Source organism: Sus scrofa, chromosome 2 (genome assembly GCF_000003025.6).
Source record: "Sus scrofa isolate TJ Tabasco breed Duroc chromosome 2, Sscrofa11.1, whole genome shotgun sequence".
Lineage (NCBI taxonomy): Eukaryota > Metazoa > Chordata > Mammalia > Artiodactyla > Suidae > Sus > Sus scrofa.
The window spans coordinates 111144166-111288344 of NC_010444.4; the positions used below are offsets into that span (position 1 = coordinate 111144166).

At 33.8% G+C, this 144179-nt stretch overlaps 1 long non-coding RNA gene across 1 annotated transcript; it reads right to left on the bottom strand.

The window, feature by feature from the left end:
• Positions 23336-87790, bottom strand: LOC110259434. Its single transcript, XR_002341844.1, has 7 exons — positions 87630-87790; positions 84584-84800; positions 80820-80908; positions 79479-79560; positions 75865-75990; positions 73832-73935; positions 23336-23530 (listed from the first exon to the last, which is right to left on the bottom strand). It is a non-coding gene; the product is annotated as an uncharacterized LOC110259434 (long non-coding RNA).

The following is a 144179-nucleotide window of genomic DNA, read 5'->3' on the forward strand; positions in this document are numbered from 1 at the left end:
TTGGAAATAAAACAAGGGTGCTTGCTTTCTCCCCTTCTACTAAACATAGTACTAGAAATTCTAGCCAGCACAATTACATAAGAAAAATAAATAAATAAAAGTAAATAAAAGGCATTCAAATTGGAAAGGAAGAATCAAAATTATCTTTTGATTTCAGGCGACATGATCCTATGCACAGAAAAGACTAAATATTTCACACTAGAAACAAAACACACAAAAATTTAAAAGCTAATAAATTCAAAAGAATTGTAGGATACAAAATCAACACAAAAGTCAAATATGTTTTTTGGAGTTTCCCTGTGGTACTCCACACTGTGGCTTGGGTCACTGTGGAGGTGTGGGTTCAGTCCTGGCCTAGACCAGTGGGTTAAAACGATTTGGCATTGGACCAGCTGTGGCATAGGTTTCAGCTACAGCTCACATTCAATTCAATAGGTTTCAGCTACAGCTCACATTGGCTGAGGAATTTTCATATGCCCTGGGTGTGGCCATAAAATTAACAAACAAACAAGAAAATCAATTGCATTTTTATGTTAACATAGAACAATCCAGAAAGTAAGTTAGGACGGCAATTCCATTTACAAAATCATCAACAAAATTTATATTCTGCAAAATAAATGTAACTAAGAATACAAAAACTTTACAAAGAAAACTGCAAATGGTGAAAAAATTAAGACATCAAGAAATGGAAAGACATGTTCATGGATTGCAACATATAATATTGTTAAGATGTAAAAATTACTCAAAGAAATTTACAGATTAAATCCAGTGCTTATCAGATGTTCAATTATGTTTTTTCTGGGAGAAAAATTCATCCTAAATTTCCAATGGAATCTCAAGGGACCAGAGATATCCAAAGCAAAATTGAAAAATAATAAAGTTGAAAATCTCACAGTTCCTGATTTAAAAAATATACTATAAAATTAGAGTATTCAGGAGTTCCTGTCATGGCACAGCAGAAACAAATATGACTAGGAACCATGAGGTTGCGGGTTCAATCCCTGCTCTTGCTCAATGGGTTAAGGATCCAGCATTGCCGTGAGCTGTGGTGTAGGTCACAGATGCGGCCCAGATCTGGCATTGCTATGGCTCTGGAGTAGGCTGGCAGCTACAGCCCCAATTAGACCCCTAGCCTGGGAACCTCCATATGCCATGGGTGTGGCCCTAAAAAGGACAAAAGACAAAAAAAAAAAAATTCAGAGTATTCAAAACATTGTGGTACTGGCATGAAGACAGACATTTAGACCAATAAATTAAAATAAGAGTTCGAAAATAATCCCTCATATGGTCAAATGTTTCAATAAGAGGAGCAAGATCAAGGCAGTCCTTTCAAACAGTAGCATTGGGAAAACTTGGCATGCACATGCTAAAGAATGAATTGGTTCCTTATCTTATACTGTACACAGCATTAAATCAAAATTGATCAAATACCTAAATGTAAAAGCTAAAAAAATCATTCTCAGATGGATACAAATACACAATGGAATATTATTTGGCCATGAGAAAGAATGCAGTGATACCATTTGCAGCAACAATGGATGGATTTAGAAATTATCATACTAAGTGAAGTTATGCAATAAAAGACAAACGTTACAAAATATAATTTATAAGTGGAATCTAAAGTAGGATACAAATGAACTTATTTGCAAAACAGAAACAGACTCACAGACTTTGAAAACAAACTTATGGTTACCAAAGGACAGTTGGGGTGGGGAGAATGGACTGGAGGTTTGGAATTGGCATATGCACACTGTGGTATATGGAATGATTGACCAGCAGAGACCTGTTATATATCACAAGGAACTCTACCCAGTATTCTGTGATGGTCTATGTGGGAAAAGAATCTAAAAAAGAATGGATGTATGTACATGTATAACTGAGTCATTTTGTTGTACAGGAGAAATTATCATAACATTGCAAACCAACTATACTTAAAACTTGTAAAATGAAAAAAAAAATTAAGCATTTGATTGGGAGAATATATTTCAGAATATAAATATGATTAAGGAAATAAGTCCAAATGGTACATAGAGCTTTTATAGTACAGTACAATCTTAAGGTGACAATCACCCTCATTAAAACAAAAACAAAACTAAACAAAGGATTTGAATAGAACTCTTTAAAGAAGATTTACAAGTGAAAAAATAAGGACATATACAGATGTTTAACATCATCAGTCATTATGGAAATATATATTAAAACATGGTAAGATATTACCACACAGAGCAGTGGTAAAATTAGAAAGACTGACAATACTAAATGCCTTATTATAGGATAGAGGGAGTGAAAAACAGTACATGTTTGAAAAATATTTTTGCACACTCATAAATTTTAACTTTTACATCCCCTAAAAACTCAGCAATTACACTTTTATTTGCCCAAGGTCAGTGAAAATATTTGTCCACAAAAGACTTGTACTCAATATTCAAGGCAGTTCTACTCATAATACACTCAAACAGAAACAACTCAAATGCCCATCAGAGGAGAATAAGAAAAACAAATCTGACATGTTCACAACATGGAATGCTACTTGGCAATATAAAAGACCACATGACAGATACATCTAACAACTTGAATGAATCTCAAAATCGTATGTTAAGTAAAAGAAACTAGATTCAATACTATATACTTTTTAATTCTATTTACATGAAATTTTGATAAGAAAAAATTATAGAGCATAGTCGTGTGTTTCAGATGCTAATATTTGAGAATGGGCGTTTACTTCTGAGAGGGTATAGAGAAACATTTTGGCATGATAGATATATTGTATACCATGATCATTGTGTTAGTTATGGTCCTTTATACATTGTGTAAATTCATTGAATTTCCAAATTTTATTTCAAGCAAATTATTTAAAATTGATTAAATTATATACCCTGCAAACACAGACTAGTGAGAAAGTCAGACCAGATATAATCATTTTTGTATGATATTGTTTTGAGGCATAACCATTTTATTACATTATTATAATTTTTCATTGCAAATATTCATATGTTTTTTTAAAAAGTTCATAAAATTACACTGATGATAAAAAATTTGTTCTATTGAATAGAAATTGGAAAATAAAACAGACAAAATTAAAGGTTGAGAAAAATTAAGTACAAATAGGCTGAATTGAAATTACCCAAAGGATTTGTTTTAGTTAATTAAAAAAAGAGAGAAGAATATCTTAAATATTTTAATGCCAGATTATGAATATTCCAACTAGAAATAAAGATATAGAGTAATAATACAGAAATATTAAATATAAATTTATGAAATAATGCCTATAGTATTATGAAGTTTAAAGGACTAGAATTAAACCATTGTATATTGCTCCTAAACACTGAAGTATTCCATACATGTTATTAAAATAATCCAATTCAGGATCAAGAAATAATTACTTCTTTATGACCTTGTAAATTTTTCCAAATGCTCCAAGCACCGCATATCATTAATTGTAGAAATGATATCACATATTTGAATAACTGGGAACCATTTGACTAAGTGGTATTTGATTTTAATGCTATTGTTTCTAAGGAAGTTGTAAAAGTTTTTGAAAAAACTACCTTTCCTAAGATTAAACATGTTGTATGATACTGTCATAAGAATTTTAAAATTCCCTGAAGTAGACGGTTCATTATTGATCTGAGCAAAGACAGTGCATGGTAATAACATCACTTTATTTTCATAGCTTGAATAAACCTAGAGTCACCAATCAAGAGAGTCCTCCTGCATTACCAAAGTTGTTTTTTGGGTTTTTTTTTTTTTTTTTTTTTTTTTGTCTTTTGTCTTTTTAGGGCGCACCCTAGCACATGGAGGTTCCCAGGCTAGGGGCTGAATTGGAGCTGTAACTGCTGGCCTACACCACAGCCACAGCAATGCCAGATCCCAGCTGTGTCTGCAACCCACACCACAGCTCACAACAATACTGGATCCTTAACCCACTGAGCGCAATGAAGCCAAGGATCAAAACTGCATCCTCATGGATGCTAGTCAGATTTATTTCTGCTGAGCCACAATGGGAACTCCCAAAGTTCTTCACTTATTGCTAATATATATTACTAATATTTATTACTTTTGGAAGTACTACTTTTGGAGGCAAAGATTCATTAGCATTCATACTGCTGTGATTTTATCAACATTTGAAATGATTTTCTATATCTATTAAGTAAAAGAACTCTGCAGAACAAGCAGGTTGTATAACATATATGTCATTCAAGAAATAAGATGATGATAATACAGTAAAAGAAAGCAAGGGTGTGGCTAGAACTTCCATTACCTATGACAAAGGGTGAATTTAGTTAGGAAATACGAATTTTCAATATTGCTGGTTTTTTCATTATCTTTCTGTAATATGGTGAGAGGAAAAAAATGTGAAACCTCATGTAAAGTATGAATTAAAAAAAGTTGGTAAGATCCAATTAATATTAAACAAATTGGAGTTTTGGAGAAAACAAATAAACCTTGGCCAATAACTGGAAGAAACCTTTCCTCCTTTGAAGGAATAAGAGAAGCAAACAAAAATAAGCCACAAAGCAGTGGAACTGGCTAACAAGTGTCAGAGAAAATCAAGAGTGAAGGTGGAGCACAGAGAAAGAGTCAGTACCTCTGAATAAGGGTTAGGGAAGGGATGGACCGAAGGAAAGCACCTAAAGAAGTGCCACATCCATGGAGTGATGGGGAAGAAGAATAATCACCTGAACCCTGTGTATCCCAGGGAGAAAGACTCTTCTATAGTGAACTCAAGGAACTCAGAAACTTTCACCCTGTTCATTTTTCCATCCCTTTAGAAGCCTCAGCCTTCTCAATAAGACTCACTTAAATACATTTACCAATACATTATTTAAAACATCTATCATTTTTAGATACTGAAAAATATTTAAAAATAGTAGTTAAGATAAATTTAAAATTCATAGAAGAAAAGAAAAAACGCATTACCCATATTAACTGCACTGACAGCTACTGTTACCTCTGATATATTATCATTCTGACATTTTTCCTATGCATTTGTTTATACAGGTGTAATTTTTATGCTTCACTTTTTCTCTGATAGCATATCATATATATTTTCCCATGAAGAAATCCAAATAACATGAAATATTTAGTTGAAATGAAATGACAATTCTTTCTATTTCCTTTTACCTTCAGAATTCAAAACAAAAGCTTATTTTTCTATGGATAGAAAGGAAGAAGAAAAAAGCAGCAGAGGTCTTTGGGACTTTATCAGTTTGGTGGCTTTAATGCACTGCCATATTTTTCCTGTGTGTAGAAACAGCGATTTTGACATGAATATATATTTCAAAAATTATTATAATACTTTATTAGCAAAAGCATAATTTCACCCACAAGCACAGTTTCCTTTCAGAAGAGCTGTGTAGGAGTAAAAACGACTCTGTTTTACCACAAACAGATCATCATATTAGCAAGGCATCATCATGATAATTATGATATGTTTGAAATAACTACACAGTTGTTTCTATGAAAGCTGCATAACATTAAACCATAAAAAGTACAACAGAGCATTAAAATCTCAAAAGTGAGAAACTTGAAATCTAAATCCCTAATGCCTCCAGGAGCCATTGCCTTGGCACTGGGTTGTGATACCAAGACCCAGATGGGAACTCAATGCTCACTAAATATTAAGCCTAGATTACATATGAGATGATGAGAAAGCTGAAGTTCAAACAGGCAGAATTTGTCCTAAAAAGTTGTTTTTCTTCATTCCCCATCTAGCTACATTTCCACTCTCCAAGGACAGTGGCTGAGTCACAGTGAGTTCACTATGGGAGCGACTGTTCCTGGGAGGAAAGTGGGGATACAGAGCAAGCTGGGAAACAGTCATGAAGAAGAGCTTGCATTTACCAACCTTATGTTAGACAAAAATTACTCATCCCCAAACTCCTCTAATCTCCATTATTTATATCAGGAATTTCAAACAGTTTTTACTTCACCAGAAGTTTTGAACAATTAATATTGGCTGCTGGGAGCATTATGTTAAGGAGGATTCTGAACAGGTATCATGAATTTTCAGTTAAACTGGTACAAATCAGAGGAGGGAATGATCTAAATAGATCCTATATTTGACTTAGATGCAATTTTAAGTGAATTAAAATAATTATTTTTAATATTGGCTCATGCACTAGATCAATGAATTTTTTTCCCTCTTGACTAATGCCTTAGCCATAAATAAAAATGATGATGCTACATATACTGCAGTTATTTAGGTCATACTATACATACATTAAATATCTCTTCATTGGGACATCAAAGTGTGGGTTTTAAATGCTCAGAAACATGAGTGAGATAAATTAATTTCACCGATCTTTTCTGAAGAAAAACACTGAGAAGAGAAACAGTACTGACACTTGACTACAGACTTAGGAAGGTGTCATGGAAAGTACTAATGGTGGGAGGGTCTTGGTCTTTCAGTAAGACTTTTCTCATATTCAACTTAATCTATATTCAATGCACATAAATTTTAAAAAATAGGAAGGAGAACATATTCAATTGTAATTTGTCAGTCTCACAAGTCCCTGAAAAAATTAATTTTTTTTCAGATTTCAATAACTGGTTAGGTAGTCATGTAGACATGATATAAATACTATGGCAGGAAGAGAGGTTTGAAGTAAACATTTGTGAGTTGGATATTGTAAGCAGCACTCTTAGTTTTGTTTAAGAGGTTTAAAAATATAGCTTGGGTACAGGTAATAGCTCTATATCATTTTTAGATAAGACAGATACAAGTAATGTTGGAGTCAACTATACTTTGTGTGACTGGGTTCATGTTTCTCATAATCTATTTTTCCTAGATTAGTAATACTAATTACTTTCCTCCCTTTAATTTACACATCTTTGTTTTTATTTTATGTCTAAAATAGAAAGATTTCCTCTTAAATCATAGGAGTGAAAACTTATCACAAAAATCATTTTGAAAGAAAGAAGCAAAAGTCATTACGGACGCTAAACAGACTGTTTCAATAAGCTTTCCTTAGTCCTAAGACCTATTTCCAATCATCATGTAACTACTGGCCTAATAACTTTTCGAATTTAAATTTCAAAGCATAGTTGCCGATGAAGGATATATACAAACTGAATCTTTCCACAGTGGCAGTCCTTTAATACATTCTTTTTGATACAGATTCCAACAAATTAGCTTCACTTCTTTGGGATACTACTTGATAATAGGTGCTAACCACTGCAGTATGCTGGTTATTTAAATGGTGTCCTTAATCTATTTCATATTTTTAAAAGATTCTTACAATGCTTCTCATGTGAACATGAAGATTAGTGTAATATTGGGTTTTTATTGTTGTTGTTGTTTTACTTCCTTAAGATGAAATGAAAGCTCTGTACCATGCAGCTGGCTCAGCCCTCTAGATAAATTACACTACTGCCAATATGTACATATTCATTAAGCTCAGAATGTGGAGCCAATTTAGTCTATAAAAAAGGAAAAATATAAGTGAAGAAGGAAAAAAGAAGAAAAGTATGTACACAAGAAGAGTCACGAGAATACACAAAGTAATACTTTGTCAGTTTTATCTGTGTGAATAAAATATGAAGTGTGGGCTTTATGATTACGCAATTCATAATACTAACATGCAAATTTCACCAGGAACAAAAAATAGAATAGAGGTTTCATGAACTTATGCTTCAAAAGTACACATCGATTGTATTCATTCATCACCTATACTCTAGTCCTTCCTGAAACTAGAATGATATATAAAAATCTATCTTAAAGTTTGATTCTTAACATTTATTAACATATATCTATTTTAGTGCTACTAGCTGCTATCTGGCACCCCATTAGCCTGCATTAACCATAGACTCATTTCCAGCAATGAACTTCTAGGTCAGCTGTATGCAGATCCTTAATACTACAAAACAACCACCACAATGTAAATCTTTTTATATATCAATTTGAAGTCTTTTTTGAATTTTTTTATTGAACTTACCTCCTTTCTGTTCAAAATGTAAGGAAGCCTACCAGTACTCAAGGTCATCCTTCCCCCACTCCCTTCTTATCCCCAGAAGAGCAACTAGTTGGCTTTCCAGCCCTGAAGGAGGTCTAATAGGAAACCAATTTGAAAAACAGCTGAGGAAATCCACCCAAGCCAACTAGAAAAATAAATTTAATTCTTTGTTTAATTACTCTGGCAAGATCTCATATTCTTAACGGTTCGACAAGAATCACCACACTTTAAGGAGGAAAACATACATAATGTGGGAGATTCTACAAATAAGAAAAAAAAAAGCCCTTTAATGCTTGAAGGAACAAGAGATTATTGAAAAAGTTTAAAGCATTACTATAGGTGACCTCAGTGAAATTTTGAGTTAGATAAAAAGAATGTTAAAAGTCTCTGTAAAGAATAAGAAACAGACCTTGAAAATTAGATGCATGATTGTTGAAATAAATTCAGTATACTGTATATGATGTAATGTTAAAGAAACATCCAAGAATATATATCAAATGGATAAATAAAAACAAATATATATTTAATATATGTTAATTATATACATGAGGAAAATAAGGACACAAAGTACCATATAATCAACTTTAATTTTTAACTAATAGAAAGTGCAAAAACAGAAAATGAAGTTATGCATTTTGCAATAAACAATATGTTTTGTTTTAGAATGGATAAATGTGTATATTTTATATTATTTATATATTAAAAAGGTCCACAAGATATAGTACAGATTGAGGGATAAAATCACACCCCTAGATACTGAATTAATACTTTAAACATACAAAATCAAAAGGAATGTTTCACAGATATTTAAAAGATTGATGGACTTTTAATATGAAGAGTATAGTTTTCTTCTATGCAGCCACATTGGGAAATAAGGCACAGACCAGTGTGATAAAATTTTAGTGATGTGGACTTGGTTTCTCTTACTTCTCACTGTACATAAAAAGAAAGAAGAGAAAAGTAAAGAAGCTCAAGTCTGATGTGCTGAAGTGGTAAGATGGTAAAACAAGATACAGAATGTGGTACAATGGTTAAAGGAAATAAATAAAGAATTACAAGTAACATTGAAAGTGTTGCATCAGAAAAACGGTGCCTTCAAGATTCACTCCATTAAGTATTGTCTGTATTAATATTAATAATTCATGCAATATTAGTTATTAATAAGAAGTTAAAACAGCTTATGAAAACAGGGCTATTATGGAAAGATTAAGGCAAGACTGAAACAAGACATATTTGATATTTTGATCAATATATGCTTGTTACTGCATATAACAAAAAATAATTATCCAAGTGATAAGAGATTTTAATTTTTGGATCCATTTGAATTCTAGATAAAAATTAATGAGAATAGTCTGGTTTTGGAGGACACATAAGCAACCTTTTCACTTTTTTTCTTCTATCTTTATAGCATTCTCTTTTAAGACAAAGAAGAAAACAAAGTTCATTACTTATTTTCAGAAGACTTATTTTTTTCATACTCCAGATTGTTTAATCTGTTACAGAAGCAAAAAATGTTTCAATAAAAATCATAAAAAATATGATTTTACCATAAGAAAATATGTATTTAAATAAGATGTGATATTTATTAGCATGAACATATTAAACCAATGAAAGGAAAATAACATCTATGATAAATTAAACCATACGAATATGAATGTCACAAAAACAATATGAATATCGCTAAAGTCAAAAAGAAAGTATCTTACCTGTTGCCCTGCACTGCCTAAATCAGTTGCTCAAAATTAAAACTGAACAAACAAAAACAGAAAGATAAAAGCTGTATTTTCCCTTTCCTCCACCAAATTGTTATAAACATCACTTCAATAGAGAGGAAAGTATGACTTCTCGAAGAAGCCTTAAACAACTACATTTAGTTCTAGGTCCATTAATAGCTCCATTAGTCTTATAAGTAACCTAAAAGGACTATTTTATGAGCAAAAATTCTTACTAATTAGTACAGTTCCAGCTTTTAAAGGAAAAACAACTCATCATTGTCCCTTATTTCCTTTTAGAACACATAGGAAAAAACAAAAGATGGTTGACACTGGGTATTCTATATGTAGCATTTCTGTTTTGACTTTTTTTGGGTGGACATTTTTACCATCTATCTATATCTATGACTATTTACATCTATAGATATAAATAGTTACTATATTTACTATGACAAACATGATAGCTAAACACCTCTATGGTTAGATAAAGAGGAGACAAGATCAGAAGGTTTCTGGAGATATAGTCAAAACTGCTTTCTACTCTCAGCTAATTCAGTCCATCTGGAGTAAAAATATATCAATGTAAACTTACACAGCCGATGAATTTCCTGTTTTATAAGTTATGCCAAAGCAAAGTTCAGCATACTGGCCTTCCATGTGAAAAGGAATTGTCTTATCTGCCCACAGCAAATATAATCTCACAGCGCATCTTTCAAGTAAACCAAACTAAGCAGATATGGAGCCTGATGTTTCTTTTAGAAAGAGGAAGTCCTTGTTTTCATGAATGGCTAAAGTTAATATATTTATGTATTGTCTTTCTTAGATGAACAATCTTTAAAGCAATGCTGATTTAATTATCTATTTTTTTCTTTTATTTTTCATCAACCATTTAAATATTATCAATCCTATATGGTTTGCCTAACCACTGCAAAATGTGTTCATAGCTGTTTTTTTTTTTTCCCTGCTATTGCTCTTTATATCATCAGGAGTAATAAACATGAATAAATCATGTTCTGTCTTTTGAGGATAAGAAATTATATCTGCCTGTAAACAGTTTGATTTAGTTGCAGAGAAGGGACAGAGACCCAGGGAAAGCATTATAACACTGCAAATTCTACAGGGAATATGAAAGATAGGAGCTAAAAATGTTCTATAAGATCTGTGGAAATTATCCCCAAAGACTAAAGCATTCAGGGAGGCTTTCTTTAAGGGATAACATTTAAAGTAGCCCTTGAAATTGGACCAGGGCAGGAAGCAGTGCTTAAAAAGCAATCTCTAAGAGGAAGACTTACATGATGTGCTGATGAGACCACGTAAAACAGAGGGTTTGTGAAGGATAACAGGGAATGAGATCTCAATGTTAAAAAAAGCTGACTTCTAAAGAGTCCTGGGAAACTTTGGGAGAAATAGAGGCAAGAAGTACAGACATATTATCATGCATATTTCAGAATATTTCTTTTTCACTACTTGATAGGCATCAAATGATATATTTTATTAAAAAATAGACAAGCATTTTATGTCTTATATTGGTATTTTATGTTGAGTGAATAATTTTTTTTGTCTTTTTAGGTCTGCACCCTAGCATACAGAAGTTTCCAGGCTAGGGGTCGAATTGGAGCTGTAGTTGCTGGCCTGTGCCATAGCTACTGCAATGTAGACCCTAGCCATATTTGTGACCTATACCACAGCTCACAGCGGTGCGAGATCCTTAACCCACTGAGCAAAGCCAGGGATCAAAACTGCACCCTCATGAATGCTAGTCAGAATTTGTTTGCACTGAGCCACAATGGGAACTCCCTGAGTGAATTATTTCTTAATTTTAAATAATAAAATTTCTAAGAGTGATATTTTGATAATTAATTGTAATAAACTAATTTCATTTAACTAAAAAATTATTAATATTCATTATTATCATAAAATGTAAAGCCCTTTGAGTATGCTCTGAGATTAAATGTTTGTTTCTTTTGTTTTTCTCTTGTTTTGTTTTACTTTTCAGTATAAAATAGAACTTACATATTTTAATGTCATTTTACAAAAAAATTGGAAAAATATGTTTTTCCTATTTTTAAATACATAATGGAAAATAATTTTTTAAAGTATTAAATATTTCAAAACAGAAGGAACAGTCCCAAAGACATTCTATGAAGCTACCATCACTCTAGTGCCAAAACCAGACAAAAGATACCACCACAAAAGAAATTATAGGCCAATATCTTGGATGAATATAGACACAAAAATTCTTAAAAATATTTTAGCCAATCAAATTCACCAACCTATAAAAAAGATTATGCACCACGACCAAGTGGGCTTCATCCCAGGTGCACAAGGATGGTTCAAAATATGCAAATCAATCAACATCATACACTGTATTAAAAAAGAAAAGTCAAAAACCAGATGATCATCTCATTAGATGCAGAAAAAGAATTTGACAAATCCCAACAACCATTCATGATAAAAACTCTTACCAAAATGAGTATAGAGGGAACATACCTCAACATAATAAAAGCCATTTATGACAAACCCACAGCAAATACAATACTCGATGGAGAAAAGCTGAAAGTCTTACCACTAAAATCTGGAATAAGAAAGGATGGCTACTCTCACCACTGTTATTCAACATAGTATTGGAAGTCCTAGCCACTGCAATCAGACAAACAAAGGAAATAAAAGGTATCCAAATTAGAAGAGAAGAGGTAAAGTTGTCACTCTATGCAGATGACATGATACTATATATAGAAAACCCTAAGGATTCCACACAAAAACTACTCAAAGTAATCAATGAATTCAGCAAAGTAGCAGGATACAAAATTAACATTCAGAAACTGGTTGCATTTCTGTACACTAACAATGAAATATTAGAAAGGAATACAAAAACACAATACTTTTTAAAATTGCACCCCAAAAAATCAAATACATGGGAATACACCTGACCAAGGAGGTGAAAGACTCATATGCTAAGAACTATAAAACCTTCATTAGGGAAATTAGAACTAAATAACCATCAAAGAAATGAAAGAGGATTCAAAGAAATGGAAAGATATTCCATGCTCCTGGATGGAAGAATTAATATTGTTAAAATGGCCATACTACCGAAAGCAATCTACAGATACAATGCAATCCCTATCAAATTACCCATGACACTTGTCACAGAACTACAGCAAACAATCCAAAAATTTATATGAAATCATAAAAGGTCCAGTTTTGCCAAAGGAATCCTGATGGGAAAAAAAAAAAAGCAAAAAAACAAGCAGGAGGCATAACTTTCCCAGATTTCAGACAATATTACAAAACTACAGAAATCAAGAGAGTGTGGTACTGGCACAAAAATAGACATATAGACCAATGGAAAAGAATAAAGAACTCATAAATAAACCCAGAAATCTATCATCAGTTAATCTTTGACAAAGGAGGCAAGAATATAAAATGGGAAAAAGATCGTCTCTTCAGCAAGTGGTGCTGGGAAAATTGTACAGGTGCATGTAAACCAAGGAAACTAGAATACACCCTCATATCATACACAAAAATAAGCTCAAAATAGTTTAAAGACTTAAACCTAAGACAATACACCATAAAACTCCTAGATGAGAACATAGGCAAAACATTCTCTGACATGAACCTTAAAAATGTTTTCTCAGTTCACTCTCTCAAAGCAACCAAAATAAGAGTAAAAATAAACCAACGGGACCTAATCAAACTTACAAGTTTTTGCACAGCAAAGGAAAAAAAAAATACGGAATGGGAGAAAATAGTTTTAAACAATGCAACCAACAAGGGCTTAATCTCCAATATATACAAACAACTCCTACAGCTCAACAGCAAAAAAACAAAACAAAAACAAAATAAAACAAAAACAAAAACAAAATAAAACAAACAACAACAACAACAACAACAACAAAAACAATTGAAAAATGGGGAGAAGACCTAAATAGACATTTCTCTAAAGAAGACATATGTTGGCCAACAGGCACATGAAAAAATGCTCAACATCACTAATTATTAGAGAAATGCAAATCAAAATTACATTGAGGTACCACCTCACACAGGTCAGAATGGCCATCATTAGTAAGTCTACAAATAACAAATGCTGGAGAGATTGTGGAGAAAAGAGAATTCTCCTCCACTGTTGGTGGGCATGTAAATTGATACAATCACTACTGAAAATGGTATGGAGATACCTCAGAAAAATCAATATAGAACTACCATATGATCCAGCAATACCACTCCTGGAGATATATCCAGACAAAGCTTTCATTGATAAAGACACATGCACCCCTATGTTCATTGCAGTACTATTTACAGTAGCCAATACATGGAAACAACCCAAATGTCCACTGATGGATGAATGAATTAAGAAATTGCGGTATATTTACATGATGGAATACTTCTCTGTCATAAAAAAGAATAAAATAATGCCATTTGTGGCAACATGGATGAAATAGAGACTCATACTAAGTGAAGTAAGTAAGAAGGAGAAAGAAAAATACCATATGATATCCCTTATATCTGGAATCTAATAAACAGCACAAATGAACCTATCTACAGAAAAGAAACAAACTCGTGGATATGGAGGACAGACTTGTGGTTGCCAAGAGGGAGGGGGAGGGAGTGGGATGGACTGGAAGCTTGGGGTTAGTAGATGCAAACTATTGTATTTGGAATGGATTAGCAATGAGATTCTGCTCTATGGCACAGGAAACTTGTGAAGGAAGATGATAAAGAATAATGTGAAAAAAGAATGTATATGGATCTATAGCTGGGTCAATTTTGCTGTGCAGCAGAAACTGACAGAACATTGTAAATCAGCTATAATGTAAAAATTTTAAAAATATTTCAAAACAAATATAAGATATATCAAGAAATGAGAAATGTATGTGAGGTTTAAAAATACTTATACATTTTAAAGAAATATTCTAAGTAATTAACCCTAAAATTTACTTATTAAGATAAAATCTTCTTTAGCAACTTAACAGCTGCCTTGCTGGGGGGTTGCTATACAGTAGTTTCAAACAGAGAACAAAACAAGAATGACAAATACAAAGAAAAATGCAATAGTGACAAAGAGCATCTACTAGAAAATTTGGGACAGAATACTATAAAAGTTGCCTGGAATGAAAAATTTCTAAAAATGTATTTTCAAATAGATTCTGAGTTTAAAAGATTCTATCAGCTGTGGTGTCTTGATAAATGGAAACTGACATTCAGCTCTGGGTTCTGTTTTTGAGGTTAATTTATCAATAATTATGACAATTCTTATGATAATGATAATGATGTTGAAGTTAATAAAGATTTGTCTCTGTGAAATACTTCCCATTCTTATGTCATTCTTGGAAATAGCATCTTTTTGACTTGTAGAAGGAAAGATTTCAAATGTCCTATTCAGGCTAGAAAGGAAAATCAGGAAGGCAGGAAGAGGTGACTATTAATGAGTACCAAGTATGGGCCATGCTCATTATATTCATTATTTCATTTAATTCGCTCAATAACTGTATAAGGTCATTAAGGCAATATCAGGCCTGGGTTACCCAAGTTAACACACTGGACAAGAGACAAAGTAAGGAATCAAACTCATCTACCTGACCTTAATATCCATACTGAGTCTACTCTAGTAAAACATTTCCATGCAGAAGCAAAAATCCCACATATGCAACTCTGTCATCTGGACAGACTTTGCCCTAAAATGATTTTATACAGCAAGATTGATGATAAATTTATTCTGTAAAATTGTAGCACAGACTGAGGCAAAGACTGTAATTTCAAAAGCAATATCCATTTTTTCCTTTTCACCTAAAAAAGTAATCCTAATTTCACCAGGGATAATAAGTCTGTATTTTCTACTTTCCCTTGTAGATCAGAATACCTATGTAACACACCTCTCATCAACATGTGAAAGATGTTGACTGTAACTTTGACAAGTTCTTTAACTTGTTTGAGTGAAAGGATAAAGGATGGTTGACTCCAAAGTCATGTGACATTTTCCCCTTGCCCTTCTGGCTGTTAGGAAAACTGACGCAATGCTCAGAGATGAACTGGAACTACAAGTCAAGTGCCACAAGTAAGGAATACGTGATTAAAATATCAAAAGATCCTAGATCTCTGGCAGCAGTATGGAGTCACACTGTCTCAGATCACCTTTTGCCAAATTTCTCATAACAAGGACAAATAAAAGATAATGTTAATTATTCAAGCCAATTATTTTGAGTTTGCAATTTAAAGACTAAAATGAAACCCTTAATTGTGTGCCTGTGTATGAGAAAAGCTGTCTCTCAATAACTTTGTTTATGTGGTTAAAAAAAAAAAATCCAGACACATTTCTTTAAAAAAGGTCATTCAAACAATTTTGTTTTTTGAATATCTGGAATTTTAATATTCTAAAGACACAAACACAAGATTGCTTCTGTCATGTTAATCCTTGCCTCAGATTCCCACTACCTATCTTAAAAGAAAAATAAAATTTTAGGAAATTTACTTAGTTACAAGGATCAAAATACTACAGTGATAAAAATACATGGATCCTGAATGATCTAATTTATTCTATTATCCTATAATATCTATGAATCAGATACAACTGGTCATAGGCACTGTGAAAATAAAATGTCATGGTATCTCAACCTTCTACAATTAATTTTTATGGGAGATAAAAGTACATATTGTATAAAATTCAAAAATTATAACATCATTAAACTTGAAACATACTTTTAAAAAAACTAAATATAATTGGCCTACTAAAGCCAAGTTTGAATAAGTAAACTAAAATTATAAGGACTATGTCCATTCAGTTTTTACTGAGATATATGACAATATGTAGAGTGTGATGTTACTATGGTAAAATATCTTGTTTTGAGTTTTTAAAATATAAAAAAAATAAATATTTTCTTGAATGGCTCAATTACTTAAAATAATTTTAATTATTGTCCTTTGGGAATTTAATTCCATGAAATTTCTAAAAACATAGTCAGAAAAACCATACTATGGAATTAATACCTCCACTCAACAGATGCCACTTTACAGAAAGGAATATACTATTAATCTGCCATTCAACTTAAAAAGAATATATTGAATACATAGTTTCTTTGTTTTTGCTCAGAAAACTTACATAAAATTTTTAACTGGATGTTAATGAGAACACACCAAATTAATGAACATAATTCATTACCAAGGTTAGTAAAGGTTATATCTAAATGCTTAAAGAGCATTCTGGAAAAGAAAGGAAATGGTAAGCCATTAAGTAGATGAAAGAACTGAAAAGAAGTCCTATACTCTACACATACCAAAGCAGGCCACTCTATCTTACCTAAACACAGAGGAACAGTATAGTGCTGAAAGTACACTCGTCTTTGTAAAACATAGCTAAAGTAGTCTAACATGTTTTTTCCTCCAATTTTATACTCATTTCCTTGGTGAGGTATCATGTGGTTAGATAACACTGATAATTTATTTTCAATACTTTCATTTCTTATTTATTTCTGTTAAAGTACACTCAATGATTAAACTTAACATTTTACTTAAAGTAAATTATTTTATGTAGGATTAAAATATATTTTCAAGTCACATATAATAAACACATAGGATTTATATGCACTTTTAAAATTTATTTAAATATTACTTGCCTAAATAAAGCTCAATAGTTCTAGTTTGGGGATGTTTGGGCGTGTGTGTGTGTGTGTGTGTGTGTGTGTGTGTGTGTGTGTGTGTTTGCATTGGCCCCAAATTTCAAAATCTCAAGTTTACAAAACTGTAAGAACTAGGCTATTTGGAAATAAATTGACATAATATTTATTTATAATATTTTTCTTTTCTTACACTTAGCCTAAATTCATGTTGAAACTCCAGTGAATATGTTTGTGATTATAAAACATAGTTATATTTAGCATAGTTGGATAAATTTGCCATCCTATTCTCAAAAAGAAATGTATTTTAACAATATTAAAGTTGAGTTAATTTGCTGAAACATGGAAAGATTCTGCTTTAGGAAATGGCTCCTATAATAGCTATTTGAAATAGAAAAGTAAAAAGAAAAAAAAAGATGGAAAACAAAGACCCTCCTAAGTGATTTTTCAGATTCCATCTTTATCTTAACTTGGTAAGGCATAGGTAATTGGAGGGGGATCAAACAACACTGCAATGTTTCAACAAATCCACTTACATTATTGATGTAAATACCTTATTCTTATAGAAAAGTAAAAATATTTTCCTTTAAATTTACATTAGCATTCCCTCTTCTATTAATTTTAGTCAGCCTTTTGATTAGGGTTGAGAATTTCAGTATTCCAGGAGGAATACTGGTCTTCTTCCAGAACTGACATTTATTATGTTCTTTCTGGGTGAAATTTCCATAAGTTTGATGTATCATATTAATTTGTTTTGTAGGAGTTGATCAATTAACTTGAGAAAACTCTATGTAGTGTTGATTCAGTCATATAACAAGCATAATTTAATATAAATGGTGCATAATACATTGATTCTGCCCAACTGCTCTGGAGAATTAGTGTCACTAAAGAAAGCAGCCAAGCTGAACTAACAATATCAAGCATTTGTGCAATTTATCTCTTGCTATAATGAACAGTAAATGATATAATGACCAACAAGATTAATGATAAAACAAACACAGTAGTTAGATTCAAGCTATAGAAGACCAATTCACAATGTTTTTGGTAATCAATAATTTGAAGATTAATGTAACCAATAGGAGTGTAGATCAAGCAAAAGGGGAAATGGAAACCTTTCCTGGGACATGTTCATTCTATAGCCTTTTTAAAATATATTAAAAATCAAGTATGCTTCTAATTTAAACATTATTATAACTGTATCTAAACATTATGATTAGTGCGTTTTCTATTTAAACATTATGATAAGTATATTTTCCAGAGTTTTAACCTAAAATTATATATTGTGCCAAATAATGCATTTCTTTAAATGTTCCTAAACGGATGAAATGTCCCAGGTGATTAGGGATACCTCCTTCTGACTCTGCTACAAATGGAGAAGACAGTTATCAACAGTCATCATTCAAAACCATTGTACTCTCCTTCCAATGGGTTTGCTAAATATATTTAAACAAAGTGTGTCCAAGAATAAAATATGGGAGATATATAGAAAAAAACCTCTTAATGGAAAATATTAAAGGTAAACCAAAAAATCTGGTTTATTGCCCTTTCTTGTCCTCTCCAATTCACTAACTCTCTCTGACTCACTCATAATTCTTAAATTTTTAAATTAAATTTTGAACTATATGGAAACCATATATTCAACAGTAAAGTGGAAACTTTTAACTTTCAAGTTCTATGTTTTCCTATAAGGAAGTAATCCAGAGTAGTTCAAAATCTCGCAATAAGTGAAAATAGTCCCTTTGATTTCATGTCTTCTATGGAGAGAAATGTCTGAAAATTAATACTCTATAGTTCTTTTACTCAACTTGTCTGTTTATGACTTGACCTATAGCCAATAGTTACTTCCTCTACAAAGGAGGGTTGTGAGTTTTATTTCCATGGTCAATTCTACTAAAAAAATAAAAGTTTGCATCTTGGCTCTGTTTGTATTCAAATAAACTGCACAAATTTATGTGAATAAGTTCTCATAGAATCAAAAACATTATTAGTGTCTATGCTATTATTAAGCAAAATGTCATCTTCTGACAAAAAGCTTAGGAAAGTGTTTGTGGTCAAATGTACAGCTGAAAAATTTTAAAAAAGTTGGTAAAATGATAAGTAAAATGGTATTCACTGAGATCTTACTATGCCTCAGGTGCTCCTCTAAACATTTCAGATATAATGACATTTATTCTTCACATTAACTCTCTGAGACGGTACAGATTTTACCTCCATGTTTTATGCTTTGAAGTATATACAAGAGAAGTTAAGCAGCTTGCTAAAAATCCCAGAGCTATAAAGTGGAAGATGTGCGCTTGGCACCAATACTTGCTGTATCTGCTATACTATAATTTTCTGTCTAATTAATTCAAAAGAGAGTTTCCCCATTCCACTTCATTTTTCAAAGATGCAATCAAAGGGCTTTTTTCCCCTTTGTTTTATTTTGTTTTGTTTATCCTATACTTCAAAGAAATCTATACTTTGTCACTTATCTAAGTTTATGTGCTTGTGAAGGACAGAATTTCAGATGTATTATAAAAAGAGTCAAATATCCTAGCTTCAAGAAGGGCAGTAACAGGATTAAAATAGGTGTGTGGTCCAATGTCTGCCATTAATGTCCACTGTTACTCCCTGCACACATTTCTTTTTCTTGTGCTACAACTCCCTTGTTTTTCTTCACCACGAGAGGTCATGTGTTTTATTTACAGTTTCTCTTATTACTTTTGCCTCTTCATAGGTATAACTTGCATTTTCTCAGAACTTTAGGGTTCTGGGAGTACTTACAACATTTTCAGCTTGAACTCCTATTTCTTTTTTTTTTTTTTTTATTTTCCCACTGTACAGCAAGGGAGTCAGGTTATCCTTACATGTATACATTACAATTACAGTTTTTCCCCCACCCTTTCTTCTGTTGCAACATGAGTATCTAGACATAGTTCTCAATGCTATTCAGCAGGATCTCCTTGTAAATCTATTCTAAGTTGTGTCTGATAAGCCCGAGCTCCCTGAACTCCTATTTCTAATTGCCTAATTTCCATTTCTGAGAAAGGATATCTGATTGGCTTAGCCAATTCTGCAGACCAAATCAAATGGGGCTGGCTGGTATACTGACTGGCTATTCTTGGGTCAGATACCCACTTCTGCTCCAGCTTCATTGTTACAATGAGTTGGTCATGAATACTTTTGGATTAGAGTCAAGGAGTAACTTAGGTGAGGATCATTTGAAAAAGGCTATAGGCTGTTGACTCCATGCCAGGGTCTCTGACAGAAGAACATTTGATCTTGGACAACGCTATGCATGATCATTCATAATTTGCCTGTGTAGCATGCCAAAAACCAAGAATGAATCAAAAAGAAAAAACCTTGTCCAAGAGTTATTTTCAATATTTTTAAGGTATACAATGATTAAAAATACCAGGTGAAAATGTACTGTGGCAGAACAAGAAATTCAGAAAACAGTTTTACTAAAATATTTCATTTGATCCATACAACTGTAAAATTTTGAAAGTTCTCAGTTTCTATACATTCATAATAATATGTCTCACTGAAAAATGGTTTATATTTTTATGTTCACATTGGTATTTTAGAATATTGATATTAATCACAAATGATTAAATATATTTTATCAACAAAATATCTATTCAAAATTATAATTTCACATTAAAAGATTCCCAGAACAAGTTCATATATTTTTTAAAGACAAAGAGTATGTTTTATAAGAAGCTCTATCTGTGGGTTTTGAAAATGGAGGGATTATATTAATCTCATATTCCTGCTTTCTCAGTAGTTTTAACTTCTTTTGAGTTCTGGAGTAATTTAAATGGAAACAGAGATACTTCTTAACATTTTGCTGAACTGATGTCAACTAGCAATTTAGCAGACAATGTAGAATTTCAGCCCAATTTCAGGTAGTTAATGCAGAAACCCCGTATTTAGATTACATTATATCCATGTTACCTATTTTTCACAGTCCTCTCAAAGTTTATTTCCTTCCTTATCCTAAAACTACTATTAACAGTAAAAGTGAGAGCTGTCTCTGCACTTAACAATTTTGTTCATAAATCACAAACTCTAGGGAAGAAAGTGATTAATTCTGCTGGGGATGTAATGAGGTACAGACATGTTTACATACAGAACTGGATACAAGGAACATGACCTAAAAAACATTTTTGGTAGTCTAGGAAGATGGTACCCTCAATATCTGATATATTTTTCCAAAATATGTGAGAGATAAACAGGAATAGTATTTGAAGAAGAAAAGTGTTTTTGGTTCAGTCTAGGTGATACGGTTTTAAACACTAGACTTTGGCATATAAGTCTCTTTAACTTTGATTTTGGTAATTTATATCAGCCATGTTCTATAGTGCAAATTATATTTCTTTTCTGCATCTTAATTTCAGTTGGATGACTTTCCTTACTTAGTGGGAACAGACGATGCTGATCTCTCCCATCCTTCACCCCTCATGCCATACTTGGATGGGAATAAGTTGGAGAGAAATGGTTTAACTGGCATAATGGAGTTTAGAAGGAAACAAACAAAAGGCTGGAGATTTGTATTCACCCCTTCTATTTTTTAATCTTAGGACTGAGTTTACACACAGCAAATATACTCTGCTCTGCCTCAGTCCTCCCACATTTTGTTTTAAAGGGATCTTCCCCCATGGTGGAGGCCTGTAATGGCCTGTCACCCTCCTTAACTTAGCAGGCAAATTGATCTAGTTCTGGGGTTCATATAAAATTAACTTAGGAAGTGCCCAAAGCCCATACTCAAATATTGATTATATCAGTAATAATCTTTTAGCCTCCATCTACCATCTTTTAAAAAATGAGTTTGAATTTAACAGAGGGAGAGCTGATTTTTTTTTTTTAATTAAGATCCACAAAGCCCAACTCACATCCTCGCATGAAGATATTAGAGTTTTATGAAATCAATCTATGATTATAGACAGGCCATTGGAAAAGAAATAGGAACTAAAAAAGAACGCTATATATATATATACTAATTTCTCAAACCAGGGGTTGCTAAACTATGACTGAGCACCAAATTCAGGCCATCACCTGTTTTTGTTAATAAAGAATGTGGTCATGCATTTTTTTTTTTTTTTTGTCTTTTTGCCATTTCTTGGGCCGCTCCCATGGCATATGGAGTTTCCCAGGCTAGGGGTTGAATTGGAGCTGTAACCACCGGCCTACACCAGAGCCATAGCAACGTGGAAACTGAGCCGCATCTGCAATCTACACCACAGTTCACAGCAAGTCCAGATCCTTAACCCACTGAGCAAGGCCAGGAATCAAACCCGCAACCTCCCGGTTCCTAGTCAGATTCGTTAACCACTGCACCACGATGGGAACTCTGATGCATTTTTTATGGATTGTATATAGTTGTGTTGGTGCTCAGTGGAAAGGCTGAGTAGCTGTGATGAAGGCAGGAGGTCCTATGAAGCCTGAAATATTTACTATCTGGCCCTTTACAGAAACAGTCTTATCAATCAGAAATTTTCAGAAGATAAAAAGGAAAATGAGTTGTAATAAAATTATATTCCTGACACTGCACATTTTATATCTCTCTCTTCTTTGAATGTTGGAATTTCTGGAGATGTTGAGATAGTAATTATTTTGTCATTATATATAGATTAGGACATAACTTTGCAAGCAGGCTTAGTATTTTATTTAAGGGGTAATCACCACTCCTTTCATTCATATTGAAAGAAGATGAAAATGCAAAAAGAAAGCTTTATATAGGTAGGTAAAGAAATGTGCATTCTTCTTTGACCTTCACTCTTTGAGTTTTGCCTTTAGAAGGGTAGATGTCTGGCTTCTGAGTAGAAAGTGCTAAGATGGCATCCTTCACAGGGAAGCCAACTAACATGTAGATACAGAACACTGTCTGTAACTTCTAGTAAAATACAACTGTGGGAGTTTAGATTAGCAAGGTCTATCTCACACTCACATCTTTTTCTGTTATTCTCAGAATTTATAAATGTCTGTTCGCATCTGTCTGAATTTATTTAATCTGTATTAATGGATATTTGCTAGAGTAATGTTTGTAGGTTTAAAAAATAAACCCCACAATTTCAGTGGCTTAATTAAGACAGTAAAAGTTTATTTCTAACTCTTAAGGCAGTTCAATATAAATGTTATAGTTGGCAGGCAGATTTCCTTTATGTGGTTATTCAGACAGCAGGCTTTTTCCATTTTATGATTTTTCTATCACATCACTACACCTGGATGCTTGGAAACCATAGGAGAAATAAGGATTGTTGGGCAGCTTCTTCACCTATATATAGAAGATGGTACAAATTTTTGTCACCCATTTTACGTTCTTTACCCAGAAAAAAAAAAAAAAATACCCACAACCTATAGTTAGGTTGCCCCTGAAGCCATCTTGCTAAAAGGAGGAAAATATGAAAGGAGAAAGTGAATCTTGGGAATGAGAAATGAGACTATGAGGCCAAAGTAAACATTGTTGTCAGTGGGTCATTTTCCTATTATCAACATGCACTTACTTGACTTTATTAGTTAAGCAGCAGTTTTCTTGAATGAGCCAAAATAATATAATGTAGAATAAATGTGCACACATACTGGTAGGGCACAAAGCGGTACATACTTTGGCATCTGGTAAATATCATTAAAATTCAGAAAAAGTGAAAATACATGAGAAAAAAAGGCAGGAAGGTCTAAAATAAGCTTTATTTATGTTCATATGTGGTAGAGAATTCCCCAATTATGAATATATTTTTCAACAAAATAATTTTTTCCTAATGACCTAAAGTTTATATTCCTAGCAGAGTTTTATTGTGATCGTTTCCATGTTTTTCATAGAGAAAACTAAGGCTGTGACAAATTCAGTGATTTGCCCCAAGTCACATAGTCAGTTAAATGAAGATAATTTTTTTAGCCCAATTTTCTGATCCTTAACTCTTTATTTTGCCTGTTATACTACATAATCTCCATAGGGTCAGGGCAGGAAAGTTTATGGACTCATCAATGTAGCTCAAGGTGCTGAGTTTACCACACTATGTTCTCTTCTATGTGTGTGTGTTGGGCGTGGTGGGGAGGAGAAGTTTCCTTATGTTAGTTCAAAAATAGGTGGAAGACCTTCATCCACAACTCCCTGGAAAAAGTGAGCCAAATCTGATAGACTGATGTCTTGACTCTGTTTGACTAGGTCAGACGGAGTTAATTAAGCACACTCAGGGCCCCCAGCTAGAAAGTGCTTTTGGATGAAGTTCAGAGAAAAAGTTCCTGAAGCTAGCATAGAGCTGGCCGCAACTTCCTCATGTTGGCCAATACAAATATTATTATTGGTTCTATTAATCAGTTACAGTTTTTGACTCTGTAACCTTCTAAAGGCAATATATTTCCAGAATGCTGTGAGAAGTATTTCCTTCTATTTACTCAAATGCATTTGATATTAATTTCTTCTAAGTTGTTTATATAAACTTTGTAAAAACAGTAAAGAAACAATATGGATCAATTTTTTACTACATCTTTCTTAAACTCTTATGACTCATTCAATTTCCACTTCATTTCCTTTACCTGGGAAACAGGAAAATACCGTCTCTCTTTAATATATTTCTACACTACTTTCTCATAAATAGCACTGACCTTTTCAGGATATTTTTTCCCTGATGGCATATACCTTTGTCCAATCACCAAATTAAATGCAATACATTAGCTTTGGCTTGTTTTTAGATTAAGTTCGCGTTTTGTTTTTTATATCCTAAGAAGTGTCTGTAATGTCCATAAACCATTTTATAAAGACTCCCAAATTTTTTTTTCTTTTCATAGATCTTTACATATCAGAAACCAATTGTGGAAAAATCACTAAATTACTTTTAACAACATATCTATATCTAATAGGATTTTTTAGATTATTACGCTGATCTATGTTATTGGCTTTATTTGGATTTTCTTGCAACTTCTTATAAGTAAGTTCTTAGCTACTAGAAACCACTTTAATAGTATGCTCCAAACTCACTCACTGTCTACATCCTCTGTTAAATCATTAATGTATATAAATATATCGGTAAATCTTGAGTATTTTCTCATGTTTCTCATAGATAACATTTCTATACATGGAGAAACAGAAAAAAAAAGAAACCCCATGTTTCTACCACACAAGTAGCTAAGTCTTTATCAAATGGCACTGATGCATGATCACTTGGCACTGCTTGCATAAAAAGCAAGTAAATCACACATACTTAAACTCTCCATATTTCAAAATGAATTTAAAAATGTAAGGTAGTTTTGTTAATATTTTTGTAAATATGGTGCAGAGTTTTGTGCTTTGTACAAATATACTTCAACAAATTTTATGAATAGGAAGTATCGTATCAAGGCTACAAATTATATTAGAAGACTTTTATATAAGATTTTTACAAAAAAAAATAATAAAATCATGAGATAGAGTCCTTACTCAAATGCATTTTGCCTATGCAGCTTCACAACATGACCATGATCTAAAACCGCTTATATAGATATTTTTGTTGCTTATTATGATTGATTTATCTTCAGCATATGTATATTCTTAAAAAGATAGTTATGGTAACTCCAGATTTAGATACTTCTGAAGTTGCTACCATATACCTGCTACCATATACCATATACCATATACATATGCTTCAAAGAAGGATCTGTGAATTTTAGCTTTAGATGGTGGAATGAGGAATTACGGGGAGGGAAGTTATTCAGCAACTACCCATGTGTTTGTATGCTGACCATGCACACAAAATTGACTCAATAAATGTTTTGTTTTGTAATATTTGGGGTAATTTCAAATTGTTTAAACCTCAACATAGTTCAGGAAATATACCGAACAAATTTTAAAGCCAATTTTACTAAATATATAAAGTTTTGAAATTTTCATGGTATTACTGTATGCTTTCAAGCATCTCAAAGGAAATTTTAGACTATAACTTTAACATTCTTTCAATATCTTTTTATCTATCCCAGTGTCTCAGCAAACAACAAACTCAAAAATATTTATTGAAGCAAAAATGAAAATGTCTTGGGAGTTCCCATCATGGCGCAGTGGAAACAAATCCAATTAGGAACCATGAGGTTGCATGTTTGATCTCTGGCCTCACTCAGCAGGTTGAGGATCCGGCATTCCCGAGATCTGTGGTATAGGTCACATACGCAGCTCAGATCTGGAGTTGCTGTGGCTGTGGCATAGGCCAGCAGCTGTAGCTCCAATTCGACCCCTAGCCTGGGAACCTCCATGTGCCATGGGTGCAGCCCTTTAAAGAAACAAACAAACAAAAAAAAATGAAAATGTCTCAAGTATATAAGGTACCTGTCAGACAAGACATTTTCAGGTTAAAGCTACAAATACAATAGAAAATAATATGGAAAATATCCAGAGGAACACTTTGGTAGATATATAGAAATGATAGGTTCTGTCATACTTTCTTTCATTTCTATTCTTTCCCCTTTCTATGACCAAGAAATCTAAGAAATTTAGGTTTCAGATTAAAGTTTCAATCATCTGCATAACAATTCTAATATTCAGGCAACAGAGGAAAAGATTAAGAAATTCTAGCACCCATACGGCTGTTTAAAAACAAAATGACAAATTAATACCATAATCACTCAAGTAAAAGGCTACTGAGGGAAAGCTGTAAGAATAAGCCATAAAATAGTATATGAGGGTGTCTGTCAGTGATTCAACAAATGGAAATGGCGTGAAACCTAAAAACTAAGAGTCATAAAGCAGTACTGATTTTCATATTGTTTAAAATAGATTCACTAAAAAAAAAATTCAAAAGATGAAAAATGCAAAAGAAGAACATCTTTAAAGCAGTATAAACAAAAGCAATCACATGGGCATTTTCAGGCAGTCATATCTAGATAAGAAAGTTACAGTTCAATCTTGAAAATGTGGGGTTTTTGGGGGCCAATCCTCTGCACAGTGGAAAATTCACTTATAATTTGTAGACAACCATCTGTATATGGGGTTCCTCTGTACACATGGTTCTTCCTTATCTGCAGCTCCTCATCCATGAGTTCAACCAACCATGGATAGCACAGCACCAAAATATTTACTACTGAAAAAAATTTATGTGTAAGTGAATCCACAGAGTTCAAACCCATGTTTTTCAAAGGTCATTTATAATTTTAAAGGTTCTTCAATAAGCTTAGACTTATAATACAGAACGCTGAAAAAGTACATTTTCATGGTGATTTTTAAGTGAACTTTACCTCAAAGTGATTTTTTAATATTATTTTTGGTAGAAAATATACTTTTGTGATTTAATTTTATTTAAATTTAAAAATTAATAAATGTGCTATGCCTACACTCAATACTTTAAGCGATTACATAACTATCTTTATGTCAAGAAAATATAAATTTTGTTAATTCCTGTTTTAAATTAGTTTGTAAACTTCAGAGAATTCACAATATAGGAAATCCAAAATAATAAAAAGAAAATTAATCTTATAAACCTTACAAGTAATCTACAAAATACACATTAATAAATGAAATCATGCTAGTGGCTCAGCAGGTTAGAGATCCAGCGTTGCAGCAGCTGTGGCGTGGGTCACAACTGTGGGGCAGGTCGGATCCCTGGCCCAGGAACTTTCACACACCGTGAATGCAGCCAAAAAAATAAAATGAAATCACTTTTCTTACAAACTGGAATAGCAAAGAAAACACAAATATAATGGTCATTTTTAGAGAAGAAATTGATATCGCTTGTAGGAGGACCATGAATTTGTTCACTGTCAATTTGGGCAATACTCAGAATAATTTGGGCAATACTCCTTTATTATCAATTTTCTAGAACTATACAGCCTAAAAAGAATAATTTCATATAGTTGTCTGTATATGAAAGAAAGTTTGCATCAGTACTGTTTATAATTCATAAGAAAGCAAATAAGTTTTAGAGAAAAATCTAAGAAATCTGCAAAATTATGGTATGTACTTTAAAAAAAATTGGATATGTAAAAATGATAGAAATGGTATATTGGGGTAAAACAACGAAGTGATGAGAAAAACAGATTAGATGAAATACATCATGCTCTCTACCTACATGTGTAGCTGTACATAAATATTCTAACTTTCTCTTTTTCAAGCACATAGTAGAACGGATCTATCTCACCCATTTGAAGTTAGGTTATATAACTTTATATGGCCTATTGAACATAAACAAAAGTGATGTGTCGCTGCCAGACAGAAGCTTAAAAAGCCAGCACATGTTTCACCACTCTCTTCCTCTACCTGAGAAACAATGGTTACTTTGTCAGCTTGGATCACAGAGTGAAGAAAACAAATATAAGACTAACAACCTTCTAGCCGACTGGTGATGAACATGTGGCTTAAGCAAGGAAATATCTTTTAAGCAGCTGAAATGCTGCAGCTTTTAATCCCAATATAATCTAATCAATTTGTGGATCTGTAATATTATATATGTTAGAAATACAATATTTCAGGTAAACCTTAATTCTATGATTTTAATATTAGTATAAAATTAGAAATAAATCTGGAGGGGCATGAAACTTTCAAAATCTTGATCTCTAACCATTGAGCTAGATCAATATGGATTATTTTTATTAGCCACCATTGTTACACTTCCTTCCTGCTTTGTACCCAACCTATAGCTTTAAAATTCTTTTTTGTTGATGTCAGTGAGAATTTTGTTGACAGTAATAATGTGGAATAACATAAGCATTTATATCTGGATTGCAAGCTCTAGGAAATTTCAGATTTTTGATTCAAAGCATTGAGTTTGGAAGAATCTGGCCAAAGTATAAATTAGACTATGAAATTCTATGAGTCTAAAGGCAAGAGATATCATAAAACTCTAACTCTGTAGTTGAAATAAATGAAGAATTTGAAGGAAACTGAAGAGAATCTCTCTCCCTCTTTCTCCCTCTTCCCATACCTCTCTCTCTATATATAAAACTGCCATCTATTTATCATACCTATGTACTTTTTAAAAGCTAAACAAATCAAGGAAGGCATGAAATGACAATCATAGCACTGGGATATAACAAAATATCAACATTATTTGAGACATATTGTCCCTAAAATGGCATACAATAAATGTGGTCTCTACAAATGATAATCCATAAAACAATAGTAATATTTACTTTTTGGTTGAGAGTTTAGGTTGTGCTTTTGTTTGTTATGTCATTTGCCCAAGGCTTAATCATTTTTAAATCTGTACCTTTTCTTTGGACAATGCTACTTCCTAAATACTTTTCTATATTATTACATGAAGCAAAAATTTAGTCCACACTGTATCAGGTCAATATAGTGACCTGTTTCAAGTGAGTTATTCGACTATGTGTATGCGTGTGTGTGTATGTTTTACTCAATTTGAACTATTTGGCCAACATTAAGATATGATTTATTTTTCAATAGAACTAATATCTAATGACCTAAGGTCCATCATTCCTAAAGGTGGCTATGATTAACCTTTCATAAGACAAGTATTTTAGCACTTGCTCATATTTAAAAAAAAATTAACTATCATATAATTTGACTACTTTTCTGGCATTTAGATTATGTACTAATATATCTGAGTAAGGCACGTTTCCTATATTCAGTAAATATTTGTCTTTGTATCTACTGTTTTTAATAGTCTTACATGCTGAGAACTATTTGTTTTGATTTAAAGAGATGAGTTTGTTATAGTAACTCTTCTCAAAGGCATCTATATCCTTTCCTGACCACTTACATTATAGCTTTGAGATATTGCTTTTAATTAAGTTCATGCTTTGATAGCCATAACCAGTCTATATAAACTATACAGTTACGTAGGAACTATTGTGTAGGTTATTGTTTCAGGAAAAAAGCGCCAGAGACAATTAAATCATATATAACTCTTTGGTATAAAGAAAAAATATAGCAGATAAATATCAGTAGAGTAATTAAACACTCAGGAGTTTAGTATCATCCAAATAGAACATACTTTGAATATTACAATTTAGGTCAAAGGATGTTATAAAACAATCAAGACTTTATAACCAGAGTAAACTAAAACTTCCATATACACAAAGAAAATGTTGACATTCAAATTGCAATATTTCTCAAGATTATAGATAGGAACATTTAGTTACTGGAATGAAAGTATGCTAATGAAGAAAATTATCCAATGTCTTGTGGAAAAATATTGCCTGATGCAACCTTTTCACTCAGCTTAAAATAAGACATTGGCAATGAAGAAATAAAAATTGCCAATTTTTTTCTCAAATGTGGTGTTTAAAAAGAAGTAAAACAAATTAGCAAATGGAACAACATAGACTTACAACGTGGTAAAAGTAAGGTCAGGACCAATAGATATCTAAGAATCTTAGCAACAAAATTTATCAAAGAAGTATTCTTCCCACTTTACCCCCACTAATATTCCTATCTTTGCAACAGCAATTTTCATCTAGTTCAAGAAAGGAACAGTTCAAAAGAATGTTATTAATCATAACCGAATTATTTCATATTTGTACTGTAAAGCAAAATTCTCTAAATGTGATTTCATGTACAGAATCATTTACTTTCCTTTCTCTCTAGATTCCATTCCAAAATATAAATTAGTACTATAAAATATTACAATATTTTATAATATTATTCTTTCCTATTCACAGATTTTTTTTTCTTTGAACACTCAAAGGTAAAGAGGAAGGCAACCTCTCTATAAAAAATGGGTAAAATATAAAATTGTCATTTAGGAAAATCTCTAAAAAAGCAAAGGTCTTAAAAATGCCTGGCATTTTTCTACTTTCAAATTCTACCAAAATGTGCAAAAAAATGTTTTTCACTGCAACCAGTTTCTGAGAGGTAGAGAAATGTGTTATCAAATCTTCATATTAGGTGCACTTAGGTATGGAATTGTAAAAAAACTCAAATATTCTGAATTTATTTATTTTTGGAGCAATAAATGCTATTAGTGGGCATATAATATGTAACTGAGTTATAAAAATAAGATATTTAAAAATTGCCTGTAATTTCCTCAATATTATTTTGGCTATTTGGTATCTTTTGTATTTCCACACAAATTTTAAACAAAATTTTGGTTCTAGTTCTATGAAAAAATGCCATTGGTAATTTGATAGGGATTGTATTGAATCTGTAGATTGCCTTGTGTATATGGTAAATATAACAAATTTAATTCTTCCAGTCCAAGAACATGGTATATCTCTCCATCTGTTTTTATATTCCTCAATTTCTTTCTTCAGTGTCCTATAGTTTTCAGAGTATAGTTCTTTCACCTCCATAGGTAGGTTTATTCCTAGGTATATTATTCTTTTTGATGTAATAGTAAATGGGATTGTTTCTTTAATTTCTCTTTCTCATAATTTATTGTCACTTTATAGATATTCAGAAGGTTTATGCTAAATTCATTGATGAACTATAGTAGTTTTCTGGCAGCATTTTTTAGGATTTTTTATGTACAGTATCATGTTATCTGCAAGCAGTGACAATTTAACTTATTCTTTTCCAATTTGGATTTCTTTTTCTTCTCTAATTGCTTTAGCTAGGACTTCCAAAACAATGTTAAATAAAAATAGTGAAGGTGGGCATCTTTATCTTGCTCCTGATCTTAAAGGAGATGCTTTCAGCTTTTTACCATTGAAAATGATGTTAGCTGTGGGTTTGTCATACATGGCCTTTATTATATTGAGGTAGGTTCCCTCTATGCCCATTTTCTAAAGGGTTTTGATCATAAATGGGTGTTGAATTCTTTTAAAATCTTTTTCTATATCTACTGAGATGATCATGTGGTTTTTATTCTTCAGTTTGTTAATGTGGTATATCACATTAATTGATTTACAAATATTGAAAAACCCTTGCATTCTTACAATATATCCCACTCGATTATGGTATATGATCCTTTTCATATAAAGTTAGAGTCAGTTTGCTAGTATTTTGTTGAATATTTTTGCATCTATGCTCATCAGTGATATTGTCTTATAATTTTCTTTGTAATATATTTGTCTAGTTTTGCTATCAGGGTGATGGTGGCCTCATAGGATGTATACAGAAGTGTTCCTTCATTTGTAATTTTTTGAAATAGTTTCAGAAGGAAAGATGATAATCTTCTCTAAACGTTTGGTCACATACAGCTGTGAAGATATTTGGTCCTAACAAAGCTGGAGGAATCAGGCTCCCTGAGTTCAGAGTAAACTACAAAGCTACAGTAATCAAAATAATATGGATTGATGAAACAAAACATATAGATCAATGGAACAGAATAGAAAGCCCAGGAATAAATCCATACAGCTGTGGTCAATTAATCTACAAAAAATGGAGGCAAGAATATACGCTATAGAAAAGACAGTTTCTTCAATAAACTGTCCTGGAAAACTGGACAGCTACATGTAAAAGAATGAAATTAAAAATTCTCTAACAAATACAAAAATAAACTCAAAATACATTAAAGACCTAAATGTAAGACTGGATGCTACAAAACTAGAAGAAAACATAGGCAAAACACTTTGATGTACACTGCAGCAATGTGTTTTGGAGATCTATATCCTAGAGTAATGGAAATAAAACCAAAAATAAATGAATGGAACCTAATTAAATTTAAAAGCTTTTGCACAGCAAAGGAAATCATAAGCAAAACAAAAAGACAATCTACAGACTGGGACAAAACCTTTGCAAAGGATGCTACTGACAAGGGTTCAATCTCCAAAGTATACAAACAATTCTTACAGCTCATTAACAAAAATACAAATAGCTGAGTAAAAAGAAAAAAAAAAAAATATATATATATATATATATATATATATATATGACTGGGTCACTTTGCTATACAGTAGAAATTGACAGAACACTATAATGGAAAAAATAAAAATCATAAAAAAATGAATAAAAAGTCATTGAACAAACAACACAAATAGTTCAATTAAAAATGGGTAAAATATATAAACATTTCTCCAAAGAAGAACATGCACATGAAAACATGCTCAACACCACTAATTATTAGAGAAATGTATATCAAATCTACAATGAGGTATCACCTCACACCAGTCAGAATGACTATCATTAAAAAGTCTACATATATTCAGTACTGGAGAGGGTATGGAGAAAAAAGGAACCATTCTACACTGTTTATGAGAATGGATATTGGTGCAGTCACTATGGAAATCCTCAAAAAAACTAAAATAGAGTTAACATATGATCCTGCAATCACACTCCTGGGCATATATTCTGAGAAAACTATAATGCGAAAAGGTATACACCTTAATGTTCTTAGCAGCACTATATACAATAGCCAAAACATTCTCATCAACAGTGTACAAAGGTTCTCTTTTCTCCACACCCTTGTCAAACTTTATCTCTTGTCTTTTTGATGACAGCTACTTTTATAGGTATGAAATGATACTGTGGTTTTGATTTGCATTTTCCTGAAGATTAGTGATATTATGCAGCTTTCCTTGTATCTGCTGGCCATTTGTGTGCCTTAGAAAATTATCTATTCAAGTGCTTTGCCATATTTTTTTAATTGTATGGCTGTACTTGTGACACATGGAAGTTTCCAGGCCAGAGATTGAATCTGAGCTGCAGCTGTGGCAATGCCGGATCCTTTAACCCACTTTTCTAGGCTTGGAGTTGAACCTGCACCTCCACAGCAACCCTAGCCACCACAGACTCCTAACCTGCTCCTAGATACTAACTCCAGCTTTGCCTATTTTTAAAATTAGCTTATTTATTTTTTTGCTATTGAGTTGTGAGAATTCTTTATATATTTTGGATATTAACCCCTTATCAGATATATGGTTTTCAATTATTTTTTTACCAATTTGTAGGCTGTCTTTTCATTTAGTTGATAGTTTTATTTGCTATGAAGTTTTCTTAAGTTTTCGTTAATTTTATTTTTAATATAGTTGATTTACAATGTTGTGTCAATTTCTGACACACAGCAGTGACTTAGTCATACGTGTGTATATAAAATAATACATATGTGTGTGTATTCCCTTTCTGATATTATTTTCCAACATGTTCTCTCCCAAGCTTTTGGATATAGCTCCCTGTGCTGTACAGTAGCACCTCATTGCTTATCTATTCTAAATGTAATAGTTTGCATCTACAAACCTCAAACTCCCAGTACGTCCTATTCCCTACCTCCTCCCCTTTGGCAACCACAAGTCTGTTCTCTATGCCTGCGAGTCTGTTTCTGTTTGTAGATAGGTTCATTTGTGCAATATTTTAGATTGCACATATAAGTGATATCATATGGTATATTTCTCTTTCTGACTTACTTCACTTACTATGATAGAAGTTTTGTTTGTTTATTTGTTTTGCTTTTGTTCCCTAACTTTTGTTTACATGGCAAAAAAAAAAAAAAAAAGAAGAAGAACCCAAAAAATCTAAAATAAAACCTCATTGCTAAGACCAATTTGAAGGAGCTTTTTTCCCATGTTTTCTCCTAAGGATTTTATAGTATCATGATTCATGTTTAAGTCTTTATTCCTTTGAGTTAATTTTTGTGAGTGGTATAAAATGGGGAATCCAGTTTTATTCTTTGTATGTGCATATCCAGTTTTTATAATACCATTTATTGAAGAGACCATAAGCTAAACAATATAGATACAACAAAACAAATATCTTACTGGTGATTCAGGCATCTATGGATAAAGGAAATAATACGTTCAGAGTTTGAATAGAAAGTTAATACATTATATTTATACTTCCATGCCTCACTTTTGCTCTGTACCATAGACAAGATTAATATAGTACCTTCTAGTTCTCAATATTGATATTAGTGATCACTTAATTCAATGTTTTATACATTATGACCACTAAATTTCCAATATTCAAAATATAAGCCAAGTACTAAGAATACCATCATTATGATGATATCCTATGAATTGGATTTTCATATTCTCCAACTAAAGATCTGAATTATTAGAAGGTAATAATTAACAAGTATAATTCCAGTAGAATAAAATAATTAGCATATAAATTAATGGGATTTGGCTCTTGCTTATAAAAAAAAGTTGAAGTACAAATACATAATACAGAGCTAGAGATTCAAGTTTTAACTTTCAAAGATCTAAAAATAATAATACACTTTTCCTTTCCTTGAATTAACTGAAATATCACTGAAATCTCACTTAATGTTAGCAACAGATATTTCTACCTGTGCAATGCTTCCTTTGTCTAACCACACAGGAATAGGATATTTTTATAATTTCTGAATTTGAAGATACCCATGGATGCCCAGAAGCCTTTAGCAACATTAGTCAAAAGAAGAAACGTATGGAACCTACCTCTTTCTCCCTTGAATCCCAGCAAGTAAGTAATAAATCCATTTTTTTTGGAAAAGTATATGCTACCTAATTTATATAACTTACCTTCCCTAATTGCTTTTTGACTTCTTTCTCATAAAATTTTTGTCATTCTGTCAAATGGATCATGCTGAAAGAGATGCTAAATTCTTTACTCTTGTTGTTCTGCTTATCATGCAGACTTTATTATTGTGTCTATAGCTCTTCTTTTGCCTCTCTTACACAAAGAATAATGCATGCAGTTTAAACTATAGTTCTTCTTTCAAAAAGATTATTTTTAAGTGCTACGTTGTTATCAGCTAGTCTATTTTCCATTGCTCCTTTAAAAAGTGACTAACTTCCTGGGTTTAAAAAACTAACCCTTTATTCTTCTCTCTCTCTCTCACACACACACACACACACGCACACACACATCTTTACATTAAGATTTAACTAACAACTGTATAATGACATTAGATGCTCAGTGTTTAATGTCAGGTATATGTAGACACTCTAATTTTAGTTCTTTATTTCTCTGAACCATCTATGCCAATTGACCAATAAACATCCTCATTTCAAAATAATGAATGCATTTTAAAATTAAATCACTCTTTCTTAATCTTATAACATATTCTCGTTTACTCTTCTCAACAAAAGTTCAGGATTAAATGACTACATGACATTTTTATATAGTCCTCGTGTCAAGAAATTCTTGTTGCTAAGTCCCCTTTATTGCAATTTATAACATTTCGCTTCATCCAATATTCCTAAGGCAATCATTAAAATTCTGAGAGTAACTTGCATCTTTCTTTATGGCTAACTACTGATAATGTATTCACATATTTCCCAGCATTTTTTTTTTTTTTTGACGGCTCCCGGTGGTGTGCAGAAAGTTTCCCCGCTAAGGATCAAACTGAGCTGCAGCAGTGACAACTCTGAATCCTTAACCTGGTAGTCCTCCCAGCTTTTAAAATTTATAATGTATCTTGGCAATATATGGAAAAGTCAAGCCAAAAAGATCTAATTGCATGTTATATTGCATTAAATGATTCCCCTTTAACTTCACTTCTCTATAAAGTTGTGTTAACAAAAAACACTAAACTTGAATGAAACATGATATTTTTAGTATTAGGAAGACCATATTACAATTTTTCTGTTCCTGTATCTCCAGAAATAACAGATATCCTCTATCTTCTAAAAAAATTTAGTGTAATATTATCGAATATTTAGTATTTTCTAGCTAGGCATTATGGTAAAAACTTCACATGTATTTACTTATAACTTTCAAATTGATTTTATGGGACATGTTATGTTATTTTCCGTATTCCCATGCCACATAATCTTTATGGAGAGTAACTAACTTGTCTGAATTTATCTGGGTAAAGTCACATGTGAACCCAAAGTGTGTCTGACAGATGTATATCCTCTTAATTGCTTTATAATCTTAAGGATGTCGTTTTCCTACTCATGTACTCCAACTGAGAGTAAACTCAGTTAAGAGTACTCTATTTTTCACTATTAAGAACTGAGACTAAGTTCTTTAGCTTCTATTTCTTGCTATATTAATATTTCAAAAAAGCATCACTTACATGCTTCTTTTGAATATTATATATTTAACAAAGTTTAATAGAACAGATAAGCAATAGCAGCAAAAGGAAAATGACACTTTTACCATACTATTTTAATTTAACCTGACATCTCTGAACCTTAGTATATGAGCAGTTATATTTTATACAACTGCCTTCAATGCAACCAATTTTTGTAGCATCTTAACATGCTATTATATAGAAACATTTCTTTTTATATACATAGTCCACATGTTTATCACTAATTAAGAAAGTATTTATTGTACCATATGTCATAGATCGTGTAACATTCCCCAATTGCTAGCATATTTATTTTTAACCTAGTTTTGCTATTATAAAACATGCAATCATTAATATTTTAATAATGCATGGCTTTTTTAAATTTGAACCTTATACAACCTTTAGAATTACAGAATTATAGGTACAGAAAACAAAGTTTTATGTTTTTATTACTCATCATTTTATGGGCAAGATAACTGAGAAGTTAGAAAGTTTATTACCTTGTGTCATAAAGCATAAGTGATACCAAAAGACCAGACCTGCCATTAGGACACCAGGTACATGGCTTAGTGTTTTTTGCTGTTGTTTTTTTTTTTTTTTTGACCTTATAAACTTTGAGATTATAAATATAGTAACTTAAGGCCAGTTACAGAAATATAATGTTAATTTCAAAAAAAAATTCAAAAGTCTTTTAACCCATAATTTTATAAATACTATATAGAAATGTTTTTTTCTTTATTTTTAGCTTAAAAGCAATGGGTAATTAAATAAAATTTGTAATTTACTGAATTTTTATGTTTATTTTGCTTGTAATCTCTAAGTTTATTTCAAGCTAACATAAAACTTTTCAGGAAAAACTAAAACTTGTTTTTGAAATAACTGTTGAGCTCCAGACAACATTAATACAATTTATAAGATATGCTAAACAGTAGCTACTAAAATCTGCTAATGCAGCATTTAAGCAGAAAAGATAGGTCAGGAAATTCAAAGTGATGACAGTGTACTATTGTTCATGCAAAACTATATTCCAAGTGACCAGGTCACCATAGAAACTAGATATATATGTATACATAATACATATTTTCTAGATTTTATGCATTGAAACTACCAAATTATATTAAGTTTGTTTATATGCATTTTTATTTCTATTATATGCTTAGATCAAATTGTATTCAGAGTTTAGAGTACATGATGCATACTTAGATAACCAAATGGAAAGAAAACACAGCCTGTGTCTTTTTAGGGGTCATTGAATTTTTTTCAAAATCCTATTTTTTTAATTTAAATTAATATTTATTGAATATTCTGTTAGGTTAGCGATGTATTAGGCACAATATTTTTAGGCTTTAAAATATATAGGCCATTGTAATTCCACTTTTAAAATATATGGACCAAATTATAATTAATTCTTAATAGTCTCATATTCAAGTAAAATAACACAAGCTAATGTTATATGTGTAAGAATAAAATAGTGTTTTCTATTTTAAAATAGCCTCCTCTCCAAAGACAAAGCTAATAGGCAATACTTGACAGAATCTATTATCCCACACTTTGTGTTCCCAAACCTAGTTCTTTACCAGTGCTCTCCAAATCTTGATCAGAACACACTAATCCTATTTACATATGCCTTGTTCTCTTCCATTCATTCATTGAGCACTTTCACTGCCTATTTGTACTCACAATTATGTTTGGTTATTGGAGTATAGTGTGTATTCTAGGTGTTCTAGGTGCTTAGGGGTTCTAGACAAACCTGGACACATAATGACAGCACAGCATGAAAATGCTAAAATGGTAGCATTGCATAAAGGGTGCCAGAATCACGCAGGAGGAGATAACTAATTCTGCCCGGAAGAAACTGGAGATCCTCATATCAGAAGTGATCTTTGATAAAATATTTGACAGGTAAAGTAAGAGAGTTTCAGGTGAGAAAATAACTAGTGAAAGGGCACAAAACTACGGATGATTAGGAGTCAACAAGTAATAATGTTGGAATCATAGATATTATTTGGTGTGAATGTACTAATCATGAAGACCTGAGGATGAAATTACCAATAGCACTGTAGTATACTTTACCAGCTGAAAGGGAGAGAGGTAAGTTAAGGACAAGAAAAGAAATACAGTTTCTAGGTGCAAATCAAGTCGTCGTCTTCTTGATATGTACCTGTAAAGATGTATCAATCATAAAAAGAAGATTTTTAAAACTAAGGGAATACAAATCAAACAATCTCAAGACATTTTTAGGCTTTAAAATATATAGGCCATTGTAATTCCACTTTTAAAATATATGGACCAAATTATGCTGCTACTTCATCAGGTAATTTAAAAGTATAAATTTATACTGTTGACAAGTGTAACATCCAATTCTTGAATTGATCCTTTTATCATTAAATAATGTCCTTCTTTGTATTTCTTTTATGGCCTTTGTTTTAAAGTCTATTTTGTCTTATATGAGTATTGTAACTCCTGCTTTTCTTTCATTTCCATTCACATAAAATATCTTTTTCCATTGCCTCACTTTCAATGTATACATATCCTTTGCCCTAAGGTGAGTCTGTTGTAGGCAATACATTGTAGGCTCTTGTTTTTTATCCAGTCTACCATTCTATGTCTTTTGATTGGAGCATTCAGCCCTATGAACCTATCTACAGAATAGAAACAGGTTCACAGATGCAGACAGCAGACTTGCCAAGGGAAGGGGAAAGGGGAGAGAATGGGAAGGACTGGGAGTTCAAGATTAATAGATACAATCTGTTACATTTAGAATAGATGGACAGTGAGGTGCTATGTATAATAAAGGAAACTATGTCCAATCACTTGTGATGGAACACGATGAAAGATAATATGAGAAACAGAGTGTACATTGACAGAACAATGCAAATCAACTATAATAAATTTTTAGAAAATAAAATAAAGAAATATATGTGCTATGCACAATGAGTCAGGGAAGTCACATTTTCAAAAAAAAATGCAATTCATCAGCTGGGAACAGGAAATAATATTTCAGACTGCACATACTACTGCCTCTCATCTTCTATCTTCTCCTAGCTATTGTTTGAGAAAAGTTTGGCAGCCTATAATTCCTGGTTTCATCATTTTACATTGTTGAGTTGAAGGATATAACTCTAATCATCAAAATATTCCCTTTTCAAAAAACTCTATATCCAGGTCTCAATTTTTCAAACCCCTTTGTCCCAACAAGAGTTATTTTCAAGATAAAACATCATTAGATGAATATATATTAATATTGTTATTTGACGTATTGCTAAGTATAGTAAAGAGGAACTTGCATTTCATCGTTTTATCTTTAGCCCATCTAGTTTGAAAATAGAAAGTATGCTGCATCACCATATATGACATGCAATGTTTTTCTTCTGCGTAGAATTTTCAGGAAAGTCTCTGTAGAAAACATTTCCTAGCTGTGAGGTCCTCCAATTCAAGCATAGTTATGGAAATCCTCCAATTTAGAAAGGAAGAAGGTAAAGTCTCAGTAACTCAAGTATATTTATTTTATGGTTAAAAGTTCAACTCTCTCAAATTTTCATCCACGATCATATCATGTATTTAGTGCAAACAGAATGTTCATCAAAACATGCCACTTCCTTTAGTCAGTCATGAATTCTGTTTTAACTAAAAAAATAATGATTGTAGTGTACAGCCTGCATAGAAAAGTAAAATTTCAAACACTTATAAAATAATTAATGATACCTATATTTTTACAGCTGCAAGACACTAAAAATGTATAGAAACATTTGATGTATTACAGCATTTATCTTTCTCTTTGTGTGTGTATATATCTATACACATACATACACACTCTCATGCATATTTTTCCCTTAATATGACTGATTCTATTTAATTAAATTATATAAGAGACTAACCTGGAGATAATACAACACTGTCAATGCATATATTGAATGTAAAACTTTTATATGAAAGCTGACCAGACTAAGGGTAATGTTATTTTTAACAGAGATCACTTCAAAATAAAACAACTGCCTCAAGATTATGTCAATTTAGTGACATAGTGTCTTTGAAGTGTCACTAGAAGAGTGGGAACTTCAGCACAGGCCTGAAAGTAAAATCTCTTCTATCTCTTATTTCTTGTTCTAATTCACTTTCTATTTTGTAATACTTAGAAAGTCTTTTTACAGAGTGTTATTTCCTTTTAACAATATTTGATATATAAACTTCAGTTCTTCAGAGGAAAAGCAGACTCTTGCGGAGAGTACAGTAGAGTAAATTTCTGTTCATTTAATTATTTGTACTTTGCAAGATTATAAAAAAGAAATTCAATATCTGTTTAAAACTATGCCTAGGCATATGTATAGATGTTTGTGATTATATAGATATCTAAAAATATTTCTGTATCTGTATCCATATTTATTTATCTGGTCTCAAAGCACAAATCACATTTCAATCTACTAACTCTCCAGTGAAGAACTGTTTGGTTATGTTGGAATTATTCAGAAATCATATAATTAATGCAAAACAATACAAAATTAATTTTTTGAGCAATAAAAGGATTGTGTTGAGAATTTATGTACATTCTCTATATGTCTCCTGGTCTTATCTAGAACCAGACCCCCAGCAAGATGTCAGGACCATGTAGAAGAAAAATGGGGCTGAGAATCAAATAAAACTGGTTCGAATCTCCCCTATTTTTTAAAGATTTTTTTCCACTATAATTGATTTACAGTGTTGTACCAATTTCTACTGCACATCCAAGTGACCCAGTCATACATTATATATATATATGTGTGTGTATATATATATATGTGTGTGTGTGTATATATTTTTTCTCACATTATTTTCCATTGTGTTCCATCACAGGTGACTAGATATAGTTCCCTGTGCTATACAGCAGGATCTCATTGTTTATCCACTCCAAATGCAATAGTTTACATCTATTAACCCCAAATTTCCAGTCCATCCCACCCCCTCTCCTCCCCCTTGACAACCACAAGTAGGCTCTCCAAGTTTATTGTCTGTGGAAAGGTTCATTTGTGCTGTATATTAGATTCCAGATATAAGTGTTATCATATGGTATTTGTCTTTCTATTTCTGACTTACTCGAATCTCCTCTATTCTTATTATGTGTGGAATGTAGGGAAGACACTTGAGTTCTATGAATTCCAAAATCTAAATGAGTTAAAAATGCTTTCTTACAGAATTATAAAGTATTGTGAATTGTGAAGAACTATAAGTTATCAAGAATGTAACTTCATATATTACAGTGTCCTAGTATATAAGTGAAATGCTTTAATCATTTTGTTTATGAGTCTCTAAAATAGTTATTTTGAAAAAAAATTTAAAAACTTGCTTATCTAATTACATGAGTCTCATATCATGAGTTATCTAATTTCTTGAATACATAATTTCCACAAAAAAATTGTGATACAAATGTAAGAAAATATAAATCTTCAAAGATTTAATAAATGATCATAAATGAAGATCAACAATGCTTTAATTTGTGTAGGAGAATTTACTAATGCATTTTTGAATTGGAGTCTTGACAAATGCATTAAATATATCTGTTAATTTACTTAAGTAAAGCTTTTAGAACAGGTATTTAATCACAGATACATACATGTACTTACACTTTAAAAAGGTAATATTTTATATTAATTTATTTCTTTGATGAATGTGTTTAGTTTTCATATAAGAGTTTTCTGAGTTATTTGCTTACATTAGCATGTATCACCGTGGTTCTCTACATTAGAACTAACCAAGAGATAGATCTTTTGACCTTAAATTATCATTTATTAAATTAGGGAATTAAAGGGGAAAAAACTAAGATAATTGCTAATGTAGATATATTCCCTTCCTCAACTTCTCTTTTGCCTTTCCCTTAAACATTGCTTTCTCACAGATTTCTATCCTTCAGATTTGAAATTTTAAAGAGGTTTTCTTCACTTTAATGACTTCATGAATGACTCTATGTGAATATTTTCCAAATATATATCTCAAGCACAGATCTTGACCTTACAATTCCAACCTATATATTGAACTGCCTACCAGGCATCAATAACTGGTGTCCATAGATTTATCGAAACCACATCACCTACAAATGAAAGCATTAAATTTCCTTCAAAAATCAATAGTCTTTAATTACATCATATATTTCAGACTACACAATCATAAAACCTACCATTAGTCCTCAAATATTTAATTCCTCTCAATATGTACATAACTGGTAACAGTCCTATTTCTCTTTTTTAAAAAACAGCTTTTACATCTTCCTCCCTGCTCTATCTCCACTGATGGTGCCTTATTTGAGGCAGATATCTCTTACTCAGACTATCATTCTAGTCTACTAACTAGATGCTTTTTCTTTCAAATTTTGGCAGGGAAATCTCTCTAAAACTACTACCGATAACAATGAAAATGTAATCCCCTCTGCCTCCCAACTTTGATCTATTCATTCAGTTGATTCTGGTCTCCTGCTAGATAAAGTGAAGAATTCTTAGCAAAGTATGAAGAGTTCACCATAATCTGGTCCCTGTCAAACCCTCAAGTCTTAACATTCTACTTCACATTATGCTTCCATAAACCTGAGATATCAGTCAAATGGAACTACCTGTTCATCACAACTATGCCTAGAGTACAGAAGCCATTTGTCAAGATATACTAACTGGAAAGCTAGGTTTACGGCAATTTTCCAGTCCAAATAAAAATGATCACTCATTTTGTGTACCAACAATAAAAATTTTAAATTCTTTATTTTTCATAATAAAATATTATATTTATATAGTATCTAAATTCTTTTTCTGCCATAATATTATGAGAAGATTATTGAAAGTTGGAATCATACCTCAAGTCCCATTGAGTTTCAAGTCCTGTGCTTAGAATAGTAATTGACAGAAAGCAAGTATCTATCAACATTTAGAATAAATTAATTCCAACAAATACATATTAATTCAATTACCAAAAAAACTTGGACCAATGTTCTTGATACTCAACTCAGGAGAAAAATAAATTAAGCATGCAATTCTAGTGATAAAAGAATAATAAACATTCTTATTATGATAATATTGGTGATGATTTAAAAATGCCTCAAAGTATGCTGAAAGAAACTAACTCTGGGGTGGTAGAATAGCAAAGCAGGAGGGCAGTTGGGGATAAAAAGCAATGTAATGAGAAAATTATAACAATAGGCAACTAATGAATTTTGAAGGATGTGTTGTGGAACTTATAAATGATATTTGTAAACATGTGATCCAGTTGCTGGTAACAGCTAACTGGAGAGAGTTATTATATCTTCCATTTTAAGTCATCTTTTGACAAAGAGAAATAGAATATTCTTAAATTGATTCAAAGCATTTTTGGTTATACCTCATTTATCTCACATTATTGAGGAAGGATGTTATTTATATTAATGAAATAATCAGAACTAAAAGTATCTTTAAGAAAATAAGTATTTTTCTATATCTATGATGGCACCTTGAAGAGCTCTACAGAACTTCTTTCTAGAGAAACAAGCAAAGCTGGTGAAAATCACTGATATAAATAAATAAATTTTCTGAAAACTGCCCCGTGGAAATGATAAAGGTGTTTGTTAAATGAAAAATTATTATTTTAAGAAAATCTCCTGAAATTGTGCAAGAACAGTGGAGGTCTCTGCATTTGAGTAACCATCTTCTTCCCTCTCATTAGTCAGGTCAGCTTGATAGATGATATTCTTGGATAGGTATGGCCAAGAAGACAGCTTCTTCTATCCTCCCCTCCCAGTCAAGAGTTACCATACCTCTGAATGTTAGGCACCAACATTTCATATCCTCTTCATCATGAAGTTGAAAGAGCTAGGCACCTGGTGAGTCTAATAGATCAGGAGCTCCCTTCCTCTACCAAGGCCCTACACATGGAAAAAAGGTTCTGTATCTATCTACCAACTAGTTCAGCAGAGAGAAATAAGAATAGGCCTGATGGAGTCAGAACAGTGCCATCTCAGGATGATTGTGTGCATGCTCAAGGTTCTTTCCTCCAAGGACCAAAATCTGCACAGTATGGTAGAAATTAATTTCACTAAAATAGCCAAGACCCAAGACTAATAAACAAATAACAAGAAAACAACTGTGGGGAGTTCTTGTTGTGGCTCAGTGGTTACAAAACCAACTAGTATCTATGAAGATGTGGGTTCAACCCTGGCCTTGCTCAGTGGGTTAAGGATCCAGCATTGTAGTGAACCATGGTGTAGGTCACAAACCCACAGCTCAGATCTGGCATTGCTGTGGCTGTGCCATAGGCCAGCAGCTATAGCTCTGATTTGACCTTTATCCTGAGAACTTCTATATGACATTATGTGACAGATATGGCCCTAAAAAAAAAGAGAGAGAAAGAAAAAGGAGAGAAAAAAAGCTTTGGAGAGGAAAGAAACCAGTATCAGAACTGCTAAAATAAACTGTTGAAAATGTCCTATTTTCAACAAGAAATTATGAGACAAGCAAAGAGCAGAGACTGTGACCTATACACAATAAAACACACAAAAAACAAAATGACAGAAACTGTCATATTTAACAGGTAGACTTTAACCATTATAAATATGTTCAAGGAAATAAAGGAACCATGCTTAAAGAAGTATAAGAAGATATAAAGATAATCTCTCATAAAATATAAAATACAAATAAAGAATTAGAAGTAATTTTAAAAAACAAGTGAAAATTCTGGAGCTGAAAAGTAGATTATTTAATATTAAAAATTCTTCAGAGGAACAAAATGATAGAATTGAATTGGAAGAAGAAAGCATCAGTAAACTTGAAGGTAGATCTGTGGAGATTACATGATCTGAAGAAGAGAGAGAAAATGTAATGAAGAAAAATGAACAGAGCCTCAGAGAATGTGAGACTCATTTAAAAGCACCATTATAGCATGATGGAAGTACCAGAAGGAAAGGAGAAAAAGAAAGCAATTGAAAAAAAATATTCAAACAAATAGTGATGGAAACTTCCTGAATTTGCTGCTAAATATCAACCTATATATTCAAGAATTTCTACCAATCCCAAATAGGATAAATGAAAAGAGATTATATACAAATTCATGATAATAAAAATACTGAAAGACAAGGAAGAAACTTTGAAAATAGCAGGAAAAAAATCACTCATCGATTACAATAATATTAATACCTAACATCGAATCAGAAACAATAGAGGTCTTTAAGGCAAAGGGAAGACATAGTCAAAGTGCTGAAGAATGTAACTGTCAATCAAGAATCTTATAACCATAAAAATGACCTTTCAAAGATTAAAGTAAAACAAAAATATCCCCAGATAAACAAAAACTGAGATAATGCTTATAATTGTAAAGTAACTGTGTAAGAAATAATAAAAGAAGTTCTTTATGTTGGAAGCAAGAAAATCTAGAGACTGTGTAAATCTGTATATTTTTTAAACTCCACAGAAAAGAAATCATGGACTTGGAGAATAGACTTGTGGTTTCCAAGGGGGTGGGGGAGGGAGTGGGATGGACTGGGAGCTTGGGGTTAATAGATGCAGATGATTGCCTCTGGAATTCATTAGCAGTGAGATCCTGCTGTGCAGCACTGGGAACTATGTCTAGTCACTTATGATGGAGCATGATAAGATCAGAAAAAAGAATGTATACATGTATGTGTAACTGGTGTACCATGCTGTAGAGTAGAAAAGAAAAAATAATGAATTGGGGAAATAAAAAAAAAATTTAAAAGAAAAAAAAGAAGTAACTCTATAAAGTATGTATATAATTGCACAATTTGGACTATAACATATAGAAATGCAATATGTTTGTCAAGGGAGGGCAAAGGAGTTAAGTAAGAGCAAGAGGGAGAGTCAAAACCATGAGAACAAGTGAAGAGAACTATAAATGGTAATTAAGAAGATAAAGATAATAAAATCTACAAATATGTGCTTGCTCTCATTTCTTTTCTCAGCTTTAATAATTGCATCATATTATGCTAAGTAAGACAGAGCCATGTATTGCTGATATTGCTGCATATGTAAATGCAATATATATAATAATAGGATAAAAATGAAAAGACAGAGTATTATATGAGTATCATTTCTACATCTCAATAGAATTTAGTATAAATCTGAAGTAGATCCTGATAAACTAACATGTATGTGGTTAAGCCCTAGAGCAACCACAAAGAAAATGATTCCAAAATATACGAAAAACTTAAGTATTTCATCCAAAACATAAATAAGCTATCCAAAATAAAAATTCATAAATGTACTGCTTTTTTTTTTTTTTTGCCATTTCTTAGGCCAATCCCACGGCATATGGAGGTTCCCTGGTTAGCGGTCTAATCGGAGCTGTAGCCACAGGCCTACACCAGAGCCACAGCAACGCGGGATCAGAGCCGCGTCTGCAACCTACACCACAGCTCATGACAACGCTGGATCCTTAACCCCCTGAGCAAGGCCAGGGATCGAACCCTCAACCTCTTAGTCCCTAGTCGGATTTGTTAACCACTGAGCCATGACGGGAACTCCCTGCCTTCTTTCTTAACCAAAATTTTGTGAACAGAGATTAAAATTTCTTTGGCAAATTGAGGCCATCATTACCAACGTTACTGACAATGTTAATATGTACAAATGGCTACAAAACAATATGAAGCTGCAAAATATAGAACCATTTACTGTTAATCTAACTTCCTTCTTGTTTTTCCTTTTGTTATTTGTCAAGTGGTAATCCCTTCTTTGTGTTCATATCACAATACATGTTAAATATGGTTTGATTTATATGCCTGTCTTATTTCTTGTTTCCCACAGCAATCAGCTCAAAGTAGTATAAACTACTTTGAAAAAAATGCTTGAGTAAAGACTAAATAGAGATGTGGATATTAACCACTTGAAGTAATTAAGTTTAAGGACTCAATTTTGAATACCTATTTACCCCTTTGCTGGCTGAACCACCTCCAAAAAGTTACTTAAACATTTTTTGATTCTGCTCTTTCATTTATCAAATGGAGATAAATACAGTGCTTATCTCAGAAGGCTGCTATGAATACTAAATGAGTTAATATCTAATGAGTGCACTCCGAACTAGATTTCACTTATAATAAGCACTATATGTGGTTGTCTGCATTATTCACTTACGGATATGCTAACATTTGTTTTGGTTCCTCTGATAAATCTTTTGATATTTTATGTTCTTAGTACATTTGAGATAGCTGAGTTTATCAGATAAATCACTTCTGGATAAAATTTCACATTTACTTAGCTTTTTGCTATTTGCTTTTCTATTCTCCTTGTAGGCTGCTCTAATTATAAATAGGAAAGAATAACCACAAAACATAAGACATTTGTCTTTGCAGAGATTTAAGAATATGACTAAGAAGTCAGGGAGACCTTATTTTATAAATTAACTTGATAGTGAAGACAGTCAAACCGAGACTTATAAACAGCTAGGATCAGGTTTTCTGTATTGTTTTTATTCCCTATAAATGGACTTTGATATTGAACAAGTTTTTGCATTCTTGTCACAATGGCTTCTTCATGCTCATTTATCTGTTCTCTGTTAAATGTTCTGATAATTCATGTCAGAGTGCTGGAACTCATACTAAATGACAGAGGATCTGTATTGTGGAATCTTACTGACTGACAGGTGACAACAACTTACAAAATTCTGCATTTCAAATTCTTCTCTAAGAAACTGTGATAACCCTAAAGAGCCTTGCTGAGGATCAAGAACCTAAGAACAGCATTGAGGAAAGTGGCCTCAAACTTATACTTAATTTATCATGTCCAAGGTATGTAAGTGGCTCAAGCATGTCACCAACTCTAGCTTTTATCTATTTAATATTATAAATCTGTCTGTCTAGTATGTAAGTCTTTATGTTCCTAAAGAATCTTTTGCTTTGGAATTAGCTTTGGAATTATAAAAATCATGACAATCTCTTCTTGGTATGTTCATGCCACCCATAAAGTTTGGAATCCTGTGGCATGTTTCAGATTTTTCAGACAAGTATACTACCAGGGACTGAGGAAGCTTTCTCAATGAGAAAGAGAATGAAATGTGAAGGAAGTACAGAAGCCAAATATTAAATTACTTCCACTGAAACCATGAAAAATGTATAAGAATATTTCCAGAAAGTAAACAACAAAGAAAAAAAATAACTCAAACATTTTTATATATCCTAAAAAAAAGTGTTCTAAATCTATATGATCTTTGTTGTTATCATGTAGATGGTAATTTCTTATTAGTATCAAAACATAACTTAAAACTTAATTCTTATATGTAAGAAGTGACACATTCAATTTGGAAGCTCTAGTCTCTTGGAGATATTTAATAATATCCTGCTATCCCAAAGAAAATTTATGTAGTTAGTGAATATCCCTAGTTTATTCCTAAAAAATTATTTATATTTTCAAGATTCTAACTCAAATATAGTTCTCCTCTTCCAGTTGGAGATGATTATAAAAAAATAGCCTAACCTTAGCCCTAACTTTTAGGGCTGCATGATCCTATGCTTTGAAGAGCTTGTGCACTGAGGATTATTTAGCAGCGTTCTTGGCCTCCATGTACCAGATGCATATAGGACTTTCCCTCAAATCGTGACAATCTGAAATATATCCAAGCACTGCCAAATGGCATATTCTGAAATGAAGAGTGTTTCAGTTTTTAATACTGTGTAACCCAACAGAATTTTATTATATCACAACTTCGTTGGTCAGGAGTCTGAGTTAGCAGGCTTCTCTGCTCAAGATAACACTAGATTGAAATCAAAGTGTTGGTCAGGGCTTCTGTTCTCATCTAGAGCTCAGGATTCTCTTCCAAGCCCACTAATTTTGGAAGGATCACTTCCTTGTTGTAGTATTACTAAAGTCTCCATTTTCCTACCAGCTACTGCCCAGAACTAGTCTTGGCTTCTAGTTGACAACTTCAGTTCTTTGACACATGACCTACACAGTCAGGTCACAATATGAGTATTTTTTCTAAATCAATAGGAGTATGTCTCTGGTTTCAATCACCCTTTCATTTCACTATGATACAGTCATATGGCACTATATAAGGTAGAAAAAACTCCTTATTTTTAAGAACATATATCATGTATCTACATATTACACATCATGCAATCTACAAATGATTTTCAAATAGATCAGCAATTACTTGATTGATAGAAAAATAGAGTTAGTTATGGGCTGAATTGTGTTTTCTTAAAATTAAAATGTTTAAGTACTTAAGTACCTCAGAACATGACTGCACATGGAGTCAATAGGCAAGTAAGTTATAATGAGTTCATTGGGGCGAGGCCAAATCTAGTATGACTGGTGTCCTTATAAGAAGAGTAAATTTGGTTGTAGATAGGTACAGAGGAAAAACACGGTAAAGACACAAGAAGACACTCATCTATAAGTATGCAGAAAAGTCCCAGAAGAAATCCACCCTATCCGCAAAGTCTGTGATTCTTTGCTGAAGGCTCTAGCAAACTAATACAGTTGTACAAATTTAAAACTAAGAACTGGGCACCTCCATAACTATGTAGGAATTGAGGAAGGAAACACCAGGTAAACATCTATCACAGTTAAAAAAGCACTGTCAGATTCCAATGAAGCAAATGCTTAAGGCCTCAGCTTGAAGCACCAAAGTGGGTAGTTCTCAGTAGCTCACTGAAAAGCACTGAAATTCCTAAGAATTTCCTTCTTTCTTTGTTTTTCTCTATCTTTCTCTTTCCTCCTTTCCCTCTTTCTTTCCTTTTTCCTTCCTTCCTTCCTTTCTGTGGGAGGAAGGGGTGTGTGCGTGCCTGCAACACATGGAAATTCCTAGGCTAGGGACCAAACTTGTGCCACAGAAGAGACTTCCTCTAAGAATTTCTAAGCAGAAGTTATAAACTGAATTAGATTCCCTGAAAAATAGATATGTTGAAGCCCTAGTCTCTAGCGCATAAGAACATGATTGTATTTGAGAAAGATCCTTTAAAGAAGTGCTTATATTAAAACAGGGTCATTAGAGTGGCCTATAATCCAATTTTATGGGTATCCTTATAAGAAAAGAAATGAGGACAAACAGAGAGCTGAGACATGAGGAAACACACAAGGGATGTGAGGACCACGTGCCAAGAATGGCCATGTGAGGACCAACAGCCGAGAAGGATGGAACATTCAAATGAATGAGGCCTCAGGAGAAACCAACCCTACTGGTACCTTGATCATGATCGCCTAGGTTCCAGAACTGTGGAAAAATTAATTATGTGATTTAAGCCATTCAGTCAGTGTGTATGTGTGTGGGGGGGAGGTTATGGAAGACCTAGCAATGGGTGCTGGGCAGGAAAGGGGATTCTGGAAAACAGAGCTTCCAGTTTCTCTTTAGCAGAATAACTTCAGAAGAAATTATTGGTCAATCCAAGTTGAAAACAGTCAATGAAGCATAGTATTGATCAGTAATTTGTCCCCACATTTTAGCTAGCTATTATTTTTATCCTTTTTTCTTTGATTTGAGTTTTATTTGTGCTACAATTGGATCTTTAGTGTTCTTACTATTTTTAAGTATACATTTCTCTGCATTGGTTCTACTTGATTAGGAGTTGGCCAATCCATATGTTTTGCTTGTATTTTTCACATGGCTACTGGATCTTTTTGGATTTGCTATTATCATTAATTTATCAATTTATATTTTTGGCCTGCTCATTCTTTATCTCCTCAAGAAACTTGAAATATAGTAATGATCAATTTTTTATTTGTCATGGGTTTACAGTCAATAAGTTGTTAGTACCTGCTGCAGGTGGGAGACTCAATTCTAAGGAGTCTTCTAAGTGGGAAAGACTGGCAGGTTCTCAGTTTATGAGACAAAAGAATATAGAGCATAAAGGACTTCTTGGGCCCAAACTTCAGCATCTGTAAGACCCTGAAGAAAGGCTCTCCTCAGTATTTGCAACAAATATGTTTTTGCTTTCAAAATTCTAAAGTAGGTATAGACCTCAAGCCTTCAAATCTTTCCAGCTCTGGAGAGGCAAGGCATTTCAAAAACCATCACACTGCCATCTCTCTCAACCATGGAAGAAGTGAAAAGTTACAGAGCCTACTTAATAACAAAAAACAAAACATAAAATTCTTCATATAGCGTCAGGTAGGATTTGATATTTTGAACTTATACTTTTTTCCATAACTTACAGATAGGAATATATGACACAAACAGCTAAATATTATTTTGACTACCAACTATTAACCAGGTTGTATTCTTTGGTTAATTATCTGAACATTTTTTCACTATCTAAAAATTGTTTAAATTTATACAAATAAATTAATGACCAAAGGGACCAGACCTCAAAAAGGGATGGATGACCAAAGAATATAAAAGAATTCCTCATTTGTCATCTTACTGAAGTTCAAAAGAACCAGCCAGTGGAAGAAACCTCTCTGTGGCTTGAAGTTTTTTTATTTTTTTTATTTTTTTGTCTTTTGTCTTTTGCCGCAACTGCAGCATGTGCTGCTGGCCTACACCACAGCCATAGCAATGCCAGATCTGAGCCACGTCTGCAACCTACACCACAGATAATGGCAACACCAGATCCTTAACCCACTGAGCAAGGCCAAGAATTGAACCCGCAACCTCATGGTTCCTAGCCAGATTTGTTTCTGCTGCACCACGACAGGAACTCCTGGTTTGAAGGTTTTTATCTTTTACACCAGTTACCTTAATAATAGATAATTATAGTCTGTCTACAGACTTCTTAGAGCTTAAATTGGATATAATTTTATTCATTTCTTGCCTTAAGTCACTTTAAAAATTTGTTGAAAAATTATAAACATATGTTTAATTCTTCTGAAGAGGTGACTACATTTTGTTATAAGTGAGGCAATCTGTATGTTTAAGCTTATTTCTGTATGTGTTCAGCATGGTGATCTGATATAAATGGGCTATACATATGAATCATATATTTACTAGTCATTTGCAAAGTATAGAGAATTTTTTTTAATTTAGAAATTTAAGGCCACAATTTATTATTGCAAAAACAGTCATAAGAGATGCTGGTTTGACCTTGTCCATTTGATTTACTGGGTCCAATTTCTACCTGCAGATTAAATATGGGCCCCCCTCATCCTGGGAGACAGAAGCTTTCGAGTAGCATGTCTTACTTGCTTTCAAGTCAAACATAGTTTTATTCTTTTGGCAGCTGCTCAAGCTTATTACTACATAATTGGCACCAACAGCTGCCTCTGCTGTGTAAACCGTATGAACATCACACAATCCTGACTCCCGCCATCTCATTTAGTATTAGCTCACTTTTTGTGCAATGAAGTGTAAAGTCACAAAAAAGCAAACCAAAAAATAGTATGGAGAGTATTATGATCTTGAATTCAGAAAAACTCTTCTCTAAAAATAATCTGCTACATTTTCATAGAAAAGCCTTAAAGCCCTGTATATATTCATCTTTCTATGTATTCTGAGCTTGCTTATAATTAAAAGGAGAAAATACATTTTAAGAATAATTCAATAAAATAATGATATAAAATATCCAACTTCTTCATTTCATACTAAAATGTAAATTATTAATCTATCTTTATCTTTTGAAGCACAATTTTAAATAATGGACAGGAAAGACAAGGCCAAGTAGAGTTTTATCAAGATATTACCTTGGGGCATATGGAGTTTTATCTAGTTGAAAATAAGATGAACTGAAATCTCTAATTTAGAAGACTATCTCCTTCTGTTACCATAAGCCAAACATTTATCCATCTGCCCTCTCAGTGGGGTGAAGACCTTTGGTCCATAAAAGAATTCACCTTAAGTATGTTCTTAAAAAAAAGCAGATGTTCCTCTTAATCACATCCCATTAAATGGGTAGTGAGCTTAGGAAATGCAGCCTGACTGAAAAAGATACATCTAGAGTAAACAAGATCATTTCGTTCTTTAAAACAGGTAACTCTGTTTGATCACTAATTCATTTATTCATGTATTTCCAGTAATGGTATTGAATATATCTTAGGGTCAATGTACTGTGTTAGAGAAAATATAGTATATGTGCTTCCGATAAATGATATCAAGGTATGTATATTCTAACAGAAGATATTAGATAAGATAAATATGAATGTAAATATGAATGTGTATAAGCATATAAATTAATATATATGAATTAATAATAACATACAGTATAATTTCAGTTACTGTAGCTGAATTTAATGACTACCAGAAAACAAAATTATTTTAAATGAGTGATTTATAATAATCTTTCTTGAAAACATGTATTTAAATTTAGCCTGATTTATACCTCATGAAATTTGGGGAAACAAAGATCTCTAATATAATTTTCCCTTTTTTTAATATCATATATGATGGTTTTATTTGTTTGGCTTCCCCCGCAATTCAGTTGTTTGTATTTTCAAAAAAAAGACAAAATATACTTTGCAAATGTTTTTCTAAGTAATCACTTTATTTTCATTTCATATGTAGTATCTTTCTTTTATTATTTTTTAATTGTTATTTCCCCAATGCAATTTTTTTTCTCCTATACAGCATGGTGACCCATCTATTCAGCTTTATCAAATCTACTACTATCAAGACCCAGATCATCATGTCTGGAATAAAATGCTACATGATTTTAGGATTTAAACCCATCTTAAATAACCCAAAAATATTAAAATATATCAACTTCCTAAAACAAATTTTAGATGTGGCATTGTTTGGGAAACTACAGAAATATCTTTTTTTCCTTAACAATCTAGCTCCTCAATATTCACATCATCAAAACCTGCCTAGCAAGTAAATGCCTACCTTCACAAGTACACGTACACACACAAACAAACAGACAACATAAACACCTTTTATGCCCTATTATTTTGATCCTTCACTCCTGGATGATGTTCTTTAGATTTGGTAAAGTGATTAAACCTATTTGTATAAACAAAATTGTAAGTAAATATTTCTGCTCATTAAAGAAGTTCCCTCTGTTCTTAGTCTGCTGAGAGTTTGAATTTTATAAAATCGACAACAATTTGAAAACTAATTGAATACCTCTTCTACAACTGAAGATATAAATAAAAAATAACTGTTATGGGTAGGAGGGGCAAAGACATGATTTAGTTAGGATCCATACCCACAGTGGGCAACCCAAAATAGGAAAGAGGATATCACAAACTCAGAGATCCTTCTTAAGGAGAAATGGGTTTGAGACCCACATTAGGACTGGCACCAGGAAGATGAGCCCCCTTAACTGGTTCTTAAAAACAGCAGCATTTTTGATCTGGAGAGCTATAAGAAACCAAATTTACCTTTAAAGGGCACACAGAAACTTACTTGTTCTGAGTCCCAGAACAAAAGCCACAGATTGAAAAATTCCTGACACTCTAGTCAACTTGCCAAGATTTCCCAGATAAGCCCTTAGGAGAGGACCGAAAATAGAAATACAGCTTTCCAAAATCTATACAACACAGCAAAGCAGTTCTAAGCAGGACATCTCAGCAATACAGGCCAGCTTCAAGAAATAAGAAAAAAAATCTCAAACAATTTAAGGTAAAGGTCTTAGAAAAAAAAGAACAAAAAATTATAGAGGGAGCAAAATTTAAAAATCACAGCAGAAATAAAATTAAGACTAAAAATTAGACAAGATCAATGAAACTAAGAGCTATTTTTTAAAAAGACTTCAAAATTGATAAACCTTTAGCTAGAATCATCAAGAAAAAAGACAGGAGACAAATAATTAAAATTAGAAATAAAAGAGAAGTTACAACCAATATGGGAGAAGTAGAAACAATCATAAAAGAACACTATGTACAATTATGATATCAGATGACCTAGAAGAAATGAATAAATTACTAGAAAAATATAATCTTCCAATATTAAATCAAGAGGAAATAGAAAATCTAAACAGACTGATTATCAGTAATGAAATTGAATATGCAATCAAAAAACTCTCAACAAACCAAGTCCAGGGACAGATGACCAGATGGCTTCATAAGGGAATTCCACTACACATTAACAAAAACAACAACAACAACAAAAACAAAAACAAAAACAAAAAAAACCTTAATATCTATGCTTCTCAAACTATCTCAAAAAATTGTACAGGATGAAATACTTTCAAACTTGTGCTACTAAGCCAGCATCACCCTCATATCAAAATCAGACAAAGACAATATAAAAAAAAAATCACAGACCAATATCACTGATGAACATGATGCAGAAATACTTAACAAAATTTTGGCAAACTGAATTTAACAATACATGAAAAGGATCATACATCACGATCAAGTGCGATTTGTTCCAGGGATTCAAGAATGTTTTAATATCTGTAAATAAGTCACTATGTACCTACCTTCATTAACAAAAGGAAGGACTAAAACCATATTATCATTATAGTAGATGCATAAAAATGCCAGACAAAATTCAATATTCATGATAAAAATTTCAATGAAGTGGGTAAGAAGGAATATACCTCAACATAATAAAGATGACTTATAACAAACCCAGTTACACAATACTCAATGGTAAAAATTTGAAACCATTTCCTCCAAGATCAGGAGCAAGATAAGGATGCTCACCTTGCTTTATTAACTCCAGTACTATGTTCACTTTTATTCAACATAGTTTCGGAAATGCTAGCCACAGCAATCAGACAAGAAAAAATAAATAAAAGGCATACAAATTGGACAAGAACAGGTAAAACTGTTACTCCGTATATAAAAATATACTATATATAGAAAACCTTAAAGGCTCTAACAAAAAATTATTCAAACTGCTAGAATGAGTTTAGCAAATTTGCAGAATACAAAATTAAAATACATTAAAAAAAATTTAACCAAGGAGGTTAAAGACCTGTACTCTGAAAAATTGAGACAGTCAAGAAAGAACTTGGATAGAGGACAAGATGGCGGAGGAGTAGGGGGACACACTCGCCCTCTCCCACAAACACAACAAAAAAAGCACATCTACAGAAGAAATGACTCGCACAGAACAGCAACCAATCGCTGGCAGAGGAACCTAAACTCCAATAACGGCAAGAAGTTCATGACACTACTGGGCAGATAGGGAGAAAAGAGGAGAGTGAGAGAAGGTGAATCCGAGCAGGACGGGCACTCCCAAAAGGGAACTGAGGAGGAGAAAGGGATCCCGCACCCTGAAAAGTCACCTACTCGGGGGAAAGATCAAACGAACTGGAGGAATCTCCAGATGCAGAGATGAGTGTAGCAGTAAGTTGGAGTACTGAAAAACTGATCAAGAACTGAATGGACCATCTGAACTACAGGCACAGTCACCAAAAATTGAGACGCCTGGGAGGGGCTGGGCACTGAGTCCTCAGCTTCAGAGGTTGGTCTCCAGGAAAAGGCCAGGGGACGCCTGGGTGGGGGCTGGGCACCGAGACCTCTGCTCCAGAGGTTAGTCCCGAGAAAGGGCTGGGGGGGCGGGGTGCAGCAGAGACTGCTTGGGAGGTCTAGAAACCGGTCTGTCAAGTTTGACAGGAGAGACTGCCTGGGAGACTAGAAAACAAAGCTGTCCAGAGGAAGGGAGCAATACTCTAGGGGCGGGGAAGTGGAAAGCTGCATCAGAGAGAACCTGGGAGAAGAGGCTGGTCTGCACCCATGCTGGGGAGGGGACAGAAGAAGGGGTGGGTCCCCATAGAATACCCCCCATGCCACAGCAAGCTTACAGGCCCGCTAGCTAGCTGAAAACTCTGCTTCCCAGTGCATCCCTCCCCCCACCCCCGCCACCCCCTATGCTCTCACTGGACCTGGGGCTGCGTGCCATCCAGGAGGGCTGGCCTCAACAATTGCCTGAAGCCTACCACCGCAGGGGCTCTCCCTGAACAGGCCTGCTTGCCCTTTGGAGGGGCTACACTTCCACACAGCAGCACCAAACACCACCAGCCCCCGAGAAAAGGCCTGCAGCCCAGAAAAGCTAGAACAAGCCTAGCCAGGCCGTGAATAGATCTGCCTAATTCTCAGATGGTTTTTCTGAGTCGCGCTTCCCCGGGGAGGAGCCTCTTGGGTTTTCAGCAGCCCTGCTACCCGCCCAAGCCCCAAGGGGGTGCTGAGCCTGAGCGGATCAGCTGCATAGGACTGCCAGCTCCAGGCAGGACCCCCTGCAGCCCAGAAAAGTTGCAACAAGCCTGGCCCAGCCGTGAAAAGATCTCAGACAGACTTTCTGAGTTGGGCTGCCCTGGGGAGGAGCCTCTTAGGTTCTCAGTGACCCAGATAGCTGCTCCAGCCCCCAGGGGGTGATGCACTCCTGAGGAACAGCTGCCCAACACCGCCAACCCCCTGCAAGAACCCCACAGCCTAAAAACACCAGAGCAAGCTCTGCATGACCAAGTGAAATCTGCTACCATCGTGGTGTGGACCTCCCAGTCCTGGCTGCCCTCAAGAAGTCCTCCTTTGCTTCAAAGAAACACTGTTAGACCCATCAACACTCCAGAAAAGCCACACTGCCTCAAAGAAGATTGAACAACAACGCCAGCCCTCAGGAAATATTCCACAGCAGTGACAACGCAAACACTGCCCGATAATGGAGAGTACAACTCCCTCAGGGGAAAGAAAACAACAAGCAAGATGAAGAAGCTGAGAAACCACCCCCAGTCAAACCAACAGGAGAACTCACCTAAAACAGTCAACAATGAAACAGATCTCTGCAGTCTGACAGACCTGGAGTTCAAAAGAGAAACAGTGAAAATACTGGAGGAATTAAGAGAAGATATGAACAGGAATGCAGATACCCTCAGAAAGGAACTAGAAAATATAAGGAGGAGCCAAGAAAAACTACAACATTCATTTGCAGAGATGCAAACTGAACTAGGGGCAGTAAAAACCAGAATGAATAATGCAGAAGAACGAATCAGTGATATGGAAGATAGAATAATGGAAATCACCCAATCTGGTCAGCAGACAGAAAACCGAATCAAAAAACTGGAAAGCAATATAAGAGACCTATGGGATAATATAAAGCGGGCCAATCTACGCATAATAGGAATTCCAGAAGGAGTAGGAAAAGATAAGGGAATGTAAAATATATTTGAAGAAATTATCACTGGAAACTTCCCAAATCTAAAGGATACTGGGTTCAAGATACAAGAAGCACAGAGGGCCCCAAACAAACTGAACCCAAACAGACCCACACCGAGACTCATCATAATAAAAATGGCAAAAGTTAGTGATAAAGAGAGGATCCTAAAGGCAGCAAGAGAAAAGCAGAATGTTACCTACAAGGGAACCCCCATAAGAATATCAGCTGATTTCTCTACAGAAACACTACAGGCCAGGAGGGAATGGCAAGAGATATTTAAAGTGCTCAAAGGAAAAAATATGCACCTAGAATACTCTATCCAGCAAGAATATCATTTAAAATAGAAGGGGAAATAAAAATTTTTCCCAACAAACAAAAACTTAAAGAATACAGCAACACAAAATCCAGGTTAAAGGAAATATTGAAAGGGCTTCTCTAAACCAAAAAGAAAGGAAGGAAAGGGAAGAAAAAAGAAAAGGAAAAAAAAAAAAGAAGAAGAAGAGGAAGAACTAGGACTGAGGAAACCACAATCAGAGAGCAGTCACTCAAATAAGCCAGCATACAGATTTAATCATGAACATGCTTCAAACAAAATAAAATTAAAAAGAAAAAATAAAAAAGAGTCATCAAAACCATAAAATGTGGGCAAGGGATGTTAGGAAATAAATAACCCTTTTTGTTTGTTTGTTTGTATGTTTCTCTTCTTAATTTTAATATAGTAATGAAGTGTTTGAACTTACAGGACCATCAGGCTAAAACACACAATTATGGGAAGGGGTTAGCATACTTAAAAACAGGAACCACAAGCCAAAACCAAATATTGCATTTGCAAAAAGGAAAAAAAAAACCACTCAAGCAGATAATAACAGGAGACCATCCAACCAAAAAAAAAAAAAAAAAAGAAAGGAAGAATGGAGAACCATAGAATCACCTGGAACATGAGGTTCAAAATGGCAATAAATAATCATCTATCAATTATCACCTTAAATGTCAATGGACTGAATGCCGCAATCAAAAGACACAGAGTGGCTGAGTGGATAAAAAGGCAAAAACCTTCAATATGCTGCCTATAAGAAACTCACCTTAGGACAAAAGATACATATAGATTGAAAGTGAAGGGGTGGGAAAAAATATTTCATGCCAATAGACATGACAGAAAAGCAGGAGTTGCAACACTCATATCAGACAAAATAGACTTTAAAGCAAAAGACATAAAGAAAGACAAAGGAGGACACTACTTAATGATTAAGGGATACATCCAAGGAGAGGAGGTTACTATCGTCAACATATATGCCCCAAATACAGGAGCACCCAGATACATACATCAAATATTAACAGACATAAAGGGAGATATTGATGAGAATACAATCATAGTAGGAGACCTTATTACCCCCCTCACATCAATGGACAGATCCGCTAGACAGAAAACCAATAAAGCAACAGAGATCCTAAAGGAAACAATAGAAAAGTTAGACTTCATTGATATCTTCAGGACACTACATCCAAAAAAAGCAGAATACACATTCTTCTCAAATGCTCATGGAACATTCTCAAGAATCGACCACATATTGGGACATAAAGCGAATCTCAACAAATTTAGGAGCATAGAAATTATCTCAAGTATCTTCTCTGACCACAATGCCATGAAATTAGAAACCAACCATGGGAAAAGAAAGAGAAAAAACCTACTCCATGGAGACTCAACAACATGCTACTAAAAAACCAATGGGTCAATGAGGAAATCAAGAAGGAAATTAAAAACTACCTTGAAACAAATGATAAGAAGACACAACCTCTCAAAATCTATGGGATGCTGCAAAGCAGTGCTCAGAGGGAAATGTATAGCAATACAGGCCTTTCTCAAAAAAGAAGAAAGATCCCAAATGACAACTTAACCTCCACCTAAACGAATTAGAAAAAGAAGAACAAAAAAGTCCTAAAGTCAGCAGAAGGAAGGAAATTATAAAGATCAAGGAAGAAATCAATAAAATAGAGACTCAAAAAACAATAGAGAAAATTAATAAAACCAAGAGCTGGTTCTTTGAAAAGGTAAACAAAATTGACAAACCCCTGGCCAGACTCACTCAAAAGAGGAGAGAAAAAAACCAAATAACCAAAATTATAAATGAAAAAGGAGAAATCACAACGGATACAGCAGAAATGCAAAAAACCTTAAGAGAATACTATGAACAACTATACGGCAACAAGTTTGACAATCTGGAAGAAATGGACAATTTTCTAGAATCTTACAGCCTGCCAAAACTGAATCAAGCAGAAACAGACCAACTGAACAGACCGATCACTGGAAATGAAATTGAAGAGGTCATAAAATCACTCCCTATATATAAAAGTCCAGGACCAGATGGCTTCACAGGTGAATTTTATCAAACATATAAAGAGGAATTGGTGCCCATCCTCCTTAAACTCTTTCAAAAGGTTGAAGAAGGAATACTCCCAAAGACATTCTATGATGCCACCCATCACCCTCATTCCAAAACCAGGCAGAGATACCACCAAAAAAGAAAACTATCGCCCAATATCATTGATGAATATAGATGCAAAAATTCTCAACAAAATATTAGCCAACCAAATCCAACAACATATCAAAAAAATTATACACCATGACCTGGTTGGGTTCATCCCAGGTTCACAAGGATGGTTCAACATACGCAAATCAATCAGCATCATACACCACATTAACAAAAAAAAAAAAGTCAAAAATCATATGATCATCTCAATAGACGCAGAAAAAGCACTTGACAAAATCCAACATCCATACATGATCAAGACCCTCGCCAAAGTGGGTATGGATGGAACATTTCTGAATATAATCAAAGCCATTTATGATCAACCCACAGCAAATATAATCCTCAATGGGGAAAAACTGAAAGCTTTCTCACTCAAATCTGGAACAAGACAGGGATGCCCACTCTCATCACTGCTCTTCAACATAGTTTTGGAAGTCCTGGCCACAGCAATTAGACAAACCAAAGAAATAAAAGGCATCCATATAGGAAGAGAAGAGATCAAACTGTCACTGTACGCAGATGACATGATACTATACATAGAAAACCCTAAGGACTCAACCCCAAAACTCCTTGAACTGATTAATAACTTCAGCAAAGTGGCAGGATAAAAGATTAACATTCAGAAGTCAGTTGCATTTCTGTATACCAGCAATGAAACACTAGAAAAGGAATACAAAAATACGATACCTTTTAAAATTGCACCTCACAAAATCAAATACCTCGGAATACACCTGACCAAGGAGGTAAAGGACCTATATGCCGAGAACTATACAACTTTAATCAAAGAAATCAAAGAAGATGTAAAGAAATGGAAAGATATTCCATGTTCCTGGACTGGAAAAATCAATATTGTAAAAATGGCCATACTACCCAAAGCAATCTACGGATTCAATGCAATCCCTATCAAATTACCCATGACATTTTTCACAGAACTAGAACAATCCAAACATTTATATGGAACCACAAAAGACCCAGAATCGCCAAAGCAATCCTGAGAAACAAAAACCAAGCAGGAGGCATAACTCTCCCAGGCTTCAAGAAATACTAAAAGCCACAGTCATCAAAACAGTGTGGTACTGGTATCAAAACAGACAGACAGACCAATGGAACAGAATAGAGAACCCAGAAATAAACCCTGACACCTATGGTCAACTAATCTTTGACAAGGGAGGCAAGAGCATAAAATGGGAAAAAGGAAGTCTATTCAGCAAGCATTGCTGGGAAACCTGGACAGCTGCATGCAAAGCAATGAAACTAGAACACACCCTCACACCATGCACAAAAATAAACTCCAAATGGCTGAAAGACTTAAATATGCGACAGGACACCATCAAACTCCTAGAAGAAAACATAGGCAAAACACTCTCTGACATCAACATCATGAATATTTTCTCAGGTCAGTCTCCCAAAGCAATAGAAATTAGACCAAAAATAAACCCTTGGGACCTCATCAAACTGAAAAGCTTTTGCACAGCAAAGGAAACCCAAAAGAAAACAAAAAGACAACTTACAGAATGGGAGAAAAGAGTTTCAAATGATGCAACTGACAAGGGCTTAATCTCTAGAAGATATAAACAACTTATACAACCCAACAGCAAAAAAGCCAATCAATCAATGGAAAAATGGGCAAAAGCCTGAATAGACATTTCTCCAAAGAAGATATACAGATGGCCAACAAACACATGAAAAAATGCTCAACATCGCTGATTATAAGAAAAATGCAAATCAAAACTACCATGAGATACCACCTCACACCAGTCAGAATGGCCATCATTAATAAATCCACAAATAACAAGTGCTGGAGGGGCTGTGGCGAAAAGGGAACCCTCCTGCACTGCTGGTGGGAATGTAAAGTGGTACAGCCACTATGGAGAACGGTTTGGAGATACCTTAGAAATCTATCTATAGAACTTCCATATGACCCCACAATCCCACTCTTGGGCATCTATCCGGACAAAGCTCTACTTAAAAGAGACACATGCACCCGCATGTTCATTGCAGCACTATTCAAAATAGCCAGGATATGGAAACAATCCAAATGTCCATCGACAGATGATTGGATTAAGAAGAAGTGGTATATATACACAATGGAATACTACTCAGCCATCAAAAAGACTGACATAATGCCATTTGCAGCAACATGGATGGAATTAGAGAATCTCATCCTGAGTGAAATGAGCCAGAAAGACAAAGACAAATACCATATGATATCACTTATAACTGGAATCTAATATCCAGCACAAATGAACATCTCCACAGAAAAGAAAATCATGGACTTGGAAAGTAGACTTGTGGCTGCCTGATGGGAGGGGGAGGAAGTGGGAGGGATCAGGAGCTTGGGCTTATCAGACACAACTTAGAATAGATTTACAAGGAGATCCTGCTGAATAGCATTGAGAACTTTGTCTAGATACTCATGTTGCAACAGAACAAATGGTGGGGGAAAAAATATAATTGTAATGTATACATGTAAGGATAACCTGACCCCCTTGCTGTACAGTGGGAAAATAAAAAAATTATAAAAAAAAAGAAAAATAAACAAATGGGACCTACAAAAAAAAAAAAGAAAAAAAAGAAAGAACTTGAAGATAACATAAATAAATATGCTCATGGATTGGAAGAATTAATATCATTAAAATATCCATACTACACAAAACAATCTACAAATTCACTGCAATCCCTGTAAATATAACCATAGCATTTTTCAAAGAACTGGAACAAATAATCCCAAAATTTGTATGAAAACATAAAATACCAAAATTAGCCAAAAGCAATAAAGCAATCTTGAGAAAGAAGAACAAATCTGGAGGTATTAAATTCTCTGACTCATTCTATACCAGAAAGCTGTAATCATCACAATAGCATGGTACTGGCATAAAAATAGGTATGTAGGTCAGTGGAACAGAATAGAAAGCCCAGAAATATACCTATATACAATGGTCAACTAATTTACTACAAATTAGGCAGGAATATACACATGAGAAAAGACAGTCTCATCAATAAGTGATATTGGGAATACTGGGTAGGAATGTGTAAAATAATTAACTAGACCCTTCTCTTAAACCAGACAAATATAAACTCAAAATAGATTGAGGACTTAAGTGTAAGATCTGACACCATAAAACTCCTTATAAACAAAAACATTGGCAATATTTTTTCATATCAGTCATACCAATTTTTTATCTGTTTACTAAAAAAAGTGCAAAAAAGCAAAAATACACAAATATACAACATCAAACTAAAATACTTTTGCATAGCTAAGGAAACAATCAACAAAATGAAAAGGCAGCTTAGTGAATGGGAGAAGATATTTGGAAATCTTATCTCTGAGAAAGCAACAATATCCCACATTGAAATCGGAACTCACACAATTCAGTATAAAAAACAATGTGTTTTAGGGAGTTCCTGTTGTGGCACAGCGGAAATGAATCCAACTAGTATCCATGAGGATGCAGGTTCAATCCCTGGCCTTGCTCAGTGAGTTGGGGATCCAGCATGTGGGGTAGGTCGTAGATATGCCTAGGATCCTATGTTGCTATGGCTGTGTCTGTGGCTGGCAGGTGTAGCTCCAATTCAACCCCTAGCCTGGGAACTTCCGAATGCCATGAGTGTGGCCCTAAAATAAAATAAAATAAAATAAATAACCCAAAAAGCACAATATGTTTTAAAAATTGGTTGAGTTATAATATTATATTAGTTTTAGGTATATGACACAGTAATTTAATATTTTCATACCTTAGGAAATTATCACCACAGTAAGGGCAAGTTACCTTTAAAAAATGGGGAGTGGGGTGGTGTGCAGAGGACCTGAATAGGCAGTTTTCTAAAGAAGATATCCAAATGGCCAAAAGGCAAAGGAAAAGGTGCTTGATATCACTAATCATCAGGGAACTGAAAATCATAACCACAATGAGATTTCAGTACACTTTGTGAGAATGAGTATAATCAAAAAAGACAAATTTTAAGTGTTGGCAAGGATGCAGAGACAAGTAACCCCTCCAGAACTGTTGGTGGGAATGCAAATTTGTGCAACTATTATGGAAAACAGTATGAAGAGTCCTCAAAAAATTAAAAATAGAACTAACATATGATCCAACAATTCTACTCATGGGTATTTATCTAAAGAAAAAGAAAATACTAATTTGAAAAGATATATGTTCACTATGGCACTATTTACCACAGTCAAGATATGGAGGAACCCATGTCCATATTACTCAGCCATAAAAAAAGAAAGTAGTCTTGTCATTTGTGACAACATGGAGGGACCTAGAGGGTATTAATCTAAGTGAAAAAAAGAAAAATACTATATGTTTTCACTTATAAATGGAACCAATAAAAAGTGTACAAATATAACAAAACAGAAACAGACTAACAGTTACAGTGAGCAAACTAGTACTTGCCAGAGAGGAAGAGTGTGGGGGAATAGATGAAAATGGTGACAAGGATTAAGAAGTACAAACTAACAACTGCAAATAAACAAATCCTAGGGACATCATGTACTACACAGGGAATACAACCAATAATCTTGTAATAACTTTGTGTGGTGTGTAGAATATAAAATATTGAATCACTCTGTTATAGAACTGAAAATAATATTTTAAGCCAAACATACTTCAATTTAAAAAAAAGAATTCTAAGTTGAAAAAAATTATTTTTTCATTTTTAGTCTGGCTAGAGATTTATCAATTTTATACTTTAAATGGCATCTGCAGTGGTTTCAATGTCAGTTTGGTTTTCAAATCCTTTGCTGTGCTTTAATGGATTGTTTCATTAATTCATTTGGGGTGAACTCAAGATTTGTTTAGGTTTATAGAGAATTTGGAAACTCTTCTCTTACTCACTCCTCTGCAGGATTTGCCCCACATTCTTTATATCCTCTAGAGTCCTTTACATTCATTGTCTGCTGGATAAAAATATTTTCCGTGTATTTATTTCCTCAGTAATTTAGCCTCCCATGCTTTGGTGTGGAGCTACTTTCAGAGCTAAGTGCTTTAAGAAAAAAATGGGGAGTTCCCGTCGTGGCGCAGTGGTTAACGAATCCGACTAGGAACCATGAGGTTGCAGGTTTGATCCCTGCCCTTGCTCAGTGGGATAAGGATCTGGCGTTGCCGTGAGCTGTGGTGTAGGTTGCAGACGCGGCTGGGATCCTGCGTTGCTGTGGCTCTGGTGTAGGCTGGCAGCTACAGCTCCGATTCGACCCCTAGCCTAGGAAGCTCCATATGCGGCGGAAGTGGCCCAAGAAATGGCAAAAAGACACACACACACACACAACACAAAAATGGGAAATTCCCCCCAAACTCCATGGACCACATGATCTCCTTTCTGTAATTCTTCTGGCCGAGAAAATAGTTTCCTCTTTAGCTTTTAAATGCTTGTGATATTCTGCACTACTGATGCCTCATTCCTTACCAAAATCCTCTTTTACGGTTTTATCCTGCTTCAGTAACTACCCCAGCTCAGTCTCTAGGTGCCACTAATTCTATCCCATTCTTCTACAGTCCCTCCTATTTTACCAAACTCAATAAATTTGTATTTACACAAAAAGGATCCTTCCTTAAACTTTTCTCCCATATTTCTATTTGTATATAAAGTTTCCTGGAAATATTCTTCAAAAAGTATAGTCTTTTCTACAGAGAAAACTGTTCTGCTATTTCAACATGGTCTACTATTGCTTACATTTAGATTAATTCAGCAGGAAGTGAGCAAGTAAACCAGAAATTTGAAATACTGCCAAAGAAAGTAAATGAAGGAGTAATCAATAGGTAAATAAACATAAGTCACATCTATATGTACTTAACTATATTTTAATGTTCTTGGAAAATTTTTATAATTTTAATGCAATTTTAAATGTTTTCTTGAAAAAGAAAAATATTACAAATGGTATAATTCCTAAATTGTTTTATCTAATATCAGGTTCAAGTGTATACAAAATTAAAATTTTTTTTTTTTTGTTTTGTTGTTGTTGTTGTTGTTGTTGTTGTTGTTGCTATTTCTTGGGCCGCTCCCGCGGCATATGGAGGTTCCCAGGCTAGGGGTCGAATCGGAGCTGTAGCCACCAGCCTACACCAGAGCCACAGCAACGCGGGATCCGAGCCGCATCTGCAACCTACACCACAGCTCACGGCAACGCCGGATCGTCAACCCACTCAGCAAGGGCAGGGACCGAACCCGCAACCTCATGGTTCCTAGTCGGATTCGTTAACCACTGCGCCACGACGGGAACTCCCAAAATTAAAATTTTATACTACTTTGGACAAGAATTTTGTATGTTATAGTCTTTGTCTTATTAGATGAATTTCCTCCCTAAACAATAAAAACTGATTTAATTAAAAAATTGAAATGGTAATTAAGGTAAGCTTAATTGAAATGCATATGTTTACCCTCAAGAGATTATTTTCTAAAGTGCAAGTCAAGGTACTATTAGTCTATTTTCAAGGAAAAGCCAGAATATTATTTTAAATCACTTTAGCAGTGAGTTTATTTGAATTCTATGGCAATAAAAATAACTTGTGTCTATGTGTATCTTTAGGCTCAGAACAAGTTTTTACCCTTCACATTTATAATTGATTCTAACATTTTCAATTGCTGTCAGCAGATTACTACATGAATATTTTGTTTCATGTCATTTCTTAAATATCCTCTAGTTCAGACTTCCCTTTTACTTCCCAGTTGGACAGTTAATGAGATTTTGCTACTGATAAAGACTGTAGTATGAAAGTCACTGATAATTAGAAGCTTTACAATACAGAATGGTGAGGTTAGAATTCTTGTGTTTACATTATGAGAGAAGAAAATATTATCACTGTATATGATGAGAATAAAGAAATTGAATGGGAAAGAGGAAGAAAACAGTATGAACACAATGTACAACTCTATACACAGTTAAAATATAAAACAATACTTCAAACTTAGACTATAACTAAATTCCTTCTCCTGGTGATAACCCAATGCTTCTACGTATTTTAATGCCCCCCAAAAATAAATTTGATTTCACCTATAAGGACCTATAACATATTTGTATTTAAATCTATTTGAAAAATAATATTCTAATACTAGGCATATCCAATAGCTAAAAAAATCTTGGTGGATTATAGATTCTATAATATTTTATAGCATACTCTTGGCTATATTATATGTTTTGCTACTATATAAAAATTTCCTTAAGGAAAAAAATGTGTGTGATTCATCTACAGATCATGAATAAAGCTGATCACAATGTCCTGAGCACAGTAGGAACTAAAATACTTGAATGGGGAGTTCCCGTCATGGCTTAGTGGTTAACAAATCTGACTAGGAACCATAAGCTTGCCAGTTTGATCCCTGGCCTCGCTCAGTGGGTTAAGGATCCGGCATTGGCATGAGCTGTGGTGTAGGTTGTAGACGTGGCTCAGATCCCGAGTTGCTGTGGCTGTGGCATAGGCTGGTGGCTACAGCTTTGATTAGACTCCTGGCCTGGGAAACTCCATATGCTGCAGGAACAGCCCTAGAAAATGCAAAAAGACAAAAATAAAATAATATACTTGTTGAATGGATGAATAGACAAGGTTTTTGAAGGGCATTTTATTTCTCAAGTTGCTGTAGCACATGTCACAGAATTGTCTTCTTTCTAATTCTAAGCATTTACAATATACCTTGCTGCACTACCAGGTGCTATTTTTTTATTACTTGTAGTAACCCAGGCCAGAGGAAGAGAGGAGCTATAAGATGAGAATGGAGTTGTGAAGGTTTTCATTTAACATTCTTCAAATTTTAAAATATATGATAATCAGTATGATTTTAAAGAAATAACAGAATGTTATTCTTTCTAATACCAGATGCCTATGCCACTGTCCCCTCTGGACTGACATGCCAAAACAATGTTAGTGTTAAGTTCCATGAACTGAAATTAATTAACATATATTTTTGAGCCCTAGATTTAATAAGAGATAGTCATAACATGGTAAATAGAAAAAGGGGATCTCTATCCAACATAAAAGACAAATACTCAAATTTGTCATCTTAGAAATGGGTGATCTAAAGTTACAAAATCTAATATACAGCACAAATGAACCTTTCCACAGAAAAGAAAATCAGGGACTTGGAGAATAGACTTGTGGTTGCCAAGGGCGAGGAAGTGGGATGGATGGTGAGCGTGGGGTTAATAGATGTAGACTATTGCCTTTGGAATGGATTAGCAATGAGATCCTGCTGTGAAGCACTGGGAATTATTTCTAGTCACTTATGATGGAGCATGATAATGTGAGAAAAAAGAATGTATACATGTATGTGTGACGGTCACCTTTCTATACAGTAGAAAATTTACAGAACGCTGTAAACTAGCTATAATGGAAAAAAAATCATTATACATAAAAAAGGGATGATTTAAATTTAAAAAAGAGTTACAGGAGTTCCTGTCGTGGCTCAGTGGTTAAATCTGACTAGGAACCATGAGCTTGCAGGTTCAATCCCTGGCCTTGCTCAGATCCTGCACTGCTATAACTCTGGCGTAGGCCAGTGGCTACAGCTCTGATTAGACCCCTAGCCTGGAAACCTCCACATGCTGCAGGAGCAGCCCTAGAAAAGGCAAAAAAAAAAAAAAAGTTACGATTTCCAATCTGAAAAGATTTGTCCTAATACTGAGAATCAAATATTGAAAGAGATTCTAGTTTTCAGCATAGGCAATGCATTCCATTACTTAATCACCACTCCCAGTAAAGTTTTCTTATTGATGATATTTTCTCCAAATATACATGTTCTTTCTCAGGCCAGTCCCACTCTTTTAACCTCTCCAGAAAATAAACTTCTCATCTCCTTCTATAAGAGCCTGTTACCAGGCTGTGGAGTGTTAAATAGATCTAGCCATCAAACTCCCTCTTAAACTACCTACACCTACTCTTCCTCATTGCGGCCAACTTTTTCCTCTCAATTCCCAGAAGTAACTGATCCTCCAATTCCCAATGAGAAATTCTGTAACAAAAAGTCAGAATGATTTTGTTTGTACCACTAGAGCTTGAGAATTTGGATTTCTCAGGTCCGACAATAAAGGCCTATTAATTTCTATATCAATATTCCATCTGCTTTTTAGCTTCCAAATTTGTTGTTCCTGCCTGCCTTCTAGTTCTCTCCATCCTGGGAGTTTCATGCCCTTAAAATAGTCCTTTTGAATTATTTTTTCCAAGAAGTGAAAGTAGATACCAGCATACAATTCATCATTTTACCTTAAAATTTCCACATTGCTCTTACTAATATAGGTACTAGAGCAAATGCATTCCACCCATGAAAAAGTGCACCAGAAATTTAATTTCACTAAGGACATTTAATATACTAATTCTAATCAGTCAAAATGTTAAAAAGTTGATCAAGCAAATTAAAATTTCAAGACAAATGCTAAAATAAAATCACTTTTTCAAAAACAAGTCTATCTCTTTAAAAAATGAAGAGGAAAAGATGTTAAAAAAAATTCACAGAAAGCATCAATTAGAAAACATGTAATTGTCCACTGACAACCTAAATGTCCACCAAAAAATGAATGGGTAAAGAATATATTGTATAAATATACAAAGGAATATTATTCAGTGATTATAAAATGAAATAATGCCATCTGCAGCAACATGGATGGACCTAGAAACTATCATACTAAGAAAGTCAGAAAGGGAAAGACAAACACCATGTGATATCACTCATACATGTAATCTAAAATATAACAAAAATCAACATATCATTGAAACAAAAAAAGATTCGCAGATATAGATAACAGACTTGTAGTCGCCAAGGGCTGCAGTGGGAGAGGGAAGGATAGGGCGTTTGGGATTAGCAGAGGCAAACTTATATACAGGATGGATAAACGACAAGGTCCTATTGTATAGCACAGGGAACTATATTCAAAATCCTGTGATAACCCATGATGAAAAAGAATATCAAAAATATACGTAAAACTCAGTTACTTTGCTGTACAGCAGAAATTAACACAACACTGTAAATCAACAATACTTTAATAACATTTTTTATTTTTTATTTTATTTTTTTATTTTCCCACTGTACGGCAAGGGGGTCAGGTTATCCTTAGATGTATACATTGCAGTTACAGTTTTTTCCCCCACCCTTTCTTCTGTTGCGACATGAGTATCTAGACATAGTTCTCAATGCTATTCAGCAGGATCTCCTTGTAAATCTATTCTAGGTTGTGTCTGATAAGCCCAAGCTCCCGATCCCTCCCACTCCCTCCCCCTCCCATCAGGCAACCACAAGTCTCTTCTCCAAAAATAGTAAAACAAAAGGAGTTTTAGTACCAAAAAAAAGAAAAGGAAAAGAGAAACATCACAAAGTATCAAAGTATTTCCTGCTTTAGTTTCCTTGCTCCTCCCAGAAAAGAAATTTGGTTGTTAGATTCAACAAATCAGCCAGTTAATCTCAAAAGCAGAAAGCCCTAATATTCTCTGTTTTTTTGTGCCTTACAAAACCACATAGTACAATTAATAGGCATATAATGAAAATATATTACTTGTGATATATATATATAAATCAACCTGTGCTAGCTTTTATTCTCAGAATAATTACATTTCTTCTGAGCAAATGATTTGAAAGTTTAGAATATCGATTATTTGAAATTTGAGATAGCAATGATTATAAAACTAGTTATATTGCCAAGGTTGTGAAAGGATAAAATTTATATATAATAAATATAGCATGAATTAGAGCTTGACTATAATAATGTTAGCAGGTAAGACTGAGGTAGTTTGTAAATTCATCAAACAGTATACATTTGTTTGATGGAATCTCAACAGTCTATGTTGGGTCTAAGTTTACTATTGTAAAACTTGTCAGGCCTGAAAGGATTGTTTATCAAAGATGTATTACATATCCAGGTCTCAGTGATTGTCATTAATAAAATTGGTAGGACATATATTTCTTTATAAGGAATTCCAAAATGCATTATTTCATTGATAGAACTTATCTATGAAGAATAAAAACAATATAATCATCCCCAATTTACAATGGAGCAAATTGATGTTTAAGGAAGTTAAAATTCTTACTCAATGATCTATACAAAAAATGACATCTTGGTTCCACTTATAGATTTTCATTTCCCTACTCTGCTTCATGTATTAAATAAAGGCCCATCCAGATTTTTTAACCAAGTATTTACTACCTTTTTTCTCCTGCATTATCTCAGAAAATCATCTCAGATAAAAATGAAGAATAATACATTCTGGCTTCTATGTCGTTGTGATAGTAGAAGAATTGAGACAGAGGAGTTAAGCAACTTTTTCAAAGTCACACAGTAAATATAGGGTTACTATAATAACTCAAATCAGTCAGGCTCCAGTGTCTCAATATTAAATGCTATTAAGAATCTCCTTCCCAGGAGAATTAATCAAATCTAATCACAGGAGATTAATCTCCTTTTCAGTTAAAATAAGTTTATGCCTTCCATTGAGCACAAATGCATGCAGGTATGACAGACAGGAAAAACAAGAATCAACTACATTATACAGAGTGATTACCAAACATAAGGCTTATGTAGAAAGAATGTTCATATAGTTGTAAGTAAAAGACTTTATGCTTAAAGCATAATTGTAGTTATGTCTTTAATTTCATATTAAAATTAACGTGATTTTAAAATATTTCTACATACATGAAAATCAAATATAAGTAAACTGAAATATCTGCGGCATTAAAAAGGTTAGCCTTTGGGGAGTTCCTATCATAGCTCAGTGGTTAAAGAATCCGACTAGGAATCATCAGGTTGTGGTTTCAATCCCTGGCCTTGCTCAGTGGGTTAAGGATCTGGAGTTGCCGTGAGCTGTGGTGTAGATCGCAGACGCGGCTCGGATTCCGCGTTGCTATGGCTCTGGTGTAGGCCGGAGGCTACAGCTCTAATTCAACCCCTAGCCTGGGAACCTCCATATGCCGTGGGAGAGGCCCAAGAAATGGCAAAAAGACAAAAAATAAATAAAAATAAAAATAAGGTTAGCCTTTGGTAGCTTAAACTTACATTTGTTTTCAAATGTAATTGAGAATATTAGCTATTTTAATTTACCTTAAAATAGCACATACATTTGATACACATATTTGAAGAGGGCAAAATGTTACTTTAACTGAAGTAAACAGACACACTGTGAATCTTGTAATTGATCATGCTTTACAGTTTCTAACATAATCCCAGGTGAATATGATTTTCCTTTCCCGATTACTAAATTTCAATTAAATAGCCAGCATAAATTAAGCAGTTGTAGGTGAACAACTGGATCTTAATTTCTTCATTTGACTTTTAAGTACATGTATTTAAGACTGTTTAATTAAACTTGCACTGGTATTGCAAATTGACAAACATATACACTGAGGACTTAATGGAAATGGAATTACCTTCAATAATGGCGAAGCTGGAAATAAGCTCCTTTTGCAGGAATTCTGTGAAAAACTAAGATTAAAGTCTTCTGATGACATGCTGGCGTTTGGAGGACCGAAGCCTAGAAAACAAGTATTATTTTGAATCATCCTGTATATATTTGTTGAATGTGTTTCAAAAATTCTTCAGAGAATCAGTAATAAGACATGTTGGAACTTCATTTCCTCCTTTGCCTGATAGAGCCACTGTGCTTGGCTTGAATACCAGACAGGACCTGCATAGCATTCCTCTGAATACAAGCCTTGCTATGCTTCTGGTAAGCAAAGAAAATGAAGTAAGCAACAGAGCCTTTTAGGCATAGACATGTTCTGAATATCCACAAATGACTTATAAGGAAACATGATACTCTAATGAACTATTTTGTGTGGATTCCCTTTTTCTCTTGGGTACCAGGTTACTTCCAGTGTATAATCAGGTGGTTTGGCATTCATTTAACTTATGGAACTCTGACTTTCTCTGTCATGTATTGAACAGACCATCATATTGTTTCTTGGACTTACATATTCTTTCTTATTATTTATTAAAATCTTGCATACAAATATCTGAATGAATTTTCACTCACTGTCTCTCTGCCACTCTTGTTCTTTCACATACACAAACATACACAAAACTTCATGAAGCCACAAGAGCTGTGGAGTGAAACCAGATCTCATTTGGCAAGATCTGTGCAAACATCATTGGTGCATTACTATGATATTAATTATGTCACACTCAGAGCTTTGACATATTAGATCAAGAATATAAGAAGAATACACAATGGCAAACATACAGAATGCTGTTTTCGGCAGGAAAGAATAATATTTTTTTTGTAAATTTAACTATGAATATAAGTGTGGAAACAACAATAAAGGTTTGAGACATTCAAGTGACTTCCTATTGTTTTAAAAGTCAATCATTAGATTTTGGAAATTAAAAACAACTTGAGTCATACTAACCCCCAATTAAAAATAGCATGAAGAAAGCATACATCTCTGTTAAAAAAAGTTATAATAAGACAATTTAGAGAGCATTACAGCAAATTTTGTGGCTATAATATCCAGTAAAATTTAACTAAAAAGAAAAAATGCCATGGGTATATAATGTACAGCATGGTGACTAGAGTTAACAACAATATACTGCATATTTGAAAAATGCTAAAAGAGTAGATATTAAAAGTTATCATCCCAAGAAAAAAAACATTTTAACTATGTATGATGACAGATGTTAACATTGTGGTGATCATCTTGCAATACATACAAATATCAAATCACTACATCTACACCTGAAACCAATGTAATTCCTCAATTATACCTGAATAATAAAAAAATTACATAAAGCCAGCTCTTCTCCTTGCTTTTCCCAGCCCAAAGAATATTAACACCATCCATCCAACAGCTCAAGTCAGAAATTGCCATCATCCTGAGCTCTTCTCTTTTTTCACCCTCTATATATCTCTCAGGATATCCTAGATAGATGGCTCTATATCAAACATCCCCTAAGTCTCAGTGGATTAACAAAATTGAAGTTTATTTCTCACTCTGATTACTGAATCAGGGCTGGGCTGACTTTCTCATACTGACTCTAGGTTCCAGGCTGATAAAACACCCTCTAACTGGAACATTCTTGGTCACCACAACTGAGTTCTAAAGGTTTCATCCTGAGAATGTGAAGATCGGCCCAGAAGTATCACATGTCACCTTTACTAGAGCAAATAACTCGGAGGCCAGGAAATACAACCCTATGCTATGCTTGCTCAGAAGGCAGAGAGTAGAAAAATTAATAAGCAGAATTAATGACTATCCTTCTGTCTTAACAGGCACTCCCCAGAAAGAGACCCTAAGATAAGAAACCATGTGAAAATGATTTATTAAGAACTGCTCTAGACCAAAAGAGTAAGGGAGTAGGGAAGAAAGATTAGGAAGAGAAGGAAGCCAAGCAAATATTTTATATCAAAGTTCTATGAAGGGCAATTTAGTTTCAACTCCACGGAAGATTCTGAAGAAAGTCATACCTCAGAGCAGTCTGGACCTGGGGCGAGGTAGTTTGAGTATTTTCTACTTGTGTGCCAGGAGTCATTTGTTAGGGTTCTTCCCGGGGTGAAATGCCAGGTATTTCTGGTTCTTCTTGCAGGTGTTAGCTGTTAGAAGTGAAAACACAGTGTGAAAATGGTAAAGAGATCTGAAAGCATCCAGGTGGAGCCTTAACATCAACTGCCATACACACATCCCAAACCAATTAAAAATTTGGTTGTTGTTTGGTTGTTGTTGTTCTGTTTTCCTTTAAAACAGAAACATTTTAGATTTGTGATGAAAGAAAACTACTTTTTTCCATCCACCATTTTTAAGTTTATAATTCAAGTCAGAGTTCAATTAAAAATAATTACAGCTCATTAATTTACTAACTTTGAATTATTTTTGCTTAATTTTTTCCAGTTTTAATTGTCCTGCAAATAATTCAAACCTCTTCACTGAGAACCTTCAGTATGAGGACATGTTAATATTTAGTATTTTGCATATATTCAGTTAATAGCTCTAAGGATAATGACAGGAATAAACTCTCTAAGTGTACAAAATGTATCAGGCAAATTTAGCATCGCCCCTTGAGTAAGGATGGAAGCAACACCTACCATTATATTGAGTTTGTTTTCTTTTGAAGCTTCAGAAGAGGATTCAGAATGGGGTCCTTGAAATTACATTTCTTTCTTTAAGTGAATTCAGAGGTACATCTTTAATTGCATAATAATTAATAATGTTACATAATAACTTTTAATAATGACTACTACAATGTCGATACTGCTTTAACAAGTTCACCTATAAGAAGTATTACAAATCAGTGGCACTTCTTCTTCAGTATTACTGAGTCCACATGCTATTAACAAGTATGTGTCAGGAGCTCTCTTTTGGCACAGTGGGTTAACAATCTAGCGTTGCCATTGCAGCAGCTTGGGTCACTGCTGTGGTACAGGTTTTGATCCCTGGCTTGGGAACTTCCACGTGCCACAACTGTGGCCAAAAGACAAAACAAAACAAAACAAAAAATTAGACAAGTGTTTGTCAAAAACATTAAGGAAGGTGTTACCTAGGATTCTATAATAGATAAACTCTACTTTCCAATGACTTCATCCTAGTCAACACACTCCACTTCAAGGCCTATTATGTTGTCATTAATATGCTTAAAATAAATTCCATTATAACTTGCAAAGAAAATGACTTATAGCCTGAAACATGAAAAGCAATACCAATATAAAGTCATCTTATTTTGACTTTGCAATTAGACTTTAGCTATGAAGTAAACTTAGTTGTCAAATAAGAATGAATCATTCTAAGTGCCTTAAAGTTAGGATCCTTGGTTGGATATCAAGTAAAGCTCTCTTATTTAAAATGACAGACAGGAGTTCCTTTGCGGCTCAGCGGTTAACGAACCTGACTAGGATCCATGAGGATGCGGGTTCAATCCCTGGCCTTGCTCAGTGGGTTAAGAATCCCGTGTTGCCGTGAGTTGTAGTATAGGTCACAGACGTGGCTCGTATCCTGCGTTGCTGTGGCTGTGGCTGTGGCTGTGGCTGGAAGCTATAGCTCTGATTCAACCCCTAGCCTGTGAACTTCCATATGCTGTGGTGCAGGTGCAGCCCTGAAAAGCAAAATAAATAAATAAATAAATAAATAAATAAGATAAAATAAAGAAACTGAGATATTGTATCTTTCTCTTATTGAATCTATGAAAGATAACTGAATAACTGATTTAAGGAAACAAACAAAAGTGACAGATAAATCCATACAATTAAAACCATTGTTTTATGATAGTAAATTAAAAAGACATAACCTTTCAGATCTACATATGTTCAATAACTATAACACTATATCTCTACAATCTAGTCAATAAAGTGTATAACAGACAACTGTTTTAAATACTCAAAATTTGTAATCAGATAGATAATGATGATTTATGTAGACTGAAAAATTTGGGATTGTATGAAAGCCTCTACTTAGCTTTCCAATACAAGATTCAACACTCAGACATTTCAATATTTTGCTTTGTTAAGGAAAGATGCCATCTGATGTGTAGGTATAATGACTGAGTCCTTGAACTTCTCCTGCAATCAAAGAAAAATCAAAAATGGCTTCTGGAGAGTGAGGCGAATTCATGAGTTCTAAGCAAAATGAAATATAATAGAAAGTGTAAAAGCATTTAAAGAAAACTATTGGTTGATATACAAAAAGTCAATGATATAGGTTATTTTTTCAAACCTCTAAGAAAGTATTATTGGAGCTCCTATATGCACTTGGCCCTGGGCCACACATTGAAAATAGAGCAGTATTCCTGACAGTTGTCCTTCCCACCTTCATATATCTTATATCCCTATACATACATGTTAATTATGAGTAATAATTCTACAAAAGATAATACAGAATGCTTAAAGAGTACATTATGCAGATGATGAGAATTTCTTTTTCCAATCACTGTCCTTCTAATCCATCCCTATAGTATGTTTTCCTATATTTAAGTCTTTTAAATGTAACAAAAAGCCCCATGGGATTTCATAAGGCCAATATCTCTCCTCCTCACCAGAATGAAAGTCAAAGAAATGAGAATAAAGGCAGACCAACTTCTTTCAAACTATTTCCCTTCTATGTCCTTCATGGCTATGTACATCAAATATGTTTCCATTTCTTTTTTTTTTTTTTGCCTTTTCTGGGGCCGCTCCCACGGTATATGGAGGTTCCCAGGCTAGGGGTCAAATCGGAGCTGTAGCCGCTGGCCTATGCCAGAACCACAGCAATGCCAGATCCAAGCCACATCTGCGACCTATACCACAGTTCACGGCAACGCCAAATCCCTAACCCACTGAGCAAGGCCAGGGATCGAACCCTCAAGCTCATGGTTCCCAGTCGGATTTGTTAACCATTGCGCCACAACAGGAACTCCTTCATTTCTATTTTAAAAGAGTTAGTAAATGTCATTTAGTATTTGATTTATTACTAACTTGGGGAAAAATTTAAGCTTTTTTGAGATTTGGTTTGGTAAGTTTTAAGAGAACTATGGTTGAAGACTGCTCTAGTAAAATAAAGTAACTTTTTGATGTAGTTTTTTATTTTGATATAGTCCCACTTGTTTTTACTTTTATCTTAAATTTTAAAAATCATTGCAGACATTTTGTCTAGGAGTTTATTATCTATGTTTTATTCTAGGAATTCTGTGCCTTTACACCTTAAGGTATTTAACACATTTTGAGTTGATCTTTGTGCATGATATAAGACAAGGGTCCATTTTTATTCTTTTGTATGTGTCTGTCTAGTTTTCCCAACACTTTATTAAAAAGACTATTTTCTTCTCCATTGTATATTCTTGGATTCTGTTTTGGGGCTCTCTAGAGAATAAAGGCAGCCAAACTTCTTTCAAACTATGCTACTTTAGAATTGTCAACAAAATATGAATCAAAGATAATGCTTTCTGTTTGTAGATAAGATCTCAGTGAGTGTGACTCTTCCTGCAATAGACATGGTCTACAGAGATGCCTTCTGCATTTAGCAGTTCCTTGCCTGGGAAGCAGAATCCTAGCAGAAAACTCATGTGATCCTCATAGCAGGAAATTTGACAGGCTGATCAGACATTTATTTAACTTACCCCTATGTCAGTCCATGGTTGTTGTGACTTCTTCAATGGTATAATCACATCTGAAATTTTTAGTCTTGTCATCAGAGGGAAACTCCATAGAGGGAAGACATATATGGGAGACATGGAATCATCATCATTAGGACAGTAAAGAGATGTCATTTTGAATCTCTGAATGTTATTAAATCTTATAGATGAAAACATGTTGAGTGTGTGTCTATTCAAAGCAAGTTATTCTTTTCTATCAATCCTCTGAGCACCTTTAACCAAAATTAAACTTCTATATGCTTAGTGAGATTTACTGAATATCTTATTTCCATATGTAATTTCAAGTATAAATTTAAAGTTTTAAGCCAACTATTTAGAAAAAACTATGTTCACATAGCATATTGTCTCATGCATAATACCTTCTTATTTAACTTCTTTTTTTGAAAAATCACTGAAAACATGCCATAGTTTTTCTGAAAATGTTATGCACAATCTGCACTTGCATAATGTAATATGCACTTTGATTTTTTTAAATTCTCAAATATATAAATATTTCAGAAGTAAACTCAAATAATACCTAGTTCTGACATGAAGCCACTTTACTCTGCTAGTTTGAGTATCACTGGGTGGAACAAATCAAATTTATGATTATGTACATAATATGTATAATTTTATATATATAAATGTTGTACATTACCAACTACTCATTGTGAACAAGAATCAGAAAAGACACTAGAAGTATATCTTAATTTAAACTAACAATTATTCCAGTTTCAATTACTTTCACATTTTTAATATGGGGAATAGAATTTATATAAATAAAGTAAAAATTCTCCAGATTTAAACAATATTTTTGAGTAACGATTGTACTTCTTTTGTATAATTCTTGTTCCATATTTTTAAGGGAAAATTAATCACTCAGTTAAGAGGTTTAGTTAGGCCAAGCACCATCATAATAGAATTATTTGCCTAATTTGAGAAGTTTCTTTTAAATGAAATTGTGCAACAAGTTGCAATAATTTGTTTAATCATTTTATTAGTTATTTTAATGAATTATTAAAATATTAAAATGGAATTTCATCAGAAAATGTAAATATCACATATATTAATAATGTGCTTTATATTACCAATTCAAGATATTGAAGAATATTAAATAAATTTTTGATTAAAACTTTTTCCCCATATAGTTAAACTAATTTTGGAAGTCATTGTTATCCTTCAAATTATAAACTTGATTCCCTATTTTAACTCAGCAACAGAGTATTATATGTATTTTATACATGATCCTGACTCTACTGGCGAAATAGAAAAGAGAAAAAAGAAAAGAACAGAAATGTGTCCTATCGGACTTTCCATGTGACTCACAACATAAATGTGTCCTATTGGGGAGTTCCAAACTGGATTTTTAATAGTGATTCATCCATTTGATTTCATTCTGGGGTCAGATCTGAAAACTAAGCAGAAAGATGAATTTTAAGCTTAATGAAGTAGTAAAGTAATGTGGGGGCACTGTTCTTTCAGAAAAGGTCTCATAGTCCATGTATGATCACTCTACTTACAGAAATAAATCCATTTTCCTCCCATTTATTATTGAAGATTTAGCTTTCTGTGATATATTGAGGTTTGTTTAATTATTTCAACTCTTATTCACTATTCCATAGAGAATTTTACCACACATGCTAGGCATTTAGTTATGGTACATATTTGTATTAGTGATGGTATACTTTCAAATTAATTCCTTATTTTGAATTCCAGTACCAAGGGTAGTGTTTTTTTCTAAAGTTGTTGAAACATAATTAGCATAATTATTAACACTGATCCCCTGTTAGCTTCTCTAGTAATATTTTATCCTAATATTTTTGCATTCCTCAGACAAATCTGAAGATTTTTAAAAATGATGATTTTAATTGTATTACAAAGACTAATATCTCCCAGGTTAGTTTGACTCTTTACCAATTCAATGTATAAGTAATTAGGAAAAACTTCATAAACATTTACCCTTTGAACTCTATCATCCTTTCTGGAGATATTAACATTGTTTTGTTTTTGTTTTGTTTTATCTTTTTGTTTTTTTAGGGTCTCACTTGCAGCATATGGAAGTTCCCAGGCAAGGGGTCTAATCGGAGCTGTAGCTGCCAGCCTATGCCATAGCCACAGCAATGCCAGATCTGTAGCCACTAGCCTATGCCACAGTTCACGGCAATGTCAGATCCTTGACTCACTGTGCGAGGCCAGGGATTGAATCTGCAACCTCACAGTTCCTAGTCAGATTTGTTTCCACTGTGCCATGATGTGAACTCCAACATTGTTTGTTAAATTAGACTACTTACTGAATTTCAAGCCAAAAGTAGAAAAAGTAACAATGAAATGAAGCATGATGTGTGTACACATATTCTTTCTGCTACAAATTTCCTCAAATCAAATATTTCAGTCAAATATATTTTTCAGATTGTGTCAAAAGTAGACTTTTATTTTCCTACTCACAGTCTTTCATAAACCATGAGGTAATGAAATTTAAGTTGAATTTACATACCCATTGGTTTGTTTAGCATTATAAAAAAGGAATCATTACAATTTTGTGTAATTCCAAATTTATCCTAAACTGTTTGGACATCTATTTTTCTAACAAGGAAAACTGATAAGGAGTTGTATATAGGGAAACGCTTTTAGCTGCTATTTTACAAAATGGGCAAAAAATTGAGTAATCCATTTGTATAAGTTCAGATAAAAACATTTTTCTGAAAATTTTAGAGGATGAGTCATTATATAAGTTCATTTACTAGTTATTGGTAATTGTAATTTTTAATCTGTCTATACTGTGTCCTAACTATGGAAGAACATAGATATAAAACATCATCTTTGACCTCAAGAAATTTACTGCTTAAAAGGGCAATCTGACATATGAAAGAATGTAAGATAGAGTGATATATGCTATGATAATGGAATACAGGAACAAAAAGTATGAGAGTGAAGGTTAAGGAAGTTTCTTTGAAAGAAGAAAGATTTCCTAAGAATATTAAATGAACATTAGGCATTATTCAGCCTTAAAAGGGGTCATGAGTTAGTCCAGACAAAGAAATTAGCATAAGAGCAATAAAATAGACTGTCAAATATTGTAACAAAAATATATATTGTCTTAACTCTGTATTTCTGTGCATCTTTGTGTGTTTAGCAGAAAGAAAGGTGAACAGAGAGAGCTATGACAGAGAAAGGTAGACCTAACCATAGATTTAATTAATAAAAAAAAATCAAAGAATAGATTATGATAGTTTCTTGATAAGTATGCCAACGTATGTGATTAGAGTCTACAAAATATATTAAACCATAAGATAAAATAATAATGATTATAAAAGTAATAATAATGAGAACCATTTCCATTTATTAATATTTTGTATATTTTGGACATTGTACTGATGATTTTTACATGTTTTGCTGTTTAAAAATAACATTATAGAGTTTGAAATATTAGAAAACTTGGATTCCAATCCTGGCTCTGAAACTTTCTCAGTCTGAAATTGGCCATGTGGTTTTAAACAGTATGAATTCTGGAGCGCAAAATGACTGTTTGAAACTTTGCTTTATCATTTGCTATCTATGTGAACTTGAATAACTACGTGATCGTTCTGTGTCTCAGTTTGCATATCTATATGTAATATCCACCTTATAAGAACATTGTGATGTGCATACCGAATACTTACCTTAGTGTTTGTACCACAGTAGGCACTTAGAATAATGATGATACCTACTTTTTGTAATATTTGCAAGAACCATATGCTTAGTAAATATTTTCATAAAGGAAGGTGAAACTCAAATTTGCTCAAAGCAAAGAGAGGGGTAAAAGAAAATTTTAAATCCACACCAATCTTATTCCAAAGTCTGTACTATTTCATAATGCTCAACTCTCTCTCATAATTAAACGTGCCTTTGGAATATTCTCTGATGGAGAATGAATTTAAGAAAGGAAAGACTCAAAGTAGAAATATCAGTTAAGGGCTCTTCCAGAATTCAAGCAAGAAACAACGAGGGACTGAACTGTGACAGAATAGAGTGGAGTGTATGGGGTGTCTAAATAGAATTAGAAACAAAGTAATTCATTGATCGGGAAGAGCAGAGCAGACTGGATGGATACCTCCTGAGCACCCTGTCAAAATCTATCTTCCCCTACTTTTCACCTTACTATGTTACTAACACAAAAGCAATCACCTTAAGTATTATTAGGGTCAAACTGTTTTCCTTTCCTGCCTTACTTTGTTACATTTCCTCACCTGTAAAATGGAATAGGATTTCCGATTGGGGCTCAGTGAGTTAAGAACCCAACTAGTATCCACAAGGATGCAGGTTTGATCCGTGGCCTTGCTCAGTGGGTCAAGAATCCACCATTGCTACAAGCTATGGCATAGGTAACAGATGTGGCTTGGATCTGGCAATGCTATGGGTGTGGCGTAGGCCGGCAGCTGCACTCTCATTCAACCCCCAGCCTGGGAACTCCCATATGCTGCAAATTCAGCTCTAAAAAGAAAAAAAAAAAAAAAAAAAAAAAAAACAGGAATAAAAACTAAGGTATTCAAATAGCCACTGTCCCTAGCATATGGTAATCACTGTGTTATAATTAGGTAAAAAGACAAAGTGCCTGGTGAGGCATAATTTTTACTTTTTAAATACAATTACTACTAAATATCACAATGAGTACGTGTCAAAAAGGCAGGAACCAACTAAAAAAGCCCATGTTGGACAAGGTGGGGACAAGTTGAACCACAAAATAAAGAAGTGATGGTTTATAGCCCCAGGTATAAAGTAAACACCCAGCAGTCTATACTGATATAAAATTGCATGAATACACACAAAAATAAAAATACTGAGACCAGACGTATATTCCGGCATAAGAATTTCAAATAATCTATGTTGTTATTTTGCCCCCAAGGAAGTAGGATAAAACTACAACTCCTTAAATGTGAGCTGTCGATAGTGACATTTTCCCAAAAGTAAAGTTTGAAAGGGAGAAGCAGAGTACCTTTCCATGAGAGAAACGAGACCAACACTATTTTAGCCAGCTGGTCTGGGTAAAATAAACAATGATAACTCATGTTGATAATATGTGTTCTTATGCTAAGATGATAAAGATATGTTACCTCTGTATTCTTTCTCCCCCAAACCATTAATCTCAGCATAATCATGATAAAAACATCAGATGAATCCCAGGTGAAAGGCATTCTGCAGGATACCTGACCAGTACTTCTCAAAACCATCAAGGACATCACAATCAATGAAAGTCTAAGAAACTGCCACAATCAAGAGGAGCCCTAAGAAGAATGGTGGCTAAATGTAATGTGGCATCTTTGATGACATCTGGAAGAGAAAAACGACATGAGGTAAAAACCAATGAAATCTGAGTAAAGAATGGAGTTTAGTTAATAAGAACATATCATTATTGGTTCATTAATTTTGACAGATGCCCTATATTAGTGTAAGATGTTAACATTAGAGGAAACGTGTGTTGGGTATATGGAGATACTTACTTTCTTTGTAAATTTTTATTCATCTGAAACTATTCTAAAGGAAAAAAGGTTATTAACATACTCTAAAGTTTTTATTTGTTAAAAAATGAAAACACAAAACTACATACAGAGTGTGAAAGTATTTGTAAACCATACTTCCAGCAAAGGATTGGTATTCAAAATATTTAAAGACTTTCTGAACTAAGCATTAAGAATGCAAATAACCCAATTAAAATAGGGTAAAAATTTTAACAGGAACTTTCTCAAATGATATATATGCATGGTGAAACAATACATTAAAAAATATGTGACATCATTAGTCATCAGGGAAATGCAAAATAAAGCTAGAGTGACACACACTGCATATATTAATAGGTATACAGCGTTAAAATAGGAATGGCTAGCATTAAAAATACTGAGAACACCAAGGAGTTGAGAGGTTACAGAGCCACAGGAACTCTCATAACTTTCTGGTGGAAATACAACATTGGTATGAACCCTCTGGAAGACTATTTGGCAGTTTCTTATAATGTTAAATATATGCACACCATAAGAACCAGTAATCATACTCCTGGGTATTTACGGTATGGAAAAATAACTATAGAAACTCATGTTCACACAAAAGCTAGTAGTTCTATTAATAATTATGAAACTTGGAGTTCCCGTCATGGCGCAGTGGTTAACGAATCCGACTAGGAACCATGAGGTTGCGGGTTCGGTCCCTGCCCTTGCTCAGTGGGTTAACGATCCGGCGTTGCCGTGAGCTGTGGTGTAGGTTGCAGACGCGGCTGGGATCCCGCGTTGCTGTGGCTCTGGTGTAGGCTGGTGGCTACAGCTCCGATTCAACCCCTAGCCTGGGAACCTCCATATGCCGCAGGAGCGGCCCAAGAAATAGCAAAAAGACAAAAAAAAAAAAAAAAAAAAAAATTATGAAACTTGCAAATAACCCTATTGTTCTTCAGTGGGTGAATGAGCAAACAAATTTGGCGTAATCATACTATATAATACTACTGAGCAATAAAAATGGAATGAACTATTGATATATGCAATAACATGGATGAATCACAAAGGACTTATTCTGAGTGAAGGAAGCTGGTCTCAAAAAATTATATACTGTATGATTCCATTTATATATCATTTTCAGATGGACAAAAGCTTAGCAGTGAAGAAATCGGTGGTTATGAAGAGACAGGGGCTTTGGGGCAGTATGATTATTAAGAGCTTCAAGAAAGATATTTTTGGACTGAAAATTTTTGTTTTTGTTTTTGGGGCCTCACCTATGGCATATGGAAGTTTCCAGGCTAGGCGTTAAATCAGAGCTACAGCTGCTGGCCTACACCACAGGCATAGCAATGCCAGATCTGAGCCTCGTCTATGACCTACCACAGCTCATGGCTCATGGCAACGCCAGATCCTCAACCCACTGAGTGAAGTGAGGGATCAAAGCTGCAATCTCATGGATCCTAGTTGGGTTTGTTAACCACTGAGCCACAAAGAGAACTCCTGGACTGAAATAATTACTTTGTATCTTGATTGTGATAATGATATGAAACTTACACATGTGTTTACATTCATAAATTGTATACCAAATAAAGTCAATAATGTTATCCAGTGAAAGAGTGAAACCCTGAATGAACAATTTCAAATGTGTTACTTGCTATAAGAGAAGAAGTAGATTTGAAAATATATAGCTTGGGTATTTAGAAAAGACAAAGAAGTGCCCTTAGAAGCATCTCATTATGGAATGAATGGAAATTGTGCAAAACGGGAGTGAGGAAGATGTTGTCAGGCAGGGGGAAAGATATGGGAATTAAAACAGAATGAAGATTTAGAAAATTCAGAGAAAACCAGCATATCTGGAACACAAAGTAGAAGTGACAGAGGGAGTTGATAAGGCTGGAAAGGTAGGAGGCAGTAGGTCTTTGAAGACCCTATAAACCAAGGAAAGACATGTGAAACTCTTAGTAGGTAAATTTACTTTCTTAAAGGTTAACAAACTAGGACTACTATATATCTTACTGTGTGAAGACATTGCTTAAAGCAGCAATGCCCACTGGGTTTAATTTATAAAACAGTGAAGTGCTGCCAAGCTAGTTTTACACCACTTTATATGAGAGGAAATAGATACGTTTTTATTACCAAATGCTGTTACAGTGGCAACCATGCTCAGACTAAATATTAATCACCAATATCACATATGCCATACATAATTATGCTCATAAATATGAAAATATGAATACATAAAATGTGCAAATAAAAATGCATATATAATGTAAAATTTAAGAAAGTATGAAATCCTGAGGCTGGAAGGAAGCTTAATGGTCATCTCTTTCACACTAGAAAACTATTTTTCAGGGCTGGTACACAAGATGATTTAGAAGCCACACAGACAGATATTTAAAACTTTAATAGCTATCAATTTATTTTAATATGTAATAGAAAACTAAGCTATTACTAGCACACAAAGGCCTGGATTTCATGAGTAGGATCAACTAGGTTGAAGCTAAGATTTTTTTAAGTAAATAAAATTAAAGTTTTTTTAATGTTAAATTACTTATAGCAGAAAAAGCATGCCAATATGTGAACAGCTAAAAAGATTTTATATTAATATGGGGGTTTGAAGACCTGTTATTATAAAGTACCCCAAGCGTTTGTTCAGTTTCTAGTAGAACTCACTCACTTAATAGGAGATTTGTTCCAAGACAGCTCTTTTCATTCTGAATTTGTTGCCGTTGTTGTTGGGCAGTTGGATAGCTCTTCATTATGCTTGAACTAACTATGATTTCCAGCCATTGGTCATGTGTAGATATTCAGGCAATAGAAAATGAATTAAATTATTTTCTTGTGACCTGTAGAAGTATAAGCATGAACTGAACACAATGTAATGCTGGTGAAGACATACAAGGAGTGTTATTATCATTGCCTTTAAAGCCTATTAAAACTGGATTTCTTGTCTTTAGTATTCTTGCTAATTAACGAATGTGATCATAGATAATTAAAACAAGCTTTAAATATTCACCAAAACCCATATTTCTGTACCTCTTCTCTCCATATAATTTGTGTGAAGAGTCAGAAGAATCAACTAAAGAATGTGAGATGAGGAACAAGGCAAAATGACAGAAGATGCTGATTACACCCCTTCTATCTCTATTGCATGTTTCCAGCCTTAAAAAACCTGGAAAGAGATGCTGGGTGAGGGGGAAAAATATTACCTTTAAATAGTTATGAGTTTTCACTCTTACATTTGATGAGGCATTCTAATAACTTAAATTTGATTATTTTTGTGACAAATATTGATCAGTTGAATTAGAATGGCATAGGTACTAAACTAAACATGTTTACCCTCTGGGCTTCTCATTAGAAAGGTATAATAAAAGCTTAGATTACAAAATAGTAAAAAGAAAAATAGACTGTACTAAATTCCTGCCATTTTGCTTGTTCACTATTCTGAACAGTTCATTCTGGTAATAAAATTCGCATTTATTTCCATGGTTACTGATTATTGAGTGAATTCTGCCAATGACCAGTCAAATGGAAAAATAAAACTCCGTATTCAGTGTGGCCAGGGATCTGGTTTCACAATCATCCAGTTTGAAAAGGAAAATCCAGACATGCATCAAGTGAATAGAAAAAGTCAACAATATGTCAAATACTGAAGAAAATATACACAGTTTTATCTACTAGATTGGTTTACCTTATAGGAGGCATAAGTATAGGTTAGAAATCCCAATTCTTCTATTATTTCAAAAAAAAGATCAATTGAACAGTATTCATTTTTATTTAGATTAAATTTCCACTGACTCCAGCTCACATTTTAGAAACCAAACCCCTGTTTTCTGTATTTATTTGTTAAAATGTTAATTCCAAAACGTGAAGAAACATGCACATTTATTCACTTACAAAAAAGACCTTCATTTACAGACTAAATCAAATTAGATATTTACAAATACCACATTTTTATAAAATAGAAAATAAAAACGTAAGCTATCTGGGAGTTCCCATCATGGCTCAGCAGTAATGAACCCAACTAGTATCTATGAAGACACTGGTTTGATCCCTCACCTCTCAGTGGATTAAGAATCCAGCATTGCCATGAACTATAGCATAGGGTGAAGACGTGGCTTAGATCCTGCTTCTCTGTGGCTGTGGTGTAAGCGTGCAGCTACATCTCTAATTGGATCCCTAGCCTGGGAGCTTTCATATGCCACAGGTGGGGCCCTAAAAAGATACATATGAATGAATGAATGAATAAGTAAACAAATAAATAGGCTACCCAGTGTCTCAAAAGACTCTTCATGATTTATCAAATTAGCCTAATTCCTCTACATTTGAATGGGGATAGTTATGGGGCGCTGCCATTGAATATTTCGGTGGAAAGTCTACCTCCCCCCTACGTTTTAGTTTCTTCCTTTTCAAAAGTGATGGAATATAACAAGATGACCTTTACATTAATATTATAAATATCCATTAATTCTATTTCTACTTGAAGACAATTATTTGAGCCCTCTTGTTCAAGAAACTGTCTATGTCTGAGTATGTGATATGTGGTTTAATTTTTTACTCTTCTAAACTAAGCTACTAGAAATAAGAAGTAACAAAACAGTGCTACTGAACAAAACTATAAGCTGTAGATAGAGGCTTAGCATTTGGGATGCACCATACAGGAAGCCCAGTTCTTTCTCATTGCAGTTTTCTCATAATGACACTGCCTTTAACATCAACATTGTATTCATCACAGTGTGGAATACAATTCTAGGGAAAGTCTGCTAGTCCTCTCCCGTGGATTCACATAAAGGATGTTCCTCTTATCCAAGTAATTCCGAAGGTGACAAATATTACAGATGCTGAATTTATGGGAGTACTTGCTCCCTGTTTATTAACTCATCCATCTTGTGAGAAATAAAAGGACCAAACAGTGAGACAAGTGGGCTTTTCTTATCCTGTCAGCTCAATGATGTTTTAAAGTAATCAATATCTATAATTACTAAATCCTGCCAGGAAAATTTAACCCTTCACTGCCTTATTGTTACCTACCAAGTTCCTTACATGACAGGACAAGTAAATTCAAAGTTAATTAGAAAGAACACAGTTTCAACTATGGCATGGCTTTCTTTCACCAAGCTCATGCTAATGTACCTATACCACAGTATATCTTATTACTTATAATATATTTATGTATTGAGTATTCTTAATCTGGGATCTATGGAATAAAAAGAGGTCCTTGTGTTCTTAAGTGTCCAGTCTTGATGTATAGAATTCTGGTGTTCTTGAAGTCAAGTGATCTCACAGTTTCAAAGTCTGGCAATGCTGAGATCTAAAGGACTTGAAATATTTACTTTTAGGGCTCTTTTGGAGAGAAGAAATTACAATTCTCTTCAAAGAGTTAAAGAGCAGAGGTGAACTGAACTTTTTAAACTAAATTTCAGAACTCAAAAGAGAGTAAATTAAAACCATGTTAAGTGAAAAATGCAAACAATAAATATGAGAGTGCAAAACCAATAAAAGAAACAAAATAAAAAGGAAAGACACCAAAGACAAAGTTTCATCCTTAAAAGATCTTTTAAAAATCTATAACTCCTGGCAAGCTTTATCAAGAAAAAAGAGAGCAAACATAATTTCCAACATCAGAAATAAAAAAGGAGAACAAAATAAAGATTCTATAGATATTAAAAAAGTAAATTAGAGCTATTATTAGCATTTTTCTCAATAAATTAGATAACAAAGATGGACAAATTTATTGTAGAGAACAGTTTACCAAACTGAAATAAGAAGAAATATAAACTCAAAATAACTCAATAATTAAAGAAATTGAATGTGTAAATTTAAAAAAATTTCACTAAGTAACTTCTAAATGGCTTCGCTAGTGCATTCTGACAAATACACAAGAAATAACACTAACAGTAAAGAAATCTTCTGACAGTACAGGATGAAGAATTTCATTTTTGATGCTACAAATCAAAATCTGAAAAAGCCAATTTAAAAAAGACAATTTTATGTGGATATCATTCATTAGTATAGATATATAAATTAAGAAAATATTATGCAGGAATTCAAAAATATTTAAAAAGAATAATATGATCAAGTAGGGTTTATTCTCAGAGTTCTAGGTTAATTTAACTTTTAAAAATCAGTTGATATATAAAAATTTTAAAAATTAAAATCCAGGTAATATAAGAAGCTATAATTAAAGAATAAAGGGAAAGTCATATCATCATCTTCGTTGATTCAGTAAAATCATCTCCCTAATGTCAACACCCCTTCATTAGAAAAAGGAAATACTCTTGTCAATTGAAGAACAAAGAAGTTAAACACAGAGTTACTATATGATGTGGGTATATGATCTAGGTATATAGTCTAGAAAATTGAAAATATATGTCAAGACAGAAAATTGGGAGCAAGATGGTGGAGGGTAAGAGGTCCCACTCACCTTCTCCCACAAACACATCAAAAAAAAAAAACACATTTACATGTAAAAGGACTCACACAGAGTATCAACTGAATGCTGGCAGAAGAACTTAAACCTCCAAAAAGGGCAAGAAACTCTTGACATAACTGGGTAGAACAAAAAAAAAAAAAAAAAAAAAAAGAGAGAGAGAGAAGAGGAATCAGGATGGCACTAGCATTCTAGAGAGGAAGCTGTGAAGGAGAAAAGGAACCCACATCCTGGGAACCACCTAAATGACGGAAAGATCAGCCAAGTTGGAGAGTCTTCAAAGTCACCAAGAAAAGAGCAGCAGCTAGACTGAGAACAGTAAAGCAGAGTGAGAGCTGCACAGATCATCTGAACCACTGGCCCGACACCACAGCCTGAGATGCTCAGGCAGAGCTGGGTGTTGCGACTTAGGCTCCGGAGGTCAGTCCTGGGGAGGGGACTGAGATCGGTGTTATGGAGACAGCCTAAGGGCTAAGGAACATTGTGTCACAGGCGGGGGAGTATTACGCCACGGACTGCAGAGGGGAATGCCATAGCAGAGGGAACCGGGAGAAGGTCTGGAACCACAGGAGAGGCAAGGTGCCATTGTTGAAGAGGGTGGGAGGAGGAGGGGTGAACCACCATAGGAATCTCCCTGCACTGGAGCGTGTGAGTGCCTGAGGACTCTCAGAGGGTGGGGCAGCTCTGGTGCAGGCTACCAGCTTCAAGAAGCCTCTTACTCATTTAGGGGAGACAGGGTACTTCTTGTGCAGGCTACCACTGGCCAGGCACCTCTTATGCGGCTAAGGGTATCAGGGTGACTCTTGCACAATCTACAGGGACAGACCGCATAGGTCATCTCAGAGGCCAGAGGGAGGTGTGGCTTGCCACCACTGAGGACCTGTGAGTGGGCTCCACCTGTGACCCTAGTCACCTCAGGGTTGGCAAAAAAGAAAAAAAGAGGGCAGTGCAACCAAGTGCCATATGCTGCTGCTCTCACTCCCCTGGGAACACACTCATCCTGCAGCTGCCCCTGCCAAATGCTCTGGATGGCACCCAGACACTTAGACACTGTCCCTTCCCAAGACCCTACAACTAGGAACAGCTAGTGCAGCACCTCCTGTGTGGGCTAAGTGGGAGAGGGTGCTTCTTGAGTGGTCTACAGGTGGTGGGGTGCAAATCACCTCAGTTATCTCTGATTCCGGAGGTGGCTATGGCTCACTGCCACTGGGGATACCTGAACAAAAATCACTTGCAGCCCCAACCACCTTGGAGGTACCACGAGAAGGATACTGTGACAGAACACCACCTGATGTTGCTCTTGCTCCTCTGGGAGAACACCCATCCTGCTGCTGCCATTACCAAACACTCTGGGCAATGCACAGACACTTGATCACTGTCCCTTCCCAGGAACCTACAACTAGGAGAGCTTGTAAGGCACCTCACCTTGTGGGGCTAAACAAGATGAGATGCTTCTTGCATGGTCTACAGGAGGTGGGGGCAAGTCACCACAGTTTTCTCTGGATCTAGATGTGGGAGAGGCTTGCCACCACTAGGGGTCTGTGAAAAGACACCACTTGCAGCCCCATTCACCTCAAGGGCACCAGAGAGGAGGGCAGTGTGACCAAACACCAACTGTTGGTGCTCTCACATCCCTGGGAACACATCTGCCTTGCTGCTGCCACTGCCAAATGCTCCAGGCAATACCCACATGCCTGATTTATGTCACTTTGCAGGATCCTGCAACTAGGAGCAGCCTCTGCACCACCTGCTATATGGGCTAAATGAGACAGGCTGCTTCATGCAAGGTCTACAGGTGGCAGAGGCAAACCCACCACAGTTATCACTGACTCCAGAGACAGTCATGACTCACTCCAACTAGGGGTCCCTGAACAGGCACCACCTGTGGTTCCAATCAACTCAGAGGAGGGCATTGCAATCAAACACAAGTTGTTGTTGCTTTCACTCCCCTGGGAACTCATGCATCCTGCTGCAGCTACTGCCAAATGCTCTGGTGACCTTGTAGATCTGCCTAGAGCGCATTACTACTTCCCAGGGCCATTCAACTAGGAGTAGCCTGTGCCACCCTCCTGCAGGTCCTTGCTGCTATTGAGATCCCAGTGACCAAGCACTGACTGCTGGCCCTACCCATTGCCTCCTTCTCCATGAAAACACACTGAGCATCCTGGGGATAACAGCCTGCTCACACTGAAGAAAGAGATAGCAAATATTCAAACTCTCATATCAAAAATAACTACTAACTCCCCAAAAATACAAACGGGGTACACTTGCATAGAAGTAGCCTTACAAGATTACAGTTTGGCTTCCCTAAACTCAAAGAAAGAAAAACACAAGCAAGATGAAGAAGCTCAGAAACCATTTCCAGTTAAAACAACAGGAGAATTCCCCTAAAGCAGTCAACAATGAAACAGACCTGTACAGTCTGATAGACATTGAGTTCAAAAGGGAGATAGTGAAAATACTGAAGGAATTAAGAGAGGATATGAACAGTAATGCAGATTCCTTTAGAAAGGAATTAGAAAATATAAGGAAGAGCCAAGAAAAACTAGAAAATTCATTTGCAGAGATGCACACTGAGCTAAAGACAATAAAGAGCAGAATAAATTATGTAGAGGAAAGAATCAGTAACATGGAAGATAGAATAGATTGGCCTGCTTTTCAATATAAAGCAGGTCAACCTATGCATAATAGGAATTCCAGAAGGAGAAGAAAAAGAAACAGGGATTGAAAATATATTTGAAGAAATTATGGCTGAAAACTTTCCAAATTTACAGGATATTGATATCAAGATAAAGGAAGCACAGAGGGCCCAAATAGGACCACAACAAGATATATTATAATAAAAATGGCAGAAGTTAAAGATAAAGAGAGGATTCAAAGGCAGCAAGAGAAAAGCAAAGGATTAATTATAAGGGAACCCCCATAAGACTATCAGCTGATTTATCTACAGAAACATTACAGACCAGAAGGGATTGGCAAGATATATTTAAAGTGCTGAAAGAAAACAACTTGCAACCTAGAATGCTCTATCCAGCAAGAATATCACTTAAAATAGAAGGGGAAATAAAGAATTTCTCCAACAAACAAAAGCTAAAAGAGTACAGCAATACTAAACCCATTCTAAAAGAAATACTGAAAGGGCTTCTCAAAATTAAAAAAAAAAAAAAGTAAGAAATAGGATGTAGGAAACCACAACTGGAAAGCAATCACTTAAATAAGCTAATATATAGATCTAAACATAAAAATTAAAAAAAAAGACATCAAAAATCATACAATGTGAGGAAGTAAAGTAAGAAATATGGATTCTTTTTTTATTTTAATGATGTGTTTGAGCCTATATATTTATCAGGCAAAAGCAAGCAGATATAGGAAGGGTTAACATACTTTTAAAAAAGGGGGAATCACACATCAAACTGAACATTACATTCATAAAACCTGAAAAGAAAAGTACTCAAGCATAAAACAAATGGAAACCATCCAACCAAAAAAAGAAAAGAAGAGAAGAGAAACATGGAGTTCCCATTGTGGCACAGCGGACGTGAATCCGACTAGGAACCATGAGGTTGCAGGTTTGATCCTTGGCCTGCTCAGTGGGTTAAGGACCCAGCTTCGCCATGAGCTGTGGTGTAGGTTGCACACGCAGCTCAGATCCTGCATTGCTGTGGCTCTGGCGTAGGCTGACGGCTACAGCTCTGATTGGACCGCTAGCCTGGGAACCTCCATATGCCACAGGAGCAGCCCAAGAAAAGGCAAAAAGACAAAAAAAAAAAAAAAAAGAGAGAGAGAGAGAGAAGAGAAACAAAGAATTAACTGGAAAACAAGGTCTAAAATGTCAATAAATACATATCTAATAGTAATCACCTTAAATGTCAATGGACTGAATGCTCCAATCAAAAGACAAAGTGGCAGATTGGATAAAAAAGCAAAAGCCTACAATTGACTTCCCTCAAGAGACTCACCTTAGGGCAAAGGACACATATAGATTGAAAGTGAGGGGATGAGAAAAGACATTTCATGCCAATGGACAAGACAGGAAAGCAGGAGTTGCAATCCTCATATCAGACAAAATAGACTTTAAAATGAATGCCATAACAAAAGACAAAGAAGGACACCATTTAATGGTTAAAGTATCCATTCGAGGATATTACAATCGTCAATATATATGCCCCTAATATACAAGTACCCAGACACCTACAATAAATACTAACAGACATAAAAGGAGAAATTGATGGGAATACAATCATAGTAGGATATTTTACCACCCCACTCACATCAATGGACAGATCCTCTAGACAGAAAATCAATAAGGCAACAGAGATCCTAAATGGCAGAATAGAAAAGTTAGACTTAATTGACATTTTCAGGATATTACATTCAAAAAAAAAAATCAGAATATACATTCTTCTTGGGTGCCCAAGGAATATTCTCAAGAATTGATCACATACTAATTGATCACAAAGCTAATCTCAACAAATTAAAAAATATAGAAATTATTTCAAGTATCTTCTCTGACCACAATAGCATGAAACTAGAAATCAACCACAGGAAAATAAATGAGAATAAACTGACTATATGGAGACTAAACAACATGCTCCTAAAAAAAAACAATGGGTTAATGAGGAAATCAAGAAGGAAATTAAAAAGTACCTCAAGACAAATGATAATGAAGACACGACCACTCAAAATCTATGGGATGCTGCAAAAGCAGTGCTCAGGGGGAAAATCATAGCAGTAAAAGCCTTCCTCAAAACAGAAGAAAAATCTCAAAATGACAACTTAACCTACCACCTGAATGAATTAAAAAAAGAACAAACAAAATCTGAAGTCAGCAGAAGGAAGGAAATCATAAAGATCAAAGAGGAAATCAATAAAATAGAGATTGAAAAAACAATAGAAAAAAATCAATAAAACTAACAGCTGGTTCTTTGAAAAGGTAAATAAAATTGACAAACCTCTGGCCAAACTCACCAAGAAGAGAGAGAAAAACCCAAGTAAATAAAATAAGAAATGAAAAAGGAGAAGTTACAATGGATACTATGAAAATATAAAAAAACATGAGAGAACATTATAAACAATTGTATGCTAACAAATTTGACAACCTAGAAGAAATGGAGAACTTTCTAGAGACTTACAGCCTGCCGAAACTGAATCAAGAAGAAACAGGCCAACTGAACAGACTGATCACTAGAAATGAAATTGAAGAGGTCATAAAAACACTCCCTACAAATAAAAGTCCAGGACTAGATGGCTTCACAGGTGAATTCTACCAAAGATACAAAGAGGAACTTATATCCATCCTCCTTGAAATTTTTCAAAAGGTTGAAGAAGGAACATTCCCAAAGACATTTTATGATGCCACCATCACCCTAATTCCACCACCAGACAAAAGATACCACCAAAAACGAAAACTATAGGCCAATATCTTTGATGAATATAGATCAAAAATTTTCAACAAAAATTTTACTCAACTGAATCCAACAACATATCAAAAAGACCATACACCACGACCAGGTGGGATTCATCCCAGGTTCACAAGGATGGTTCAACATATGCAAATCAATCAACGTCATACACCACATTAACACAAGAAAAGTCAAAAACCACATGATCATCTCAAAGATGCAGAGAAAGCATCTGACAAGGTCCAACATCCATTCATGATCAAAACTCTTACCAAAGTGGGTATAGAGGGAACATACCTTAACGTAATCAAAGCCATTTATGACAAACACACAGCAAATATAATACTCAATGGAGAAAAGCGTAAAGCCTTCCCATTAAAATCTGGAACAAGACAGGGATGCCCACTCTCATCACTGTTATTCAACATAGTACTAGAAGTCCTAGCCACAGCAATCAGACAAACAATAAATAAAAGGCATTAAATAAATAAACATTTATCCAGGGAAGATATAGAATGGCCAACAAGCACATGAAAAAGTATTCAATATCACTGATTATTAGAGAAATGCAAATCAAAACTACCATGAGATACCACCTCACACCAGTCAGAATGGCCATCATTAATAAGTCAACAAATAACCAAGTGCTGGAGAGGATGTGGAGAAAAGGGAACCCTCCTGTACTGCTGGTGGGAATGTAAACTGGTACAGCCACTATGGAGAACAGTTTGGAGATACCTTAGAAATCTATACATAGAACTACCATATGACCCAGCAATCCCACTCTTGGCCATATATCCAGACAAAAGTTTCCTTGAAAAAGACACATGCACCCTCATGTTCACTGCAGCACCATTCACAATAGCCAAGACATGGAAACAGCCCAACTGACCATTGACAGATGATTGGATTAGGAAGAGTGGTATATATACACAATGGAATACTATTCAGCCATAAAAAAGAACGACATAATGCTGTTTACAGCAATGTGGATGGAACTAGAGATTCTCATACTGAGTGAAGTAAGGCAGAAAGAGAAATACAAATACCGTATTAATTCACTTATATCTGGAATCTAATGTATAGCACAAATGAACCTTTCCACAAAAAAGAAAATCATGGACTTGGAGAATAGACTTGTGGTTGCCTAGGCGGAGGGGAGGGAGTGGGATGGATGGGGTGCTTGGGGTTAATAGATGCAGACTATTGCCTTTGGAATGGATTAGCAATGAGATTCTGCTGTGTAGCATGGGGAACTATGTCTGGTCTCATGATGGAGCATGATAATGTGTGAAAACAGAATGTGTCCATATATGTGTAACTGGGTCACCATGCTGTACAGTAGAAAATTGACAGAACACTGTAAACCAGATATAATGGAAAAAAATAAAAATCATTATTAAAAAATAAAAATAAATTGAAAAATGAGTGTCCAAAAAAAAAAAAGACAGAAAATTGTACATAGGTGTTCCTAGCTGCATTATTACTAATAGCAATGGAAATATATGTTCATTATCATATGAATAGACAGACAAATTGGGTACACTGAATGAAATATTATTTGACTATAAAATAAATAAAATACTAACACATAGTACAATATGAATGATCCCTGTAAACATGTCAAGTGAAAGAAGCAATATACAGAAAGCCACATATTATATAATTCTTTTGATATAAAATTTCCAGATTGTGAAAAATCCATAGATACAAATGTCCAATAGTTGTTGCCATAAGCAGTTGGTGGTGAAGGGAATGGGAATTAACTATTAAAGGAACAGGATCCCTTTTGGGATGATTAAAGTATTCGAACATTATGTAGTGGTATTACCAATGTTGGGTAACTCTGTGAATATATTAATAACCACTGAATTGTACACTTTGAAGTGTACTTTATATTATGTGAATTACATTGCAATAAAGTTGTTTTTGATAATTGCATATCTATGTACTAAAAAGGAACACATAGAGGCCAAAATTAAAAAAATATAATTATAGTTGCTCCAAAATAAATGAAACCTAGGTATTATTTAAAATATGTATAGCATCTTCAAAAAAAAAAAAAAATTCTGAAGAAAGAAACTTTAGAAATACCCAAGCAGGAGTTCCCATCGTGGCGCAGTGGTTAACGTATCCGACTAGGTACCATGAAGTTGCGGGTTTGATCCCTGGCCTCGCTCAGTGGGTTAAGGATCCGGCATTGCCGAGAGCTGTGATGTAGGTCAAAGAAGCGGCTCGGATCCTGAGTTGTTGTGGTTGTGGCGCAGGCTGGCGGCTACAGCTCCGGTTAGACCCCTAGACCTGGAACCTCCATATGCCATGGGAAGCAGCCCAAGAAAAGGTAAAAAGAAAAAAAAAGAAAGAAAGAAAAAAGAAAAAAAGAAATACCAAGCAAATGAAGGTACCATGTTCATGGACTAGAAAATTCAACATAATAAATAGGTGAGTTATTACCAAATTGATCTAACTCAATGAAAAATGTAATAATTTTTTGTAGGAAAAAAACTAGCTTTTTATAAAATTTACATGCTAGGGCACAGACTGGAGAATAACTAACATAATTGTGTTAAGCAGGAATGTGTCCCCCCAACACACCTCTACAAAAAATGATCACATCATAATTCCCAGAACCTGGAATATGTCGGATTATGTAATACAAGGGAATTAAAGCTATAGGTGGAATAAAGGTAATTAGCTAACTTTGAGATGAATTATCACATGATACAGTAGTTGCATACTTGAGCATTTTCCCAGAGAAACAAAAAGTTAGTTCACATGAATACCTATACACTAATGTATATAGCAGCTCAGTGTGTTATATCCCCAAATGGGGAACATCCTAGATGTCCTTTATCAGGTCAACAGTTAAATTGTGGTGCATATATTTGCTATGGAATACTACTTAGCAATAAAAAAGTGCTATGTAGATAAACCTAGATACATCATGCAATATGTTAAAGTTAATCTTCAGGGAGTTACTCTGAGTAAAATAAATAAGTAAATAACAATTCCCAAAAGTTATATTGACTAAGATTCCATCTAAGCAGCACTGCAATAGACATAATTTTAGATATGGATGACCGATCATTTAATAAATTAGAGATAGGGCTTTGGGTAGGTGGGAAGGAGGTCACATGTTGAGGTACAGGGTTAAGGACTTCAACTTCTGAGGGACATAATTCAATTCATATAGTGTGTATTTCAGTGTATTAAATAATGTAGTTCTCAATAAATACTTCTGAATTCATAGATTTAATGTTAAAATGGAATTCTACCATCTTGATTAGAAAGGGCATAATATTTACTTTCAGTTTGTACCTTCTGGTGGGAAGGTACCAAATATGGAAAAAGAAAAAAAAAATAGATCCACTTCGAGGACTAGATAATATTTGTGTAAAGAAATCTAGCAGTGCTCTGATAAATTGAATTTCTCTACTCATATGTCTGAGTCTTGGGCAATAAATAAATAGAATAGAAAATTGAAATAAAAATATGAGTACAACTATTTCAGGAAACATATGGAAACAATTAAACACAGACAGTTCTGATCATTCTTACTGACAAAATCCAAAGCATAGCTTTTCTTAAACATTGTTTATATTGCCATCTTCGAAGAAATTCTGTTACCATCATTCTAGAATTCACGTGAAATTTTAATAAGGTGTTCTGTGTAAAAGGTGGATAAATAGTTTCCAAATATTCCAGCAAGTCTTCTACAAAGTCCTGACTACTATATGAAATAGTAATTTGTATTATTGTCAGTTAAACTGTGTTGTTTAAAACCAAAAATATCAATTGATAAAATTCTGGCTATATAGGTTCAAAGTAAGCATTTTTTTTAGAGTAGCTGTATTTATATATTTGTTAAGTAGTATTTTATTTGGATCATGTTGTCCTATGAATACGTGGAACAGTTCAGCCTAAAAGGTAATGTCATTCTCAAAGGAGGTGATAAAGCTACCTATCTCCATTCACATCTGAATCTACATTTATGTCTATGTCTATTTTTATCTACCTGTATAGGTAAATTTTTACAAGAATGTGTAGATTAAAGATCAAGAATACCACTTTTAAAAGAGATACTGAAAGTTGCAATCTGTATGTAAATATACTTTATAGATGCTAAATTTAACTATGAATAGATGATAAAAGTAACTATACTACAAAACATAATTGTTACAGTCATGCATTTAATCCTCTGGACATAGAACAGTACTTTTACTAAATATGGGTTTGAAAATACTTGTTAAGGAATGAAGAAAGTTCTGTTATTTTTACAGTAGTTCCAATGTCTGATCAAGACAGATTAATCGTCTTTGAAATCACATTAACTCATGTAGAGAAGAAATGCACTTGCTAATTTACTAAGTAATAATAATAGCCCTTATTTCTAGCTTTCTTTAAAATTTATAAAAGATAAATCACACATAAAAAATTTAGTATGTCTTATAAATTATAGGAAATATGCACACTATATTAATCATTCCTATTTTACAGATGACTGTTACACACTTGTACTTGCAACCTACCCAGAAACATAGAAACTTAACACAGAACAGAGACAAAGTTGATAACCTAGGTTCTCTGACTTACCTACAGTACCATGATTCTTTGCAGTACCTATCCCTGTGAGATCGGTATCAACATTAGTTCTCAACCCTATTAGACACAATGATGCTGTTTTTTTGTTTTGTTTTGCTTTGTTTTTTGTTTTTTAGGGCTGCACCAAAGCATATGGACGTTCCCAGGCCTGGAGTCTAATCGGAGATACAGCCGCCAGCCTACACCACAGCCACAGCAACATGGGATCCAAGCCACATCTGTGACCTACACCACAGCTCACAACAATGCCGGATCCTTGACCCACCGAGAGATGCCAGGAATTGAAGCCACGTCCTCATGGATACAAGTCAGGTTCATTTCTGCTGAGCCACAACAGGAACTTTATGATGCTGTTTTTTGTTTGTTTGTTTAATGTTTTGAAAGTCCTTCTTTACTTGGCTGAAATGATGTTGTTCATCATTTTAAAATGAGGAACCTAATCACACAATTTCAAAATAATTGATATAACACTCCTCATCACATAGAAGAAAATAAAGTTATAATGAAATACTGTGTGTTTCAACATGTGAATACTTAAACAGGACAACGCTAGAACACATACAGAAGAAATTGTATATTTGCATCAACATGTAGAATAGCCATGAGTTCCGACTGAAATAAATTTATACTGCTGAAGACTCCAAATTTTCTCAGTGGGGAATTAGCAAAATTCCAAACATAACAATGTAAATTTTTCTAAAATACACACACTAGTTGCATTCAGGGAAAATTTGCTGTATATTAATATTTAGCTAACATTACTTTGTAATTATAAAGAGACTTTGCATCTATTTGAATGGTGGTAAGAGAGCATGACCATTCCTCACAGTGTATCTAACATCTTTGGCCTTTGCTCACTACATGCTGGTAGAATACCCAAATATTATGGAAAGCAGCACTGCCTGCTGAATTTCATAGTGATCCATAGGTGCTGATATTTCCTCTCTGGTGCATCTCTGAACATGGCATGGGGCAATACAGAGTGACTGGGAGTTTCAGATGCTTCACATTTCTGCCAATAGAGTGGTAAACACTGTTAAGACTCCATATATTTTCCCTTTACTTCCCTCTCAGAACCACTTTCAAAAAAGCTTAAGACATTCTCAACTGCTTATATTCAGGCAGCTTCCTTCCTCAGGAGGACAATGTAATTGATACCAAATATCAATTATATTAATTCCTATAATGATGAAACAATTAAGACAAGATTTATAATTCAGAAAACCAAAAGTGTTCACCTATTCATGAGTATCTTCTCAAGGGTCAAATGCACAAACTTTGTTATTAAGCTGAGCAGAAGTTCAATCAAGTCTTCTGGTCAGAGTTATACTTACCGGCCAGGATATCACTTGTAAAGACTGCCAACTGCAGCTTCTGTTATTGCACTTGTCAAAATATCCCAAGTTATTTTGGGCTGGAAGATTTATTAGAATTTTTCTTCCCAGATAAATCCCTGCTGTGAACCAAATTATTCATTTTGTATTGGATACTATTTTAAATGACAATTCTATAGTTGCTTAAAAGTTAATTTTAAGACACATCACATGTTTTCATAACAGACTCAGAATGCCGCAGATATCAAATGAGTAGAAAACCCATTTTATAAGTTTCATTGTTTGTATGATTGACTTTCATGCAATCTTATATCATTTAAGAGCCACAATCTTACCTGCAGTTTGATAATACGTATCTTTCCTTTTGATGTACTGAAAATTAGGGATTTCAATAAAAGATTTGGTTCATTGGTGATGAATGGTCCCAAGTAGTCCAAGATTTACTTCAGTGTTTTGTATGTGTATCTAAAGTCTACAACTAGAGAAGCAGACCGAGAAAGTTTAAGCAATGTTAGTAATCCTTATTTGTCACTGGGCCCTTGAGTGTTTTTCCAAATGTGATGAATGAGGTGGATAAAAAGAAGGGCCTCAGGTTCTCTAAGGGAGGATCAACTCCGTAGATAAGTGACGGTCCAGATCTCCCGGTGGGTTTTCTCTGGGAGTGAGGTTTGGAGCCACTGAAACTTTTCATTACAAATTAAGCAGACATCCTTAGGCATTTGATCTTCTAATTAAGCACAAAAATTGCACACTTTGATTTTTTTCTATTTTGATTTAATTTAATCACAATGATTCACATGTGCAAACATACATACACATATTTACTGCATTTGGAGGCTTGTGAAACTGAAAGATTCATAGTTAGAGTTGATAAATTTGAATAAAGCAGGTTTTTAAATGTGTATTTACTCTTACCAAAAAAAGACTATTGTTACAAGGCAAGTTGTACTTGAATGACAATAAAGAACCTATGAAAAATCCCAAAGCCATTTAAATATTCCCACCAAGAACACAACAGACAAAAAAATATGTTTGGGGGCTCTACTGCCCTCACACATATTCGAAGGTGACCTAAAACAAACATGTGTTTCCTACCTCCTAACTAAATCTCTCTGACACTCCATTTACTTCAATAATCTTAAAAACACACCTTACAAAGTTACAATTCATTAGATCTGTGATTGCTTAATATGCAGGACATCTGGGAATGGGTTACCTTAACATCTGGGACATATCACATCATTAGTCAAGAGAAATGTTGATGAGTCCCTGAGTGTTCAACACGGCTGGACTTCACAGGCCCATAGATCACTGCAAGGCTGTGTACACACATGCCAGAGTGGGCACACATATATATACACACACACACTAATCAAGGACTAAGAAGTTTAGAGAAATAGAAAAAATAATAGAGGGGAAGGGAAAGGAAACAGAGAAATTTTCAAGTGTCTCAAATATTTAGCTGAGGTCATGTCATATTATTTATAGTGCCTACTATGTATAAGGGAAGCATACATAGAATACAATACCAGTCCCTTTACATAACCAGTCTGATGCCACATAATAAGGGTTCTGACTTCCTTTCAGACTTTGTCGCCTGTCACACTTCCCTTTATATACATACTGTGGTACAGTAACAATAGTAATATTAGCCTTTTTTTGCACTAATCTATAAAACTCTCATGTCTCTCATTAGGAACTTTATATCTGCTGCTCCCTTTTGCATGACTTTTCTAGCTCCAAGTTTTCATGTGGTCAATTCTCATTATGTAGATCTGATAAAATGTTACTTACTCAGAGGTGTCACTTTGCCTAAGTTATCTGTCATGGTATCTAAAGGAGCTTACCTCATTTAGTCATCCTTACTCACCACTTCAACCCAGCATGATTATCTTCATAACACTTAATGCTATTTAAAATTATATTAATTGTTTAATAGTGTATTTTTCCGCTCTTCCATGTTAGGCTGTAAGCACTATGTGAGTGAATACCTTGACTTATCTTACTCTGCTCTATACCTCAAAGTAGAATGTAGTAGGCACTCAACAAATATGTTTAAATAAATTAATAACAGATACCAATAACAGAAATATTATAACAGAATTGGTTACACGTTTAATTGTAAATTATGGCTTCTTGGTCCACTGCATACTTCCAGAAATGTGACTGGTTCAGACTTAGCCACATTCAGTCAGATCTTAAGGGAATTACTCTTAAAGATAGACTGACTGAGGAGTCTACCAGTTCAGTAAGATAGTGCTAAAAAGATTAATATCTCATCAAAGTCTCCATTAAACTTGCCACAGACTTTGGTGCACCCTGACATTAAATGATGATGCTGTTGGACTGCTGACTTTACTGTCATGGCATTACTTAAAATGATAGCTTCATTGTAGCAGCAAAGGGGCAGATGATAGAATAAAGAATGATCAGGGCTTTTACCTTAAATTTTGCTGTCACAAGAAGAGAAACTTGAGTCTTTTGAATTAGTCACGGTTCTCTGGAAAAAGATTTCGAATAAAACTTTCTTCTTTAACAAGTGTATACAAAATATTTTGCTAAAGCAATAGAAACAAAAGTCCCTGACATCATTACCTTGTGATATTATACTTGGCAAATACACAGCCTCAGAATGCCTTAGAAATTGGAAAGAAACTGAATGTTTTATAGAATCAAAATGAAACAAATCAGCACAACAACAGCAGCACAATCTAAATTTTAGCAAATCAACAAGATCACTTTGAACCACTCGATTTTATTCTCTCTCTCCACAGGACATCTAAGGTCTATTCTCTTCCATTTCTTGTTTCTTTTGGAAAGGCATAGTTAAGCCTCAGAGAAACAAATCCCCAACAAGATGTATTTCAAACCTGACCTAATTCTGACTAGGCCACTCGAGCATTTCAAGTACATATTTACCCTACAAGATTAATCTCATTTTGAGCAGTATTCAGATGTGTAGATGTCAGTACATTAAACCAAACAAACTCAGTAATATAATTACACTGTAAGTTCCAGACACAGATTGACTTCCAAGTGTAAATTTACATATTATAAATTTGATAATTTGCTCTCCCTCTTATCACACTTAAAAATAAATAAACCTCTATGTTTGAAAAATTACATTTTGGTCAGTAGATTTTTCTTTTTCTTTTCTTTCTTTTTTTTTTTTTGTATTTGTCATGAAGCTAGACTCAAAAACTATCATATCTTTTTGTCATTTACTCTGGGAGAATCTAAATTTAACAAGAAAGTTTTAAAATAACATCTTTCCTAAATAGATTTTATTATGGGACAAAAAGACACATTTGTGTTCTCTCAGTATTTACACTTTCATTTTAAATCAATAAATTGTTACTTAAGTTATAATGGAGCCATACATCAATTAATCTCCCAGAGCTACTCTCCCTGAAGAACATATAAACGTGGGCTCACAGATTTTATAAATCACTGAAAAGAGAACTATGGACTTGTGGTGCAATAAGAATCAGATACCAATGAGCTTGTTTCTGATCAATCAGTGGTTACTCCTGTAATACTTTATCTGCTACAGTTGCTAACAAATTCATCCTATTTTTAAGACATACTAAATACCCTGGAGTAAACATTTCTTATATTAATTCTATTTGTAAGATTTGAGAAGAGATGCAAGCATAGGTAATGTCCTATGGTAATTATTAAATATAATGTATAAAGAGACATTATCTCTTTATCTTTGCCTAAATTTTAACTTTTTTGTCATTATCTCTACTTTAATGTTTAATTAGATCTTTGTAATAATTCAGTGAGTTATTTAATGTATTTTTATTAGCTTGCTCTGTGGTAGTTGCTCTTCAATAACTGAGGACACAGTTACTGAAAAAAGATTTAACATTCCTGTTTATATGAAGCTTCCATTATACTGAGAAAAGGTAAGAAAATAAAGGAAGAAAGGAAGAGGAGAAAAAAATGTACAAAAAAAAATGAATGAGGAAAAAATAAAATAAGGAAGAAAGGAAGAAATCAAGGAAAAATACAAATATAGGAAAAATATTAAAACTAGCTGGCAATATAAGTATTATATAGAGAAAAAATTAATCTGGCAGTGTATTATATAGAAAAAAATATTAATCTAAAAAAAGGATAGTAACTTGGTGACTACTTTTGATGTGGTCTAATCTTTTCAAAGAAAAAAATACTCTGACACTTTTTAAAAGAGTAAGAAAGACTTTATTCAAGATTATTTAATAGGAATACCGCAATAAGGAAGAGTGAGCAGGCTCAACTACAAATTCAGAAAAGATAGTTGGAGATATAGCCAATGAGTGGAGTGAAGTGATCAGTGGATGGAATTACTAAGATGAGACATCAAGCATAGAGGGATTCTTATTAAAATGACTATAAGGATTCTTGTTGAAGCCAGGATATGATAATCAGATATCAAGGCTGAGTGAATCTGTCTAAAATGGCTTAGCAGGATTCTTACTAAAACCAACCTAGGCAGGTCAGGCAAAGGCTGGGGCTAAGTTGAGATAGGGCTCAGCAGACCCTGTGTAAGGATTGATCAAAGAGAGCTTTGGCCAACCTGCTTCTGGCTCAATTTAGACTAAATTAGTTAAGTTAGGGTAAAGTTTAATTTGAGATCTAAATATCAGATAAGGGTAGGTTAAACAAATAACAAGGATAAGAACACTGCAGAGAGAAAATTTAGAATAGATATTCCTTTAAAACTAGTATGATATCACTTATATGTGGAATCTATTTACTTATTTATTTCTGCTTTTTAGGGCCACACCCACAACATATAGAAGTTCCCAAGTTATGGGTCAAATTGGAGCTACAGCTGTCAGCCTACAACATAGCTCATGGCAAAGCTGGATCCCCAACTGACTGAGTGAAGCCAGGGATCAAACTGAATCCACATCCTCATGGACACTAGTCAGATTTGTTTCCACTGCACCACAGCGGGAATTCCTATATGTGGAATTTAAGATATGACAAAGGAACCTATCTATAGAACAAAAACAAACTCATGGACATAGAGAATAGACTTGTGGTTACCAAGGGGAAAGAGGAGGGTGTGGGATGGACTGGGAGTTTGGGGTTAGTAGATGTGAACTATTGCATTTGGATTGGATAAGCAATGAGGTCCTGCTGTATATCACAGGGAACTATATCCAGTCACTTGTGATGGAACATTATGGAATATAATGAGAAAAAGAATGTGGATATATTCATATATATAAATATGGCTAGGTCACTTTGCTTTATAGCAGAAGTTGATAGAACATTGTAAATTGACTATAATAAAATTTAAAAAAAACTACTTTGGTTTAATGAAGAGACAGAAAGAAACTGTGCAACTGGAGCAAAATGAAATAGTTTAGCAATATCTGTAAACCAGAACAAATAGTTTGGACAGATTTATGATACAATAAATGTCATAAATATTTGGGATAATCATCATTAGTATTGGGATAGTAATAACTTTCCATAATACAAATTGAATTAAATTAGGAGAATTGGTAAAAAAAAAAAAATCAATGGTAATGAATACCTTATAATTTGTTTACTTGAGCAAAATATGGTGAATTACGGTAAAGTTAGCTAAAATTTGGGGACTGTGGAGAAACAGATATGTAAAGAAATATTAGATTTTATTCAGTTTAAGGTACTATTTCTGATCTTAATGAGCAGGTCAGCTAGGTAGTTAGAGATACCAGTCTGAATTTATGGGCATGTACAAGGCTTCAGATGCATCTAGAAGTCATGAGAAATTGAAGTTTTTTAATGCCTTCAAATCAAATGATGTCACAATGAGAAAAAAAAAAAAAAAGAAGAGGAGGGCAAGGGACAAAGATTCTAGGTCTCTCTGAAATTGAATGGTCAAGCTCAAGAGAGGAGTAGGAGGGAGTTCGAATCTGACTAGGAACCATGAGGTTGCAGGTCCGATCCCTGGCCTTGCTCAGTGGGTTAAGGATCTGGCGTTGCCATGAGCTGTGGTGTAGGTTGCAGATGAGGCTCAGATCCTGCGATGCTGTGGCTCTGGCGTAGGCCTGTGGCTACAGCTCTGATTCGACCCCTAGCCTGGGAAGCTCCATATGCTATAAGAGCAGACCAATAAATGGCAAAAAGACAAAAAAAAAAAAAAAAAGAGAGAGAGAGAGAGAGGAGTAGGCAACAAAGTATAAATAAATGGTACTGGAATGTAGAAAGAAATCCAGAAGGGTGTGGCATTAGTGAAGGCAAAAGAAGAATGAATTTTAAGAGTAGATCAATTACATAGACTTCTTCTGAGAGGTTAAGTAAGAGGTAGCCATTGGTACATTTAATAGAAAAAAATATCATGAGTTTACTAGACCATAATTCAATTGAAGAATATAAGGAAAAGCAAGAATTTGTTCAATTATTTCGTGAATATTTGTTGTGGAGTAAAGACATGGTATGATAGCTGCAGGAGGATGTAGGAATGATGGAGAGAATTAACTTTTATGATAAGAAATACTATGAAAAAAAAAAGAAATACTGAATGTGTTTCCTAATAAGAATGATCCAATAGAGAGTGAGATATTGATGAGTTAGACAAAGTGGCAAGTACATGAGGTGAAATTCACTAAGATCCAGATCCAGGATAGATAGGATTGGAAATAATCTATCCTCACCTAAGGAAAGTGGGAAATTAGGGATATAAATTAACAAATTTGTTAGTGGGAAGATGAGGTACCTTATCTTATTTTAGATGAAGCTTGTTAGCTGCAATGGAGGTAAGGAGAAAATATGCCATATAGGTTTGAAAATATAAAAGAGACATTGTCATTTAAGAGCATAAAAATTTAAATATCTAGTAAGTGGTGTAAACATGGGTTACTTTTGAGTGAACATGACACACAGGGAGAACTTTTTACAAATTTCCATTAATATACATCTGTGTGTGTCTGTGTGTGTAAGGGAGTGTTTTTATTCTGATATTCATTGATGAAAAGACTCAAATTCAAAAAAGGATTTTTCTTGTTCAAGGAACTATGTTAGTGCTTAAGCAGTGTGACAAATATTTGTAAGACAAGGCCCAGCATCCAAAAAGTATGGCAGGTTGACTGGCAATTAGGGTAAAATTTCAAATAGATTTATTCTAAGGGGTTTACTATAAGAGACAAATACATGTGCAAAAATTTATATATGAATTTAAATAAGCATTTAACCGAAGAAATAAAATGTTATGTGAGCATGAATGAGTCTGTTACCTACTTTTTCATCATCTATCTGCCCATCTATCTATTATTTAGTGAAAAGAAGAGAAACAAAAACAAAAGATTTCACTATATTGGATGTGGGTTTTTAAGTTTTAAAAGAAGAATGGTAAGAAAAAGGATGAGGATGACTCAGTTCCTCTCTCTCAGTTTTCATCTTTTATTAACTTATAGCAATATCCCTCTTTTGTTACTTTAGTTGAATTGCTATTACATCTATGCTAATAACTTTACATTCTTAGTCTGGCTTCGAGCTTTAGTTTTATATGTCTAGCTTTCTAGAATGTATTTGCACTTGAAAGTCTTGTTTTCACCTCAAAATAAAAGCATCTAAAACATAACCAATGATGTTGTTCCATTACTGAGATCTTCTACCAACATTTTAAATCTCTTCATCTTAACACAAAATAGTGATCCCTCTTTTTAGGTCTACTCTTACCCAATTAAACACTAAGATTTTTTTAATGCTCCTTTTGGAATATTTCTTTGAATGCTGGCATCTTTCATTTCTTCAACCCCCTGGAATAGATTTTTATTCACTCTAAAACTAATTAATGCAGTTGCTTCAAAGATGGTCAACTACATGGTCCATTTCACTTTCAATTCAGTGGACATATCACTATCAAATTTATTTCCTGCAAACTTTTAACTTCTTTATTCTTTGTTAACAATCAATAATTTATCCATAAATACATACTTGTGGAATATTATTTTTCTGAAGTAGTATACAATATAGCAAGGAATGATGCCTACACTAATCCCTACACTATCAACTTGATGAATTTATATTTAATCCTGAAGGTCCTGGACAGTAACTGTAACATTTTTTTAACCAAGGAAATAATGTAATATTATTATATTTTAGTAAGTTATGCTGTAAATGGTAAAAAAATATATATATAGGAGGACTGCAAAATAAAAGACTTATTTGGACAGAAACACAATGCTCCAGATAAGAAATTAAAAGAGACTATAGCAGAAAAAAATACATTTAAAGGTTTCAGTGTCAATGATTTCCTCTCAAATTTAACTAATGTAATGTTTTTATATCTCTGTCTATTCTTTTGATCAATCTGTTGTTTCTTACTCATTTTTCTCCATGCTGTTTTGCAAACATACTAAGAGAACATGTGCTTTTTCATTAGTGTCTGGAATAAATATTAGCAGGTAGAAGCTCCTGTGTTATTGCTACTTCTTTAAGTAGAGGATAACAAAGCCATTAATTCATTCATGGAACATCTATGTTATACATATCTTAATATAACTATTGAATGTAGTATCACTTTTTTATTTCCTCACATTTCTACCTAGGAGAAAAAAATTGGAAATGTTCCATTTGCAAATCTTCTAATTTGTGTGTACTGACTTATACAATATAAGCCAGAAATATTTAACTCCTGCTGCAAATTAAAACTAAAACAATGGTTTTACTCTGGCATGGTGAGCTAAATTGAATCTTAAGTATTTATGAAGCAAAGGATATAAACAGAAATAATGCAGGTATAATTATATTGTTGTAGAATGGATTTAAATAATAATTCTACAGTTATTTCTTACTTGCTGATTTTTGAATGATAAATATAGAAAACATTGACATTAGGTAAATGGATAAAAGCCTGAAGGAAATTAATTCTGACATATAAATAAATATATATATATATAATCCTTTTTCTACAATGATTTTCCTTTTTATACTTTCACTAGGCTCAAATACTTGCATTATAAAGAATTTTTATATTTGAATGAAAATCCAACTGTTTAATAATAAAACTATGTAATCAAGTTACAGATGGCATCATATTTGGTAATAGAGACATGTAACAACATAACATCAGTGTATTAGTTGCCATTTTCATCCATTTTAATAACCAAATCATTTATTGGCCATGCATGAATCGATTAGTGTGAGGGTCAAACAGTACTAACAATAGAGTCAATGCTAATACACACACACACACACACACACACACACACACCACCCGCCTCCCTTCCCACACACACACATACACACACATATCATATAACTGAAATAAAATACTGTTTTTAAAGGATAAATAGATTTCTTTGCATACAGAAACAAGAGATATAAAATATCTTTTTTTTTTTCTTGCAAGCTAATAATATGAGGAGACACCAAAATATTGAACTGGGAAAATAAATAATAATGGGAGTCACTAACTGAGATCATTTGTTAATTGGAATTGAAAACTAACAACCTAGCCAAGTTAAGATATTCCCACAAGGTCAGACAGTCTTTCTCTTTGATCCTATTTACCTAGTTTCACTTTTTATCGTCCAGATTCACTCTTCATCTTTTTCCACCCATACCTCTGGTCTAGATTTTTGAAAACTGTTACTCTATATCCATAGGATTCCTTTGCTCTCTGGCTTCTGAGTGGAGATAGCTAATGAGAGATGCCAACAGGAGAACCAATAATGAGAGTAGAGTGAAGCCCAAGATATTTTTGTCTTGGTTTTCTCCCACCTGGGTTGACAGCGGCTGCAGTCCTCCACTAAGATTCTGTATGCATAGTCCTCTCCTAACAATGCCAGCTCTCCCTGAGTTTTGGCACCTCCTGCTTCTTCTTGTTTCTTCATAGGTAGATTTCATCACAAGTTTATCTCTACTGTTACTCCAAGAGTACTCCATGATTCCTAATTTCCATTAAGCTGCCCCATAATTTTCTAATCATTTTATTACAATTTTACCACTTACCTTTTTGTTATTGTTGTTGTGCCTATCCATTATCTTCTGGCCACTAACTAATAAAAATAACTAACTGGGACTAATACAGTGTTCAAAATAAATTAACTGTGGCAATACAGAGTTAGAGGTAATCAAAAAATAAATCATGATAGACTAGTTATTCACATTAAAATACAAATACCTCTCATTACTCTGTTTAACTTTCACACTTTTCCTTTTTATCATCTTATTCAACTAAGATACAAATATCTGTAAAATACCAAATAAGGGATTGAGAGTATAATAATGTAATAAGATTTAGAGATTTCTTGCTTTAATTGTATTAAAATTTGGTTGAGGACAAAACCACCCTCTGATAATGTGACATAGAATGAGACCTAAAAAGATGAATGAGAGCTGGGCAATCTAAGAGTTCTAGGAAGAAGCAACATGTAAAATGGTCCTAGAGAAATGAATAAAGTTAAGGGGATCTAAAGGAAGTCTACCTTGGGGCAGAAAATAGCACTTGATGAGACTAGGAAGTTTAGTAGAAACTCCATCGTAAATAACCTTTAATACTATGCTAAGAACTCTGCATTTTTAATAAGTGCAAAGTGAAACCATTAGAATGCTTTAAATGGAGGACTGAAATAATCAGATTTGCATTTTAGATTTCTCTGACAGCAATATTGGAAGTGGATTAGAGAAAGTGATGGACACAGGGGGGAGTCAATGAGGTGAAGAAGAACAGTGTATTTGTAGAGGGGAGAAATTCTAACATAAGGACAGACAGACAAAGAGTATCAAAAAATAATCACTGTGCCATCACAGCTATAGCTTGGTCAATTTAATTTTTAAGGAACATTTTCTCTATGTTTTTTGTTATTTATTTTAATTGGCTTTCTTACTCTTTTTTTTTCTATTCTCTTAAATGAAAAGATTCTTAATTTTTGTTTGTCATGGTCCCCAGTGAGAAACTGATGAAAATGTTGTTATTTTTCTAGAAAATGATTAATAAATGCACATATAAAAGAACCTCTCTGTTCAGATATTAGAAATTCTTAACCAAAGTTTATACATAGCCACATAAGTGAGGAATACCTGAGCCACAAGGAAATAGTAAGTAAATACTCTCACTGGATAAGTAGAATCAGGTTTAAATGACTATTTTAATGTTTATAGCAACAGCATCTGAGTTAATCATGGATGTGAGCATATAACTGAGTCAAAATGTAAAATATAGGCAATAATTTGAGAAATTTTAATGAATTTTTGATGATTACTTTATGTCCAGTTAGACTGAGGCATCAAATTATCTGAGGTTTCTATATTTTCACTTAATTTTTAGTCTACTTTTGAGCAGGCAGTTTGGGCAGAGAGAATGGGAATACTTTACAGTTATTTTAATAGGAATGAAGAAAAATGCTCAAATTCTGATCCAAAATAGTATTATAAAATATATAAACCCTTAGTATGACTAAAATTTTAATATATAAATTCTTATATATAAAATCCTATTTTGCAGTACCACCGCATGCTTAAAAGCCATGCTTATACATAGATAAATTATTCCAAATTTCTTTTCATATAAATTATCAACATTGATACACAGATAAATTATTCCGAATTTCTTTTCATATAAATTATCAACACCGAATGATTCAGATCAACTTTTAGCCTCATTGTAGAAAGGAAGGACTTTGTGCCCATGGCATAAGCTGTGAGGTTCTCTATCCTAGGGGAAGAGGATATAAAATAGATTAATCTCAATTAAAAATAAAAGAAAGAGCAAAAAAAAATTTCCTTTTGGCAAGGATTATTATATGAGAAAGAAAGAAAGACAGACAGACAAAAGGGAGAGAAAAGACACGGTGATGGTGATCTCTGCTCTTTGGTCTTTGGTGAAATATGACCAAGATAGGTTATATTAAGAAAACAACAATAACAACAACAACAGGTACAGCAGGGATTGCCTGAAATAAAATTTTATGTTGGAGGCTCTAAGAGATCATATTATAGACTCCCCAGATCAGCCTAAGTGGTACATCAAAGTAAAATTGTTGGAATATAAAGCCTAAGAGTTTTTGTTTTCCCCTAGTTCTCTTGAGCCATGGCAAGATCAGGAGATGCCTAGTTGCCCCTGTGTGGGGTGTGGTATTTCCCTAAGGGGCTCAAACCAGAAACCCTGGCAGAAGGAAATTTCTACTGGAGGGTACAAAGTGGTAGTATAATGGACTGCGGCAGACCAAACAACCTGGACTAGGTACTATGTGAATTTAAGTTTGAACTTAAAGAAATCCACAGCACCAGTAGTGGAAGCAAAAGTAAAGTTGGACCAAAGCCTTCCCAGAAGGCTACAGGATGGTACAAAGCAGAGAGAGTGAGAAAGAAAAAGAGTGAGAGCAGACCATGAATGAATTCCTTCTGCTTCAACCTCTGGAAGCTATTTTGACCTAATTCTCAGGAAACAAACAAGTCACAATAGATACTAGGACTGAGGGCAGTTGAAAAATATCAAGGCCAAATCAGAGGATCTTTCTCTACCTTAACCAATAGGACACAAGGGAGCACTTAAACTTGGAGAAGATGACAAAAAGAGAGGGGTTCTTAACGACTAGACATTAATCTAAAGAGAAAGAGTTACTTAAAAAGAATGCTCTAGGTCCATCCATGTTGCAACAGAGAAAGACACATATATGAACTCACTTATATGTAGAATCTAAAAACAATGATACAAATGAACTTATTCACACAACAGAAACAGAATCACAGACTTCAAAAACAGATTTATGGGAATTCCCATCATGGTGCAGTGGAAACTAATCCAACTAGGAATTGTTGCGGGTTCGATCCCTGGCCCCTCTCAGTGGTTAAGGATCTGGCGTTGCTGTGAGCTGTGGTATAGGCTGCAGACACAGCTTGGATCTGGCGTAGCTGTGGCTGTGGCGTAGGCCAGTGGCTACAGCTCCAGTTGGACCCCTAACCTGGGAGCCCGTGGGTGTGGCTCTAAAAAAAGACAACAACAAAAAAGGCAGATTTATGGTTAACAAAAGATAAATGTGGAGGGAGGGATAAATTAGGATTTTGGGTATTAGCCTACACACACTCTAATATATAAAACAGATAACAAGAACAACTAGCAAAGGGAACTCTACTCAAATATTCTGGAATAACCTATATGGGAAAAGAATCTTAAAAAGAATGTATATATAACTGAATCACTTTGCTTTATACCTGAAACTAACAAAGCATTGTAAATCAACTATACTCCAATAAAGTTACACAGAAACAAATAATTTTTTAAAAGAATGTACAAGTTGTAGGACAAACTAAAATTATTGCAATCAAACTTTATATTTTCTTCTACTGAAATAGAATACTTTAGAAAAATGAAACAAATAGTATTTTTGCTGCACATTTGGCAGTAGTATGGATAAATCTGCGAAATTATTTAAATTGTTTACAACACATTAAAATAATTTCTTTCATTTTTTCTGTTACATGAACAGCACTGTCCTGAAATAAGGAGGAGAAAATCTACTGTCCTAGAACTAGAAGTTTGACCAAAGATAACAGAATATCTAGCTAAGATTGATCCATACACATACTGCGTATCCTAGAAATGTAGTACATATCTTATGATGGCTTTACAATTGAAAAATAAAAAAAATGTAATTAAATAGTAATTAGAGGAAGCCACAATGTATGGCTTAATTAGTTCTATATTGGTGAAAGAATGGGGAAGATCTTTGAGTAGAGTTTGTGCAATATGATACAATGTGATTTAATTAAGGAAAAAATTAGCAACAGCTTTATGATTAAGGATATTTAAGTCACATATCTATTTGTTGTTATTCTTTAATTGTTTTGTATTGGTTTTCTTCCATTGACTTGGGTTCAAATAAGCCAGTATAACAGTTCACTTAAGTTGCACATCCATTATGTCTCACTTGATTTATCATTGTACATCATTGCCTTAAAATAATCATGAATTGAGAAATGGTGGAAGATTATTTTCTTTCCTTGCTAAAAAACATTTACGGTTACTTATGTGCTCTCACTTTCCCTTTAATATTTCTGAGAAGAGTTGGGCCTGCTGGCAATAATATGATTGGAATACTTTCTTATCTTCACATAAAGATTGACATTGTATGATGCCAAAATATAGACTTCTTGTGAATATATTAAATGGGCATTTCACACTATAACACTTGTGCAACATGTCCTCAACGTAAGGCTTATCAAAGAAAAAGAACTGGCTAAAGAAAATGAGAGTATGAATTGACAAAGAAGAAAAAAAGGCTTGAAATGGAGTATATTGGCCTTTTCAAATTTGATAATGCTCACTCAAACCTATATTACAACTTCTATCACTTCACCTACTTTTACTTATGAATCTAGAAAACTTGAGTTTAACTCCATTCTCCACAGCTTCTGATAATATCATGTTCACTCTCTCTGGGAGAACTTGTATTAATTTCAAAGTTTTGACAATCTTCCTGTATAGAACAAAACCTTGTTATATACGTAATATAGCTTAATTCAGGAACATAATTATAAATTACAGAAGAGTTTCTGCAGTTTAAGTCATTCCATGAGGCACAAAGGATGAGAAACTTGCTCTTTAGAAACAAATGAAACAGGTTTTAGCTCAAACATTTTCCACCCAGAGAACTGAAAGAAGAAAAGATAGAACTCTCTCTTTCTCTTTCTCTATTAACCACCACAGTTTATCATGCTGCCTCAACTACTGAGACAGGAACATGGCAATTCAAGGATATATCTACTTGCTTCTGTATTCCAGCATTCCAAGGGAAACAGCACTGACACCAGACTGTGGATATGAAACCTCAATACTGTGGCAACACTGTGAACTAAAGAAAAGTTTGTATGTTGGCATGAAACATTATCATCCAGTCACTGGCCACTGAACTCAGAAAGGTAAGACTTTTCCTGGATTTCACCCTCTCCCTTCAACATCCAATTGCCCTAATTTCTTTAAAAAATAGAAAATACAACTTTTTAAATTATGACACTGCCTTAGCTTATATTGTTACTTTTGACCTTGGCTATTGTAACATCTTATTTAACTCCTCTCTTTCCTCTGTCTTGTCCTAGTTGGAATATTGACTGTGTGGTACCATATTCCTCCACTGTATAAAACTTCTCAGTGAGGAGTTCCCGTCATGGCACAGTGGAAACGAATCCAACTAGGAACCATGAAGTTGCGGGTTTGATCCCTGGGCTCACTCAGTGGGTTAAGGATCCGGCATTGCTGTGAGCTGTGATGTAGGTCGCAGACTCGGCTTGGATCTGGTGTGGCTGTGGCTCTGGTGTAGGCTGGCAGCTACAGCTCCAAATTGACCCCTAGCCTGGGAACCTCCATATGCTGTGGGTGCGGCCCCCCAAAAGACAAAAAGACAAAAAAAAAAAAAAAAAAAAAAAAAAACTTCTCAATGACTCCTTAATCTCCTATGCATATAAGATCATTTTATCTGACCTAAGTGTCTGTCAGTCTTTCCCTTTGTTCAATCATGTATTTGCCTCAGTAGAAAAAAGTACCTATTTTTTCCCATTGCACTTCAATCATGCATTTATTGTCTATGAATTTAACAGGCAATATTGATTAAATTGTTGACATGTTTTCTTCTCCATGAAACCATAAAAGGGCAGTTTTAAGAGCAAGAGTAATATCTTTTTGATTTTTTATTAGCAATATATATCAGGGTAATTGAATATGTACTCAATAAATAATTGTTGAAATTAATAAGTGAATGAATTCAATTTTTGTTACTTCGATGAAGAACATGCATCTGGTATTCAAAGTGACTGATTTATGTAACTTTTAGGAATCCAACCCCTTTGTAAGTCACAGACAACATTTTTTTGTTCCTTTCTTTGACTTTTACAATTAAATATTAATAATTCAATTTAGAACACACTGTTTGAAAACTCTGTACATAGTGCATGATATTATGGTTGCAAAGATACCATCCTTGCCCTTATTGTTCAGAATCTCATTTATGTGCCAAGGAAACAAGATTTATAAATCCAAGGACACTTTGAATCAAAACATTTTAATTTCTACCGAAGCTCCTTTATTCTACATTCTTCCCGATGCCAGCTGATAGCTATGTTTCTTGTTTTGGTATTATATGAAATATTATTTAAATTTTTCTGACATTAGTCTGTAGTAATTGTTGAAACTGTGATCCATGAAATATGGAATGAATGTATATATATATAGTCTAAATGTCGTGATGGTTCAGTTTTGTTATCAATGCAATGACCCTTATGACCTCAACATTATCTCAAATAAGAATGTAAATCTTACCAACCGCATATATGTGCATAAGTCTTTTTGGTCTAAAAATCATAACAAATGTATGCATCTAACGTATATGTATACCCTTTCTTCTTTATTTCCTTGGAGAAAGAGGTGGGATTTAGCCTGTCAGTGACAACTGTGATGTGGTTGTAATGAAAAGAAATCTGTACGCAATGTGCACCATGACTGGAACATCCACAATTTTTTCAATAACAATTAAAAGTAAATCTTTACTCTATTGTTATTAATATTTTACACTTGCCTATCTAAATCATTCCTTTACCATGGCATTCAGTACACTGTGGCCACATACACCTTTATAAGTCCAGCTCTGTAGATTGCGTATATCTGTCAAAGATGCGTCAAATATTTTTGCTCTCTAATAAGAGTAATTCCTTGAGCCTATTATGCAAGATCTTCTACAATTCCCTTTCTACTGTTATTTTTTTTTTCTTTTTCTATACAATAGCACCCAATTCTAGTCTATCTGGCCTACTGTTTAAAATACATTTATTTCACATTCCTGCTCCATACATTATTTTATCTTCATATTACAAAATTCCCCAATGCCCTTCTGTCCAATTTCTACTATTTTTTGAGCATTCATTGTCATTTCCCAGTTCCTCCATAAATCCTTCATTAACTACTCTTAACTTTATGCTATTGCTTGTTCCTGTGTTTAACTTTGGAATTAGCGTTTGCTTCAACTAACACGTTTGAATAAATTTGTTAGGTTCTATGTTACTTTGCATACTGCCTTATACATGCTGAAACTGCCCTCCCACACACAGAGCTGCCCCTCAAGACAGTAAATCAACACTAATATCACATCCTCGAGGCAAATGATAGAGATTAAGGTGACCTTCAAAGGCTTGAGTATCCCCTCCAATATAAAGGTAATGAGTACCAGCTATATATTCAGAATAAATAACAGAAGCAGGGGTTGTAGTTTGTCCCCAAATACTCCTGTACAAAGCTTTTCCAGAAATTGTGGTGAACTAGGAACATCACAACATATTTATGAAAAAAAAAGAAAGAAAATATTTTAGAGTATAATCAGCTATTTTATATAAAATTTTTCATTGACTTGATTGGAGAAAAAAAATGTGTTCTGTTTTCTATGTTTGGTTTATTATTTCTGCTACATTTGCACTATTTGGCATGTGTTTTAGTAAAATTTTAACAGAATGGAGCAGCTATTGCAATGTGTTTGTCAGTTTCATTAATTCTAGTCTGTAAAAATGTTCTGATAGTTTACTCAGAAATTGTGGTTCGATATCCATTCACATGTTTATTTTTTTGATCAATAAACTCTGAATTAGGCAGTTTAGGGTATAAAAATCATAAAGGATCCTATCTGTGACTGTATCATTTTTTAATTTCATGAAAAGGAAAAATCATATGCAAAATCAAAAAATCATATGTGTAATAGTTTGAAAATCAACTACTGGCACTTATAAACACTCAAATATAAGTTCTAATAATTCAGAAAGTCTAGGTAAAGCCAAAAACTAAGGGAACATTTGAATAAGTAAAGGAGAATGTCTATTCAAAAAACAAACTCCAGAAATAGTTTACTAGCTTCTGTGAATGTTAGCCAGTTACTCTGGGTTCCCCGTTTACCCAGTGATTGCCCTCCAATGCATGTGGGCTGCCAGTGAAGACCTCATTCCTTCCTCCCTCTGTTCTGAGGCAGCCCTTAGCCAACTAACTGACCCAAGAGAAAAGAGAGCTCTCCTCCTTCTTCAATGTGGTACTAACTCTGTGGTGTGATTTATACTTAAGCTCTTCCCTGTGTGATCACACTGCAGCTAGTCTCCAGCTGAAATAGCTCTCTTACTTTGCTTTTTATTTCCTTCCTCCATCCCGCTTCCCTTGCTTGCCTTCCCTTACTCAAGGGTACAGCTTTGATCAAGAATCCCTAAATCAGGCTTTGCTTATGAGGCTTTGGTTGTGTGGAACCTTACTTGAGGTAAATTTTTGGTACAAACTTAAAAGGAGACTGTTGCCCCATTTTATCACATGCCAGTCAGGATTTTCAGAATGATAGTCCGAGGGATATAACATAATTCTTGATATCCAGAATGGCATCAGGTTATAGAAATTACTTGAGTTTTGAATAGATATTCTATCTTTCCTAAAATTTTTATGTCATCTAAATCCAAAAGGAAAAGTCAAGTTCCTAAGTTCATGATTTTTGATTAAATTTTAGAATTCTGAACTTTTTGAGGAATATTATGAACTTTAACGTGCATTCAAATATCAGTTCTCTTGAAGTAAACCTCCAAATTCTTTGAGTTCTTGGTAAACTGCTTTAGGTCTTTTATTATGGGCTATTTGCAAGTGAACATTTTTATTAATGTTGCTATGAATAATTAATAAGTATTAAATTATTAACTATAAAATATTTTTCATTAAAATATCTCTTAAGAGAAAAACAGAAGATGTGAAAACTAAAGAGTCATAAGATTAAAATTAAAAGGAAAAAAATGCTACCACAGCAGGAACTGGAACTAAAAGCATTATGATTGTATCCACTACATGAAAACCAAAAGTATTTTATCTCAAAAAAATTTAGATGTGTTCATTCTTTTTTATTCTAATACAACGTGATGTTAACAATATTTGAAAACTAAACAAATTTATATTATCTACTTGAACTTCCAGTTCTGAAAGAAACAAAAGAGTAAGAATTTTACCTGAATAAGAACAACTATACAGGTTCTATAAAGGTCTCCCTAGAATTTTATTTTGTATATTACATTTTCACATCTTCCACAGAAACTTATTTTACTGACCTACAGTAAAATCAATTGTTAGATATTTTAAAATATATCTACTTATTTACATATCACTAAAATAAAGCCTTAACACTGGAAAATTCTACTCCCTACATTAAATAATACTAAATTAAATTTTATACTATTCCTCTCTTTTACCAAATAATTAAGGCATTTGTTAAACTTGTGTAATTTCAAGGTAACAAGGAGAGCCTAATGACGTTCTATTGGATTTTTTCTCATTAAGTTAACATTATAGACTTTTAATGAATGTCTTAATTAGATGCTATTATTAACAGGGTTGATGCACAAATGAAAATCAGTCTCAGTGTATGCAGTATACCTCATTAGCATTCACTGCAAGACACTGATCAAAAACCCCCTTAACTAAGAATAACTAACTTTTCTATGTAAAACTGCCCACTCAACGATGTGATGCAGTCAGAAACACACTATTAAATAAACATAGAAATAGAATTTGAACTTATAAATCTGCTCTTCTTTTATGCCTGTTTTTTCTTATATCCTCCATTTTTTTTCTATTTCATTGCCTCATTCCAGTTAGTATACAATAGCTAGTTTTATACTTTGCTTTTGCTATAACTCATAGTTTGCCTTCATTTCACAGCAAGTAAGTTAGCATTTTTTGCTTGGTCCTTTTTTCTTCATTATTCAACATACTTTGATCTAATTTCTAATCATTTCAGTAACTATTCTCATTATGATCAGCTTCAATCTTTATGTTGACACCAGGATCAGCAGACACTTTTTCTTTGTTTCTTTACATGACCTCTCTGTAGCCTTTAACATCATTCTGACAATCTTTTACTTCTGGATGCTTCATTTTCTGGGTTTCCACTTAACTCAGCAGCTATTCCTCCTCAAATTTCAATTGTTTTTAATGAAATTGACATTACATAAATGTCTCTTTTCCTCATGGCTCTGCTCTGGGCCCTGTGCTCTTCTCATTCTATGTAATCTACTCAGATGATCTCATCAACACCTATAACTAAATATCAAGTGCAAACTAATTCATTCACTCAACAAATGTTTATTGAATGACTAATTGAGGGAGAAACTACCAAGCACTAGGAGTATAGTAGTAAACAAAACAGACACAATTTTTGCCTCTCATGATGCTTACATTCTAAACTTAAGCAAATAATGACAATTAGCAAATTGTAACTAGTATAAGCCTTTCTTGTAAGTTTAAAATATGCATGTATATCCACTTCTTACTGTAAATAGCCCCTACAATATCCCATAGCTACTCAAACTCGGCATGTTAAAACCATAATTATTATATGTTTATGCCACTCTGCTCTTTCTATACCTCTCACTTGAGCGAATTTTATCAAGGTCTTTGAATTTTTCAGGCATAAATTTAGGAATCATCCTAGTCTCTTTTATCTTTCTCTCCCTTGCATATCCCATCAACCCTTAATACCAAAAAGGTTTTTCTTACTTTCTCTTTATTTCCACAGCTACTACTTCATTAAACTCACATTATTTCTTGCATAGATTTAAATAATTCTCCTGCTTCTTTCTAGAACTGCCACACTGATACTAATAGCAGTAGTTGTGGAAGGAAGATCTTATTTAATCCAGTCATTGATCTGCATAAAACACAAATTTTACTTTCCTGTGGCTTTTAAAATACCAAGTAAACTTCCTTCATTGAGCTTATATGTTCCTTCAAATGTGAGATAATGGACAGCTTACTATTGTCAAATCATTTTTTCATTAGCATGCACCTCTGAGCCATGGTAAACCACTTGCATATCAGTGAATGTGTGTCAAATCTCATTTGCAGTTTCCTTCAATGTACTTTCCTCTCTGTTTATATTCGTTCCCATCCATCCTTCAAAACTCAATGTAAGACCCACTTCTGAAGTTCCTCCACAAATGACCATCCTAACATTTATACTCCTTTTCTGTTTCCTATACAACCAGGACATACATGTTCCAAAGAATATTAAACTACAGGGTAGTCACTGAATTACCTATCTTTTGGCTCAATAAAACCTACTATGTAGGGTGCTAGAATATGAATGTTAAGATCTTTTATTTCCTCAAATATTGCAGTTCACCAGACATGTCCACATCCAAATCCCTGGAACCCATGAAAACATATTGTTTTACATGACAAAAATACGTTTATGGATGCTAATAAGGTTTCTAATCAGCTTTCTCTAAAATAGGAAGGTTATAATATTGGGATAAACTGAATCTAACCACATGAGTTTTAAAAGCAGATGAAGAATACCATAGAATGGGTCATAATGATGGGACATAAAAATTATTTTTTTTCATCACTCCCCTTTGATGATTTTAAAAATGAAGGAAAGGGATGACTGTCCAAGGAATGTGACAGTCTTTAGAACTGGGGCGTGGGAAAATGACAATATACAACAGAAGAGTCTAAAACTCTAAGAAAGTTAAATCTTTTTGGACAGGGAAACTAAAAAATGCTTTCAGAAAGTATAGGATAAACCACAAAGACAAAGATTTCCACTAATTTGGTATATGAATTGACATAAATATTGGGCTTATTTATGGTCAAGATGTAACTCATGTGTAACAGACACTAAAAAAAATGTTTAAAGCATAATAAAACCATTATGAATTGAAATATGTCACATACAAGTGACCAAATACAAGATTATCTTCTGAGTGGTGACTGTGCTGGAACTGAAATATAAACTTATACTGGAACTACTGCTCACAGAAAGCAAGATGAGACTTTTAGTCTTACCCTAAACCAGCTGATTGCCTACTGCATTAGCAGTCTGCTATCACGAGCCATCACAGCAGAATGGGTGGCTAAAAAATCAGAAATGTACACCCTCACAGTTCTAGAGGACATATGTTCAAGATCAAAATGCTAGGAGAGTTAATTTCTGGTGAAATCTCTCTTTCAAGCTTTTAGACAACCACCTTATTGCTGACTTCATATGACCCTACTTATGTATCTATGTGGAGAGTGAATGAGAGCTATGGTTTCTTTTGCTTTCCTATAAGAACACCAGTACTATTATATCAGGTCCCCACTCTTTATGACCTTCTTTAATTTCCTAACTAAAGTCCCCATCTTTAAGTTTAGTCACATTGGAAGTTAAGACTTTTAACATATGAATTTGGGGAGATAAAATTCCTCTTATAACATCTAATAAAGTCAAGTAAAAATAACTTTCTTCTTTGGGATTACAAAATGACTCAGATTATAAAAGAATAATGTTCAAAATTTCCAGGACCAGGATAGAATCCAAAATTTCTGACATATAAAGAATTGGAAAACCTGAACAATACTTGAGAGAAAGTGTAATAAAAAGATACCAATACCTAAAGTAATTACTTCTCTTTAATGTGAAGACATTTCTTTAGCATTTTTCTTGGAGCAGTTATGCAGGATCATCTGAGATAACACAGAATTATCAGAAAAAAAACTTTTAACCCATTACCATTTTATAAATATCAGAATCATTTTTATAACATAAACTAAACAATGTTAAATATGAGTAGATATTCAAAACATTCCTAGCAGGAAACCAAAGAGTAAAAGAAAATAAATCATTGAAAAGTTTAACTGAAAATTACATATCTGAAATCTTAAAATTCACTGTAATAGGCTTAGTATCACAATGGAGATGACAGCAGAAAGAGTCAATGAACCAACGAAATTTTCCACAGGTCAACAGAAGTTATACAACTTGTACTGGGTTATATAGTGTCCCCCTAAAACTTCTGTCCTTCCCAGAACCTTAGAATGTGACCTTATTTGAAAATGGAGCCATTATAGTTGTTATTAGTTGAATCACACTGGTGTAGCATAGGCCCTTAATCCAATATGACTAGTGTCTTTATAACAAGAGGAGAGAGACACACATATGAAGAATACCATATAATGACAGAGGAAGAGTTTAGAGTGATGCAAGTGCATATCAAAGAATTTCCAGAATTGATGACTACCCCAAGAAGCTATGGAGAAGCAAGGGATTATGCTACACAGATTCTAGAGGGAGCATGACTCTGCCATCATCTTAATTTTGGACTTCCAGTGTCCAGAACCATGAGAGAATAAATTTCTTTTGTTTTAAGCCTCACAGTTAAAGCACCAGAAAACTAATAGAAACACAAGGAGTAGAATGAAAAGAATAGAGAAAGAGACTAATAAAAGAAAGGATTCACAAAGACATGTAGGGTAATATCAAAAGAATTAATGGTCTTGTCACTGCAATCTCAGGAAGATGGGATAAGATGATTGGCACATCAAAAGTATTTGAAGAAATAAATTCTGAACATCTTGCAAGTTGGAAGAAGGGCACAAATGGAAGGATTCAAGTTCAGCAGATTCCAGGGAGGATAAACTTCAAAAAATAAAGAATATAAAAATCCATTCAAATATATTGCAATCAAGTTGCAGAACAAATATAAAGAAAAAACAATAAAAGGAAAATGGTATCTATGTAAAGAAATGATGATTCAAATGATGGTAGGTTTTTTTAATTGGAAAACCTAAGACAATAGAATGTACAGTATCTATAAAGTGTTAGATAAAATGTGAACTCAGATTTTTATATCCAATGCAGATATGCTTTAGATAGGCAGCTAAATAAATAAAAATGAAGGGAAATTAAGGGGATTCATTGCTAGTATAATTGTTAACAAAAGAAATGCTAATGGCAGGCGGTTAAGTTAAAGAAAGATAATTCCAAAGAGAAGCTTGGAACTTCAGGAATGAGAAAGCAATAGACATGGTAAATAGCTGGGTAAATATAATAGTCTATATTTAAATTCTCTAAGTATAATGTTTGAAAGAAACAGAATCAGGAGTTCCCAGTTGTGGTGAAGTGGAAATGAATCTGATTAGGAACCATGAGGTTGTGGGTTCCATTCCTGGTCTCACTCAGTGGGTTAAAGATCTGGCATTGCCATGAGCTGTGGTGTAGGTCACAGACATGGCTTGGATCCTGAATTGCTGTGGCTGTGGCTAGGCTGGCAGTTGTAACTCTGATTCAAACCCTAGCCTGAGAACCTCCATATGCCATGGGTACAGCCATAAAAAGAAAAAAAGAAAAGAAAAAAAAATCAAATTATGTAGGTGGTTTTAAATGTATGTAGATATCACATATGAGGAGTATAAAATAGTGTGTTGTGGGAGGTATCTAAGTTGTCAGTTTTTATGTTTTACTTGTGATTTTTATATATTAACTCTAAATGGACTAAACAATGTGTATATTTTCCCTAGAAATGACTATTAGAAATTTAAAACAAAGCAATGCATTAAAAAACCAGTAAATATATTAAAATGAGACAGTGAATCATAATTAAGCAGTAAAACATTAAATAAGTAAAAAGGGATTAGAGAGAAAAATACACACAGGAAACAAATAATAAAATGATCCGCATCTTACAATATCAGCAATTATATTAAATTCATATGGTATAAGCACACAACTTCAAAGAAAGAGATTTTGATATTGGATTTTTAAAAACTGCACCCAAAAATATGCTTCCTGCAAGAAGCCTATTTTATTGTGATAGAAAGAGGTTAAAAGCAAATGATATAAAGTTTGCCATGTGAGAGCTGATTAAAAGAAAGTAGGAGGTACTATATTAATATCAGAATATACTTTAGAACACAGGATATCACCAGGGATAAATCAAATCATCTCCTAAGCTTAAAGGGCTCAATTGATCAAGAAAATAAATAATCGCAAATGTATGTGCAACTATATAGCCCCAAAATATGTGAAGCAAAAACTGATACAACTACAAGGAAAACACATACAATTTGCCTACTATTAGACAAGACAGAGAGAAGCTGCAAATACACAACGAAAGTAAACTTATCCAATCTCATTTGAACAAAATGCTATTAATATACTTAATTTAAAAATGTTAAAGTTATTGGTATATAGAACTTTTCTGGGCAAATTGAGATAACATGTATGACCATCTATCCTATGACTGATATCTGTGCCTTCTGTAATCTCCCTCCTCAATAAACACCACAAAATTTACCAAGTGTTCATACAAAAAACTTATGGCTCATCTTTAGCATCTTTTCCTTCATACTCTATATCCAGTTTATCCACACATTTATTATTTCTAACATCAGAATATACTGAAGGTACATTCACAACTCCTCTAATCCAAGAAACTATCACTTCTCACCTGCTTTACTAAAAAACCTAGAAATAGCCTTCTAGCTGCTCTACTAGCTTTCACTGTTGTAGTTCTTCCACATTTCATTTTCTTCAGAACAGACAGATTGATCTGTGTAAAACTTAGATTGGATTCTGTCACCCTTATGCTCAATATTCTTCTGTAGCTTCTCCATGATAAAATAGAATAAAATAGAAACTCCAGCAACTACAAAACTTTGCATGATCTGGCCTCTTTCACTCTATTAGAAAGCCTTCTCATAAGTACTTTATGTAAAACAGTATCCTGTCTCCCATAGAGTCACTCTCTCTCTTATTTAGCATCATTTTTCTATTTTTCTTTATAACTTGCTGCATTCCCAATCTACATCTATTAACATATTTACTTGTTTAGTAGTTCATTATCTGACTCTTCATGAGGTTAGGGAATGTGTCTATATTATGCATTTGCATATTCACACTGTTGAAAAAAAAAACTAGACATAGATAGGATTAAATAAACACGTTTTGAATAAATTAATGAGCTATAGTTGATCACTTACTATATTCCAGGAATCCTGCTAAATTTAGCAAAATAACCTTATTTGCTCATCACAGAAATTTTTTTTTTTTTTTTTTTTTTTTTTTGGCTATTTCTCGGGCCGCTCCCGTGGCATATGGAGGTTCCCAGGCTAGGGGTCGAATCGGAGATGCAGCCGCCAGCCTACGCCAGAGCCACAGCAACGCAGGATCCGAGCCGCGTCTGCAACCTACACCACAGCTCATGGCAATGCCGGGTCGTTAACCCACTGAGCAAGGGCAGGGACCGAACCCGCAACCTCATGGTTCCTGGTCGGATTCGTTAACCACTGCGCCACGACGGGAACTCCAGAAATATATTAAAGTAAATGCCATTCTCTTGGTTTTATAAATAAGTGTGGATTTAATTTTTTTGTATTTTCCCAAAGTTCAAACAGCTAGTTAATGATGGAAATACAATTTAAACTATACTGCTTTATTATTCCCACATTTTAACAAATGTATTATACATATTCCAGCTATTGGAAGGAGAATTTTAAAAAACAAAAAGGTACATGCTTTTGTAAATGTTTTTCCTAAGCATATTTTAAAATAGCATTTTTACTAGAATAGCCAACTTAAGAATTCATACATATTGCTTAGGGCAAGGCAACATTCATTTCGACACACAATCAACTCTCCTTATCCACGGGTCTGATGTTTTCTGATTCAACGAATTGTAGATCAAAACTTTTTGAAAAAAAGTAAATTCCAAAGTTTCAAAAAGTAAAACTTGAATTTGCCATGCACTGGCAAGTATTTACATAGTATTTAATTGTATTAGGTATTATAAGTACTCTAGAGATGATATAAAGCATTCAAGAGGTTGTGTGTAGGTTATACACACACACACACATATATATACATATATATATTTACATGAGGCACTTGAACATCAGTGGAATTTTGTCATATTCACAAGCAAGGAAGTTGGGGGGATGTCTTAGAACAAATTCCCTATGGACACTGAGGGAAGTCTACAAAACCTGAGGTACCTGTTTAATGAGCAGGATAATTAGATGCCCAGAGAAAACTCTTACTGCCAAGGACTTAAAATTGTTTCACATTTTAAAATGTTTAAAAAAAAAAAAAAACTTAAATCAACCAGAGTAACAGAAATCTTTGGAGTCTAGAAATGATAGTAAAAGCAAATTTGGAAAGGTAGATAAATACCAAACAGGCAGTCCACTGTGGCATCTACTGATCTCCAGCCACCAAGGACATGGGTTTTCATGAGAAACAAGAGATCAATCTGGAATCCAGGCAAGGTAGAAGGTTTTTTTGGAGATCCCTCTATACAACTGGAATCATCTAAACATAAGACTCTCAGTGGTGAACTAGTAAGAAATCTACTCTGTAGATGAAGCTGTGGGAAACTTGTCTATTTTGACTTTTGCTTTAAATTAAAGAGAATTAAAAAAAAAAATACAAGGATCCTTTGAGAGCTTCCAACCACAGATGGTTCTTATATAGAAATTTACTCTACTTGTAAGGCTTGGAAAATAAGAGCTGAAAAATTCATTTAAAGTACTCTTAGATTTGCAATGTCCCTAGGACCCTGATAGAAGTCAAGGCAAACCTTAACTGGAAAAGAGTTTAAAGAGTTTTTCCAAAAAAAAGTCAAAGCTTCATGATATCTGAGAAAGAGAAAGAAGAAGGAAGGAAGGAAGGAAGGAAGGAAGGAAGAAAGGAAGAAAGAAAGAAAGAAAGAAAGAAAGAAAGAAAGAAAGAAAGAAAGAAAAAGAAAGAAAGAAAGAAAGAAAGAAAAAGAAAGAAAGGGAAAAACTGAAATTAAAGAATAATAATAAGTACAAAAATATGAAATACAGGAACTATGCCAACCTGAATGAGAAACAGCAGGGAAAAAAACTTGCAAAAATCAGATTTACAAAAATGTAAATATTAAGAGTTTATATATAAAATATGAAATAAACATTAATAAGAAAAAAGAAATGATAAAACATGATCAAAAAGAACTGAAAAGAAGCTATATACCTCTGGAAATAGTTCATATGCAAATCTCAAATGACAGGTTAAGTAAAATATTAGCTTGGGCACAAAGTGGAAACAGAGTGAAAGAATTAAAACAGCTCAAAAATTGGATTGGGGAAGAAAAGTTTGGGTCCCAGTAAGGACAGAGTGAGAAGTGAGAAGTGAATTTAGAAGGACTAGCTAGTTCCAGAAAGACTAAAGAGAGAAATATGGCAAAAACAATAACCAATGAGATTAAGGTTGAGAGTTTATCATAAATAATTAAAATTAACTCTCCTCAGATTGAGGAAGACAGATTCCAAGCAAATAAACAAAACAAATTAACCAAACAATAAATATTAAAATAATATGCTAAAATCAAATAATATTTAAAAACAATATTCTAATTTTTTTAAGGACACATTTCTTATAGAGGAGTGAAAAGTAGGATGAACAAGACTTTTCAAAAGCCACAGAAAAGATAGAATACAGAATGCAAAGTTAACTATAGTTGACTACAGTTTCCAAATGAGGGTGAAATAAAAGTAAAAATCTTACAAGCTCCTTGTATCAAAATTCCTTCATTGAAAGTGCTTCTACTTTTATTTCAAGAAAAAAAAATATTCCAGAGGGTAGTTCTTAGGCACAAGTAAAAATGTTGAGCAAGGGAAAAAATATGTAGGTAATTTGAAATTTTACAAACATATGTTATATTTGAATCAATTTGAAATAAATATTTCGGGTGATACATGTACATGCCATGTACCAGGATGACAGTTCAATAATGACTGATTTGAACTGATTTTACTCTCTCTACTGATTTGGGGGATTCTCTACTCTGTTCATATAACAGCATCAAAAAATTTCCTTACCCTCTTGGCTACAATCTGCCCACATGTAAATTAAGCTCTGAATTAATATCCCATGCATTGTACCATCATAATTAATTATAGTCCACTACCATAAACTAAAAACAGGCATATTGTAATATGGAACAAAATCTCCAGTGTTTGTTGAATGCTTGAAAGCTTCAAGTAATGCACACAAAATATTTCAATTTTAAGTTACATTCTTCTTTGCTTTTGACTATGACAGTAAGATTATGTTGATAACAATTCTTTACATTTCACTATATGAATGTGAACATTTTATAGGTGGTTAAGTAATACATACATACAGTAATACATTCATACATATAATATCCTTGTGTGAAAAATTTCAGCTGTACTCAACATTTAAAATTGAATGTCCTGGAGTTCGTTATTGTGGCTCAGTGGTAACAAATCTTGTTAGTATTCATGAGGACACAGGTTTGATCCCTGGCATTGCTCAGATGGTTAAGCTTCCAGCATTGCTGTGAGCTGTGGTGTAGGTCACAGATGCTGCTCGGATCCCACATTACTGTGGCTGTGGCATAGGCCAGTAACTGCAGCTCTGATTCAACCCCTAGCATGGGAACTTCCATATGCCACAGGTGTAGCCCTAAAAAGCAAAGTATAAAAAATAAAATTGCATGTCCTAAGTATAACTAGTGCTTGTCCAAATTTACATGGTACCACAAACATTTATGTTTTATAAGCCATAACAAAGAAAAATCCTGCCTCAAACAAAAATGTCAGGTATCTGTATATGTTTGTTGTAAGATTTGCAACAATAATCCCATTATTACAGTCTAATAATTCCCATAGGTGAACTAGGTGTGATAATAAATTAACTTTATTTACATGATGTTTGTAAGTGAAGGCAATCTAATTAGATCAACTTTAATTATCTCTAGAGGGAAGGAGTTGCTATTGATTGGTTTGTGAAAGGACAGAAAGATAATTCATTAAAGTTGCTTTCTTATTTGCTAAGTTTAACTAGAAAAGGCTAAAGTACAACTTCTGTTAGAACTAAATCCCATTTCTAAGATGGTGTCAAAAAAGAAATATTCCTTCCCTTTCTGCTCCCTAGCTTAGATACGATTTCCTTATGATGAGTTTTCTCTTACTTTGAAGAGATTTGTAAGTATCATGCCCTTATTTTGACATCAATTAGAATTAGGGTGTATGTGCACCACATATGAATTTCAAATCCCAAAGTGATTTTGGTGCTCAATAAGGTGATCAGTTTGAAAGCTCCTTGGCAGCGAAAAAGTTAGGAGGATTAACTTTGGCCATGGTTGCCTGCTTTCAACAGACAGTTATGAACACCTGTGCTTCAACGTTTAAGCCATGTTTATTATTTCATTTTTGCAATGCTTTAAACTGTGATAGATCCTTGCTATATCTTTGGTGTAAAGTTTATGTTATTCAATGTTGGTACAATCTGTGAGATAATCTATTGTAGGGTTGCCTTACTTCTTTTTGGCAACTCTGATCTGGTTTCTTTGTCAATCACAGAACTAAGGTCCCAACTATGTCTACTTTGGCTGATTGGTCAACATGTACTTCCTTCTTTTTACTATTCCACTATCTTAATATAGAGAACAATAATAAGGGAAATTGTGGATAAGTAGTATGATTTTACAGCTCAGAGGGAAAAATGAGTAAGCAAAAAGAGTTTGAATTATCAATGTTTATTCAACCATTGCACTATAGATTCTGATACAGTACTTATAAAAATGTGGCTAATATTTGAAATTTATGTTAGAATATTAATCTTTATATATTAATAATGATTTTTTTTGTCTTTTTTCTGTTTCTTGGGCCGCTCCTGTAGCATACGGAGGTTCCCAGGCTAGGGGTCAAATCGGAGCTGTAGCCTCTGACCCATGCCAGAGCCACAGCAACGTGGGACCCGAGCCGCATCTGCAACCTACACCACAGCTCACGGCAATGCCAGATCGTCAACCCACTGAGCAAGGGCAGGGACCAAACCCGCAACCTCATGGTTCCCAGTCGGATTCATTAACCACTGCGCCACGACGGGAATTCCAATGATGTTATTTAATAATAAATGCTGATTATCAGGCCATTGAACACATAAAAACTCATTTAGGAAATATAATCCTCTCAACTATACATCTTATCCCTTTATGACAATAATCAATTTTATTTTTTCATTTCAATGTTTTTATGAGTGTTTCTTTCAGCTTCATTTTGATGAAAAAAATGATATAACTACATGACAGTAAAAAGAAACATCTAATAGGGTCACATTGAAGTAAGGTAGGCCCTTAATCCCACATAAGTGTCCTTTTAAGAAGAAGAGATACTTAAAGGGAGAAGATGGCATAGAAGATACAGACGTAGAGGGAGAGTGTGACAAGAGATGCAGAGATTGAAACAATGTAGCTCCAAGTCAAAGAACATGAAGAATTAACAGGCTCAATCAGAAGCTAGAAAAGGAAAGGAAGGATTCTTCCCTATAGGTAACATAGAGGGAGCCAACACATTAATTTTGGACTTGCAGCCTCTGGAGCTGTGAGACAATACATTTCTGATGTTTTAAGCCAGTCATTTTGTGGTCTTTTGTCACAGCATTAGCTCTTCAGAAGGATTTTTACATTTGTTACATCCAGATATAGCCAAATAAGAATTTCTCTTTGGATTGACTCACTGAACTAATCAAAGGTTAAGTGGTCCACTAATATCAGAGATAAATTCATGTTGTGAAGAAATCTATAGGAAAGAGAAGAAAAGTGTGAAATTACCCAAAATCATTTTGTACAAACTAGAAGGTAGCAGCATATAAACATTGATGGGTCTAATTTGTAATTTGTTTTGCTATTGTGCATATTTTAATTATTTTATTCTAAATCTCCTTGATAAGTTCTACATGGAGTGATTAGCAATAACTTGTTTTACATTATTCATTTTATATTACACATTTTATATTCTTAAATTTTCACAACATAAAATCAACAAAACAGGGATAATTACCCTTAACTCTCCTGCAGTGTAAAATCTGTGTATTTAAGTCATATCTAGATAGAAATACGAAATGAAAAGTACTCAGAGAACTCCCCTCTTTGCAAAGATGTCATGTTATGCAAACACGGTACTATTTTACTATTTTGTATGTCAGCAAACTTCCAACCTCAGAGCACACAAAGGACTTTCAACAGAAGATTTTATGTATTTACTTTTTTTCCTGTATTAAGAATTAGACACTACATTTATCCTAGAATTTTACATATCTTGCTATAGTGAAAAGCGGTATCTTAATTTTTATTATTAAAGTGGTAAAAATAGGATAAGTCAGTTTTTGAGTTTTTAAAAGTGTAACCCAATTAAGAAAATAAATGGGAGTTCCCATCGTGGCTCGGTGGTTAACGAATCCGACTAAGAACCATGAGGTTGTGGGTTCGATCCCTGCCCTTGCTCAGTGGGTTAAGGATCCGGCATTGCCATGAGCTGTGGTGTAGGTCGCAGATGTGGCTTGGATCCCGCGTTGCTGTGGTTCTGGCGTAGGCCTGCAGCTACAGCTCCGATTCGACCCCTAGCCTGGGAACCTCCATATGCCACGGAAGCAGCCCAAGAAACGGCAAAAAGACAAAAAAAAAAAAAAAAGAAGAAGAAGTGAACACTGAGGATGTTTATAACAGGTTACTAGACTTTTAAAATAGATGAAGGACCAAAGTTAAGGCAAAGTACTTTTTTTATACTTTACTACTACCACAGTGAAAAAGGGTGTGTAATACAACATTTGTTCATATTCATAGATATGGATTTGCTTTTGACTATGTGGTTTACTAGTTGTGTCCACTTTCATAATGTATATAACCTATAAGAGACTTAGTTCTCTCTTTTTAAAATGGACACATTAATAACAACTTATAGGCTTTTATGGCATTTGTATGAGATAATATGTGGAAAGAACTTAGCACAATTCCTGACATAAATATATTCCCCTCAATAAAAATTACTGATAATTATAAAATAATAAAATAGGAAAATAAAAGAAAAACGAGCTTACTAGGTTATGGGATAATAAAGAAAAATGAAAATGCTAGTAACCCCAGGTTCTATTTTCTCATGAAAATAGGAACTGAAACCATTTATTATTTTTAAGTCCATCCTAAGAGAAAATATTGATTGATCCAAATTACTTCCCTAACTTTGACACCATAATGTGTGACTGTTTAATTCAGAACAAATAAATGGGGCTGGCTTCAGAAGAATGGCACTGACTTCAAATAAAATCAAACCAGATGTATGCAGCTAGCTCCTACTGAGAAAATGCTTCCATCAAGGACTGGCTTTGGCCTCCAATGTAAGAGATGAAAGGAAAATAGTTAGAGAAGGTTAGTAGAAAGACATTCCAGATCACCAGAGTTTAGGTCCAGATACTTATCAGATTAGAGAAGGAACTTCAGTACTCTGACAGCTGTCCTTCCTTTCCACGTTTCATTTACAAGCATCAAAACAATTACTTGTTTAAGAATTTTGAGTACTATGGTATTAATGACTAGTAAATCAATTGTGAGAAAATATGTGGGAAATACATGCATATGTATTAGACCCTAAAGTTAATAACCATAATGAAAAAGAGAATCATTGAAACTGTTGTTATAAAAAATGCTTTATACTAATTTGTTCATTTTCTCTCATGATATCCCAAGAAAATATTAAGAAATAAAATGGGAAATAAATGATCCTAGAGAATGAAGAGAAGTAGAGGAAAATCATTAGTAAACATGGAATTTCAAGTAATTTACAGAGGAAACAAAAGTAGCACAAAACATGGAAAGCATTCATGGAGGAAATTTATGGAAGAGCGAAAGCACATGCAACAAATGCAGTATAGGAAGCCATAGCCATGAGCTCCAGGACAATATGTAGTAGGAAAGAGTCTCCTTAAAAATATAAACATTGAACTGATATACCTAAATTTTGAAATGTTCTGTAGTTATTGGAGTGTAAAGTTTTCCTATATATTGTGTTATTCAAAGCTCTTTCAGATATGGATCTTTCACATTATATATGCATGTATAATATATAAAATTACTTTTTTTCCTCTTCTCAAAGATTTTAAAAGAAAATATGTCAAATCTATGATACTAGGATAAAATGAGTTAAATTCTGACCACGGTACAATTCAAATATCACTGAAAGTGTTAGCTGGTAGAATTAATAAGAATATAATTATGTGATAAAACTCATATGCTGAATTAAAATATATATACAGAATAAAAAAATATATAGAATTCAAAGAAATGACCAGGGTGGTGAATAGATTGGGAAGGAAGAGCAGACATGGAATATAGAATGTAGTAGTTCAACATTAATTTTGTTTTTGTAGCTAGAAGATAAACTCAAGAAAATCAATATAAATTAAATTAAAAGTGCTTCATAGAGATGTTCTCTGGTGGCCTAGTGGGTTAAGGGTTCAAAGCCATTGCTGTGGCTCGAGTTGCTGCTCTGGTGCGGGTTCCATCACCATCCTGGGAATTTCCACATGCTATGAGTGAGGCCAAAAAATACTTCATAAAAATTTAGGTCAAATAACTAGAAGTAATAGGAATCTGCATTTATACCATGTAAAGAAAACAAAGACAAACTATTACCAAAATCAGTTATATTACATTTATAAAGTGAAAATGAGGAGTTCCATCATGGTGCAGTGGAAACGAACCTGACTAGGAACCATGAGGTTGTGTGGTTCAATCCTAGGCCTCCTTCAGTGGGTTAAGGAGCCGGCGTTGCTGTGAGCTGTGGTGTAGGTTGCAGACGTGGCTCGGATCTGGTGTTGCTGTGGCTCTGGCATAGGCCGGCAGCAGCAGCTCCGATTAATGACCCCGAGCCTAGGAACTACCATGTGCTGCAGGAGCAGCCCTAAAAAGACAAAAGACAAAAAAAAAAAAAAAAAAAAAAAAAAAAAAAAAAAGGAATCATCAAAACTTATAAGGAGAAGTTCATTGGCTTCAAAAATCTAGGTTGTTTTGTAGTTCCCATTGTGGCTCAGTGGGTTAAGAACCTGACATAGTGTCCCTGGGGGTGCATGTTCAATCCCTAGCCTACTCAGTGGGTCAAGGATTGGCACTGCAGCAAGCTGCAGCATAGGCGGCAGATGAGGCTCAGATCCCATACTGCTGCTGTGGTATAGGCGAGCAGCTGCAGCTCCAATTTGACCCCTTGCCTAGAAACTTCCATATGCCACAGGTATGGCCTTAAAAGAAAAAAACATCTATGTTGTCTCCAATTTATGAACTAAAACAATACAGAGGGTAGCTTTTAAAATGAAGTGCATGATCCAAAAATAGTCTCCAGTCCAAACTGATGTTTACTTGTGATTGTAACAGTAAGTCATTCTCAGATATGCAAAGTAAAACAAACCAAAACCTCACAAAGATGCATTCTTCTGATAGCATAGAAGCATGTTATAGAGTGGAATAAAACAAACAAAAAAAATCAGTAAATATGTATACATATATACATGCATATACATACATACATAAAATATGTTCTTAATAATATTGAACATAAATATGTATGATTATAAAAAAGTTATATATATTCAAGGTGGTTAATAATATACATGAGTGATGTTATAGACGTTTTTAAAACAATTCAAGAACAAATTCAAACATCAATAAAATGAATTTCAATTTTACGGTACACTGCAAATATCTGGATGTTAGTTGATGAATTTCCAGGCCAAAAAAAAAAAAAAAATTATCGGGGGGAGTTTTTGCCAGGGTGCAGTGCAAACAAATCTGATTAGGAACCATGAGGTTGCATGTTCAATCCCTGGCCTTGCTCAGATTAGCAACCATGAGGTTGCATGTTCAATCCCTGGCCTTATTCAGTGGGTTAAGGATCTGGCATTGCCATGAGCTGTGATGTAAGTTGCAGATGCAGCTCTGATCTGATGTTGCTATCTATGGCTGTGGTGTAGGCCAGCAGCTGTAGCTCCGATTCCACCCCCACTAGCCTGGGAACCTCTATATGCCGCAGGCCCTAAAAAGCTTAAAAAAAAAAAAAAAAAGTATGAGGAATAACATTGACATTTAAATAATCAAGAGCAAGACAAAATTTGGGATAAAGGAAAGAGAAAGTTCAAAAAAAAAAGAAAACCATTTACCAAATATGAAAAGAAATCCAAATTATGTCTTTAGATTTGAACAGGGGTCTGCACATTTTTCTGTAAAGGGTCAAATTGTATAGCTGAGCTTTGTGGGCTATATTGTCTCGATCCCAACTATCCTATTAGTTTTAGAACAACCATAAAAAGTATATAACAAATGAACAAATGAGTGACTGTGTCCCAGTAAAACTTCATTTATGGACACTGAATTTGAATTTAAGATAAAATTTACATGGAATAAAATATTATTTAAAAAAAAAAAAAATATTATCAAAAAAATGAAAAATATTATTCTTATTTTTTCAAGATAAAAACTTACATGAATATTATTCTTATTTTTTTTCAAAGATAAAAAACATTCTTAGCTTATGAGTAGTATGAAAACAGGTTGTGGGTCTGATTCAGCTCATAAAACATAATTTTCCAACTCCTGATTTTGATAAATAAATTAACTCTATTACACATAATATTGATATAAAACACTTAACTTTGAAAGCACACTAAATGTATGTTATGAAACTGGTATTTAGTATATAGAAATTTATAGCAATGTCTTAATAATCACTCTTTAAATTACTATCTACTTGACTAGATGGCATCTTGTCTTCCTGGAAATTGCTCTACACAAATACTTCTCAGAATTCCTATTGTTTAAATGTATAATGTAATGTCCTTTGAATACCCCCAGGTTCTGACATTCTTAGGGTTTTAGGTAAAGTCCCTGCGTACTATGGAATAGAGATCGGGATTCATTGCTTTTAGTTCTATGGAATAACTCTGGTTTCTGCTTGACTAATAACATGTTTTCTCCACTGAACAATCCTAAATTTCTATATTTAGTGTCAAAATGTGTGGTAGCTAACTTGCTCAAATATCCTGACCTCTTTTAAATTCCCAGTACAGAATCATAAGGGAAACAACTAAAATTTTTTCAGCTTAGTTGCTTCAAAAATAAAGCACCCAAATACACTCTGGTTCCATAATAGCAAAATTATGGAGGGCAGCTTGGTAATATAAATTGAAAATCTTAAAATATTATATACTTAAAATTTCTGGAATTTGTCATAAATTAGCTATCTTGAATAGAACAGTTATTTTAACTGAATATTCATAATAACAATTTTTATAAATATTTAACATTTTAAACTAAATTTTTTCAACAATAATCATAATTAAAATACAGTACATACAGTAGACTGTATTTATACATATTTAAAATTATGGCATAACTAATGAAGAGTAAAGAAATGAAAGAAGTTAAAAAAAAAATCCTACACCCAAAAGCACCATGTTTATATTGTTTTACATATACAACATACCAAATATTCATGAAATAGATTCTGTCTAAAATATAAACTGGTTCAAGGAATACATAAGAGAAAATTTGGGCTAATTTATTTTATTGTATGAAGAAAATCTTGATTACATAGCAGGAAAAAAGATACTGAATAATAAAATTGAATCTAATCCAAACAATTAACACAAAAGCCAAAAATAAATAAATAAACAAATAAAGGACAATTGAAACTAGAACAAAAGACCAGAGAGGGTATGCTAGACACATTAAAATTGTTCAATATTAGAAAATTTGATGGTATAAGTCAACTTTTTAGCCATTTTCCCTCTTATTTGCTTAGATATCCTTAAACATATAAAAAAGCATTTTGACAGTTTCACACCCACACATGATAAAATGAACAACAAAAATAAAACAAGCAAACTCAATAAAAGTAGGAGTAAATTTTCTTAATCTGTCAAACTCTATCTACCAAAAGTTTAGTACAAACATCACACAAAATTGCAAACTTTTAAAACAGAAAACTAAAATCAGTAACAAAGCAAGGTGTCCATTATCAATGCTATTCAACAGTGTTTTGGAAATCTTGTCCAATGTATGTGAATGCCTATGAAAATAAATAATTTCTAGTGAACACATTTATTTGGGATTAGAAAAAAAATATATTTCAAGAGATTCTGAGTCTCTCAACAGTGGAGAGAAGTCTAAAAAATATCAAGTTATTTTGTGAAGTTAGTGTTAAAAACAACATGCAGTTGTTCAGTAACTATAACAGTAGTAGAAAAATAGATTAATAAAGCAGAATAGAAATCCCAGAAGCTGAGACAACAAATGTAGGGACTTGCTACATAATGACGTTAGCATCACAAATCAGTTCTCTAAAAATGACAAATTCAGCAAGATGTTAAAATTTGAACTGCAGGTAAGTTTGTACAGAAAATGGAATTTACATACATTGATTTGGGTTTTTTGTTTGTTTGCTTGCTTGTTTTGCTTTTTAGGGTCACATCTGTGGTTCCCAGGCTAGGAGTCAAAGCTGATTTTGCCTCATCTCTGCCTTGTTCTTTGTGTTAGGTTGAGGACAGAGGTCTTATATAATTTTATACACCCTATTCAAAAGTTAACAAATCACCTACCTCCTTTTTTGTTAAATAAATAGGTTAGTGTAATCATTATTATTTTTGGTTCCTCCCCTCTATTGCTTCATTAAAATTAAAAAAAAAAAAAAGATCCATGGCCATTTCTTTTTTTTTTTTTCTTGTTAAGTCAATAGTTCTCAGAGATAATTCTATCCCTATTTGGGGGGCTTCCTACTTTACTCAGAAGACCAATGAAAGGTATCAATGAGATCTTGGATAGTTGTTCCACGCAAATTATTTCTTTTCCCAGCACTGCCCTAATTTCTGAAGTTATTTCTGTTTTTTCAATCAAATTCTCTTGATTTCTGTAGTTATTTCTATTTTTTCAATAGAGAACATTGCTTTAAGTATATTTTATGATATTATTACCTTTCTTTAGTTTTAAAGTTCTTGGTATTTTATTTAGTCTATTTTTTATTTCTCATGTTCGTATTTTAACTTCATCAGATTTTTTTCTGAATGAGATTTTTACACACTGGCTTCATTTCTCTTTCTGAATCCAGAAATTTCTAGTCTGTTTTATAAAACATAATTTATTGTGTAATCCGTGTGATTTTATGTGTATATGAGTGTGTAAAATATTAACCAGAATATATGCTAAAATTAGTAATTTAGTGTGCTTATGTTTGAGTGAGACACACTCCTTTTTCTCCCCATTTTTTTGGCTAGAGCTAGTCAGATGTCATTGGCATAAGGAATTATAATTCCCTAAGAAGCAAGCAACAATTATTCTGAACAATAATAAAATAGACCATGTACACAACTAAGAATGCCTGCTACGTCAAATTAAATTCTTTATCTGAAATAAGATAGATGGATCCTAATTAATTAAAATTTTGTCAGATAAAAAAGCTCAAATATTTAGAGTCTCTATTCTACAACATTAAAACTGAAGGTATCAGAGACAAAAATCAGGTTTTTGTTGCTAAGGCACAGATACAAATTAACATAAGTTTAAAAATCTGTATTACAATATAGAGGCCAGTACCTGTAGTTAAAAGAATGGAAAAGATAGAAAGGAAATACAGAAAGGGTTGCAGAATTATAAGCCAGTGTAGCTGGCTGTGTCCAATCTCTCTTCCCAGCCACTTAACCATTTCTATGTATATCAGGAATACTTCACCATGTTTAGAGAAACAAAAATCCATTTTTATTAAAACAACCATATTTTCTACGCAGGAAATAATTTATTTAATTGTCACGATAACCTAAGAAGTCATTTTCCAAATAGGATGTTTAAAATATGCTATTTTTACAGATGGAGAAACTGGAGCCCATAATAGTAAAATGGGAATTCTAACTGATATTTAGCTAATACAAAGTGAAATGTATGCTAACTCACCCTTGAAATTTTTCAAAATAAGGCAAAGTCATCATTAGGTGATTGATTCCCATTAAAACATATGGTAAAAATAATATTCAAAGATGTATATTTATAGAAATTGTATTGACAAAAGCTACTGATGGATCCTGAGCTCCACCTTCTCATCGCCCTGTCCATCTCAACTAGAGAATCCACTTTTCACTTGAAATATAATGAAAAGTTCTCTTTAGGAGAACTCTCTCAGAATTTGATGTGTATTCCCTATAGCAGGCTAGAAAATTCAGTGGTCCTGCGTGGAAAATGTGATGGCTGAGATTGGGATACTGGATCACTTTTATGGTAAAGCAAAAGAGAATAGTTGCTGACTTGAGAATCAGGCAGGATTGTACACAGGTCAAGGTCAAGAACCACTTGAGCAGTAACCAGTATGGACTGACTGCTCAAAACAATTACTTCACTCTGTTTTTTGGACCTCCCAGAATTCCCATATAATCTCATCAAATGGGAAAAGAGCCTGACCACATTTGTAAGATTAAATTTTCTAGCCTCTTTCCAATGGAGTGCCAAATTGTGTCTTATTTTAAGAAAATAAATAAAATTTAGCTGCAGTTAGTTCATCTGAATATTCATTCATACAAATGAAAATCAGTATTATAAAGTCATAAAATTTGATCCTGTATTTTTCACCAATTTCTCATTATGGCATATGCCACTTAACCCCCCAAAGTAAATATATGGTTTCTAATTGCCAATAAAGTTGTATTAACATATTGTTGCATATAGTTTCTAAATGCCAATAAAGATATGAAGGAGCTTCATAAAGATAAGGGGATCCATGGCAATTCCAACTTATCTGGAAGGAAAAAGATGAATTATTATGTAACATGCATTTAAAAAACTCTGAGTAGTAAGTAGTATTTGTACTAGCAGGTGAAAAATATGTAATAAAAGTGACATTGTCAATTAAATATCCATAGAAATGTATAAATAATCTGGAAGGATCACCTAATAATCACACTGGAGGTTCCAAACTAGGAAATATGTCACCTGAACAAACAAATTGATTCTAAATATTTGAGTATGCATTCCAAAGATGGTAATTTCTCCATATTATCTTTTTTTATTATTTTATTTTTTTTTTGTCTTTTCAGGGTCACACCCACAGCATATGGAGGTTCCCAGGCTAGGGGTCTAATGGGAGCGGTAGCTACTGGCCTATGACACAGCCAAAGCAATGCAGGATTCGAGCCGTGTCTGTGACCTATACCATAGCTCACAGCAACGCCAGATCCTTAACCCACTGAGTGAGGCCAGGGAGTGAACCCACAACCTCATGGTTCCTAGTTGGATTCATTTCCGCTGCGCCAAGATGGGAACTTCATATTACCTTTTCTTAAAAAAGAGTATGAATTTTTTTATCTGGAGGACTATTGTAAATTGTCAGCTCATCAGTTAGGTCTTGGCAAGTGGCAGTGATCACAATGGTAACCAAAATGGGAGACCAGATTTGTGAGGGGCAGGTTTTGTTTGAGGGCTGAAGATAAATATGACAGTAAAGTGTCTTATTTTCATCATATTTATCCATGAAATCATTTTGCATATCAAATATATTAATGCTCTGTCTGCACAGCATAGAATGAAATGGAACTTTGGAAACTTTCAGTTAACTTGGCCTGTGTAGTAAAACAAACCAGATAACTCACATTAAAAAAAAAAAAAAAAAAAAAAAAAAAAAAAAAACTCTTTTGAATTATCAGATCTGGCTGTCTGCATTAGGGACTAATTGAAAGCAGAAAAGTACTGCTTGTCAAACACAGTCACTTAAAATTATTACAACTGATTAAACAGATCCCTCATTGCCAAAATTACAAGACAAGTTAAATTTTAATAGCTATAAGGGGAACCAAAGGCAGGATCTTTATAATAAAATGGATTGGCTGTTTAATGTCAAGTACTAAGTACTCAATCTTATT